Source organism: Atractosteus spatula, chromosome 12 (assembly GCF_055471065.1).
Source record: "Atractosteus spatula isolate fAtrSpa1 chromosome 12, fAtrSpa1.hap1, whole genome shotgun sequence".
NCBI classification, from domain to species: domain Eukaryota; kingdom Metazoa; phylum Chordata; class Actinopteri; order Semionotiformes; family Lepisosteidae; genus Atractosteus; species Atractosteus spatula.
The window spans coordinates 28,232,957-28,377,135 of NC_142717.1; the positions used below are offsets into that span (position 1 = coordinate 28,232,957).

The 144,179-nt window shown below is 38.0% G+C and overlaps 1 protein-coding gene across 3 annotated transcripts; it reads right to left on the bottom strand.

Annotated features, from left to right (window-relative positions):
• Positions 1 to 39,602: 39,602 nt before the first annotated feature.
• On the bottom strand, positions 39,603 to 108,735 carry znf516 (zinc finger protein 516). 3 transcript variants are annotated; one of them, XM_088929110.1, is made up of 6 exons: positions 108,642 to 108,735; positions 63,231 to 65,303; positions 51,126 to 52,580; positions 46,334 to 46,438; positions 45,117 to 45,184; positions 39,603 to 41,490 (listed from the first exon to the last, which is right to left on the bottom strand). In XM_088929110.1, the coding sequence occupies exons 2-6, from the start codon at positions 65,110 to 65,112 to the stop codon at positions 41,431 to 41,433; spliced, it is 3,570 nt and encodes a 1,189-aa protein (XP_088785236.1). In that variant the 5' UTR covers positions 65,113 to 65,303; positions 108,642 to 108,735; the 3' UTR covers positions 39,603 to 41,430. The 3 variants fall into 3 exon arrangements, with proteins under 3 accessions (XP_088785236.1, XP_088785235.1, XP_088785237.1); XM_088929109.1 differs by lacking the exon at positions 108,642 to 108,735 and adding an exon at positions 104,931 to 105,215; XM_088929111.1 differs by lacking the exon at positions 108,642 to 108,735 and adding an exon at positions 95,179 to 95,225.
• Positions 108,736 to 144,179: the final 35,444 nt, after the last annotated feature.

Here is a 144,179-nt window from a genome sequence, read left to right on the forward strand (position 1 = left end):
AGTATTGCTCTGACATGGGAGTAGTTCTGCCAGATTGGTATGAGCTCCAGTATACTGTATAGCACATAGTGTCATAGCAGCAGTGTGAATTCAACATTCAGTTTACACATTCCCTGATTCACATTATGTACTAGATTGCAACCCTACTTGAATATTTTTTATGTCTGCTTATGGTGTATCTGTCAGTTTTTTTCTCAATACCTAGATGCTGAATCCAGAAATCTTTTTGTGCTGGGTGATTTCTCTTGTGTACTAAATTCATCCCAATATACATAAGATAAGGTTTCTAAAATTATGTTTTATTTGCCACACATTCATCTATTTCTGTACTTACAGGCATAAACCTCATCTGAGGAAATGATTTTACCCTAAGGATAAGAATTCTTCATTACATTATCATCAAAATACATTTTAAATGAAACTTTTAAATCTTCACCCGAAAAGCACTAAATAGTCTTCAATAAAAATGTTGTACCTTCTTTCCAAGCTGGCAAATATATACCCATTAATATCATATTCAATAAAAAATAGCAAGTAAAATTAGACCTTCCTCCAAACCAAAGGCTTAAGTACTGTAGGTACCATGTTAATTTTTAAGCGTTACAATATTTTTTAATGCCACATTAATATTTTAACGATCCTGAAGTCCTGATCCTGGAGGTCCAATATTTCTGGAGCTTTTTCAGTTTTCTTTAAAACATCATCACCTGAAGAGCATAAAGAAGTTGGTAAATTGGTCTAATTAAGCCAATAACAAGATGATTTAAGTTGTTAAGAGCCCAGATGGACTGAAAACCTGTAGACACATTGACCTTCCAAGACAAAAACTGAGGAGCTCTGTTTTAAACATTCTCAGCTATCCTCTTTTCTGCCTAAAAGTATCGGGAAAAAAAATCTAAGCCACTGGAAATTCAGTAGTTCTGACACTTTTAATATTTTAATGTCATACTACTATTTATAGTCATTTAACAGATGAGTATATTAGTAGCTAATAACATAGACACTTTAAATGACTATTGAGTTCAAACACTGTAAGTATGCTGGTACAAAGTCTGTGTGGAAGTGCTAAATGTATTTCATGACCATTTCTGCTGTTATCTTATAAATTAGGTGGGTAGCTGCGTCAGCATGCGTAGGCTGCAAAGGAACAAGTAATAAGTTTATTCCATGACACACCTGAAGAAGGCTCCACGGCCGAAACGTTGTGTTTTCTTTCTTCTCTTTTCAGCATGGAATAAACCTATTACTTGTTCCTTTGCATCTTATAAATTATATACCTATGGAAGCTAAAACAAAAAAGAACTTTTCTTTTGACTGTGGCACATTTTCACCAAATATAGTGCTAATTAGAAAAAAAGTAAATACACTAGAACAGGTCCATAAATCAGATTACCAAAACTGATACGCTGCTCATTATAAACTGGAATGCTTCCAAAAACATGCCTCTGTTGGAAAGAAGAGCTGTTGTATAAGTCCTGTGAAGTCAGCACCTGGTCAGCAATCTCTACATAGAAAATGACATGCATTACTTTAGGCTTAGAAAGAAATTGAGATCATTACATCAAATCTCTGAAGATGCTTTGTTATGTTTTAGATTATATAATACTAAGGAAATGCAGTGGGCCGATTTTCCTAATCTAACCAGATTACATACAGTATGAGTCACTACACCAAAAAAATTGGAGGTAAATTTTATCATGATTTGACTCATTTCCTTCAGGTTGAATGATAAGACGGATCTCCATTTATTTATTAAAATTATGGTTCACATCTCATGGATACAGTGTTGTGATAGTGTCAGTAGAGTAAGGAGGCTGCCTGAGCACCAGCAGAGTGCGTGCTGTCTTTCATGCGGTGTGCCGGTGTGTAGTCATCTGCAGAGGTATCGGTTCTCCGGTACAGGAGAGAAATCTCTCTCTAAGCAGAGAAATTAGTTTGTGTCGCCAGTGAGGGGGAACACAATCGTTTCTACCATGGATGCCGTCTGCGGGAGTGTGGGGATCTTAAATCGCAGCGCTGATTAGCGTCCAGTGTGGAAGCTGCAAATTCCCACACGCCGCTGAGTAGGAAGTGCAGTGGGAGGTGTTCCACTGTCACAGTGTGTTTTAAAATGTCTGTCTGCATGAGGCAGAAGGGATCCCTTAGTATGCAAGCATGTCTATATTGTTCAAAAACAAACAAAAAATGTTTGTGGCCTTTCCAACTGATTTACAGCTTCATGCTGTAAAAACAGTCTAAAAAACAAAGGTTTCACCAAGAATAAAACGTTCTCCAGGGGCAGGCAAAGTTAATTTTTTTCTACAGCATTTTCTTTTTATCAGTTTGTTGTAATTTTGGCACCAACATGTTGTCTTAGGACATTTATAAAGGGAGCCTGGGAAAACGTCTTTCTCTATTTCTCCATTTTATTCCAGTTTGAATATGTCACTAAATCTCATTTGCAGAAATTGCAGAAGACATTCTATTATGGTCATAACTACTTCTGTAAGATTCTGGTGCCTCCTGATATTTAACTGCCACTCAACATTTTGCAATTGGTGATTGCTGGTCTATTGGGTTAAATGCTACAACCTTTGCCACAATGCAGGTGATGTGAAATTAACAAGTACATGCCGTACACTTGCCAGGCCGCTGACTATTCTGCACTGTAAGACCACTGCACACACAGGGGAGCTGTGGCATCAGGCTGAGCAATGATGCAGCACTCTCTGATAGCACTGTCAGCACTCAGGCTGCACTGTGTCAGCACCAAGTAGCCCCATCACCCAGTCTCAACCCATTGATCCCTAATAGTGCATTACCAGATGTACTGCTCCTACCAGGATTCAGTTGTGTTTTTCAGTGCCTGGAAAACCTAAATGTCCACTACCTAGTAAAAATATACATAGGCAACTGGGAAAACTAATACAGATTGTAATACCATCCTTCTTCATGTAAGTAGTTTCTTGTAAAACATACACACATTTCCTTAACATGGGAACCAGGGTGTCACTCAGAACAACTTCCCTCCTAATAAAACTCTGTTACAGCTTAGCCCCCCATCGGCAAACTCTACAAGGTATTATGCAAGTGATGTGTGTGTCCTTACACTGACAAAGATCTGTAGTGTACAAAGTCATTCACCGTGTCATTCATTCATTCTAAAGCCCTCATTTTCCAGTCAAGCAGAAATGAATCAGTGAAAACCTGCAATACACTCAAGCAATATTGTATTTTACAAATAGTTTAAATACGCTGTTATGAGTTTTGTAAATACTACTAGAAGTACCCATGCTTACTAGTATTGGCAGCAATGTATAAGTTTATTATTATTGTTATTACATAAAGAATAACACATACCATAGCTGCACTAACAGTGATATCAGAAGAAAGAATCAGTAGCAGAATTTGTAATAGTAGTGAAAACAGTGAAAATTGTAGTATTAGTACTAGTAATAATGATTCTATTGGTTATAGTAGTAGAAATAGTATTATTTCAGGTGGGTAGCTGCGTCAGCATGCATAGGCTGCAAAGGAACAAGTAATAGGTTTATTCCATGCTGAAAAGAGAAGAAAGAAAATACAACATTTCGGCCGTGGAGCCTTGAAATAGTATTATTACCAGCTGGGAAGCAGTTTTGAAAGTTTTGAAAATAGATTTCTGTCTGAAGCGACCTTGTTTCATGTGTTGACAAGAACAGTCCTGCACTCGTCTTGTGAGCTCATGTCTCATAAGCTCCTCTAGTGATCAGCCTTGAATATTTCTCTAGAATTATGGTCGCAATAAATTGTTGAGTCATGCACTCACAAATGTCACTGAGAAGGTTTAAAACCGTTATCCATGCCAATTATATACAAGGGAGGGAGATTTCAGACCATAAATGGAGTCTGGTCAGGCTCCCAAAGGGACTGTGACACATATTCAAAACTCTTTCAGCCCTTCCACCATCTGCTTGCCTTTTAGTGTAGCAGCACCTTTCAGACAAACCCCATCAAAACAACTTGCGCTGTCAGCATTTGAACTGCACATCAAACCCCACAGTCTGTTCACAACTCTTGCCAGGAGTTGGACCAGAACATGGGACCACTGGGCATTATATCTCAAGGAGCTTGTTTTGGGCAAACACCTATAGATAACTAGAGATGGCTGTATGTGGTGCCTTAAACGTCAGCTCAAAATTGTACTGAGAGAGATCTGAACACTTTGAGAAACTGAATTTTGGACCACATTCAGATAAGACCATGAGGATAATAACTACTGTACAGTATATGGTGAGAACTGGGCACTATAGAATGATGAAACATTCACAGAAGATACAGTAAATGAGGGTGGGCCTGTTCATCACTGGGATTGAAGGCCTTCAGGTTGCAGCTGTAATTGGTGTCACACCAGAGGCAAAATTATTATTTACATCTTCCCCTGTATGACAACAGTACACTCTAGAGGGTGCTATATTGACTCAATGTAATGTTCATTTGTGTCCCTAATGGCTCTGACCTCTTTTGGGTGCTGGACATGATGGTGGTGTGAACTGTGATTATTTGTGCATCGGATTCATACATCATACAGGTGTTTAAATACACCTTCCAACCTTATAAGCACTCCATATTAAAATAAAAATAAACAAGGTGAAGCACAGGTACACCAGACAGCAAACTAGTTTACTGTTTGGGCAGAAAGAATTAAGCCAGTCTGGTTCAAGGAGCAAATTGGAATTTTTGCATAGATGTGCAATAGTACCAATGAACAAAGCCAAATGGTTAGAGATCAACATATGAAACGCAAGGGAGTAAATAAACGTGATGGGATTAACGCAGCATTTCAGATTTGTCCAGCACAGAAGAAAAAAATGTTGAAGTTAAATAAATCTAAAAGAAATGACTGGGGGGTTTGGGGGGTTTGCAACCAAGAAATTGTTATTTTCCTCCTTTCTCTTAGAAAAAGGAAAGATGCTAATGACACCTTATATTGAGCAGCGTTGTGAATCTTCCCCCTTTTGTTTATCTGGAGCTTTACAAAGCATCTGCGAGGACAAGGTGTCATGGACAACCCAGGGGGAGAGTTTAGCGTGAAATTAAGCAACAAAAAAAGGGATCTACACCAGTGATTATTACTAAATATAATATGAAATGCCAGAGCGTGGGTGAAAAGTTCCACCCCCCACCTACTTACCCTTTTGAAACATCCATGATGAAAACACATTTAATTCAATGACTATAAAAAGAGAATGAAGTTAATGAACATCTTAATGCTGATCTCACAATAACATCAATTATTGCATTGAGGTGAAATGACCTTATATAGTGTTTGACCATGTGAACAAGAGAGAGAGGAAGGCACCTTTCAAACGTGAGGTCGAAGTGGTGCCTCCATGAAATTCTTCAGCTCTCACAAACGCGCACAGGGATGCACAAAGCAAAGGCTGATTTATGTGCATATTTCCACAGTCCACTTGGAAATTTCTTAAATGCCTTTGCAACGTGCACAGAAAGAGGTGAGGATAATTTGAAGAGATGTCCCTATTCCAGTTTATTGCAAAATTGTAACATGCTACCTGCTCTAATCCCCTGAAAACAAATTAAATCCTCACTAAGTTGACTTCAAATCAATAGTTTCATTTAAGAACAGTGCAACTTAATAAAAATAAAAAACTAACTTATGCAGCCCGGGTAAGAGAGAAATAAATCATCACCCAATGATGAAGGAAGAAAAAAGCCAATCTGACTTGTATATGGACGGAATTATTATCAGGATAGAGAATCTGTTGTCTGAATTAACTCCAGCTTTATTACAAATGCCACTGAAGTACTTTACAAATGTTCACCCCTGCAATGCACTGACATTCTATTGTAAAGGTAGTACCGTAAAGCATTAACTTAGTTGTTTTAAATGCTCATTGAGAGTGGCATCAACATCTTTAAATTTCTGTAACACATTTTTAACACAGGGACAAGTGATACACTTTTAAGAGTGCTCTAGATAATTAGGGACAGGTATATTTTTACAGGTAGGTCTTAGGGAAATAGAAACACAGATACTTCCGTATGGTAAAAACAAAATGTGCCCTTAATTTATAGTGAGAGAAAACAAAGGCATGGTGCAAACAAAACTCTAGCTCTCTCCAAGCTCTAAATAAACCACTAATTACTCCATAAAAAGCTGGGGTGATAAGAATCTTGGCAGAATCAAAACATCCAAAGTATCTCCCAATATCAAAACTCAAAACAAAGTAACAAGATCCCTAGATCAGACAAATGGGAAGCCTCTATCTTCTGGCTTCAGCTGTCAGCCAACCAATTGTCTTTCACCAACTGGTCAAGTGACTGAGGAAGGCAGGTCTTCCTCCACTGCATTCTGGGGAAGGTGGTTCAGATAAGAGTAGCCATCTTCTTCCACCTACAGTACCACCCTCTTACACCTATCCATCAATGGAATTGTTTCTTAATGACGGTGGACTAGAATATAGGCCAGTCAGTTTTTGCCCCTCTTTGGGATAGGGTATAGGCCTGCCACTAAGTTGCCATTAAGATGTATCAGAGCAGAACTGTGCAAATTACTGCTGTGAATAAAATACTCCTTACACATTATGTGGATTAGAGTATGCTAAGGGGAGGAAAATTTTTTTGTTCTGGTTAATGTGAAAAAAAGAAAATCCTTGAGCGATGCATTCTGTTGAAATCTTTCTTTAATGGGATGCACTGTGGGCATTTTTAAAATGTAATTAATCATTAGTGCACAAAGCAGTCTGGAATTACACATAAAAATACACACATAAAAGAAAGGAGACATTGGTATTCAGCACCTCTTCCTTCAACATGCAGGCTGCTTTAACAATCTCATAAAAAAGTTTTTTTTTATCACAAAACTCATGCTTTTAAATGTAAAATTTTAAATCAGGCCTAGCTGAGTAAGATGGGCAATAGTGGGACTCACAGCCTCACTCTGGTGAGGCAGACACTGCTTTGGCCGAAACATAGGAGCATGTTGTCATTACAAAAGCAAGCTGAGCTCTGTAGGAATACAGGAGGGAACAGAGGAATTGATATAGTGTTACAGAAATGAGTTACTTTTCTGCCTCATATGCAGAATCATTTACAGAGATGGGAGGGGGTGGGGTGAACATTAATAAATGCTGTTGAGGCACTGATGGCAGGACCTTGCCATCATCCAAAGGATGTGTAGTAACTTGCATTACAGAAGTATTATCAGGATGGCATAAACTAAGTCAGTGGTACAGCCAGGGCTAGAGTAGTTTAAGTAGGTAGCTGCATCAGCATGCATAGGCTGCAAAGGAACGAGTTAAAGGTTAAAGAAAGGTTAAAGGTTAAAGAAAAGAGAAGAAAAGAAACACAATGTTTCGGCTGTGGAGCCTTCACACACAAAGAAGCATCTCTTCACACCCAAAGAAGCATTTCTCTTTTCAGCATGGAATAAACCTTTACTTGTTCCTTTGCAGCCAGGGCTAGAATTGGGAGCCCTTTGGATAGAAATATACTGTAAGCCATTGAATCTAATTGCAGGAGCCCTCAGTCTATGTGTCCATTACTAAGGGACGTGGGATTATAACACCAAATACATATTTACCACTGGAATCAGATTATACCATGCTGTTTTCACCCAAAAGGAAGATGACAAAATAAGGTTAATTCCCTCAAAGCAGATTTTAAAGCAAAAAAATGAAAGTTTTATGGTTTTTTTTTTCTTTTTCAAATTACTGTCTGATAGTGATAAATTACAGAGTCAAGCAATATTGGAGGTGGGGCATTAAGATATTGTTAAAAACTACTTTAAACATACTGTATGATAAATGTAAATAAGATTGAAGAAAATCTGTTGTACCTCTATGCATCTAATAGCTAAAGCTCAAAAACCAAGAATTGCATGATTTTATCATGGTACTCTGCACACACTACATAGTTCTCTCCATGGGTCATTTGTCTCTCAGTGTCAATCAGATCTCTCATAGAAACATTTTACATTTGAATCAATTGGAAAAAAAACAAAGTCTTTAAATACAAAACATCTGTACTTAAGGGGTGATTTCACTTCAAATTAGGTAGCAGAGACCTGACAGAGTGGCTAGCTGCAATAATGAAAGATGTCAAAGAAATATAAATAAATGCATCTAAGGCAGCACATTCCGGGTTTCCCAGGGGTTTGCAGAGTAGCAGCACATCTGTTATGTGTGCAGATTTAAGCATGGTTTAGATTTCATAACTTTGTGGTTGCTCCAATCAAAAGCATTGAACTCAATTTATTTGTCATGTCCAGGACCTTTATTGATAGTGAGGTAATGAAGGTTTACCCTTTTGAGGAGACTGTCTTAGAAGACAGTTCAGTCTTCCTCCAGCTGGTATCTTGGACAACAAAAAAGCCTTTCATCGGTGTACAGTAATGCTTCTTCTTGATCCTACAAGCAAGATTACAAAAAAACACAATAATTATGAACAAATCTGCTTTTATCCTCTGCAAGGACAATGAAACCTTATCAAAGCCAAATAAAATCAACGACACAGACTTGCTATTTTGCTATTTTCTGCGAGGTACAGTAAGTCCTAAATATTTTTCTTACATTGAATTACTAATTCATAAGCTTCCTCTCCCTTTCCAACAGGAATTTGTGACAGTTTGGAAAGGCAGAGGACTGTGCAAGCTTTCCTCCTAAAGATGTGCTGTAGGAACCATCTGCTTCTTAGTAGCATTATGAGTTGCACAGTGTCCATGGACTGCACCAGCTGGAGAACTACACATTGCCCAATGACAATACTGCATATTGCGGACATCTCTTTTGCACCACAAGCCAAAGATATCTGAACCAACTCAAGTCTTCCAACTTGTGTTTTCTCCAAGTGCCTTTACTACAGAGGACTGGCATCTCATCCAAGGTAGAAAGCTACAACTGGTTGTGGTTTTTTATGGGATTGATGAAGTTCAACCCATTGATGGAGTAGTTTCAGGAAACTGTCGCTGTTGGCTAATGAAACAACCCAGGCTCAAACCGCTGAACTATATGATTCATCTTCAGCTCCATTTGAGCATCCTCAATGGGCGCCTGGGCAAGTGCTACCTTTTACTTAGAACTCTTTTAACATGTCATTTTTTTTTATTATCAGTCAGCACAAACAAACCTAATGTTCATGTTTTTTCTAAGTAATTTTTTATCATGCTGGGATAGTGTTTCTTTTACACTGACAATTCTTAGATGAAGTATTATACATAAAGTCACCCTTACAGGATGATCAGTGTAAACATACAAGTACTCTATAGGTTATTAACCCCCAGAAGGTTGGCTGGATGCCTGAGTTTGTTAATTTATTTGGCAGAAACAGTGTTGAACTACTCAGAGGAGCCTGCTTTATTATTGCTTTCTCAGTAATACTGCAGTGTGTACAATGTAATGGAAAACCAATGATATCAATATAATGTAACTGATAACTGAGCAGGTATCATGCTAATTTCTCCTAGTTACTGCCACCAGCTTCCTGTAGATATTTAAGGCCATGGCTATGTTACAGCTGTAGGTAACTAAAGAGTGTTTCTTAGATTTTATTGGAAGTTTGTGACACTAGCTTCAAAGCAGAGAGGATGTTTGTTGAGATGTGAGGGTCTAGTGATCAGAAACCATCATAAAGTTTATCTTGGTATACCTAGGTAAGTTCCGGGTTAATGATTGTCAATGAGCAGTACAGAAACACACAATATAAGGTCATATTAAGGGACAAGAAGGCAGGAAACAAGAAGAGGGATGAAGAGAGAGACAAGAGAGGAGTGGGAACTTGAAGCTTGCGCCAGGCGAGTGCCCCTATTTCATGATCATCCAAACAAAACCTGACTGGAGCTACGTATTTGAACCTTGTTAGAGTGTGCTATTCTGTGTTTTTAAGGAACTTGAGTTTCCTGGGTAAAAAATACCTCGGTTAGAAAAGTCTTTCCTGCTTAGGGTGTAGTTTTATGAATAGGGATATAGGCTCCCATTTATTTTGTGGCATCCAGGGTGCAGAGAAAGAGATTTAGCTACAGGTTGTATTGCATTCCTTTAGAAAGGCAGCTTATCTCTTATTTGGCCCCCATAAACATCAAGAGTTTCAGAAGTCTAGGGTTTTTTCTGCTCGACCAGAATGTTAGGCCCTTGAAACGCCTTGTCTGTAAAAACTGTACATAGGTTAACTTGTGTGTTGTATGTTTTGCTGTGTGAAGTGTAGTTTGTGTCTTGTCATCATTAATAAACATTTGTTTAACCAAGTGTGTCTGGAGAATTGCTCTTTTCACCAAAGCTGTGCCAGAGAACAAAGAATTAACATGCCTCTAATTATACCAACTGCTCAGGTATATTCTGAAGAAATCACTTACAAGTTGGGGATTATAAATATTTTACTCATTGACTAAACCGCCATGTCAATCTCTGATTTTCATCAGTTTCATAACCCCCCATTTGCAACAGTAATTTATTTTATTTAGCATGGAGGAGAACTGCTAAAGACAAGGGGCTAAGTAAAGGCAAAGGCTATATTTCCTTGTGTGTTGGAACATAGTGCAGGCTGCCCGATTACCTACACTGCAAATTGTGAAGATGCCTTTGCTGCTGTTGAGTGCTTTCACAGCCACTGCTTCTGTCTTATCCAGAACAGAAGTTCTTTCTTGTGTCCGCCCTGTGTTGGCACCTGCAATGCACGGTACAAGTGGTCTGCTAATGACTGAAAAGCTTTTGGATATATTGCGTGGTCTGTCAGACACTTTTTCAGTTGATTTATTCAGGCCACCCACTTGCACACAACAGTAATCTGCATGAGCTACTCTTACCACTCTTTTTCTGCTACCAGAGTTAGACTTACCTGGTTCAAGAGCACGAGCCAACCATCAGTCTATCAGAAATAAAAAGCTGACAGACTAAAATGGTGCAATGAACCCTAAAATGGCTTACTTGTTCTGTCTCCTCCTAGCCTATGGCTTTTCCCTCAGCAACGATACATTTCTCCTCTGCTGGGCCAGATAAAATGGTTTTATGTCCCATTTTGGCAGCCTGCAAATAGGGACACTCCCTCTTTGTGAAGAGAATGGTGTCAGTAAAGAAGGGACTGAAATGTCCTAAAACGGCTTACTTATTCCGTCTCCTCCTAGCCCTTGGCTTTTCCCTCAGCAACGATACATTTCTCCTCTGTTGGGCCAGATAAAATGGTTTTATGTCCCATTTTGGCAGCCTGCAAATAGGGACACTCCCTGTTTGTGAAGAGAATGGTGTCAGTGAAGAAGGGAGGCTCTGGGCCTAACCTTAAGTACATCAAAATATCTGTGTGCACAGCTCATGCCTTGAATCTTTGAATCACACTTACGAGACCAGCTGTCATTTTAAATCTGCTTCCAGTCCATTTCAGCTCTGGCTGAACAAAAATAAAGCCAATGTCTTTCTGTCAGAAAGCAGGAAGTACAACCACTTTGCTATTTGGCAGTTTCTTTGCTCTCCATCCTTGAAGGCACGGTAAACTATACATTCAATGCCAAAGAACAAACACCTCCTCTACACATTATCCATTCTCTCCAGGCCCTGCAGGAATGGACTCAGTTCTCTTGCCTTTGGTACTGGATTTGATCCACATCTTTTAACCAGATTGACACTGTCAGAAAACCTAGCAATCAGGCCACTGCTCTGACATGCAGCGGAAAACCAGATTTGACATGGCAACTGTATCTGCAAATGGCATTTCAGATTGCTCAAAGGGGCTGAAAAAGAAGCAAAAGAGGAGAGGGCTTCTGTACTGATCAGAAAGATAGTAACTCCTAGGGAATTCCCCCACAATGGAAATGACTTTGGCATCTTTTTTAAAGCTAAAACTGCTACACAATGCTGAGTTGTATTTGAGTGGAGCTTGGAATACTAAATCAAATTACTGGTGGGTCTGTCATTCGAAGTACTGTAGAAGCTTGAGTGTGTGGGTGTCTATGTAGTATGCATGTGTGCATTTCGAAGTCCAACTGACCAACAGAATTTCAAGAGAAGTAAATGTCTACATGTTAGTACATTCTTGTTATTTTATTATATAGTTTTGAAAATAGAAGTCCTAGAAGTATGATAAGATTTCTTGGACAGCAGGTGGGCTCACTAGGATGCTGCAGTTTCCCACTGCAAAGCTGAGCCAAAATAGCAACATGGTGGTAAAGATTAATTGCTTCCTGAATTCCATTTACAGCCATATTTGTAATGGAGCAACATGGAGCCTATCCCGGAAGCATAAACATAGAGGTCAAAAGGGACATACAACCTGAGTAGAATTCAGTTAGACAACCTTTATGTTGAGAATGCAGGCCACACACCTTTTGTGCGACTGGCAGAGACCAGTTCTGATTTGACTGACTGATAGACGGTGTGACATTTTCAGACAACTGCACATCTGGCTATACATTCTGTGCTGTTGTTTTCAAATATCCCAAATATCCCTGTACCATGTATGGCCTCTTACTTTAACTTAATTTGTCCCAATACTTATGCTCACCTGAAATGGGGGAAGGAAATGAAAGCGACTATTGACATGGCAAAATATGTATGAAAACTGGCTAAATACTGTATGTATGAAAAATAATATTCAGAAACAAAAGCATTTATATTAATACTTTGATCAGAAATGCAAATTTAATTTTTACACAGCAAAAATGACAAATGTCACTCCACCGTCCCAATACGTAGCTTCTCGTGGTCTTTTTTTGTTCTACACATGGAATTTACAGTGAAACGGGAGGTTGATTGAGGCTGTTTCTGGATAATGAAAAGACCCAAGAACTGTGAGGCACCAGTTCTAGCCACAATAAGACCTTGCCACCCTCTGTGGGGCTTTTGGTTTGATACTACTGCATTTCTCACTAAATCTACTTATACACTAGCCTGTACAGTACAGTTTGTTTATTGGGAAATATTTTTATTACCCAAAAATTTAATTCCCTGCATAGGAATCAAAAACTTTTACATTTAGGATTTCTGATGTACAGGGCAAATCATTTTATCAAAGCTTTATGCTTGTTGTTTTGTTTAAGCTGAATTTGACACCAGTTAATCATGTTCTCAGACCGGCTGGGGATTTTGTGTTCAAGGGGTTTATCCAATTATAGTGATCACTTTTAAGTAATTAGATATTAAAGCCTTACCTTGAAGTACAGCAAAACATTGGGTATGAGAGCTTTTGTTTACAACTAACACACAGTATTTAAAATTAACCTGTTGAGGCTAGAGTTTATATTAACACATCTGTTCTCAATATCTGTTTGGCGGGTAAAAAGGCCGGGAATCTGACATAATTCATTTAGTCATTGTTCTCTGAGCTGTAATGAAAGAATTGACGATTTGGTGCAAAAACCATGAAGCCAGGAAAAACTTTTTCTCTCATGTAAGATGTTTGTTAGTTCTCTGGCAATCCTCTCCTGCCCTATAATCCTATCAGACTGTCGTCTGCCGGCTGCTATCTCCTTTGTCTGTTTTTCTCCAGCATACAGGCTGCCTCAGCGGACCACAACATCTCCCTCATTGTGTTACATTGTGACTTACTGAGTTTGTGTGGGTATTCTTCCAGTTGCACAAATTCTCTCCGGCCTCCCAAAGCTTAGGCTTGATTGGATACTTTAAATAGCCTGCCTGGGATTGATACCTGTGAGGAAGGCTGACGGCCTGGTGATAGTGCCAGTGACGCCTTCTTCCACTTCAACCATTTCCAGTTCTAGCACCACGTAGCCTGAAAAAACCACATCCTTTGTTTTTTTTCTTCGTTTCTCATTCCCTTCTCTGTGTGTTTGATTTGTAAGTGGGTGTTTTCCTTACTCTCATTTTGTTTCCTATTTGGAATATATGTGTGTATATTTGACTTCTGGGTCAACTGAAGTAATGGTTACAGTTACATAATGCACATTGTTGTTCTCCTGTGCTGTGATGACTCAAAACGTATAAATAATGTTTATCAAGAAGCAGCTATTGTACTCACTAATCAGCGCAGAAACCTGAATTACAAAACTAATGTAAAAAAGGAAAACTGTACATACGGACTGTACATACGGACACAATAATTTTCACTTAGCTTTTTTTTTTCAATACAAGTGCAGACATAAAACACAAAGAAGAGGACAGATCTCGCCAGAGGTGTTGAGCTACAGTACGTCTTGTTTATCAACAAAAGGCTGATTACAAGCCTACATACCATCTAAATAGTGGGGAAAAGACAAGAAAACAACACATGGGCCATTGTGGAGACAGAGTTGTAATTGTGACAGTTTTTAATTAACATGTGTCCATACATACTGTTAATCAAAACTAGTGCCCTATCCTTTTTTTGTAAAAGGAGCCTATTGGGGCCAAAATAACCCAATGCATCTGGTATTTTCAAATGCATATTCCAGCACAGTATTGTCAATGACATTATTCATTATTATTAAGAATTCTGTACATCATAGTGAAAAAAAAACTATCAATCAAAATTGCTGTGCTGCCTGAATCATACTCACTTACTCACTTGTAAAAACATCTGGAAAACCTAGAATGCCGTTCTCATTACAACATTTGATCATAACGTCCTCCCCCTCAACTCACCCCCACACACACACCTTGATCTTAATGCTCTCAAAGAGCTCCCTCTGTACTCAGTTTATTCTGATTACAGACAGGATGATCACAATATCTCACTATCATATCATTAAACACACATTTGAGCTTGCTGTAGGTCTTAGAGTGAGCCCATTTCAGGGTTTACTCACTTTAACTCACGTAGAACTGATCCAAAACCAGTTTCATTTGTTCCTGCTTGATCTGGGGGCTAGGAGCTATGATTGAGAGATAGATTACTTGACCCTGTAGTCTGATTTTGCTTGTTTTGAGTGTAAGTTGAATTAAACAACAACAACAACAACAATAATAATTATAATAATATAGCCTTTTTCTGGACACTTGACTCAAACTCAAACTTATGTGGACTCCCCACCACCACCAATGTGTAACACCCACCTGGATAATAATAATAATAATAATAATAATAATAATAATAATAATAGCTTAAACTTATATAGCGCTTTTCTGGACACTCAACTCAAAGCGTAATGGCCAATGGGAAATTCAGCCAGGACGCCGGGGTTACACCTCTACTCTTTTCGAGAAACGCCCAGGGATTTTTAATGACCACAGAGAGTCAGGACCTCAGTTTTATGTATTTTCCGAAGGATGGCGCCTCTTTACAGTACAGTGTCCCCGTCACTATAATGGGGCATTAGGTCCCACACAGACCGCAAGGTGAGCGCCCCCTGCTGGCCCCACTAACACCTCTTCCAGCAGCAACCTTAGTTTTTCCCAGGAGGTCTCTCACCCAGGTACTGACCAGGATCACACCTGCTGAGCTTCACTGGGTTGTCAGTTGTGAGTTGCAGGGTGATCGCTATGATCGTGAAGGTGAAATCCCCTTTATTAATCGAATTTTCAAAAACATTTCAATTTGGTTAGCACATACAGTACAAAACCCAGTTGGTCACTACCCTTTCATCATTTTATTCCTTATACACTCACTGCTTTTGTACAGAGCCAGGCCAGGGATCAAAGAGCTGATGTGATGTCTACACGAGTAACAGGTTGTGACCAAAAGGTGTGTCATGGAGTCCTGCCTTCTGCACAACTCAGACATGCGGTTGAAACTATTTTTGCTGTTTAACTGCTCTAGCCAAATGCCAACTTTTTGCAGAAAGCATGATTTCTCGCCACATGCTTGGGTCACAACAAGCCACTCATACAGAAAGGAGCCATGCTAACAACAGAGAGCAAAGACCTGATTGATGATCTTACGGTTTCTGTGTTTATCATAATAATGATTGTTGTTTTATATTTAAAACATGAATATTATTTATCTTATTAATATTATTTGTTTTTAAACATGATTAATTAATTTTCTTTAAGGAATCATTTATTCATATAGGCATCTTAATTACCAGCAGTTCTCACTTACACACAGACAGATGTGTCTAATCTGGGGAGTCTGTGATGAGTTGAGGAGAGTGTATTTGGAAAAATATGCCTTGATGAAGGACGTTCTATCAGATCCTTCATAAAAATACTTTCAACAAGGTGGAATAAGGGTTATCCTCTCGTTTGTAACCTGTATTATGCCATTATGATGAGCTCTTAGCAGATTCTACACCATTCCATGGATCAGTTACTAAGATCAGGTATGCTGAAATGCTGAAGAATTCTTCTGTTGCAGCGGACCATGCTCAAATTATACAAACTTCAGGAATATTTTGTTTGAATCAATCCACTATGATCACAAATGATAGGGGTAAATGGACTCCAGCAACAGAATTGTGATGTCCCTCAGGATGGGCACTTTTTATGGTTTGGGGTCTCTGTATTTGTTAATAAAAAACAAAATCATAGTTCCCACCTGGCTGGCTTTTCATACTGGACAACTGTCTGCCAGATTAAAGTGAAATAAGACCTGATCGAATCCTTTATTCAGAACAGAAATTAAAAAAAAAAACTACATGTCCAAATACTTGGTATATTGTATAACTAATTTAGCAAGAACACCAACATTTAATGGGGGAGTATTCACCAATATTATAATAAAATGTTAGCTAAATCACTTTCAACAAGACCTACATAATGATGGTGTTTTCTAACGTTGTGTGTGAAGTGCGTGGCTGAGATTATACATAATATTGCAAACTGAAAATTTTTGCATGGTAGCAATTTCCTTGTGAATGGAGATATTTTGCACAGAACAGATGGGAAGGTGCTTAAAGTTCTGCCCATAGCTGTAGCTTCAATTATGTCATTTAAGAAATTTGAAGCCTATGTAAACTGGCTGGAAAAGAGGCAAACATTTCAGAAGTCCCTGATACAGACTACACAATTTCTTCAAGCAGTTTATTCATGCAGAGGAAGATGCAGATTTATAGAAGCAATGTCGGTTTGCAACTTCAAATAAAAGTTACTGTCTTTATTGAAAATCATTTTATATGCCCTTGAGTGAATACATCATTAACTCCAATCAGAAATTTAAAAAATAACTTTTAAAGTGCATAACTGGTGAAGACCTACATTCTGATGACCCCTTTTTCTCTTCTGAAATACAGAGTTGAAAGTCTGAAATTCCTAGGTTATGTTTCATTGTGTTTTCTGAAACATTTGTAAAAATGTGGTAAAAATTAAAATTCTCTAAAGAATGTGACAATAAATCAAATGTGTGAATTTAAAGACAGAGGAAACTTTGCAGCTTAACGATACAAAGAGTGGGATTTCTGGATAGTTTGTTGCTGCTTGTATTCAAATTTATTACAACTGTTCACAGTATTACCAACACTGTATTAGGGTAAAATTGTCTGCAAAGACTTCTGAAAATCTGGTGCAGATATTTCTGTGTAATATATAGTTATATGTATTATTTTTATTTGATATCTATATTTGAATGTACTCTTTTTAATTATTGTTTTGTCTGTGTGTGCGTAATGTCTAACAGTTTGTCAGATCGATAATGTTCAGTATACCTCAAGTAACAGTAAAACTTTTGATTCCAGAGACTAATTTATTCAGATTGTGAATTATTATAATAATTCATTTTCACATTTTGTTGACACATTAAAACACTTAATACTATGCTTTATTAAGCTTAGACTGCAAAGCTATGTATAACTTGTTTTCTTTGGTTCTTGGCACCAAGACATTTACAGTAATCCCCTGAAGAATTCTCTTTGTTATTAATTATTAAAATGAAACATTTTCTTAATTTCTTATTAGAACAAATATTCTAAAAATAGACAGAACCTTCATATGTTAAAATAAGATGGCTATTTGACAATCAGGCTGCTTTTGTTTAAAATATTTTTAATTCAAAATATTTTTTCAATTTAAATGTACCAAGATTTTAAATAATTTTAAATTTTGTATTGTTTCAGAATAATATCAAATTAATATCAAAATCAAATTAATTTTAAGAGCTAATTTTCTAAATGTTTAGAAAATGAAATGTGAAGTTTGATTGGATCCATGGCTACGATCACATAATTAAAAACATTTCAATTATCTAATTTCTACATTTAAAAAAGATATATTTCCCCAGCCTGAAAAAAAGGATAAAAAAGATCCAGAAGAAATCGCGGAAACTGGAAATAAAAATGTGATATAAAAGAAAAATATACTGTATAAATATTAAAATGGTAGACTAATTTTATCAATATCGAGAGAGACCATTGTGTGTCTTTGAAATAACATTTTTAGAAGTTGTTTAGATATTAAGTGCATGTGGTTTCATGACTAACATCCTGGTGCTTCACAATTACCTCCAGTAATTTAGCAGGTAACTTGAAATTATGACCAGATATTCCAGTGAACTGTGAATGCAGTCTCAATGTGGAGAGGTTAAGATTCAGAAGGTGCTGTAGGCAACTCAGTCTTGCTAAAGTCCTGACCATTGGAAAATGGAACAAAAACACAGCAAATATACATTTCACAGAATTCACTCAATACAAATGAAATTACCAATATCACATATTTTCGTGACGGATATTGCACATGAAAATGAAGTAAGATCGTTTTCAACAGCTTATTAACTATTTACAAAACATGTGTAAGAGAGATGGTATCAAGGCTAACGAAACGGTTAACATAATTTAATTGGGTTTACAACCAATTCATTTAAGCTACTTTGCAGAGTACGCACACTTTTTAATTTGCAGATATTATAACACAACAACAGCAATAATAATATAATAATAATAATACATCACCAGTAAGGATAAAAATATTTGTCATGCAGTGAAGAGAAACAGCGTGATTGTAATTCCAAAACTTCTCAAACGCTTTTTTTTCCCAATCTGTTCTTACTGGTTAAGTGGCACTTATTACATGTAAGGTAATCAATCTTTTTTCCAACCTGTTTATACCGATTTTTGACCAAGAAGAAATCTACACGAAATTAATACTTTATAATGATATATCAAGCAAGTACTTGTTAATTTACAAATGTTTATGTATCCGTTTTACGTTTATGTAAAATAAATACTGTATAATCACCCTTTCTTCTGTAATGGTGCATCTTAATATAATTACAGAAAGAAAAATCCTAATCCTAATGCTTTTTAAACCGTTTTCAAACGTAATTTATAAAAGGTTATTTCTGCGGCTTCTTAGAATGCAACTGTTTGAGTGTTAATACAGCATATGTACAGAGTATAAAACAATACTTAAGAGGCTGTAAATTACAGCCCATTAATATATTAAAATGAGGAAAGATCGCATAGGTATTAATGCAATTTTTTGCACTTACTTCAGTGGAACTTTCTCCCTAAATCCTTTAAATGACCAGTACCTCCTACAGTAAGAAAATTCTAGAGGCATTGTTATTTGAAGATGTTAACCATCTGCACAAATTACAATTTTACAAAACGCCGTTCCTACTGCCATTGATCGCCATCTGCTGGAGATCTAGAGAATGACATACACTTTGCATTTTTAAAATCATTTTCATACAGTATCGCAGATGTATTCAATCTGCCTTTTTTTGCTAATCGCGGCAGAAAATCAGTTACCGAAGCCAGAAGACGAGAACAGTGTTGAAAATCTGCAGATATCAAGCCCACCTGGAATAAATATCTTGCACATAAAGCAACACCTTCAAATGTGAAAATCTAAACGTAACGTGAATAGCATTTAATCAGTCTACCCAACATGCCAAAGTAAGTTTTGTTAATTTCAAAAGTAGGTTTATATCACTTAATCTGAATGATTTAAAAAAAAGTTAAAGTAATTAATTTTTATTTACTGTAGATGTATTATAATTAGCAAATAATAAAATGAGGACAACTTGCAGAACTTCTAGTTCATATTTGGCTTCACATTTCCAAAGTCAAGGTAAAATTCTCAAAGTATTTGTCAATAAATGTACAATAACAGCATTATGAATTCATATGTAGTATTGTCTGTCCACCATTTAAACACTCCGACATATCTTGAAAATGGGGACTATGTCTGGGTTTGTAAAGTCTTAGAAAAACAGTACTTGTGGCGCACTTGTGACCTGTACCACGTTCTGTACAGTATACCCTTTCACACAAGAACTCCGGGCACTCACAAATGTGCGAAGGCGAATATTAAAAAAAAAAGTTACGAGGCTAGACAATCGCTTATTTAGGTCTTATAGCTCATTTCTGTGATGTGAGAAAGCAGCAGGATACAGGAAATATAATATTTAAACACAAACTTTTCTTTTCCCGTCAATAATGGGAAATGGAGTTTTAGAAACGCAGATAATTTATGGAAAATCCATTTGCGTGCTTGTGGCCAAACGCACATTTACGCTGTATAATGTAAAGAAAAAAACTAAAATAAAAATATTTAAAAAGCGATTATTCTGCTTTACACTACAGATATGTTCAGTTATATTATTGAAATTAAAATTCACATGAAACACGGCAATTTTCTGACGTTCATATACTTGGTCAATTGTTTCCATTGTGTTGCTCATATATAATTTAAATTATAAGTCATTGCAACACCACTACAGAAGGAGAAAAGCCAAAAATCTTTGATTTTTTTTTCCCGAAAACTGGCATTCTCTTTCACTGATCAAAAAGCTTTGATGCGCTTGTTCGAAAGATATGTTTTGAAAACAAAAAAAAATCTGAATTGTTTTTTCATTAGTGTCCGACCTGCACTGTTTTGCTGTGAACGGTCTGGATGGAACCGCGGATCCAAGGAAATACTGACAAAAGCCAAGAAAGCACACAGGGAAAAGGAAAAGAACGAGGAAAATACACGATCGTGACATTCCAGGTGTGACAGTGTCCAGATGTGCGCTTCAAAGCTAGGGGTTTCACGAGACACTACACGTCTTCCTAAATAGGTTTGGCTTCTTATAGCTGAACGATCATTGAAATACAGTAGAAAAAAAAGTAGTATTTTCAAAGCGTCTTTTGTTCTGTGTGTTACTAAATGAAAAGGTATCAAGGTGGTGGTAGTCCAGAAAATGTTTGTTTTAATTGTTTAATGAAATCTGTTCCGTCACTTAGATCACTTTGACTGGCTTTGCGAGATCATTTTAAATTAAATCTGAAGCAAAGGGCGCTCACCAAGACTTGTCCCATGCACAAGAAATAAACACGAGCAGCGATATGAACCTCCTAATACATTTTCAATGAAGACGTTTTCGTGATATAAATATGTGCACTGCGTGTGTATACTGTATATGTATGTGTTTACAGTATATTCCCTTATTTACCTTTCATGTTAATATTGCAAATAAGCTCCTGTAGTTTGGTAAAATAAACGAATTGTGCATTCTTGAAAGTTTGCTCTCTTTCTGCTGGCCTTAGCTGAAAAGAGGGATGTTATGCTGACAAATAAAAAAGATGCAGTAGCCTAGCTGCTACAGTATTCATAGAAAATTGGGGAAAGTAATTTTATAATGCTAAAGAGGTCTGCAAATTATGGACAGATCATAACAAGAAGCCCTTTATCATGTCTGATACATTCAGTAACTGTCCACAACAATCAAGTGTTTACACATTTCACGTTGCTCTTCTGACTGTTTTAGCCAATGCTTTTCTTTGAGAGTAATAATTTATTACTTACCAGTCCTGTTCGTTTGTCATTTTATAACTCACCTTAAGACCAATTTCAGAAAATGTACAGCCAGCAAAATATCAGCGTATAAGATGAGCCATTAAGCACTTCGATATACAGAGTGACTGAAAATAGGGTCAAGGAAAACCAGTGTCAGTTTTGTATATCGGATTATGTTCCTACAAATGTATCACACTTTCATCCATTTTTAACTCACCTTGTTACAGTCATTTTTGACTGATTAAAACAAACCTCCTACCTCTTGATGAAACATTTCTCTATATGCAATGGAAACCAAAGTCTACAGCATTTTGTTGACTTTACAGCAACAGTCGAATACATTAAGCCATTGTGCCCTTCTCACTAAGTTACACCTGCTGTGCGAAATTACCATTTCTGAGGTGAAGGATCCAAGTGTGATTGCCGAGTGTGATTGTGAAGAGTAACACAAAAGAATGAAAGTACTCGGATTCAGAGTTGAAATGCATTTATGTTGCTACTGACAAACTCTGGTTTGCATACAACTTTGGTCACTGCAGTAAACATTCAATCCATTTTAAGCAAAGTCAGACAGCAAACAGTTTTCTTGCACACAACGTGTGAATCTGACATTGATGCCTGCTGCTCCACAGGATGCTAATCATTAGACATATGCAGCATGTCAATACAAATCCAGATTTGTGACAAATGACAAAGAAGAGTCACATCACTGTGTCATCGTTTGCTGACACAGTGACACCCAGAGACAAGACAGATCCCCAATCAGGGAGAAGGCAGCTCCAACAAAGACAACATTTCCCGCCTTTCAGTAAATGTGTTGCAACATTTGAAAAGAGATTCCTGTTCATAAAGGAAATACTTGGTTAGCTATCCATGCAGACATTAGAAACGCATGTCAAGACTAATTGGCCTGTATGTTGATTACAGAACAAGTGTAAATGGTGTAAATTTCACTTTAAAAAAGTCCAGCAGCACACAAAAGGTTATGGCCCCTTGTAAAGTAAATGCAGTATTGCTGCTTTCATGTTTTTTCAAGTTTAAATGTTTGTGTACTGGCACTGTCGACAATGATAACTAGGTCAATTTAAGACAGTGGATGGAATCACAAGGCTAATAAATGCTTAGAACTAAGGAAATGCTTAGAAACCATAAACTAAAGAGGTCTCCTGGCTGCTCCTTTTTTCTGTCTTTGTGTTGCTGCACAGTGCATGAGGGTAGAGGGATATCCATAGGTTCTGATACTGTGATGCTCTGATATCAGAACTATGCAGAACAGAGGTAATGGCCTCTGACCTAATACATCATATTTTTAATCACCTTTATAAATACCTGATACTTTATGGAGTACAAATAATGCTATGGTGCAAGCATAATTTGCATTGCAATCCACACAGATGGCTAGAAATTATTATGTTCGTAAACAAATAATTCCCATAATAATGATCACTAACAGGAACATTTACATACTTATTTACTAATTTTGTTAGTTTTATGATGTTGGGTATGAAAGTGGGTATTTCACACTTTGTTGGATGTGCTTTAGTTTTTTAAAATGGCTTTCTACCTTTTAGTATCTTCTAGTAATATATCTTCCTTGCTTGATAGCAAACATCTCTGGGTGAGAAGCTAAGCCATGTTGGAACACTGTAGGAGATGCTGTCCTCTGGATTAGATCTAAATTACATTTTGGGCTAGAACAATTTGGCCTCCCAAAGGTCCCCCTTAGTTTAGTATTAGTAGAAGGGTGTCACAACCTATACGTAAAGCACTCTGAGATAACAGGTTCTATGCACAGGCAATTCATAATAATTTTCGCTATTTATTCTCAGACCCAAATTTCTGTGATTCAAATACTTTGTTTCACATGTTGTATTTACTACTGAGAAGCTTGAGAGCAATGATTAGAAAGTCTCCAAGGTGATTTTATATATATATATAGTATATTTAGATATATATTTATGTTTATTTTTATTTTAATGATATATTTTTCATTTAAAAGAAAAGTCACAAATACTAACAGCTATTTAAGGGTTACAAAACTTTAACCCACACAGAGTGAAGAATCTGAAACCAGACTTTACTACCCTTCATGTCCAAATTAGACTTCATGTCAGAATACCGCCATGTGTAACTTGAAGCTGCATCCTGATTGTCTCATTTCTATGTGAAAAGTCCTTGTTTCTGTATTTCCATTGTTGATGAATCAGTCAGTGAAGCTACCTAAATAATTAGGGCAGGGAAGTGATGTGCCTGGACCAAACTGCAATATCCTTCTGCCAACAGCTGAACTCTGAATTGCATTGGACAGATTTCTGCTCTCATATTAATGCACCCAACATTATGCAGACTACTACCAAATGCAGCTGAACGGCCGTCAGATATGTAACAGTTAGAAAAACCCATAGAACATGATGTTTTACCAAGATGACCAAAGAATCCTTTTGCATCACTTCCTCTTTCTCAGACTTCTTTTTCCAATAAAACCACACTGAAGTGTTTAACTTCATTTCTGCTTGGTAATAAGGTTTAAGCAAAAGTGTTACGTGTAGATGAGGCTGAATGGCCTCCTCACATTTATAACACATTGTATATTATTGTAGCTACTGTACATGTCCATGGGATATAAGATGTTCAAATGCTGACAGCTGAAGCTAAATAACCGGTGGTCTCGGAGTTTCTCAGAGAAACAAAGTACAAGGTTACAGTTTGCTTTACAAGATCCACACTCTAATATATGACTGGCTCTAATATCTAACATATCTGTCCCCTTTCAGAGAAAGCCTGACTATCAGTTTATAGTTCACGTTTGCATGTAATATTTCACCCAGTAGATTTTAGGTGTACAGGCAGTTTACACAGTAGGATACTGGCACTTCAAAGGCCTTAGGAAGAAATGTGAGTTATTTGCTCCCACAGCAACCCTATGATCTCATAGTTTCCTCATTATTTTGGAATTGTTTGTGATTTTTTTTTTCATTTTCTGGCCTCCTAATTTGGAATTGCTGCTACAATCCCTTCTTGCTAGCTGTAGGATTCGGGAAGTCCCACTGTCAAGTCAGTCAATCTTTTTATGCACTGTGACCTCACAGGAACCTAGGGATAACTGTGATGCAGCAGGCAGAAGATGTTCTGACTGACCCTAGCCCACCCACTCACAGGAACAGCTGGCAAGTAAGAGAATCCCAGACTAATACAGTTGCACAGCTCAGACTCACAAAAGCAGTCTGTTGAGCTCCTATTGAGCACCTTCAATACACCCCTTAAAGAATATTCATGTACTGTATGTCACAGAATGAGAGATATGTCTCAGGCCAGCAGAAGTCTATATCATTATAAAGAGCTCAAATTGACCCTATTTGGTTTTATGTGCTGTATACTATAAATGTTTTTGAAACAATAAATTACACCTTCTTTAACATCATGTATCATATCTGTTAGAAAAAGAACTTTAATTGCACTGTGTCTTCATATGATTTACTATGAAAGTTGCTATATCAAATAACGGTTATTTTTATAATAGGGTTGGTTTCCCATCATCTGGAGTCACCTGGATGTTTCCAAATATATTAATGCTGAAGCATTTATGAAAAGGATGCATCTTAGTACATCACCTTCATAATTCTCTTGTTTTTTCTATATTTTAATTTATTATTCTGTGTTTTTTCACCCAGGTTCCTCGAAAGCTTGATTAAAATAAGGATGAATCAGAAAAAGCCATTCTCTTTGTTTCTCTAGGTTCACAAGGATATATTATAAAGGAAAACCTGCTACACATGTTTTTTTGGCAATAAACCACAACATCCTTAAAGAGACTTAATCACAATTCAAGCCCTGTTCAGATAAAAATACTTAGCCTACCACATGTGCCAATAAAGAAGCCCCCAAGACAATTAAACAGAAATTTAAGCCTCAGTACTAATAACATTGGCACAGACATATTGCCAATATACATTTAGCACCAAAACGATCCTGCTGGCACCTGGTGGTGGAACAGAATGACACATCCTTCTTTTAGCTGTCTGGCTGAGAGATTGGGCTGTCCATCACCATAGAGCCCTGCCATTCCCCATACAGCCCTCAGGAAGTGTACAATTCCAGCAATTACAAGCAATATTAGGAGATCTAGGGGGTGCTGTTCCAGCTCAGTCCTGCTTTCCAACAATGTAATTTAATAGCACCAGAAATGCAATCCAAGGACAGAATGATTCATTTTCATTCCCAGCGTGCAGGAATTTGCCACATCTCATTATGACTGACTCTACAAATGTTATGTAATCTTACTTACCTCTAGGGCTGTCTTTAATTTCATGGATATGATATAATGTGTATATTTAAGCTTTCTTAGTAAAGGTCCATATCATTGATCAAATCATTTGTTTAACCTAGCTGAAAAGTGTCTTCTTAGGTGTCCCATTTACATGATATTACCCATCCATCCATTTTCTAATTGCTTCATCCAATTCAGGATCACGGGCGAGCCAGAGACTATCTCAGCAAGCAATGGGTACAAGGCAGGGTACATCGTGGACAGGATACCAGTCCAACACAGGTCAAACATACATTCACACCAGAACCAATTTTCCCAGAAGCCAATTAACCTACCAGTATATTTTTTGACTGAGGGAATGAAACCCAAACGCACACAGTGAGAAAGTATAAACTCCATGTAGACTCAGGAATTGAGCCCAGGTGCCCAGCACTGAGAGGCGGCAATGCTAACCACCGTGCCACCGTGGTACCCAACATGCTATTAATTAAAGCTAAATTGAAATCACCTAATTAACCTGTTGAAAATGATGTCAAAATATGGAGAAAGAAGGATCTCAACTGAAAACTTTTGGAATTTTATCCTATGCCTGCAGGACGGACTTTTCCTCATTACGGGGTTGGGGTAGGTGAGGAAGATCTACAGGTTATGTTTCTGTACCAGTAAGATCAACCAACGAAACGAGAGACTGGAGAGCACACAGCAGCGGCAGGCAGGAGGCAGCTCTGCTTCAGAAAAACCGCAGCATGTCGGTGTATCCCATCATGGGCTTTATTTCATCAGCGGTGGCAGAGGTCCAAATTGTGAAGGCTGCTGCTCACTTGGGAAGACGTCAGAGCAGAAAGCAGCCTTCTGTTTGACAAGTTTATTCTCTGCGTGATTTTCTGTACAGAAAAGAATCGGACATCTGAAAACCATTAGACGGCTTTCATTTGAAACAAAAACAAAGAACGAAATCAGGAAATGTACTAGAAATAGCTGACCTCCACTAATCTTCAGCAATGATGCCATCTATTCTGAAGTGTTGCAACCAGTACAACCCATCTCAGTTCAAAGGAACTACTGTGCATGGCTTCCTGTTATTGCTGTGGCAGTGTGTGAGAAAAGACTTTCTGCCAAAGTGTTGCATTAATTTAAGCTGTAAGGATCAGCCATGAGTATTAGCTGTTAAGAATCAGCAAAGGAAAATTAATGTTGAGGGGATATATAAAATATCATCAGTGCTAATTCTAATCACTTTTTGGCTATTAAGCACAAATTAGTGAAGGAGATGTTAAATGTCATTGTCTGTCCTGGGAGTAGTTTTCACTTTCAGAGAGCTGCCTGGTGAATAGGTTCTTATTTGCATACTTTAGTTCCAGCTAATTCTTAAACCGAGTGATACGAGTGCGATACTGTAATTAACCAATGGCAGGAAATATTAAAGCAAAAATGTAGGGCATGTAAAAGATTATTTTCTCTGGATTTCAGGTTCTATTATGAGGATCTGTGCTGCTGCCATTCTAGAATGGAAAGCTAACTAGAGCTACAACACAAAAATTGATATTCACGGCAGAATCAAATTTTAAAAATGCATTAGCTACTAACATGAATTAGCCACTACCTACCCAAAGGGTCGATGGACTGAGTGGCCTCTCGTTTATAACCTTTCTTATGCTCTTATACAAATACTCATAATATGTCATATAGCACTGGTACTAACCATCTTTAGATTTCACTGAAGCTCAGGGCACTGAGCCCAACTTAGGAGACCAGGTAAAGGTTTATTCCATGCTGAAAAGAAAAGAAAAGGGACACAATGTTTCAGTTGTGGAGTCTTCTTCAGGTGTATCACTTTTCTATTCCTTTGCAGACTATGCATGCTGACACAGCTACCTACTTGAGTTTTTAGGAGATCAGTACCTTTTGAAGCATCAGCACACCATTCGTTTTGTCTTTCCAATACAGAAGCTTGTCTTGTCCTAAGGTTTAATTCCATAGTTCCGACATTTCAGGATGCCAAACATGCAGCACTGTATAGACTGTATGGGCCACAATGGGCTTTGCTGATATATTACATCTCCCCTCTGTGCTTGAGGGAGGATCTCCATGATAGACAAGTCACTGTTGATTGACATGCCTTCTGTTATTAATGCTCCCGATGGTCTAATTGCTTTGTCTGTCTACCTAACCAGGTCACTTTGTCGGTTTTGTCGCAGGGTGTGAGAATTTTGAATGGGAGATGATGAAATCATTATTTTGGCAGCTTCGACTAGGTGATAGGTAGCTAGCAACTATAGTGTCTTGTGGGTAATCCCAGGAGTTAAAGTATTAAGCTAGCTCCAAGCATAGATACCAGTATTTTTAAGAAGAGAGTTCTGTTCCATGACTTATGCAAATATATTGTGTGGCTGCAGACTCTGATAACAGTGGAAAAGTGCCGCTCCCTTTAGAATTTTGTAAAAATGCAAAGCCGCTTTCTGTTTGTTCGCAGGACATCACAAATGTGGTTGTTGAGACTTAGTCACTCCTCAGCTAGAAGGGAACATATCACAACAGGGCAGTGATTTGCACTCTGCTGATGTTCTTGGTGTTACACTGATCAGGCTGCCATCATCCTCTGTAGCCCATCCCAGAAATGGGCTCAGTAGCATTAGATTTAAAACCTAATTAGCCTTAGGTTTAGATGGTGAAGTAAAAAGTTATTTATTGATGGAAAGTTTATGCCTTGATTTCCTTTTCATGTAGTTGTCAATATGGAGGGATAAAATTCTTCCATATTTGAAGTCTTGAATTTTTTGGCTCTCATCTGTGGCTTTTTTATGTTCTTAAACCTTCAGCACGTGGTCTGCAGTTCTGGCCTACAGAACCATGTAATCAAGGTAGATCAGGCAGCAGCACAGAGTGGTGGTTTCTGGTCTCCAGACCAGAGGACTATAGGCTGTAATTCCAGATGGGACTACTGCTGTAACCTTGAGTAGCTCCAGCTCACTCCAGTTAATGCCCTGCTGTACAAAAATATACTCTCCAGAATGTCACTGTAAATGAGAATTTGTTCTCTATTAACCTAACTAACTTTAAAAAAATGAAGAATCCTCTAGCTCTCTAATGGTCTGCAATGTTACCATGTTCAAAGTGTAAAATCAGAGCTCATTTTAATATTCTATATAGTAATCGTTTATAACCCCCTATTTAAATATTTTCTTTTTTTTTAATGTAGAAACGTATGAAACTTTTCTTCAGGGATGAGCAGGAGAATGCATCAACTGTATTATCAAGTTAAATACAAGAATCCTATTATAAATAAAAAGGGCTGGTCAATGTCATACCTTGAAAACTACAGGCATTACCTATCTGAGCCAGTGACTGGGATAAACTTGAAGTAAGTTTTGAAAACTACAAAAACTGCCTTTGTACGGCAGTTTTTGTAAAAGATGTACGGCATATTCTGGAGCTAGAGCACTTGTTCAATTAACAAATTACAGCAGCTACCAAGAATGTGAGGAGATAAACTGAACATACAGTAGGACAAACCTCTCTTTCTTTTGTTTTAGCTGTTAAGGTGTAAATAACATTTGATATGCATAAACACCCATATACATTCATTACTGTCAGAGCACTGAAAAGCAGGAGGCAGAGGTCATTTACTAGAGGTCCTTTTCATGCAAAACACCCTGTGGTAGCTGTCACTCGTCCCTGCTTAGAAAACGCCCTCAGTCTTCTATTAGCAAGGCCCTGGGTCATAACCTTTTGTGGCATTTGCAATTCCAGAACCTTTGATTAGTGCAATATTTACATATTCTTCAGTGGAAATGTTCTTATGTAGGAACACTTGAAGTGTTGTAAATTTGTTTGGCCTTTTGCCTGGAACGCAGAGCTTGGAATACTAACAGAGGCCTGGTCGACTGTATTATAGCATCATCTGGTTGTTCAGGCTTTGAAGAGGCTTTCATTGTCAAGATGAAGATGCAAACTTTGCACCAATTAAAACATGTTCATACTAATTCAGTCACTGGGGGCTGTGGCTGGTGTTGTTTAGAATACCAGTATAGAATTTCACAGTTATATAGTTACGGTTTATAATAATTTGTTTGATTTATAAAGCTTTGTCCGCCCTGAAAGATTCCAAAGCTCTACATACTATAATGAGGTGGACCTACATTATCTGCTGCTAAAGAGGTGCATCTACTTAAGCAGCAGATCAGGTAGAGAAAAGAGAATAATTGGTTCACCAGCTGAACTGAGGGGAAACATCTGGGATAAACATCAAGTCATAATGTACAAGCGTACAGTGAAATTTAGTCAGGTTACTTGAGTTAACGTACTGTATTTACCATTACAAACAGTGTCATCTACCAACAATGGACCTTTAACAACAAGTAGCCAGGACTTTGTTTTAACATCTCATCCAAAGAACAGCACTATATACAGCTCAGTGTCCCCAGTCACTCTGTTGGGGTATTTTTTTTTGTATCCTGCCTTGCGCACAAAACTTATCACAATAGGCTCTGGGCCACCTAGAGCCTGAATTGCATAAGTGGTTATTGAAAACAATGTGGTGATGATGATGTAATTCAGAAGACAGAGCTCCACCAACACTGTTGAGATCACAAAATTGATTGTAGGCCCCCCATCCCAATTTTGACCAGGCCCGGTCAAACTGAGCACCTATGACTTGACAAGAGTGGGCTGCAAGATGAAATAGCAGTAGTCAGAAATTGCTGGAATGGTGACATGAATAAGAGGTTGGAATAGATAACTCTAAAAAAAGAAGCATCAGACATGGCTAGGGGTAACTAGACATTTCTGAGTCATATAATATTGGTTATATTTTATTCCATTATTCTTCATCAAGGCTCTACCTGGATAGTTTTTATATTACCATTTGCATTCTAGTATTTTAAAAACAGCAATAAAGAAACACTTGGGAGCCATGGCTCCCTTAAAGCCCTCTTTCAGAGCTTGTCAGTAAGATAAAAAAGCTCAGCACTAAGCCTTATTTTGTGACAACAGGCAACACCCAGGCCCATGTCAGGTGTCACACGGCAAGCAGTACTGTCCACCTTTGCCTTATTCCTCAGAATAGAAAGATATTCCACTCAAGAAATGAGAAAATTTCAGCCCCTTATTAACAAAAGAGGTTTTTAACAAACACCAAAGTCTAAAAGAGCTAGCTAGGTACAGAAAAGCACCAGTACACCACTCAATACTGTATACATAATCAATTCCTCTTTCAAATTGCTACCCTCCTCTCATGATGAACCTACCTGATCCACAGGTGAGGTTTAAGAGTCATTTTTCTTAAAGAGGTTGACAAAGTTGTATATTTTTCTGCTATGTAAATGACAAACTTTCTTTCTTTCAGAAAATGGATCTCCTACATTATCTGAAATCCAGTGTACACAAAAATGAATGACTGCCAAATGAAAATTCATACGCCAATGCAATAGGAAAAGCTCTAGAGAAAGGGCTCCCAGTCTTGCATCTGCTTCACCAGCATCGATTATCGCATTTTAAGATTTAATTGAACCAGTAATTTATTCATTCGGCCCATTTCAATCATGTCCTGCTCCGGAAATGTTGAGCAGTTTCGGTTAGTGGTAAGAGCGAATGATAAATGTGAACTTTCCAAATAGTTTAGGAACCCAGATCTCTGGAAAAGATCTTAATTAAGAGCATTAGTATTTCAACAGAGAGTTCAATGAACTGTGGAATGAACAGCATTTGATAGTGGGATCCGGAGAACGTGGATCAGGAAGCCCTGCCTTTGGCCTTCCCCAGAGCTGGGCAGACTGTGAAGGCGAAGCTGGGGGGTGGAGACACAAAGAAATGACAGCGTGGGGAGGAATAAACAGGGTGACCATCTGGCCTTCTAATCCCCAGGATGCTTTTAATATTGTTCTTAAACTAAAAGAAATTAACATGTCAATTAAGCATCACACCTTTGCTTCACTTACTGTATGTTCCCAGCAACTGTATGTTTCTGTCACCAATCAGACCAAGATATGGAAAACTGTCAATTAGGGAAACACCTCTTCAAATATCCGTAACAAAAGTTAGCCTGCAACTTTCATCATGCAGGAGAATAGCAATAAAGAGACTACTGACTTAATGAGTCTATAACATCTGCAAGGTAGGTTTGTTGTATTTCATACAAAAGACTTTTGTGTTGGCATTGCATGGTACTGTAGGTAATTAAACTACAGAAGTCACATTAGCAAGGGCATGTCACGTCATCCGTACCCGTGGGCTGGAGTTGGAGACGGAAAATACCTTCAGAAACACATCCTCCCTATAGATTGACTAATTGAGTGTCCATGAAGTTTAGTTTTTACTTGCTCCTAAGCTCTGAAGTCCTGTATTCAAGGCTCTTTATGTTCAATCTTGTTGTCTGGAAATACAGTATCTGTCTCAGGTGTTATGTCAAGAAGGAGCCTCCATATCATACTTCACATCTTTGAACTTGTTGTGCCCAGCAACAAAATAGTCTGGTGACTGGATTAGGGATATGTTCAGAAAGTTGTTGGATATAATATATCTAATATAGAACTGGGAAAGATAAGAACAACGGGAAGTTTGTACACTGTGCTCTCTAACAAGCCTTTGTTGTTTGATCAATATTATTACATGGAACTGCTACTTACCTATTGACAGTGACATCTGGCTTCAACCCGCAGGCAAGACTTTGTGAAGAGACCATACCAAAGAGATAATATACTGACAGGCAGTTTCATTTAAATCATGATTTAACAATGGGTGGATTTCATAAACAAAATATAACTAATATCCCACTTGAGACATTAAGAACTTTTCAAAAAGTAACAGTTGTTTAACAGGTTTTCTTGTGCTAAAAGGGAAGTCACAGTTTTCAAGTGCTGAGAAATTGTGTCAGATAATTCTCATTATCCTGCCTGGGGCTTCAAAAGCATTAGTGTCACATGTCATTTGCTTGCAAACCCATTTGACATCAGTCAATTCACACCACTGAACAATGGGAAAGTAGAGTGCTACAGTATATGCAAACCCCAAAATAGCTGCAGTTTACCAACTATTCAATAAGGAGACAAAAGATACAACAACCTTCAAAGAGGGCCTGTATTTTTTGTCAAGGAGTTCTTTAATAAGAGGAAAATGTTTAGCAAATCGCAGAGTGGGAGTTTTATTTTTGTGTGCTGCATATTCCATATTCTCCACTTTTTAAAATAAAAGAGGCCTGCTTTTGTACATAAACTTAATATTGTTATACCACAGCTATTGTAACGCATATGGCCGACATTAGAGGTTGTGCAAGCCGGCTTACCAGCGTGGTAACGTCACCGCCATTTCCTGTGAATAGCAGGGACCGCAGCCGCCGGGCTGATGGGAGATTTCCCTTTGGCTCAACTGGCTGGGTCCCTGTTGAGTGATGCCAGAGGCCTGGGTTCGAATCCCCAGCAGTGGGGGGCCGGGCTGAGGCGGCAGTGGCGAGGGCGCATACCCACGTGAACCTGAGAGCGCTACGCTATTTTATATCTTTATCAGTGCAATTGTGGGGTGTACAGCTGAAAATAAGTTCTTAGGAAATGTAGATTTAAAAACAGATGTTGAGATTTTAACCTTAACAGGCACCTGAGACTCCAAGTTATCTGAAATGTTGACGTGCACATACTACAGATATAATAAATTTGGAATAGTGGCAAATACTGCTTATGGTACTGTATGGATAATGCTAAATGTTAGTATACTGTAGTAAAATAGTTGCACATTCAACTAAGATGGTGCATGTGAATTCTTAGTGGCAAACAGCATTGCAAGTCTTAAAAATATAAAATCTGTTCATGTGTTTTCAACCACAGTAATGAGGTTTATGCAGCTCAAGAATCTGAAAATTTTTAAGACAAGAAAATTTAGACATTGAATATTTTCATGTCTTTCTGTAGACAGGTTTGTTGACCTTTACACTGTACACAGAGTATTCCCAAGCTTACAGGCAAATCAGAGTGAGCAGCCCAATTTACACTGTATGTGTCTTTAACCAGTATGTGCTCCCACTGTTCCCCCAATCACATTCTTAAACAAGGGATGTCCGAATAGTGCATCCTGTTCTGAGTCACACTGGCCATCATGGAGACAACTAGTACCTTAGAGAGTGCATTTGGTGTATTCCTAACAACAGATTTGTCTCAGACTTTATTTGATTATGTAAAAGCCTTTCTCACAAAATCACGTTTCTCAGCATCCTGTCAAATGAAAAGGCACAGACGCCTCTCAATCCGTGAGCCTGGTGACATTATACTGTTCCTCAGGTGACAATGCTCTCTGACAACTTTGCCCAGGCAAAAAATAGTAAGTCAGTACTGTGTCAGCCGTTGTCCATGAAGAATAATTTGCACACATCACAAAAACATGTATGCAGATCAGAGATCCAGGCCTTCGGGTACAAATATGTGCTTTATTTTATTTTTATTTATTTTTAAATCATATGCTTGAGTGACATATGCATTGCCACCATTTACTGCTCTTTTCAAGAAAACAAGGCTTGTAGCGCTAGGGTGCATCAGTCCTCTTGGATAAAGGTCATTCTGTATCCTTTCAAACAGCATCTACAGTAGCTATGTTTTTCATATCATAAGTGAGTCTGACCTAAATGCTACATGATAAAATTAATCACAGTCCCAGATTTGAAACATTGATCAAAGGTAAATTGCATTTTGTTTTAACTGCATGCACATCAAATGTGTCCTTTAAACTATAGATAGGTAGATAATACTTTATTAATCCCGTAGGGAAATTATATAAACTATATACAAACTATATACTATATTGTTTATATAACAATATACAAACTATATATTTGTTTCATATGTTCAAAATGCCCTATTGACTGAGGATTCCCCTTAACCTGTTGTGGAGAATGTAGAATGCATGTTGAATGGAGAGTCTGAACAAACACAGGCTTCCTAAAACATCCTGCTTCACCAGGCCCAAGTGGTTATGAGATCATTATCTTCAATGTAAAAGGACAATGCCCTAGTGTAAACCAGAAGCAGTAGTCACACCAAGATACGGTACATGCCATCCACTGGGGTGTACCATAATTACATGTGCCTGAAAAGACATCATAGTACAACTGTGCAGAAAACTACAGGTTGCTTTTTGCAGTGGTGCTTGCCTGCTAGTGCACAGAAGAGGCATTCCTTCCTTCTCCAGTCATAATGTGTACCAGCAGGGGGGGTGCAAGCACACACAAGTGGAAAAGATCAATGCAATTTAGTGACGCCTCTGTGCAAGCCTGTCACTATTAATCCATCTCAAATGCATGTGACCACTGCAAAATGGCAGGAGGAAAGACATTTTACATGGGAGTGTCAGAAAAGAATGACAAAGTACTGGGCTGGATGGCTTGCTGTCAGTTCGAGTCAAAGTAAAACCATCAGGGAAGTTCCAAAGAATTACTGTACCATTATGGGCTTGACTCTGACAGTGAAAAGTACAGCTTTGTTGAAATACTAAGCATTTATATTTTGCTACATACTGACACAAAAATGTAGAAAGGGGGATTGTAGAAGTGAATGGTGTACAATAAGGAATTCTGAGATTTAAAAATGCAATTCTCTTTTGCAAAACATAAACCATTATGTCAATTATGTTAACTGAAGTTGTGTGTTGCACGCATTAGAATGTTATGGTGGCTTTTTGAAATAGTGATGCCAGTATTGACTTTTTTTATGGCACAGACACACAAGGCGAGAAGTTAAATCCATCACAACGGTCTGGAGAGCAAAGGCCAAGATAACCTATGGATTTATTTCTGGACTTTCTCTGCCCATTAACTGTACCGCAGAGTTGTGCAGAATAAAGTTCAATCAAGATATGCTAAGCACATAACTCACCAAACAAAAGAAAATAAAATGTGCCACTGAGCCCTAAAGTCAGAGAAGAAGAGCACAATGTGAGCTAAAAGTAAAAAAAAAAAAACATCTCTAATCACAAAAAAGGAAGAATCAGACAATAAGTCAAAGTGAAAAATGGACTAGAGGAGATAGTATCACACAAGGGGCAATCAGCCTCCAACTAATGCTCTTCAATCTGGTCCAAAGACAGGGGGAATGCTCACAGCCCAACACACTTATAGGGTGTACTGCCTTTGGTCTTTTTGACTTGTTTGATGTCTTTTTCTACAATATAAATGCTGTCAGCTGCTCAGTCTGCCTGGTCTCCCAGATCTACAGTTGTAGAAAAATGATGTTCCATCGATTGCCTTATCTTCATTTTCCTTTTATCATTTGCTTCTCAGTTTTTTTAAGAATAAATGACCTTTTACCAGATGTAAATCATGGCTGCCCAAAAACAACTCTAAACTAGTCTTTCACAGTTTGTCTGTAGCATCAATTCGCACAGTGTATTTGGCAGCTGGATAACCGCTTTGTCCTTCCCATGAGACAGACTTTTATAAGCAGCGCCGCCGAGCAACCTTCCCATTCATCAATACTTGAATTTATTCTCGCAGTAACACTGTGGCAGCCAGTATAGTTTATGCCTCAGAGGAGCTTCTTCAAGTGTACACAGTCTTCTGGTGTCCAAGTCAGTCCTTAAAGGAAAACAAATATATCAGATTTCTGATTATATTAATGTTTCAAAGGAATTATCTTCATTTTGATGGGCATTTCTCTATCCCACTCAAGTCCTTTAGTTATGACATAATTCACTTTTATTAAAAAATGCAATGGCTCAACTGGTAAAGGATCACACCTGCATGCAGAGCTCTACAATCCTGGGTTTGAGCTTGTGTTGTGTTACTAGCTGACTGTGACTGGATTCCTCAAGCACAGGCTGCCAGCCAATCATGCGCCACGAAGGGGGGGATGGGATTAGTCGGCCAGGGACCTCTCGGTTCTCAGAGACACAACAGCCACCCTGACCTCCCGGGTGTTGGCAGATGTGCGGCAACGCGGGGCGAAGGATGGACACAGGACAGTGCCGTCTATGATGTGTTAGTGGACAAGTGGCACAAAGCGGTCTGAAAAAAACGTCCTTGTTCTCCACTAGATGAGGGCAAAAGCTGTGCGTCGCGATGTGAAAAAATACAACAATTTTACAACTTTCCAATTTTCCAAATCATTTGGTTTCCAACAAAAAATGGTAATTGTCGATTATAAATAACCACAAACATAATTGCTATTTTCCGAGTCCATACCATACCAAAGGAATAAACCGACATTGGCATCATGTTTTCTAAGGTATTTACTGTAACCTGTGCAGATGTTTCTCATGTTTTGTAAAGTATTAATGGTACTTTGTGCAGATGTTTCATATGTTTATGAAGCATTTACTGAAATCTATGCAGATATTTCTCATGTTTTATGAAGTATTAATGGCAATCTGGGCAGATATTTCACATTTTATAAAGCATTTACTGTAATCTGTGCAGATGTTTCCCATGTTTTATGTTTATAGTAAACTGTGCAAATGTTATGTAAAATATGTGAGGTAATCTGTGGAGATACTTCACATTTTATGTTTATAATAATCTGTGCGGATGTTTTATACAGTATTTGTGGTAATCTGTGCAGATGTTTTAATTTACAGCCATCTGTACTTAATTTTTGGATATAAAGGTTAAAACTGTGTCATTTTATTTTCTTTACCTCTAATTAGTGCCTAGTAACTATCACATTCACATCAGCACACATTTTGTCAGTGATCAGTGTATTGGTGTCCAGATTATGTCTGGGCATTTGATGCCTGCAAATGGCCAGGTGGAATCGGTACAGCCAGTCATGAAAGTGACCTTAATTGGGCACTGAGAGTACACAGACTTCACTCAAGGGAGCTGACACCCACTGGTGTTCAAAAAGGGCAGAAGGCCTTCTGACCTAGTGTTGAAGAGATTAATGGGTGCTCCAGCAAGGACTAACTACTAAACCAGGTATTTAATCCCACTGCAAATGTTAAGCAAATCGAATATTTAAACCTTGTCTGGAAAGTAAGACTCTAGGTTAATATATAATCATTTTGCTCCTGTAATTATAATCTGTAAGATTAACACTTAAAATTGAATTTATATATAATAATCAACAGGAACTGATGTAACACAACGCAGGCAGTATCCCACAGGTAGAAACACAGGCACTTACAAATAATTATGGCTTTTCAGTGAAACAAATCATCTGGATTTACACACCATCATAGTACAGCATTTTGTCTATAGCTTTCACATGCTGCAATTAACTCAAAAACCCAAGAAGACAGTGTTGCATGCCCCTGTGATCAGTGTGCCAGCATCCTATACTGTAATTAAGAGGTGGAAGTGTTTTAGAATTAAAGCTATACATGGTGATCAGGTGAACGTGAAGCTGGTGAGCTGTTGGGCAAGAACTGCATATTCACAGCCACTTGGGGTTTTAATACTGAGAGGCAATGGAGACCATTGTGTGGATTCAAAAGACCCGACTTAACAAACAAGAAGGGTCAAAAGGCTTCCTCATACTTATAACCCTTCTTCTGTTCATTAAAGAACTCCTGATTCCATGAGACTGGGGCTCACCTTTGACACATCATCCTGTCCTCTGCATTCTCTGTATTTCCCCTTAATTTACACAATAGAAACAGAATAGAATTCATACAATGTTTCTGCTTTTGATGCTGAAAACCAAACCTCCCTGTTCAAGAGCAGAAATGACTTCCCCTTTTCTGAAAGTTCCACTGCTGAAATCTAGCAAAACTCCGAACAGGTACATTTACAATAAAGACAAATTAGACTTGCAAAAAGATTGGGCAAAAGGGGAAGCAAATTCTGACCTGGAGAAAACACAATTAAAAAGGCACTAATATTAAGGGAGGCTTTAAGAAATCGTAAAATTCTGATTCTTTTACCACCTGAAAATAACTTGCAAGAAATAACATTGTAAATGAACACTCCTGCTCAGTAGATGGGCAGTGGATTACTGTATTCTTTAATGTGGAAATTACAGGACAACTGGAACAATGTACAAAACAACTGTTAAGAAGTGAGAAATGTTTTGTTTGGAGAGGTAGAGAATTTCTCATTGGTAACAAGTCAGTGGATGGTTTCTAAGAATGTTACAGGGTTAACCAAAAATGATTAATAATTGATCAATAATGACTGAAAATAAATACTACAACCCAACAAATGCACATTAAATACTATTATCTATCCAACAAGTAAAATAACAATGAAATCCATACAACACTGCTCACAAAGAAACACACAAAAGTCTAAGAAGAGCCAGTTTCTTTGGGATGGCACCCTTCTGAGCAATCTAAAAACATACTGGAGTGAATCATTCTACTGTATGGTTCCTACTGCTTTGGGATAGTCAAAGCCAGCTAAAGGTCCTTGTTCTGGATAGTACTCATTACATGCGTGAAATTGATCCCTGTGCCAATCAGGGTCTAAGATCAAATAGGCTGGAAATTTCACCAGGTTCTGTTAGAAGTGTGTATATTCAAGCCACACCCTTCCTAAAGAGTCTGTTCTCTCAGCGCCATCCAGTAGGAGAGACATCCCTTGAACAGCAAGCTTCTTGGATCTTGACAGCCATTTTCTCTCAGTGTAACAGCAACTTTCTTTTATTAATTCAACTGGCTCTACCGAAAGACCAAAAATAAACTAATGGAATTACATGTTCAAGTCAAATGCCCATCTCAGAAATGGTATTTGAAGAATGTGGGTAATCAAATAAACCTCCATAGTAGATACAAGTGCAAACAGGAATGTAGTTACATGGCTGCACTGATGTTTCTCTGCAGAACGAGAAGAAAGCAATATGCAATGAAATAAATAACATAGCAAAACCAGATTTCTGAGCCAACGTTTACCAACAATTTCATTTTGGTATCTGATGTTGTAAAGGGTTTGGTTAGATAGAAACTGGAAAAAATATTCTCCAATGTCGTTTCTACTCAGCACATATCAAGTAAATTATAAAGAGCAACCAGTTGAAATTTAAAGCAAGTTACATAAATTGTACAATAATATCAGTAAAACAACATCACGCTACATGTTAAGCAATATAAATCTGTTACACGCCAATTACTATTCTGTATTCCAATATACATATCTATGTATATATACCATTTGATACATACATTTTTAGATCATTATTTCATTATTTTACAATTAAAAACTACTGGTGTTTGAAAATATATATTTATATGTTCACATGCCTGAAATTCCTATTTTTGTTTTACGGTTCTTATAAAATGTTATCAAGTTAAAAAAATCTAGCAATGTTTTTACAAAAATTCGCCAGTACAGTCTCTCTCTTTCCAAGGCAGCAGTAATTTTTTATAATGCAATAACTTAGGGCTGTGTGTGCGAAGGTCCAAACCAGATATTAGTTGTAGACAGCAACAGGTACAGGATCACATTATAAAATAAAATAAAGAAAGCTTTTAGTTGCATTTACCACATGGCTTTTTGTCCTAATGTGCCACAGACTTGCAAGTCAAAATAAAAGCTATTATTGCAATGGAGGTATATGACGTTTCTTGGAAAAGAATCCAGTGGACTCAGAAGGAAAATAAAACATCACTTAGGGCCAGCAGAACTGTGGTCACAAAGCGCACACATGATTTCATTTTGAGAGTGGTCAAAAGACTGCCAAACTAAGCCTTTTTTTCTCATGTATCAAGTACTGTGCTGCTGGAATCTGTTCATTGCACCTTCTGTTACTGCAACACCAATCAGTTCTTACTGTGAACCAAAACTGAGATCAAACTCTCTCACTTCTACATCATGCATTGCAGTAGTACCACCAAGAGTTCTTTGTGAACACAGGCTGTGGAATATATCCCTGTACTGAACAGGACCTGAGGAAAAAAAAACAGAAAAGCCTCGCCTTTTAGTGTTCTACAGACAATCTCAAATGCTTCAAGACTTTGCTTGGATTCTGGACTTCAAACTGCTAGATCTGAAGCAGCTTTCAAGTGTAACCAATTCTCCAGAGCACAGCAAGGTCCTCAAGGAAAAACAATAAGGGCAAACCAACTCAAAGGTAGCATGAAGTACATCCTGCATTTTCAAGTCCAATGGCTTTTAAGATTTGGTTAAATTCAGACAACACGGAGGGTCAGGGCAAAACCTTCACAGCTGTCCCTGCAAACCAAGGCTCTCAGTATATGGTAGCCTTTTATTTTGTATTCATGACATATTCTGAAGTACGCACCGTGTTGATCTGTAAATAAGACAAGATTCGGGAACGCAAGAGCTTTGCAATTAGAAAATCTCAAATATAGTCTAAAATGGCTGAAATCATACAACCAGTGCACTATTTCACAGTGTCATTTTTTCTTGTTTGTCTTTTTTATATACTGTAGATGCACATATATCAAACGGCGCTCACATTCTGAAAAGATATTTCAAGAAATCTTCTATGCTGCAATTCCAAAGATTCTTAAAGTATCCATCTCTAATACAGTTGCTGAAACTCAATGACATGTTGCAGTTCATTTTTTTATTTCTTTTTCAGTCATGAACAGTGGTTTCAGACACTCTGTGTTCCTTAAGCAGTTTCTCCACCTGCTCTCCCAGAGGCTGGCCAAAGTCGACAACGTGCGACTGTCTGCTTCTCGTATCGGGGTACTGCGTATTGTCGAAGGGCACGCGATGCACACACTGCACGTGAGTCTTTAAGTTTCCTTTCTGAGAGGCACTGTACGGACAGTATCTGCACTGGAACGGTCTCTCCCCTGCAGCGAAAAAGACAGACAGAACAGGAGACAGACAGTAAACATTGCGCTTCAGTCACTTTACAAAGCCAGCAGGCAACTACATAAGCTGGATGGAAACTACAGGCGTGACTGATGGGATGGTACTGGGTGCTCCATGGTCTTACCCTGAGGTTAAACTTTTAAATGATGTTTTTGTTGTGCTTCAGTTTTGCCAAAACCCTTTGATCATAACAGAGAAAACCCTCTTTTTAAACCTCACAAACAAATTGTAAACATGTCACTGCCCCCTTATCTACCTCTATATACAGTATATTGTTACAGTATTAGACAAATTGTTCTGAACTGGTCCATCAAAGTAAAGAAAACTTCCAAGCTCCAAAACCTGAAATTCAACATAATTAAAGTTAAAAACAAACAAATGTTAATACAAAACACAACATCATAATATCAGACACAAAAGTCCAGATTCAAGGTTGATTTGTTCATCTTGGAGAAACTGTTATCTTTGACAAAATGTTTTCTAAAATTCACCAGATTTGATTTTAGATTTACCAGTATTCCCCTTTCTTAAGGTGTGGTTGTACAGAAAATGTCAGTACACAAAATATTTCGAATTCAGCTTTTTAAACAATGAACTGCATAAAGCCATATCAGTTTCAAATACCTTTTGGAATAAGCTCTCATTTAAATTTAGCCACCAGGTTTTATGTAAAACATTTCAGATGTAACAGGCATTAGTAGTAGTTGGAGCACATGGTTATTAATTTGGCCTGTATAAATATGAGCCTATCGAGTTTCTCATTTATCAACATTTCTGCTTTATTCCTGCACAAGTTTGAACCTCAAATAAAACGACTCAATTTAGCAACTGCCACAGGAATTAGTGATCATTTACTGTTTAACAAAATATATTTTTTCTAAGTCAAAAAGGAAAACTCCATTTGAGCATTAAGGACTGAAATTGAACTTATTGGGTAAATTCTATTTGCTAACAAGAGGGAACATGTTTAGCATTCCCTATTCTTTCTATTAAGATTAAAAATATGGGACTGCTGCTCAGGGTAGTCTGGGTTCCTAGAGTAAATCAGTTTTTAACACATTTTTATAAAGTTCCGCCATTGCCCAGACACAAATAATGTTGTCCCAGGAGACACGTACTTTTTTAAGCCATCTGTATCAAGTGCAGTGGTTGGCTGAGAGGGGACTCTGCTCCACATAGATATACGCTGATAAATACTGTCCTATTACTTATTCATTTGAACAGCAATATCATAGACACTGCATAATGCTTTTAATTAAAATGATCTACTGTGCTTCACAATCGATCACATAAATAAACCATACAGACCTGAATGAAACAAATGAGTCTGCCATTTAATTGTACCTAATTATTATTTTGAAAAATGAATCTGAAAACAAGAACTTCTCCCCTAAAAACCAAACAAACACATATGAATATATCACATGAAAAAGCAGAAAGCAGACTATAAATCATAGCAATCTGCAACAGACTGTAATGCAGCAGTTTAAATGGTTAATATACACCGAGCACTATAGGACTAATGCTTCATCCTGGGAGTATAGCCAACAGAAAAAAAAGAAAGAAACAGTGTTCTAAATAACACAAAAGCTTATTTTAACTCTAATACATTGTGAACAATAGATTTAATATGGCCCCTGCCAAATACCTAATTATATACTGTACATGTATTTGAGAAGCTTACAGAATGTAAGCACCATTTGATGGCTGTCTGTGAACATGAACTACAATTCATTTAATTCATTTGTTGTTTTGTCTTTGAATAAATTCCACTGCATAAGCAAACTGGGAAAAGGCAACGATATTCTGAGGGCAAATTAATCTTTCCAACAGAGCTGACACAGAACAGTAAGGCAGGGTGAAATTTGGAAAGTACACCACTGCACAGAGCACAGAGAAACCGTGGCAGACAGAGCTGCCTCACAAACAATAAAACACCTTAACAGTAATACTCATCATGAACCAGATTCCTCAACGGTAATGTACCATTTCCTTTTTTCCCTGTTTAATGGATGATACTGCATCATACAGCTGGTGAGATATCTGAAACTGTACTTCAAACAAAATGGGAAAACAAAATTGGGTTAGCACCCACAAACCAAAATTTGAGTGGATCAGTTAAGAAGTATAATTTTCAGTTTCAAATTGTACATTTTTTGTTAATTAAGCATCAGTAAGAAATTGTATATGGTCAAGAGTTCATCACAGGTGATGAGTATAGACATGGGTCCAGCAGAACCAATTCAAACTTGTGCACTGTTCTGTCTTGCCTTTTCTTATTGAGGAAAAATGATCATAGGTATTTGATATTTATCAGATTAATATTAGGAGTCACTGCTACTTCATGGTCACAAACCACAAAATACAAAAAAAATGCACAAAATTTACAACAAAGTAAAAAATAATGATAGTTTTGATCGGTTACATCCACGGTTTTCATTTTGTATATCAAAGGAAACATATTGCCACTTTAGTGCGTATTTGATTTAGGCCTGGGAGAAATCCAAACCAGAAACTACATACTAATCACAAACAGCACATTTCCATGTTTCTCTTGGGTAGAGTCTAGGCTTCCACTGGGTTCCAGGAGAGGCTTCTGGGAAACATAAAACCTGCACTAGGCACGGGATGTCAAAATTGTAATTGATGGTGGGTCAACCCCTTGATTTCATCCTTCTAATTAAATCTCGGTTAAATTAAATTGCCTCTGTATTAAACTCTCTTAATCTTAACCTCTCCAATAAGTCCAAAGGGTTGCTTTCTTCTAGTACATTTTGTTACTTTTTTATTAATCAAATGATGCCTGTTTTGGGAAAGGTTCATGCAAAACTAAATCACTAACTCATTATAATAATCTCATTATTGCTGACATCTGGTTTTACAGAAGATTGTAACAGCATACATACTAATAAGAATTCTCCGATTTGTTTCTGAAACCTGGGAATGTATATTCATGTATATTTTCATTAATAAGCTAATTTAAGGAATTACCTAGAATATACAATTTTAGGTGTTCAGCTGTGAAGTCCTAGACTGCTGATTTGTAATGTTATTTAAAAAGTCACTATAATTATTCACAATTTATGTAGGAAGAAAATGTGCTATTGTCCATATCATTGGTATTGTATTAGAAATCTCTTGAAATTGGAAGAAACCTAATATAAGGACAATTTTTTAATGAATGAGTCCATTATTACATCTGGACAGGTAGGTTGTCCAAACCACAATACTGAAATGATTTTTAAAAACACCCTGGTGGACTGATGACCAGAACAACGAAGAATCAAAAGATCTAGAGACGAATGGCTCTATGCACTGCCACAATAGATCCACCAGTTGTATAAAAGAAAACTTCAGGCGGCCTTAAATCTGGCTGCGAGCTTCTCTCCCAGTCTAAAAAGTAGCTGGACTCGAGGCTCTGTTCACGAAACCCTAAAACACTGCATCTGAGTCACCTTCCCTGTTTCGTGATAACTCTTGACCATTAACATTGAATTCTTATATTTTTTATTCATTTCCCAAGATGAGTATCTCTGTTAGTAGAAAAAAAAGCATTCCCCAACACGCACATGAAACCAAACACCCAATTAATGATAAAACATACTTGTTTTGAGGCGTCTGCAGAGGTGGTGTGAACTTCAGTACCTCGGAGTCCATTAGACTCAAATACCACTGTGGGAACAAGGGGGCTCGTTAAAATCTAAGACTTCAGATAACGAACATTATTTGAAACCATTACAGATTGCCATCACCAGAAATGAAAAAAAGTAGCCTTTGGACTGAAAATACCAATTTAATATGACACTTACAGTTAGAGAGTATGCTAATGGCAGCCTGGGGCCCCTGCCCTTTTTAATTTGGACATTTATGCTGAAGAAAGCAATCACTGACAACATTAATTATAACTCTATGTATAAAGGGGACCCACTTCTTGCATTACTTACCATTTGGCCTCTGTCACTTTGCATCAGGCTGGCTTGTACATGCATCATTCACACTCTCAATAAAGAACTTACTTATCTCTCTGTCTCCTGCGATAAATGCAGGTTCCTTGATGGCAGAATGTTAAGAAGCGGGCAAAGGGCGCAAGTAAGAGGCAACTAATGTGTCTTCAGGGACTGAATCTGCACTTCTTTTGCAAACTCCAGATATCACAGCAATCCTTGCAGATGATGTCACGAGGGCAAGATACATATTTCTAAAAACTGGCTCAAACACAAATACATATGGGCAAATGGTACCATGTTGAAATGGACATTTGATGCTCATAATGCTGGTAGCGATGCATCTCATTAGCATGCACAATTACATCTCCCTTATTGACATCTGATTAATAATGTATACAATTTTCCACAGGTCAGCATCACAAGCAAATCTGATGTGCACTCAAAACCCAGCCCCTGCCGTCCAAGGACAGTGGCTGTGGCTCAGAACATTGACACACACTGACACACACACACACAGAAGACAGACTCACTATAAATGTCTACCTTTACGTGTTCAAGACTAAAAACTGAGTACTGCAACCATATCACTTGGGTTTACTTCATATTAAAAAAAAAGAAAAAGACAACAAATATCCCTTTTGTGATGCAGTGCAGAAAATGTACAATCAAACTGAACCAAAGAACGAAACCAGATTGTTTTAAAGATAATCAACGAAGGAATAACCTTTGTTGATTATGTTAAATTCTATTAAAATCAAGTATACTCTGAAACAAACCAGAGATGTTTTTTTCTTTCCTGTGATTCTTTGAAAGAGACCGGATATTTTGTCTTTGTCTTTTTTTTTTGGTGCCTCCAGAGTTAAAGAAGCTCTACCTGTGTGGGACCTCATGTGTGTCCGGAGGTGGCTGGGCTGGTTGAAGTTTTTTCCACATTCTTTACAGACATAATCTCCTTGTCGGACCGGTGACCTCAGCATCCCTGTGGTTCACAGGGGAAAAAAAAAAAAGAAAAAAGTTAAAGAAGAAAACATTATGCCAGGAAAAAAAAAATATCATTAGTATGTCTAATGTGTCATTATGCGAGGCTACCTTCAGGCCCTGGATGACAACTGTCAGCCTTCATCACGGCAGAAGCTGACAGACCAGACACACACAGGACTGCGAGAATGCATAAATTAGAGCCGATTAAAAGAGTCGCCCCGTGATGTGCCCGCTCCAGGACTGGCATGTCAGGTGTGCGCATTTCAGAGCAGCTGGATACACTTCCCAGCCATCACCCGGCTTTGTCAAGCGGGACATCAGGCAAATCACTGTGACGCCACCGTGGCAGCAGACAAGTCGCACAGATAATGGGAAGTGAGTGGGACCAGAGCTCGCCTGTCCCCCCCAGGGGCCAGGGACAACGCGCAGAGAAATGCAGAGTGAGCGCAGCCATCACGCCCCGATCAAACCTTGAGCCGTCCACCTGCCTGCTGGTGCTGTTTTGACCCGGGCCCTGGAAGGCAGGGACTGCGGACATCTATGAATGAAAGTGTCGCTGCCAGACCGCTCAGGCGCCCTTCCGCTGGCCTTGGTAAACATGTTTTCTGATCCATTAGCATTCATGGAAAACCACCGAAAACATCCTCATTTTCAAAAGGTCACTTTATTGTATCTGACTCAAAGGGCTAAAATGGAATGTGACGATATCTCTCCTGACACACGACAGAGACTTCATCTGTCCACAATGCATGTTTTATTTATTTATTTCAACATTGAGGCTAGCTACGTCAAGTTTTGTACTTGACCTTAGGAAAACGGCTACACCGAATACAGAAAAAAATGTCGGAATAGGGATTTTATAATCACCATTTTTCAAAGCAGCTGTGACTTAATTTAAGTTTTTTTTTCCACCCTTGCTTTGCATATTAATGGCATGAGGCTAAATAAAAGACAACACAAACCCTTCAGTCTGTTCCTGACAAGTCACTCTGAGTATGTAGTTTAGGGCAAAGTACATCAGATGGCATATGATTCTGATTTCCCTTTTACCAGTTCATGGTTTGGAAAAATTCTAATAGTAATTTGTAGTTTTTTTGTAGCACCTTTCATCAAAATGATTGCAAAGTATACTGTAAATAGAGGATATACCAATGCTATCCATTATGGAAACTTTGTTTATGTGTATTTTTAAAAGGCTGTTTTCCACACTGACTGTGCTGCTGTTCGCATTTTTAGTGATTTGCATTTGTGTCATAATCTGTTGTATCAATCCACACTTCATTATCTCGCGGTTTTATCATGCCTGAGGCTCCGCATTATGTATGCGCTTGTAAAATGACACATGGGGTGTCACCATCCCTGCTTTAGAAATTTGGGAATGAAGGCAGTTGTGACGTTTGTTTACATAGCTGCAAATGACTTGAGAAAATACCCCGAGATACAAAAAAATTAACAAATAACATAAGGACTGGAGTGTAATTTTACAATCTGTTAGTGTGTGGACAAAAAAGCTAAAAATCCAAACAGTCCTTCCTCTCCTGATTGTTTTTAATTCCTGATTAGCGTTTTGGAGATTGGATGTGTACCTGCTTCGGCGTCAGTGAAGCCAGTTTTCAATTGAGCCAAAAAACGTAATGGATTTGGGTGACTAATTATAAAACAAGCCTCTAAAAAACTAATATTTCTACAGCTTTTAAGGACAAATGGTTTTAGATTATACATGTACACCTTGAATTTAATTTGGCTGTGAGCTTAAATAAATGTTTTTGCTTATACTTGTGATATGGCTTTGTAACACAGAATTCATGGTTCACAATAGACACAAATGTGAATAAAACCTTCTAGCATTAAGAACTAGGTAGTGCACATCCACATTTCCTTAGTGAAAATAATATCAAGGCGTGCAATTCTGTTATGAAAATAAACTTTTGTTCTTATCTGAATCTCATATTGTTTCTGCTTACTGCTGGTTAAGCTCTCTAGCACTGCTGGGGGCCACTCTAGGGAAGGTACTTCCCAGACAGACGATCAGCAGAAGTGAGGTTTGATGTTTTCAGAGGGTTAGGATGCTTTGTTCTTACTTTTGTCACATTTCATTGGTTGGGGTGACACATTGTGCAGATGTTCATAAAATCTTGTTCATATGAGATGTCACAAAGCCAGCAGAGACGTTATGTTTCTGAAGCTCATGAGCAGAGCCTGTAACGCATTAACACTGTCCTTTAACGGACCTCCTGCAAATCCATTTTCATATGTCACCTTCACCCATTTTGTCATCTTCATCTCATGACAGGTATTTCTTTTCAATCTAAAGGCGTCAGGAAAAAAATAACTGAAGGAGACAAACAAAATGCTCTATGTCAAGTAACCCCCAGTTCGTTAAGTATAGTGAAAACTACTCAAAACTTTCTGAATTTAATTAAGTATTTTGCTCTGAGCAGAATTTCCCTTTTAAACTTCAACGACACTTGACTTCAACCCTTTGTTTCACTACCCTGTTTGACACTTCCTCTCTGAATTTATTATTAGGAACCCTCCTCCCCTCATCAGACACATCACTGGATCTCCAAGAGCTCAAACGGCACATGGCACCTACACCTCACAGTACTCTGAAACAGCTGCAGTCCAGTCCCATCCTATTCCTCTCACAAGATCATTTTCAGTTAAGATGGGAATAAGGGTAGAAGTGTGTAGGACTGAACTTCATGTTTTACAGGCCAGAGAAATTACAGCTCAGGCGTTGTAAGCTGCGGCGATGGGGGTAGCCATGTCTTTTATTGCTTAAAATAAAAAGAAAACTTTCTTCCAACTGTAGCTTTTCTGGACATTTCCTAGTTAACCATAATCTCTTCTTCCTTCGGGCTGGCTCGACTCAGAGGTTCAGTCGTTCCCTCTGTCTCTGTTTCTCTCACGGCCTGGGCTAACCCGCAGTGTGTCTGTCCTTTCGTGTGTGCCTCATATGCCTGCTTGACGTGAACAAACAGGGCTAGTGTGACACAATATGGATGCATTTGTGACCAGAGTTAAAACGCAAAACCTTAATCCATCCAAATTACAAACACAGAAGACCAGAGAAGAATTAACCACTGAAACTAATGAAAGTCATTTTACCAATGAGAGCAAAACAAACACCAAAGGAAACAAGAGGTAAGGAGAGAGTCACTCCATACATACCACATACCCTGTACTTAGCAATTCAGCAGGTGAGACAAAACAGTGTCAAAAAGGGAACAATGCTCCAAACTTTTCTGATTAAGTGGGTACAGAAAATGAATTGTTGTATCTTTCATTATACTGTGCTCCACATTTTGTGACTTCTGAGTTAATACAGCTTTATAAATTAATTACTGAGACAGGAGCAAAATCAGCAGGGTCAGCTCTGACACCTTGGACCTAAAGAAAAATAGAGGCCGAAAGTGGCCTGTCAAACCTACAGCAAGTACTTGACACAGTGCAAAGAGCTCTAATGACCGAAGGTATGAAAGAAAGAGCAGTTTGGTGTATGTCAGTTACTTTGATACAAATGGGCAAACTTCAGTGGTCTAACAGAAAATGCCCAACTCACAGCTGTCAGTTTTGAAAAGCACAATGTGTGAACAAGACCTTGACAGCTTCCTCGACAGTTCATCATCCAGATGGTTTTCACACGGCAGTGGCTTGTTACAAGATTTTAATGGGGTTCTCTCTGGAGTGGCTTTTCCAGTGACTCCCGACTGTGTGGCTCCAGTCAGGGAGCTGACTGTGCCAGTAGAAGCCGGAGCTTGCTGTGTTCTCTGTGTGTCAAGTTCTCGGATCCTCTGCCTACACCTCCTTGCCCACCTGCATTTGTGACATCACAGAGGGGTTACCAACCAGGCTGCACTGACAGAGTCGCAGACCCTTGGTTATACAACTAGCTCACCGCAACTGGGATTCTCCAACCAGAGAAGCGTTAGTGAGTCACTCTTTCAATCAGCAGCACATCTCCTGTCACATGCCCTATCTGCCACCGTTCAAGCCTTAGACAGCTGGCAATTCCACATAACTGGAGATTCCTAATCTATAAAAAGATGCAACTGCATAAATATTATTCTTCATTGTTACATACTGTGAAATTGCACCCTCTTATACATATACACATGAACAACTAGTAAAACTAGCCTATGTATTTCACATTGTCACTTTAATAATAAAGGTGACAATAGAGAAACCTATCTTGCCAATAAGAAGTTCAAATGAGCTGTTCCCCGCTTCATTTCATATCTATGTCCGAATGTATTTAAAATTATAATCGCTTTTCACTACCTGCTGCACTCCCTGACCATATTTGCACCTTGTACTAGAGGAATCAGGATATGTATCAGGATATATATGTTAGCAGACAACAAACTGTTAGCTATTGAAACTACTGCCATGACCCTGACTCCCTCCACCTGTGCTTATTTTGACGGGACACAAGTGTTAAATGGCATTTGGTTAGCCAGCTGTCCAAATAAAAACATTCTGTGTGCAACTGTTCACTGGCTCCAGCTGAATTGGGGTGAAGGTTACAACTCTGTTTTCAGCTCAGGGTTAACACTTCAGGTTACGATTAGTGCCGGCATGGGCACAGAGATTTGTGCACAACCCAGAAGATTCATCCTGTGGTGTTTTTAAGGAGACTTATGGAGGACAAGCAATCAAAGCCGGCTAATATTCCACCTTACCTGTCTGGTCCAGCATGGGATTGTTGGAGCCCCAGCGATGGTAGAGGGTGGCTAGGTCATGAGTGTTGCAGTTCTTCAGGAAACTCAGGATGTCCACAGATGTCTCGGGTCCTTCTGACAGCTGCTCCTGCTTCATCAGGATCTGCAGGGAGGGAGATCCTGGTGCAGCACCACTGTGTGTCTGCGAGCCGCCCAGCATCCGTCCACTCGTACTGTAGCCTTCTATGGCACGGCCATCCCCCCTCTGCTCTCGCTGTGTAGATGTAACTGGGGTGATGTCTTGCCTGTTCTTCTGCTGACCTTTCATAGGGGAGTGATACGACGGGGGCTGTGCAGAGAAGGCTTTGGCCTTCGTGTGCTCAGTCAGGCCATGCTTGCTAGAGAGCATGAAGCCCAGCCCTTCTGGGGGGAGCAGGTATTTCTCCATATGCCTGCCTCCAGACTTCGGGTTCCCCGGAGGCCGCTGAGGCGCCCCGACATTCTTTTCAAAGGCTCCGGCAGGCGCGACTTTGGGATAAATGTCCACCTTGGGCCGGACGTGCCCTGCCTCGCCATGCTTGCTGCAGTTGCCCTGGGGGTTGCCGGGTTTGTGTTTTTTGATATGATGTAGGCCTGAGACGTTGGGGCCTGCTTTATCTGCGGTACAGGAATCTCGGCCTTGGGATGTGCTGGGCTGGCTGGAGCAGGCCCTGTCCTTTGGTGTTTGGGAGCCACCTTGCAGCGGAGGCCGTGTGCGGGTGATTCTGGGACCGGGAAGAGGCTGGCAGTCTTTCCCATCTAAGACTGGAGGAGGCCCCGTGCGTCTCCGCTGGCTCAAGAAAGCTAAACTCTCCTTGGGGCCTTTGAAGCCATTTTTCTGGACCCACTTTGGAGCCATTTCATTGCTGCTAATCTTGTGTGAAATTCTTTGGTGCATCCACAGGACCTCTGGGTAACAGGTAGTGTGAGGACAGTACAAACACTGGTGCCTAACCAAAGCATTCTCCGCAGGTGAGGTAGATAGGTCCTCTGTGTCGCTTTCGCTGCTGCTCCGAGGTCTGGAGCATGTAGAGAGATTTAAAGGGGTGGTGTCATTCTCGTCTTGTAGTCCACTCTCTTTCTCATGCCCTGATGACTTGCCTCCTTCGACAGGTGGCTTCTCTGATGACCTCTGATCAGCACTTCTCCTGAACTCAGCCTGACCTGGCCTGGGATCAGTCACTGCCTCCTGGAGGCATTTGTAGAAGTCCGATGGGTCACAGGGCTGCTGGGCAATCTTGGAACTCGTTTTGGAACACCTTCCATTCTCTCCCTGTTCACGAAGCTTGCTCTGTGGCGAAGAGCCGTGACTGGGTTCCACTTCTGAAACGGCGAGCTCATTCCGGCTGGCCACATGCTGATCTTTCATGTGTGACATAAATAAGGAGGATTCCGTAGTAGTAAAATCACAGTGGCTGCAAGTGTATGGCTTTTCATCTGTAAAAGACACAGAGGCACAAGAATCAACATATTGACCCTGTGTGCATATGTGTATGCATGCATACAGATGAATACAGTTTCACAAAACACACTGAATCGTGATTTCCTTTTTTACCTTCTCAATGACTCTCCAAACATTGTCCATACAAAACTATCCCACTGTTTTGTACTATTTGCTAATATAGCATGATATATAGTAGAATATTATGTATTAAGATCACAGCTTTGGGCCATGTTAATTTCCCTATCTGCCGCTAAAGGAACTGAAACCTGTCCACCTTTCAGAAACCAGCAGAAAAACATTCTCAGACCCAGCAAATTACACACTCACTTGCTGCTATTTAAACCTGATCTAAGAGGAGATTAATAACATGGACAATACATAGACTGGTGAGACAACAAAACATGACATTTCTATTGACAATATTTACCGTATTGTTCAATATTTCCAAGTTAATTTAAAATGTATGTGTCTCAAGTTTTGGCAATTGATTTTGTCTGCTGCAAATTATGTCACCTTTATTCACTCTCTTCATTTCCCATCAATGAATCATGTTATGACAATGTGAGACTTGGAGTTCAGATAAGCATGTTACAGTACATGTGCATCCTATCTTGTTTGGAATACCATGTCTCTGATGTCTAGGTAGGAAAGACTTAGCCTTCCTCTTAAGAAAATGTTAAAACTCTCCTTGTTGGAAGTTTTAGTCACTCTAAACTGCAGTTACACTTCATAACAACTTCAGCAAGGAAAATAATACAAAATAATGATACACGTTCATATGCATTCAATATGAATATGAGGAAATCAGCTTTAATGTACAATAACTCTGCATTGTTTCCTGGACCTAATTTAAAGTACTGTTTAACTGCTATCCCAAGGACTTTAGAGTCAAGCAGAGAGCTCTAAAGTTCTACAATCAAATATTTCAAAATCTGTTGGGCTCAGAGCAATGTTACACAGGAGACTGGCTTAAGGCAAACTACTAGACCTCTGGGTCACACACTTTGCTCCATGCACTCAAAACATGAAGCTATGTGTGTACGGGTATTAATGACGGAACAGGTACAGTACTGACAGTATTGTAACTCCTGAGAAACAGGCTTTGTGAGAGCAGGTGAGGAAATCTTCATAAAGCAACTGTTAACAGCAATTGGAATATCCTTTAGAATTGTCTATTTTCAACTCACAGAGTTTCATTTCAGTGCAGTATGGAACAGTAAATAAAAAGAGAACAATAGAATAAGAGTGAAAATTTCATTACTCTCAAGTACAAACATAAAACAATTGTGTCAGTGTCAGTAGGGAGGGGGAGGCTGGTGTCTGTTTTTGACAGAGCATTGAAGAAGCCAAATATAGCTCCTAAAATTCTCATAATTACTGGGAACACAACAAGGGAATTTATAAATGAACATTTACATTTTCATTTCATTTTGAACATTTCATATCCAAAATACTACAATAGGTTATATGGTGAAACTTCTGAAAGTCATTTCCACTGTGATGATACAAAAGGTTCAGACAAGATGGAAAACCTTGTCTGGACTACATTCCCCAGAAAGCTTCTGGCCTCAGTCACCTGACCAGTTACTGTGAGACAACTGGTCAGGTGATAGTTTAAAAAGAAGGAAGTAAAGGATTTCAAGACTGAGTTTGCTCTGTTGTCAGAGGGACAAAATCGGTCCTCTGTGCACAGCGTCATCATTCGAGAGAGACTGAGAAACTCGAAACAGTTTCAGAGAGAAACTTATTCTTGAAACAATTATGCGAAGAGTTTGTTAGAGACCAAAATCTGAAAATGGTAAACAGTTTAGCTTCCCTTTTTGATAGGGATGTAAAGAAGTTAACTAGCTGCTCAAAATGGAGCTAGGTTTTCATTTTGTGTTCTCTGCACTTTAAATAAACTGCAGTTCTTTACGGTATTACGGCAGCATTTCTGTCTTTTCTTGGACCTGCCTATTTTAAAGATTAGTGTGAACAGTTTAAGGAGTGCACTATAATTCGATTTGGGAAACTTTCCCAAATCTTTTCTTTTTTCGATAGTTTGAAAAGACTAGTTTTAACCGCAGTGTTTTCCGATATGAGTTGGCTACAGAACGGTTTATGAATTCCTCACTAATAAAAATCACAAAATAATTTTGAGGGGTCCTAACAGTTATAGGGGAAATTTGGTAATTAAAAAAGTAACGGTAATCTAATTAACAGAACATTTACAGTGACCACGTGTAGTTTACATCTGATACTGAACCTCAGTTCTAATAACATGTGATACTGAATCATGGCCAGCAGATGGCAGCATCACACCGTATCTCCCTTTTGTTCTTGGAAAGTTGATTAAAATCTTAAGGTACTTAGTATCTTGTTGTTAAACATCTTCGTACAAGAAGAAACATATTTTATTTGTATATATAGTTCTCACTGATAGTGAAGTTTTCTCAGAGATCCAAGTACGTTCCTTTCACACAATGGTTCAGTAATGCATTACTGAAAATGCAATAAAGCATGCATAAAAAATTATTATAGTTGAAACTAATTTTTCAGCTCCAGTAGAAAAAACGATACATTTGATTTTGATTACTCTATTTGATTACTCTATGGATGGTCAGAAATCGCTTTCTATTGTAGAATTAACTCCTTATGATAGTACGTCTGAAAAACTGATAGTCTTAATAGGCGTTTATTTACAATAAATTAACCGACATACATTTTTAGCAGTGAAAACAGATTTAATTTAAACAAACTGAATTAAAGAGCGTGTTTATCGTCTACTTCTGTATTTCAGTACAATACTATTTTAATCCCAATGTCTTCAGTTTTAGCTCTTTCAATGGCAATTTTCCCCTCTATGGACTTCATGGGGAAATGAGGTAATAGTAACATATTCTTAAATATTCTTCTGCGCGCCAGCAGTTTTTCACTGAATGAGACGAAAGAGTCTGGCCGCTGAATTACGGATCAAGACTAAACGGCGCAGTGCCGTTATTTACCACATGACGGCGATCTATATCATTTTGTCTGTGAAAGTGAAGAACAGCTGCTAAAGAGCATCAGAAGAATGCATGACACTCACATTTACTGTAAAACAGGGCCTGGGAACAGGGCTTTCTACACTTACTGAGTCCTTCAGGAATATAGCTATTTAAATACTACAAATCTCTATGCCTTTTTTTTTCTACTGTAACAGATGGGAAACAACTCTGCAGAATTTTTCAGTAACCAAGCAGACTACCATCTGTTTTTAATTTGGGTGCTTTTAGTTAAGCTGTAGCAGCTAATACTGAGACCGAGCTGTGTTTCAAAAGGGCAACAAACAGAGGCTTGCAAGTATCCTAAGCAGACAACTGTCACTTTACCAAGTCCCCTGAAAAGTCAATGGAGAAATAATTTTAGGTTCACAACAGACAAACTGCCGAACAGTGCTGTATCACTACACTTTCCTGGGAATGGTTTCAAACAAGATGAGGCCATTCAGACTATCTAGCTTGTTTGGTAATTGCTAGCTAATTGATCTAAGGATGTCATCCAGTTGTTTCTAGAAAGATGCCAGAGTAAGGATTCAACAACATGACTGGGTAGCTCATTCCAGACTCCCACAACCCATTGGGTAAAGATGTACTGCCTGTTCTCAGCTTCAAATGCACTATTTGTGTTCCACTGTTTGTGTTCTGAAAATGTCTGCTGGGTTGAATGCCTTTGCGGATTTTAATACTTGCATCAGGTCCCCCTCATAGTCTTCTCTTGTTCACGACTAGAAATGTTCAGTTCCTCCAGCCTGTCAGTGTAGGCCACTGCTTTAATCCCTGGAATCTCTCTGGTTGCTCTTCACTGGATCTTTCAGATCAGCAGTGTCTTTTCTATAATGTGGTGACGGAACCTATACATTCTTCAGCATTGCCCCCCTTGGTGATTCAAACATGTACACTGCTGAGAAAAAGGGAGTATATCTTATAGACCCCATGAAAAGTGATAATGATCATTCATTCTCTGAAGTGCATTACAATTAAAAGCAATGGGTTATCCTGTCCAGTCGTCCAATTACACCTACAGTTTGGTTGGTCTGACGCAGTTCGTAGGCTGTTCGAGGTTTGCAATATTGGTGTTTAAGTATTTTCTAATGCAAAGCTGATTGCAAATAAATATCATTATCTTAAAATGTGATTAATTACAATATGCATTTGGAAGATTGACATACACTCTATACAACAGCGCAACAGAAATTATTCCAACTGGCATTGTCTGTGCTCACTAATCTAACACAAGAACGGTACATTTGGATGTTATGAACACAGTTACAGCTCACTCATTCTGCCAAGTCTCAATGTTTAGCAAAGTGAAGCAATATTTTGTGTCCCACTGATAAGGACACCACATGCTATCTAAGGGGTTGTGTTAATTTACGGACACTTACAGTCATATGCTGTACATGATTTTATTCCTAAAATAAAAAACAAATCCTGCATATTCAAATAAGGGGACCTGAAACACCAAGTTCAGGTCCTGCATGGGTACAAAGTCCTGAGACCGCTGCCTACTGTGTATCTGCACTAGCTGTACATCCATGTTTTTGTTGTCAGACTTGCCAAGAAACGGTTTTAGACCTTAGCTGTATGCTTAAGGAGATTATTGGTCCCATCATGACTGAAATGTCGATGAACACCAAAGAAAGAAAATACCCCACAGTAGGAAAGCGACAGAATTTCTCCCTCCCTGTAATTTACTGTCACTTTCACGTTGCTTTGTAAAGCTGGAACAACTTAATCAACAGTCAACAGGCATACTGTAAATGGATTTCTAAATTCATCTTGTGCCCCCGTGATTCAACTGAAAAGCTCAGTATAAATAACACATCCTTTAATATTAAACCTGAGAAGCAGAGCTCTTCAGTATCATCTGCTCTGGATTTAGACACCAGCAGTGGGCTTACTTAATGTGAGTCTTCAGCAGACAGCGATGTGCATATCATTGTTCTTTCAATTGTAAGCACTGTAAATAGGCCCTCTTTAACACTTACAACATACAATTAACTCTCACTGAAAAGCGCAAATGATGGCTTTTGTCTGGGTAAATGCATTTCTTATCTTTTATTAAAACTAAACACGCAAAGACCTCAGCCTGAGGATTTTGATTTGAAAATATTTGACTACAGAAAAACAGCATAAAGCCTTTCATCTGTCTATGCATTAAGACAGTATCTTCTAATTATTCTGTGAAAGACACTGTCAAATAACAGCGACAAATATACATTGTATAATTCTAGAAAAATATGTGCATAATCCAGACATATACATTTTTATTAGTCCCAAAGTGGAAAACAATAAACTGAGGAACACGATCACGTTTGTAGTTTGTTTCATGATGTTTGGGACATCAATCGAATTTTGTCTGATCAACTTTTAAAATTGCACTACAGGACAGAACAGAAATGCTATAACAACCCAACAGATTTGTATAAAATCAGTGGATTATTATTTACTTGGCCTTGTCAGCAAGGTTATTTGTACCAATGGCCTTACTGTAAAGTAAAAAATCCTTATTATCCACCAACATAATGATGTGCAATTTAATATTATGTGAGCATTCTTACTTTGATGTAAGCCAACACAGTTTGTTCAAAACAACTGGTTCAGAATTAATTTACACAATTTGAGCCAGACTAAGGTAATGCAGAACAATATTGTTCATTGCTGTTAGTAACAGATGGTGTGTCGAAGAAATGATTATTATCCTCCACCTTCTGAAAAGACTAAGAATTTCTGAGATTCAGAATTCTCATCCCAAAGGATTCCAAAATACTTCCTCACAGAGGAGGTGGCCCATTTCATCCAGCACTGAAGTGTACCAGCAGCCCCACTCCGACACAGGGAGACCTAAATTAATTGAGGCAGACTGTTCAAGCCTAGAATGGGATTTAGCTCGACACCTGGGTTAACACTCCTAATCCTATGAACAGTGCCATGTGATCACCAAGTAGTCATTTAATATTCACAATATTCAAAATCATAACATTTTCAATATTAACAGCTCATTCAAAGGACAGTGCCTCCTATAATACAGTCTCTCCATTCTGGGGCATTATTTCATGGAAAACAGAAGGAAGAGCACCCCCTACTAGTCCCTGACATTAATAACAGCAGCAACCTGTCCATCCCAGCCTGAATCTAGTAATAAGCATTGCAAGATAAACAATCTATGAAACATTCAGGACCTTACCTCTTATACAGTGGTATAATGCAGAATTACACAGTATTGTTCATCACCTCCGAGTTACTGTAGATGGAGTTATTCAAGTTGTCACTTGCCTTGATTCAGATTTTGAACAGTGCTGGCATGTCAGCACCCACCAGGTTTAAGGACAGGCTGTTCAACACACTACATACCACCAGAACACGGAACACCACAATAACAAGGAAACACTACTCTTTTTTCTTCTCAGTTTTACTCAAGTCACCAGCTCGGAACTCACAAAGTCCTGCAATGTAGTATTTCCTATGCAACATTTGACTGGAAAAAAAAAACAAATATCCAACAGGAAATCTCTGGATCTGAAAATCTCTTTTAATTATTCACTTTTTCATCTAAAATATGTACAAGTTTGTTTGTATGAGACTCTTTAGCAGGATATCTGGTCTGGAGATTGCTTGGTTTAATGGCATGATGATAAAATTTTAAACCTCTCAATCAATAGGCTATTGAAAATACTCTTTATAACGAATGGCACTAGATGATTCAGTATCTATTGCATCTTCCTTCTTTAAAGATCATTTAAGTGACTCCTATTGTAAATGAAACATCCAGGAAAACTTTTTTTTTTATTTTGAAAAATGCAGCGTGCAATTTTCCACTGTGGGCTAACCATGTGAAAACTTCCCCCTCTAATTCATTTTCATTAAAACAGGCATTTTGCCCACAGTAAGAGGAAAAATATATTGGATTTCAAACATCTTTGTCAGCTAAATTATTCTTTGTTTTGCTATCGTTTTTAAAACAATATTTCAATATTATTTTCAGTTGTATTATATTGCCACTGTGTACATTTTATGATAAGGTTTTCATAATATTTTTATATTAACTACCATGCTCACACCACTGTGACCACGGTACAATACAGATTACTACGAATTTATAATTTATCATTTATTTTTCATTGTATAAAATAGCAGTCAGAACACTGCATGTGCCTACAGTATCTGCTATATACATATTTACACCTAGCATAAACCAGAAACACAGTTGTGAGTGAACTGGAACCTGGGGGGCAAATATACTGTGCATGAGGAACATTATATGACAAGCATATCAGAAAAGCCTGTCTTGCACATCAATGATAAGAAATTTAAAAAAATGAACTGAAGAGTTTTTAGAAACGTGATGTGCATAATAACAGAATATCAAGTCTGTGCAAGGACTGGGGTCAGGCCAAGGAAAGTAGAGGTCACAGCATCGGCCTCAGGTCTAGCTGTCCAAGAAGGAGACGAATTCTGCCTGTTTCACAATGTCCATGCCTTAGATTAATGGAATTTTTGTATATGAAGCTTTATCCCTTTAGAGTGGTGGCTCCCTGCGACAAAAAGTGTAGAAATAGGTTTCCAAGTGCACTTGAAGCTCTTTTTCTGCACCAGTTATATTTTGGGGGAATTGCGTCTGTTTCACATTTACTACTGTATATTAGCAACTGCACAGGTGAACAGTGGCTTAGAAACAACTTTCAGAGGGGTACAGGCTCTATTTCTTTTAAATGAACTGCATGAGCCAAACTGTTCCTGTTTAAAAAAGCTGACAATTTGGTGTGCACCAATCCAACTTTTTTTTTGTAGTGCAGAGTACAGTGCTTCAATATATTGGAGCTGAGATTTTGACCTGGCTAGGTGGAAAGTCATCATGAATGAAACACAAAATAAATGTGTCTGCTAGCTCTGCTACAACAGAACAGACATAAACACCACCAATTGATAACAGCCTGAATGGCATGCAGGGCCTGACGCAGACGTGCATACAGAAACCCACTGCTAATACTAAGTGAAACATTGACAACTGGACAATCTCGCAGCTCAGTGGGGAGCTCAGTTTTAATCAAGACTCTGCATCACTTTCCCTTTTTAGTTCCCTCCTGTACATCAAGTGGTGTGAGTGAAAAGTTGTTGTTTTTTTTCCAGAAAGAGATGTTGAACAGTTCTAAAAGCTGACAGCAGAAAGTGTGTTTGGGGGTAGGGTTAGCCGCCAAGGAACCATTTTAAAAAGGGAATTTCAGCACAGTTACAGACAATCAACATATACCATACAACTCATCCATCCATTTTCTAACTGCTTGATCCCGTTCTGGGTCATGGGGGAGCTGGAGCCTATCCCAGCATCTCATCAGGTACAGGGCAGTATACACGGGCCAGTTCTCGAAGAAGCCTGTTAATCTACCAGAATGTTTCAGGACTGTTGGGGGAAACTGGAGCACCTGGAGGAAACCCACGCTTTTACAGGTTGAACATACAAACTCGTTTGTGTTTGAACGCAGGGCCCCAGTGCTGTGAGGCAGAAACATTAACCACTGCACCACTATACCTCCCACATACAGTCTTAGTAAATCCAACAACAGACTCTTTTGCATAGGAATTAGGAAGACCAGCGAGTACCACACAACATGACAGAGATGGAGTGAAATTTATTGAAGAAGTTGACAACAGTAGTTCTCTTTATCTGTCCTTTCATATCCTGGGTCAATTACTTGTCATAATGTTAAAGAAATAATCTTAGATCTATCTTTGACCTGCACACTTAAAAAGAGCGAGAGTGCAAACAACGAACACTGAAATAAAGGAGGTTTTATGAATATCCCAACGTGCAGCTGGCTCTCAGTACATTGTCTATATCTGTTTCATGAACACTGCATCCACAGTCTGCTGTGTCATGTTTCACCACTGGGTGTCTCCTGCTTCCACTGTTCAAAGCATTGCATTCACTTCAGGAGAGAGAACTGACAAAAGGCATTTCACAAGCAACCAGATGCAGATGTAAATCTATCAATTGCACAGAACAAGAACTGGGTATTCAGATGTCATTGAAATAGACATTGTCTTTGATAAACATGTGCCATTAAGCTTAGAGACTTGATTTAAACTCTGAAAATACATTGTGGAATAAAAACAGTAAAAAACCCATGAGGATTAAAAAAGTTACCCAACCACCTTGCCCTTCACGTTGAATGTCAATATTACTGTTTCCTGAAATACATGAATAATACAGTTATTCTTTCTTCTTCTTTCACAAGCTAATGGTACTAATTAGGTTTGTAGAATGTTTTTCATGCATGTCTACATCTTGATATCAAGGGCTACAAATATAATGCAAATTCCAACAATTCAGCTGAGCATAATTGCTAGTATTCATAATTGCTAGTATTACATAAAAGACCCTTGTATTATGTTGCACAGACTTCGTTATAAAAACCATCCACTTCGTATGCTGGCTTTGCAATTCTAATGAATGTCTCAGAAGCTGCTCGATACAGAAGCACTCACATTTAGAGTCCTTCAATTAAGCAAGCCTTACAAGGCTCCATTGCCGAGTGCTAGTATTTTTAGTACAGTGTTTTTCTTGCTATGCATGTGTCACATATTTGGGATTCAGTGTCAATGCTCTGATAACCTGGTACAGACATGTGAATGGAATAAAATAGCCATTTAGCTACAAAGCCATTGGTCACTTGACGCACATGTGATTCTGATACTACCGTTAAACTTTCATATTCTTTTTCTTTGGACTCCCCTGAAAAGATGCATCAACCTTTCTGGGTTACTCAGTTCTTTAATTATACAGTGGTTCAGCTATTTGTTCCCAATTCTGTGAGAATTCCTATCATAAACATTAAATTTAAGGTGTCAGATTACAGAAAAATATAGTTATTGTTACTTTTTAGCACCTATAATAACTCTGGTTGTTTTTAATCCATCTCAGTTCAGGCAAGACGAAACCAAGCTTGTCAGTTATTAATCTTTAATTCACATCGATCAGAATCTTCAAAAACCCGATCCCAGCAACTGAAGGTAAACTACACTTGAGAAGTCGATATGAAGTGTTGTGGTAGCTAATCCATCACATTCACTAATTAAATGTCATTAAATTAAATTGAATTGACTCATTGTCAGGTATAACATCATTTGTTGTTCTCTACGCATCCATAAAGTTAAAAGCCTAGTAGAATATCACAATAAAAACGTTTCTGCAAAATAGTACAGCAATGTACAATATTTAAGATTTCTGCACAGCAGTGTATACAGCATCTGTAACACATACTCTGTGTCAGCAGCTTTTCAGATGCATTAATATTGTGCAAAATTACCAATTCAAAATACTTTATTCATCCCCAGGGGGGCAATTTAAGATCTATAGCTAAAAAATGAATAGCTGTAAAACCTTCATTAACATATTAGTATACATATAATTTTAGCATAAATGAAAAACAATTCATAGCCTTTAACATACATATTTAACACTGTGTGGCAACAGACAACAATATGATTGGAAACTGAATAGTCCAGTACTGAAAAAGGCAGCTTTGTATGCAAGGTGTGTCAATGATTTAAAAAACAAAATAACAAACTAGAAATCTCACACCCTACTCAAAAATGAACAGACTGAGAAACGCATCTGCTGACCTGGAGACAGTGGCTGTGCCCCCTCTTCTGAGGGGTCCTCTGCGCCGTCTTCGCCTGCAACAGACGCTGGTGAGCCCTCGGTGATCGAAGCTGAGCCAGGGGAGCTGGGCCGGCTCACTGAGCCTGACTCCCCATCGCTGGTAGATCCACATCGCTCCCCCCGTGAGGCCCTCCCACTCTCACTGCTGCTCCGGGTCTCCTTGCGGTGAACCCGAGAGTGCAGCACCATCTGGTGGTAGGTGCGGAACACCTTGCCGCACTCGAAACACTCCGTGTTCTTGTTCTGCGAGGACCTTCGGCTCTGGCGGGACGAGGGCCGGTAGTCAGAGTCACTAAGGCTCTCCGGGCTGAGGTCTCCTGGAGAGGCGTAGCTACACTTCTCTCCTCGGTGGTGAGCGTGGCTGCTGCCACTGCTGCTGCTGCAGCTGCTGCTGCTGCTGCTGTGATTGTTGGTGCTGCATCGTCTTTTCCCGCTTCCTGAGCTGTGGGAGTCCGGCTCCCTCTTCCTTTTCTCCCGCCCCACAAGAATGTACTCTCCCTTCTCCCGGTCGTACGCCACATCTGCATCAGCCAGCACTTCATCCCATCCAAAGTACTTGCCATTCTCCGAGACTTCAGCCACTTTGCCCTTGGTGGCCAGCTGCCAAGCTTGGTAGCTACACACTGGATCGAGCTCCGGAATCCTTTTGCCAGATTTCCTGTCTGAGCTTTCTTCCATCACTCCAGAAGGTTGGAGATTCAGGCACTCCATGAAAAAACATTTTTGTGTGGCAGATTCTGATTCACTACTGGGTTTTTTCTTACCCGGCTGGATGGTCTCACTGTTGTGGCTGTGGACCTTTTCATGCTTTCTCAGGCTCTCCCGGTCATGAAATATGTTTCCACACTTCGGGCACAGCTCGTAGAGAAACAGCCCACTCACCATTGCCATCTCATCTTGAACTACATCATTAATGGTAGTAACAGGCTCCAGGTCGCTTTTCAGTTTGCTTTTGCTGCTCGTCTTTGGGCCGTGGGACTTCATGTGGTTCTTGAGGAACCAGGACTCCTTGAACCGGCGGCCGCAGATGTGGCAACCGTGATCAAAGGTGCCGACGTGCTTCTTCATGTGGGCTTTCAGAAACCATGCCTGGCTGAAGACCTGGCTGCACACCTCACAGGGGAAGTCCCCTTCACCGGCACCTTGCTCCCCTTTCACGGCTTCGCTCTCGACGGCCTCCCTGACAGGTGCCTCCACGGTGATGTGGACCTTCTCAATGTGGCTCAGAAGCTGGTCCTCCCTCAGAGCCTTGAAGCTGCACAGTCGGCACCGATAGGGCTTGTGAAAGATCTGGACGTGCTGCTCCAGCTCTTCCTTGTTGCTGAGCCTCCTCTTGCAGAAGGAGCACTGGAAGGAGGAGCCCTTTCCCCCTTCGCCGGCGCTGCCCGCCAGCTTCTCCTTCTTCACGCTCCTCAGCAGGATCTTGCCATCCTCATCCTTGGCAGCGCCGTTCACGATGCGGTTGCAGGCCGAGGTGCTCTTGGTGGGACTCGTGCAGCCGTCCAGGCCTTCAGAGACGCCGGCCTCCGCCAGCTGACCCTCTCCAACCTCCTCCTCATCGTGGCCGTGACTCAGGGTGCCCATTTTGTGCGTGCGGATGTGGATTTTGAGGTTTCCTTTCTGCGATGCCCTGTGGTCGCAGTAAGGGCACTTGTAAGGCTTGTCGCCTGTGTGCTTCCTCATATGCTGCGACAGCGAGCTCTGGAAAGGGAAACTCTTGCCACAGATGTTGCAGGCATAGTACAGAGACTTGTCTTCTTCAGCATCATTCCTGCTCATCTTGTTTCCTTCTGTGGAGGCCTCCTGGTACTCCATCATCTCAGTGTTTTCACTGGGATCCATGGCGACTGCGCTGCTGGCTTTCTGCAATGATATATGTAGCCCCACGGAAGGCAACGGACGTTTTTTTTTTCTTTTTCAGTCATACATTTTTTAAAGACAGTTTCTTCGGAAATGTCATTATCAATCTTCTTTTTTTTCCCTGTGCAAGTCAGGATGAATCACCGACAGGCACACATCCTCAACGCTCAGACCTGTAAAAAAACAAGAGAAAGAAAAATATCATAACAATACTTCCAGAAACCACAGCGAAGATTGAAATCCATGTCTTCTCAGGATTGCTGACTACTTATTATTTCCAAAAAAAAAAAGAAGTACAGTGTTTCCTTTCTTGGGCTGTCCTGTAGTTTTTTTTTACATTTGTGTGCATGGAAAGGAAGTGAACATATTTAGCACATCATCCTCATTTATAAAAAGGCAGCACGAACAAAATAAAAATCCCAAAGAGAAGGTTAAATCTCACCATTTAATAGAGTTTTGATTGTGCTGAGGAGCACACGTTAAAAGATTTATCTGCCTCAGAGAAAAGCGCAGCATGGGTTGGTCTAAGGCTCTAAACAGAAACAAACGACTGCAAACACTTAGCCCTCTGCCAGGGGCCAGAATCATCCTGAATATGCCATCACAGTGACTGCAAAAATAATTCTGCATACCAGGCCTCAAACTGCCCTTTAGAATCTCAATGTACCCCTCAGAATTTCCAATACCCACTACAAACACTGACCGCCTCACTGCTGAGCTGGATAAGTAGATACGTGCACTATTATTCTGATTTACAAATTCGGGTGAATCAATACACTTGTCCATTATGTACAGTCACAAAGGAATGCAATCAACATACAGTACCTCTGCGACTCCACAGAATTCTGGGATATAAAATTCTAAATACAATGGTTTTCCCTGCTAAAATGTGTTGTTTAACCCAGAGACATTGCAACATTTCTTTTAAATGAATCTGTGTCCATATACTGTACTGTAAAAATAGATCAGTTAAATAGAGGTAGTTTAATAATTAATTAGTAGTGAACAATATCGTTTCAAGTGATATGTCTGTGACCACACAGTATACAGAATTAACTGTTCATTAAAAGAACCTTGTGCTTAGAAATAAAAATATTTTTAAAAAGGAGCAGTGTGTACTATGCTACAATTTACAAAAAAGGATAATATTCTCCAAGAATTTAAGGGCTTATTATTTCTCTTGGGAGTTTACGAGTCTCAGGTAAGTGAGTTATATGAACTGTAAATCAAAGTGCCTCAGATGCAACTCGCTGAATCAACACATTCACCAATCAGTGTAGGAAACAAAATTAATGTCAGCATGAATGCCTGCTGCAATGAAACACAAAGCTGAGATTCTAAGCACTTTCTTAACGTATTGTTCTCTCAGCTTAGGAGAGAAACTGTCAGACACATTGTCCCCATTTGCAAACTACGTTGTAGCTGCATATCTAATTCTAACAGAATGTGCATTTCACAAATCTCAACTAGTTCTTTAGGTTGATGGCAACACTGAAAAACAGGACAGCACATAACGTACAAATTCTAAACTAATATTGTGCTTATGTAATGATGATATTTCATGTGGTATACGTTGTTTTTGCTTGACATGAATAACATAAGAAAACTGGTCACTGACGCTTCTCACTCAGCAGAATGGTATCAGACCATTTCAGTGATTAACCTAACTTTATTACATGAGTGATATAAAACATCACTCATTTGTATTATCATGAACAGTATGAGACAACACTTGTATAGGTCACTGGAATAGATAGTCTATCACTTGCATTCTGAAACCCTGCTATGAGATCAGATATCCAGTGTAAACTCTGGATTGAATGTGATTGTAAAACCCTAATTTAAACTCAACTAAAAAGAGACCTAGAACCATGTTTAAAAAAGTGCTTCTCAAGTATGTACAGTATGTGTATACAGCACATATACACCATGTTTAGGAGCCTCCTTCTCAGATTCTGCTTATGAATTATTTAATTATGTGATAAAATATATTTAAGATCACAATTTAAAAAACAAAACATGCTATTACAGTATCAGTATGTTTTTGCTGACCTTTACAGCAATTGTGAACATTGGAATTTCTGTTATGAACTGCTTTGTATAATCAACAGAGGATAATTCTATTTATTTTCTTCTGTTAGCTATTACCTTTAGTTCACTGTACTGAGTGTTCATTTAATCCAAAAGTAAAAACATTTATTCACCTGAAAACAATGTCAGAGACCCCAGTACATACTGTACAACATCCCAAATAAAGACCCGATAATCTAGTCATTACTATAAATCAGTACTTTGCCTTACATGAAGGAAAATTCTAAGGAAAAAAACTGCAAATTTCTATATACAGTGCAGCCATTTCTTTCTCTGTTTATGAGCACGGTAAAATGGATTTAAATCAATACACAGTGTAATACAGCATTGCTAAAAAAATGCATCACTTATCTAGATTATAATTACAGCAGATTCTGTGTGTATATTGTGGACTGCAGAATTATCATAAATTAGACAGTAATGATATAATGCAAATCTTACAGTGTTTTTAATGGTGGGAGATAATGTTTAAAATTAAACATTTACAATGTTGTTAAAATTCCAGCTTCCGTTATTTTCTGGACTAATTTCATGTCCTGACAAATCTTCTTTTTAGCACAAGGCATTAAAAACACAAAACATGACATTAGCTCCAAAACCAATTTGTATTTTTAATGTTTCTCAATACAGTGTACAAACTTAAACTCACCACCTACATCATAGGGTTCCCCATCATCTACAGAAAAAAACGATTCTTAAAACCAGACAGCCACAAATTCCTTTCATTAAATTTGCATGCATAAGCCACTTCACTAAAACTGGTTACAGTTTAAACAGAGGCAGAAGTGAAACATAGTTCTGCCTTTTGTAATATCGGGGGAAAAACTAATTTGGGTGATACTGCACCAGATCTTGTACCAGATTTCAGTTAGATCTCAGCGACAGCTGTCTTACAGCCTATCAGATCAGCAAACCCAGAAATTTCGACTCCTACTCATATTTACAGTCTTAGCAGAACTATTTTAGAAGAAAAATGGCAGCAGAAGTCAATTTTTTTTGTAAATGAATCCTGCCACAATGCTGCCATTTGTAACAACTGGGTACAACCGCTACAACTAAAATTAGGTCCATAAAAATGTGTGTCTTGTGAAACAATTAAATGTCTGAGTCTGTCTTTATACTAAGAATAGATTAAACCCCCCCAAAAATAACAATTTATTTCATTTTCAATTATTAATTGCAACACAGAATCCACAACTGATATTGTACTATTAATGCTGCTGCATAAATTGTTTGGATGAGTACCAGCTCAAAGACACCACTGAGTCCCTGTCACTGTTTCCACACTGCAGATCATAATGCATTTCACTGTGTCACTGCCGTGGCAGAAGAGGAGGCTTTTATAAATCCTGCATCACAACAAATGATCTGGCATGAGGCATTATTCAAAATAGATCAGTTACGGATCTGGAAAGGGAGTGCGACATTTCTCTTGCTTGCTTTTCTGGAGCTCTGACTACATCTTACCACAGGCCAGCCTTCAAATGATTTCCAACTTCTTCTTTTCAGCAGAGAAAATCAGACCTAGCTGAGGGAGCACTGGGACTGCACTAGCTTGCACTGTCCCAGTTCCTCAATATTTCTCTCCTGAGCTCCTGCTTGTTCAGTGCCTTGCCCAGTTCAGGGGTTTGACTCCTACCTCTGGTCTTTCTGAGAGTCCTAAGGAAGCAAGTGTTAGTCCTCCTACTCATGGCTAGACATTGGCCTCTCAGACTTTAGTTCAGTATTGAGTCTGCTCCTGGCTCCTGGCTATCCTTCCATAGCAGGTTGCTCTGAGTGGATCTACTGCTGTAGGCTTGGGCACATTTTGGGTCCCCAATACTATAGTGTGCAGTCTAATATCTTTACTGAGGTTAGCTGTGCTAATTCATACACCTTTCAAGGCTCTACTGCCTAAGTGTAGCTCATTCCTCAAGTCATTCTGCTGACAGTCTTAGAGGCAGCATGTCCTTTTGAACCTGATGCTTAGGCATTAGGTCTTGGGCACACTTAACACCAACATATCTTGCTATGAAACTGGTACACCCTCATCTCTGTTGGTAGCTCCTCTTCAAAATGAAGCATAGCCACCTAGCTCCTGGTGTTGAATGGTAGCCCCTACACAGGCGTACAGTATGTCAAAGAAAGAGCGAGGAAGTGTGCCAGCTCTGTATCACTTCAGGAAAGGTTGCAGAGTTAGGGCATCGTGCTCTTTCTGGTCTGTTGGTGGCAATGTTCAGTCCTCTACCCTGGGCATGGCAATATTTGACGTTCTTGCCTGTCATGGAACCAGGGTGATAGGAGTAACCTAGCATTTAGATCTATAGAGGAGCTGCAAGTAAATCACATACATGTCCACCATGAAACTCCCCATTCATCTTGATACATTTTGCACAGTAGAGACTGATCTTTCTTTCCTCTACTCGCTCTACTGTGGGGGAAAGGAGTGGTCATTATACAGTACCATGGAAAACTGCCCAAAAAGCATAACAAGGATCCCCAAGAGACAGTATTATAAGCTGCCTGTGTTTTAAACCATTGTAACAATGTCAGAATAGATCATGCTTCTTTTAAATCCTAAACTGCTGTATTAAATCTAAATCTAATGAAATACTACTGCTGGTGTCCCATTATTTATTTAATCATAAACTTCCCTTCTGAAAAGTAATGAAATACATTTTTAAGCATGTTTCCCAAATCTAGGTTTTCCATAATATGAAGAATTTCAAAGATCTCCATAATAGTTAGAAACTGTTGTTGGTATCCGTCTCATTTATAACCAAAAAATTACCAATGAAACATAATCAGTACACATAGTGCTATTCAAACCTATCTGAATTAATAATGGGAGCCCTGCTAACTGTGTCCTGAATTGCTCTCAGGTCCCCTTTTTGATTGTTAAGCATTATTGAATGCTTTTGGCACTAAATGTGTAGTCTCTTTACAAAATGAAGGCGATTTTTGTTTGTTTTTCTGCACTTGAAAAAAGTTCAAGTTAATAAACTGTTCAGTTACTCAATAGATCAGAATGCAGAGTTAAGCTCATCATCTACTAGGTAGTCACATGTTGTACAAATTAATGTGTAATAAGATTAACGTTGGTTTTAAGCAAAACAAGAGTTTCTATGTCCGCAGTGATCCACCTTCATCAGTTTTAAAAACGCAATATTTTTATATTATGACAACACTGCCCGTAAATATATGAATAAAACAAAATGTTTAATACTAATTGTGGGATAATATGCTGTTTTGCTATTATTACAGAGATCTTCAGCCCAACACATAGAAAAGGAAAAAGTTTTCTTGAAAATAGCGATCACACCCTTTGAATCAGGATATCCTGACATTATCTGTTAGTGTACAAATCAAAAGCTGCTGAAACTCCTAAACGTGTTTTGGAAAAAGAGATCTCTCTACACCTCTCTTTTCACAGTCATCAGGCAAACAAGACTGTGTATTTACTAGCCTTTTAAGATAAAGTCTTATAGTAAGTTACTATCCACCATCCTAATGTGATCAGCTTTCGAAGAAGAAAGTACTACATTCAACAAAAAAGGGGGGAAAAAACAAATGAAACCAAACAAATTCCTTAAATTTATATGAACGCATGGGCACTGTTTTATGCAACTCTCCTAAACGGAATTAACAATTAGAGGCTTATATTCTATAGACTGAGCCCTGAATTGACTGTGTGAAGCCAGGCATTCTGCTTTGGGAGAGAGTAAGTACCACTGATGACAGGGCCTCGGGGGCTGCCTATTCTGAGACCAATCAATAATCCATTATGAACAAACTCCATTTCCACTCTCGCATCAAGACGAAAGACAAAGAGACCCACTGTGTTCGCTACCAGAGAAAAAGAAAGAAAAATAATACCAAAAAATGTTAAAAGAACCAAACATGGGTCAATGCATTCAGGAAAACATAAATCATGCTCTTCTTATTCAGTCTAATAAGGTCTTTCACCTCTTTTGTATCCTACATGAGCAAATTACACATCTAAAAATGTCTATATTTCAGTTCTCTGCTGGCAGTGAAGATAAACTGTACTTGTGTATTTTTTCTTTACAGATTAGCCTTAACAATTAAGACAGCATTACTTTACAGATGCTGTCATCCTGCTTTGAAAATTTCACTAGACATCATTAAAACTATTAATACATCATTAAAACTCATGCCCGAAGTGTTTCCTCTTTTCAGCATGGAATAAACCTTTACTTGTTCCTTTGCGTCATTAAAAATAATTACATAATAATAGGTTTATATTTAATAATAATAATAAAAAATGAAGCATATTAACAATACTGCACAGAAAATAAGAATATGTTTAATTGTTTGCTAATTTAACATTTAAAATATGCAAAAATGAACAAATTAGTAGCTGTTACCATAAACTGCAATTTATTGATGTGCTAATTATTATGTATTATTATTATTATTATTATTATTATTATTATTATTATAGGTTTATCAAAAACATCCTTATGAATTGGATGTATTGGAGAAGGTATACAGCAGTTTCTAAGCAAGTGAAACACCACTGTAAAGGCCTACCTTAGTGCTGACCTATATACCCCCTGCTATTTCTTCTCTAGGCTCCATCAAGCAAGACCACAGAATTTTTCAAATTGAGCTGTGCTGACTGTTGTAATGCTAAGTGTATTGGGCTTCAATTTAAATACCAAACAAGAGCATTATTCTAAGGCTGTCCAATTCCAAACCACAGAAACCAAAAAAAGAGTTTTATTTCTCTATTTAAATATTAAAGGATCTAGTGTTATTGCACTATGATTGTCTGACTGTTTCTTTTAATCCTACTGTATTGCTTTAATTAATCTTAATTATTTTAGATGCAAGGATATAAGATGAATATCATTTACTTAATCACTCATTTCTTAAATTAAGTTCATTTCTTATTATATATATAATATAATATTTATTTTAACCTAAACCAGTTAAAATATATTATATATATTTTAACTGGTTTAGGTTGCAACCCAAAAGTTTGGATTAAATCAGAACTGCTCTACAGCAGCTTTCCAAGGTACAAGCGTTAAATTACTACCACTGCCGATACCTCAGGTAGCTCATCTGTGTGAAGATTAAAGAACATTCCCATCAACCATGATAAAACTGGTGTTTATTAGCACAGAGAAAAAAAACTGTGTACTCCTGTCTCTTCACATTACTAATCACTGGACCAGTCAATACACTTTAACATTTACACGGCTTTGACAAAAATTCTTCTACATTTTTTGAATGGTCAAGTTTAAAGAAATGTTATCCTGTATGTACACATTTTAATACATGACAGGAACTTGTCTGATTCTGTTATTTTTAAGTTTATCTGCTGTCTGCTTTTCCTAAGATGCTTAATTGCATTTAGGATCATCAATTAATTAAATGTCCAAATTTGGACCTGATTGTTTTGTGTGCCTTCCGTATTTACAGCGTTTTAAGTAGGACTGGCATCCACAAGATCCACGTTCATGGTATTTTAAACAAACTGATCCATTATATCATCCTTCCTCTGTCTTACATAATCATACAATCATGGTTCTTACACAATGAGATATTATTTGGTGAACATTTTTAATTTTGTTTATTTAATTTTCTAGAACATAAATCAAAGGCAGCATTTCCCCCACCCAACACACACACACACACATCTCCACAATCACTAGTTCCCTCCTGCTTAGTCTCCTGCCAAAGAACTCCAGATGTGAAATCATATAGAAGCAATAAAGGCCTGACCCTGTGCCTCCACCATCCCCCTGGCATGATGAATCCGAGCAGTAGAAAGCTGCCCCATGTCAATAATATCTAGAAAGGCCAGGATCCAGTGATGACAGGGAAGGGAAGGCTCCCAGCAAAACACCAACAACATCTTTTTAGGCCCGATGAGATAAGCCAAACAGCACCACCTTACTGCTGCTGTAAAAGGCCAAGACTGAAATTTCAGAGGAGCACCAGGTGCGAGCAAGGAATATTCTTGTGTGAAACAATTGAATGTAGACAACATGTAAAAGGGCGACTAAAGCCATCCATGGACAAGACACACAATAAGAGATTGGGGACAAGTTTTACATTATAATATCTTTGAGGGGCCCTGCGCACTGTTGAAAAATCAATGATTGGGACATTTGAAAGCCAAATTTATATTCACCCATTGTTTTCTCAGGAAATTTCTTCCTCAATACTATTTAAATCCAATTAAACAGTAACAAAGGCTAAAGGCTGTCGGAAGGCCCTAATAGAAGATTAGATTTGTCACCTTAGCTGTTTAAATTATGGCTTTTATTCACCAGCATTACTTAAAAAACGATTACAAAAAATGTCGGTGCTCCAAATTTTTTAGTGTTCTCTTCTGTGCTTTTAAGAAATTTACTGAGTTTGAACTTGCATGCTACAATATAATAGTAAACCACAGTCTTTCCATACTGTGTTTAAAAAGAGCAGAAGGCATACTAAAAGACATTTATGAATAACTGACTGTGTATCTAAAATCCAAAATGAAAAACAAAATATGCAGATTTCTTCCTAGAAAAAAAAGGAGCTAAATCTGTTTCTTGTGCTAAGCTCCATAAATCTGTCTTTTTATCCTATAAACACAAAGATTCCAGTGTGCTGTGTATGCTTCCCAGTCCTGGATAAGATGAAGCAGTTCAAAGACTGTGAAAAGTGAAAGTAAAGCATGTTTTGGCCTGTCAGAGAGGTGTAATTTTTAACATATCACTTTCATTTTTATATCCATGAAATAACAAATCTAACCACAAGCTTACTGAACAAATATTTTTTTTTTGCAATTCATTACTTGAGTGTGTAGCTGCAGCATCTGTGAAAAACAAATCTTCATACTGTAGTAAATGTGTCCACTTTTGGTAAAAACAGTGAAAAAGATTCCTGACCAAAAGTATCATGGCAGAACATTAAGGTTAAGGATGTACATACATAAAAACAGTTTGGTAGTTAGCAGGTATCAGCTTCAACTACATGGCTGGGCAGAGGGTCCCACACCTCTATAGCCCTTTGTGTAAAGACGAAAAAATCATATTCATGTGGACTGCAAAGAAAATCCATTTGGTACTAAACAAAGCATACAAATTGCTCTGGAAGATAATCTTTATACACATTCTGAATAACTCAGCCATCTAGTCATGAGAGACATAAAGGCATCTCAGCTCTTTATTAACCACAATTATATACTGTATATTTCCAGCTCAGGTAAATGGAAGCCAAGTTTTTTTTTTTTAATTCTGTTACCAGTGCCAAACAGTGTATTCTCTAATCATATTTGTTTTTCAGAGAATCATAGTAAACATGTCATTAACTAGCAATATAAGTAAAATGTTTTCAAACAGACCTATACATGATAACCCTGCTGTATCACCTATTTTATGGTTAAAATGTAAAAGCCCAGGAAGTTATGTTATATGGTGCCTTGACTCATTAAAGTACATCGTTTAATGTCAGTACCTCTGTCTTTCTTTAATAAATGAAAAGGATAACTGTATAAGGGCACAGTAACTGATCTAGCTAATGAAATCCAATATTTTGGGGGGAAGTTAACTAGAAGATTTAACTTTCACATATTCTTGTAAGAAGCAATAAATAACTTAACACATCAAAGTTTAAAGTTGTAAAATTATAAGCACCATTAATTATCAAACTAGTAAGCTCTTGCCCAATCCTCCCTGGTTTGGACACAAGAGTGGAAACTGGAAATTCGAAACCTGGAACTGTATTCTTCCAAAACCCACTGTGACTCCTGGGAAAACGAGCCTACTGTATGCAGAGCTGCTGAGAATAAGAGTTTGTCAGATCCATTAACTGTCAGGGAATTGTGTTCTGGGTCCAAAGCAAGCATGAGCCTCAGAAGAAGAGTCAGTTAACTGTGACTGTGACATGTCTTCTCCCACTCTGCCAGGATGGGAGACCAGCCTACCTCGTTGCTGGACTGGAACTCTATTGTGTTGATCACACGGGCTGTCAGAACACGTCATGTCCAGGGAGTAAGATAACAGCAGGGGTCTCAAACAGCTTATTGTGGACGAAGGGGTTTGGCCAAGGGAGGATTTGCACCACAAATATATTTGGGTGTGAACAAAGGGAACAACATGCCAAAGAGTCAAAGCCATGCTGCCAAAAATGCGAAATTGTGCAATTATTGCAAATAAAAGGCTATTTTTTGGTTCTACAGCAGCAAAGGACAGAGACTCCAGGTGGTATGGTTGACTGTCACATTAGATTTTGTTATGAAAAGCACTGTGCTCTACTTATTAAACTGTTGAATTCCAATAATAATAACTAGTATGTTACAGAATAGTGAGACTTTAACCCCTGACTCCTGGTTTATGTGTTCTTTAATCAACTTAATCAAATTCAGAATATATGACAAAGTTAGTATGTGTAGCAAAGTTTCAGTATGCAACATACCTTAAAACACTAATTAAAAGATCAAATTGTGTATATTTGCAAAGCCTGGGAATTCTAGTAACTACCACATACATTTTTTTTTTTACTTTAAAATTTGATCAGCTTTTTCAAACTCCAGAATTCCCAAATCTATGACTATATGAAACACCTTGCTTTCAGAGAATGGAACAGTCAATTTAAAACTGGTGGAAGAACTGTGTGATTGAGCACAGTAGCATTAACTGTGGTACAGAATGTGTCGCAAGCATTACAAAGAGACAACGGTCTCCACGCCAAAAGCCGAGGCATTCATTCTCTGTGGAAACAGCCTCTCCAGACCCCACAATCCTACTCCACACAGCCAATTAAAATGGGACTTGAAAAGCAACCAGGAACTTTGACTGTGGAATGCAGCAGTTTACCCCGAGGCTAACAGACATGTCCAGAGTCTCACACATCGACAGCCTGAAGCGCTGTGTTCTTCTGATAGACTTTTCCTTTTACAGTTGACCGTAAGTATGGTTGTTTAGCTTATTGCAACCTGCACAATCTACTTGTCACAAGGGAAACAGAACCGCAACCCAGGACTATCAAAAACCTTTGTGATCCCAAGTCCAGTACTTTTTCAAGTTAGGGCCCAACACTGCCTTGTACCAGCTCCTGCCATGTCGAAGTTCACTTTACATTACTACCAGCAACCCTACTTTTAGATGTTGCCTCCCTTTTTTTCTTTTTCTTTATTTCCCTCTTTTGTACACAGTCATGTCTAACCCAAAGTGGAAGTTGCTGTTTATTGATTTGATAATAAGGGCTGCGGTGGCTTGAAAAGTACCAACTTTGGCAGCAGTTACACAATCGCTAACACAACAGTTGTGGGAGGGGGAGGTTCATCAGGCAGAAGGACATCAAAGAACTCAAAGCTTCCCTGGTTACCTAGAGTCTGTTTGCACTCACTTATCTAGTGGTATAGATGCAAACAGCTTCACTTATAGTAATAGGAAACTTGTGACCGATAATGTTTCCTTTCCAGTTTCTCTTTTTTATTTCTCACACAACGCAGTAACCTCTGGCTGCTCCTCAGCTTGCTTGTTTGTGTAGATTGGTGTGACCTTTTTAGAACTAGAATTCCATTTGGTTAGGGAGCGTATCCCGGGCAGGACAAGAAATCAAAAAAGAACCACGTTTTGTCTCTCAGCATTGAAACTGCATGTTTAAGAATCTTAGCCGCCAAACTTTTGCTGTTTGTTCCACCACCTGACATTCCAAGGTGCTGCATTTTTCATTCGAGAAAGCCGGGTGTGTTTTTTTCTCCTCTTCTTGGTTTTGCCACAGGAACTGTTTTTTTGAGAAAACAAAACGTTGCTGCTTTTGCAGTTATCAAAGTTAAAGCCACGCCAGAGGCTGCAGCAAGGGCTGATGTTCACAAGGATATTCACTCCCCAGAACCAGGAAAGCAACTGTGTTTGTTTGCTCATTTCTGAAAGGCTAGTCAAGGGTATACACATGCAAAAAAAACATCTTCAATGCCCAGGAAAAAAATAATTTGATAATGTCTGTTCAAGTCTTTTGTTTTGTTTTACTTTGAAAGGCATTTGGCAGTGAAAGCTTTTGAGTATTGTTCCCTGAGGAAACTAAGCCTCGAAACAAATGTCTCCATATTTAATCACTCCTGATGAAGTCACGTTTACTGTTAGGAATTTTTGTGCTTAATGGAGTTGGGTTTAGTGCAACCCAGGGGACTATCGCGGGATGTTCTGCAGAAGAGCTGCTGCCGATACAACCACAGGATAATAGGATCTGTGGAAGCAGCGGTGAGAATTCACCTCTTTCAATAGCAAGTTAATAACAAAAGCAGCTACTGCCAGTGACTTTGTAAAGGCACAACACAGGGCTGAGTTCCAGTGTTTACTAGTGCTATTAAAAGGCTGCTCCCTACAGCACTGATTTCTCCATACTTCCACAGGCTTTTATTAATATGCTGTCCAGCCAATACAGTGCGCAGTCTAGATGCAGGTACAAAACACCCAACAGCCCAAATTTCAGAGCACACAATCCTGCTGCAGGTCCAAAACAACACACAGACCTGTGGCAGGTCCGAAACAACGGGCAATCCACCTGTAGGTCTGAAACAAAGGATAAACAACAATACAAAATAGCGTACAGCCTTACTGGGGGTTCGGTACAGATGGCAGTGTGAGATGTGCAAACTCCATGCCTCCATCCACCGACCAAGAGTACGGGAATATTAAAGGCCTAAACAAGTGCCTATTGTTATAGGTCTCATTTAGGCAGCAGGAAATTTAAGGAAATAAATGATGTACATTGCTGATTAATTCAGAAATGAATAAACCTTTCAGGTTTGTTTCTTAAATGTCTCCAGTACCATTCTGCCACTGCTGTAACACTCAGGGTGTGTCTGAGAGCACCACCCCTACATATGGAGGCCTGGTTTGCTATCCTAAAGAGAAGTACTTTAAAGCAATATTCTTCACAGCCTGGCTCTGCCCATCACATATAAATCTCAAAATTACTTATGCACATTTATGATAGCTGACTAAAGGATGGCTATGTATTAATTTTTCTCACAAGCGTGTACAGCAAACAAGAGTTCTGCAACAGTAAATAATATAAGGACAATAAATATAGTAACTAACTACAAAAACTAGTGAGACAAGCTGGCCATCCATATAAAATGCTGTATGAAAAACACACAACCACATGCATGCACACGCAAAATCTGCTATCCTGCTCTTAGCAATTTTTTTTGTGCATTTGTTGCAGAAGAACAGCGTCCAATCAGCTGTCAGAACATTTATTTTACTTGACGTTATAACCAGCTCAGCACAAACACAGAAAAGGGGGCTTGGGCATTCACCACAGATTGGGATTTCAACGGTGCTGTGATCTTTTATCTTTTACTCCTGAACCTTGGGAACAAAAGGCAAACAACCTACTTACTTCACGTAGCTGCCAGGCAAACAAAAAACACCAGAACAAAAACACACTCCTAAGATTCCCCCGAGCGGTCTCCAAGGTGTGTGAGAAGAAGAGAGGGGGAGGTTGGGAACATAATTCAGCCTCTTCCACTTCAAATCACCCACAATAACAAGGCAACATCAACACACTACAGCTTCAGCCATGCATTGTAAGCCCTGCAGGATTCATGAGTCCCACAAATCGCCTTTCTTTACCTACAGAAAGCGAAGCTGCTATCGTAAACATTATATCTTGTCATATAACCTCTAAGGGTCCCAGTCTCCATGATGCAGAGAAAGTCAAGGTCTACAAAATAGATACGTTTTGCAAATCACATGCAATTCTGCTTTATAGCTATTTGTAATTTAAAATGCAAACACACAGTTCATTACTTTACAATTTTGAGCAGTGAAAAGCAAGAGGACCCTAAGCAAGACACACAACCAAAGGGTGAAGTCATCGTGACCAAGAATATTTTAAATAATGCTTTGGGTGCTGACCGCCTGCCCAGCCTGGGGTTCACAGGGAATGGGAAAAAGCCTTTCAGTCATCAACTGTTACTCCTAATTTAAAGAACTAATTTCATTTTGCAAATGGTGGGGAATATACTGTACATAGGTATATTTAAGATTAATCACATTATCAAGTGACCAGCTGAAAAACAAAATTAAAAAGATTATATAGAGAACAGTAGAATAACTGAAAACAGGTTGAAGAACAAACAATGTATAGGGTAATTATACTAACTATTCAAGAAACCTCAGAATGTAAATCAGAGAGAAAGCTTGATATGCGAATATGAATACTAATATGCGAGAAAAACAAAAAAACACCACCCTGTTAAACTTTACCCTAAAAACTATTCTCAAAAACAAAACTATATATTGCAAAACAACTTTGCAATGTCAAATAGACAGTGCTTTAACTATCTGACGCAACTTAGCTGCATCGAAGCAAAGCAATTCCTATCCCAAAGGTGCTAAGGAGCCACTTCCAATAGCAGTCCCCTCCTGAGTGACACACAATAGCCATTCTGCACCATCAGCCCCACTACACAGAATATCAGATGGAAGAATGACAAAATCCTTCACCAAGTCACACAAGGGAGAACTTTTGAATAGCCAGATTGTCCAAAGCCAGAGTGAAATTTAACCAGGAGCCCTGGGGTTAACACCCTTATTCTTTCAAATAGAGCCTTGAGATCTTTAATAACCAAGCACTCGGGATTTGGGTTTGACACCTTATCTGAAGAAAGGCACCTTCTAAAGCACAGTGTTTCCAGTCCACAGGAAAATTCCAGTCCACAGGAAATTCAGACATCTGCTGGTCCACTAACACTATTTACAGCTGTATGGTGCATTAAAGTACCAGAAAAAGCAAATCTAATGGAAAAGAAAGTGTATTTCAACATCTGTGGCAAGCAGAATAGTAACTCGTACCTGAAAATTAGATTTTATTTTAGTTTACAAAGTCTTTTTTACCGTCTGAACATATTTCTTACACATTTGTTAGTCCATGCTCACACACTGTAGAAACATACATTAATCATTCTAGTGTCTGCATTTTAGTAGAGAACAGGATAAGGAAGAAGGAAAGAAGAAAAGGCAGCAATAAACAAAAACCTTAGAAAGTATCTTAAACCTTTTATCGGTCTCTCTCTTTGTAACGAACAGTTCTTTCCGGACCCTATGCGGACGACACAGTCCGACGGAGTGGGGGGAACACTAGGGAAACGTCATGCAGGAATACGGGGCTGAAGACAGGGGGGCGTGTCCAAGGTGCGCTGGTGCACGAGGGAGGTGTGGCCGAGGCGAACAATCCGAGAGAGAAGTCCTTAGGGATAATCCAAAACGCAAGGGTAAGTCCAAAACCAGGAGATCCATCAGAACAAGTTAAAAACCACGAAGGCCGGGTCGGAACCGGCGGACGGGGAACAGGAACGGGAACAGAGGTTAAAACCTTAACGGGACCAGGCGCTTCCAGGTCCCGGACTCGCACGATATGGAAATCAGATGCAGAGCCCGGATGAGCGTCAGCGCCTGGCTTTTAAGGTGGGCTGGGAATAGGGAACAGGTGCAGAGAATAAAGTCTTAGTGAAAGGGCTGGAGCACCCTTAAGGAGGGGGGACTATAGTCGTGACACTCTTACTCACTGAGTCCAAACCACTTAAGAACAAATGTTCCTCTGCATATTGAACAACACTTCATTTCTTTAAGCATCACCCAACATTCAGAACACAGGGGATTTCCTTATATCTAATGAGGTCTCTATTTTAATCCTTAGGAACTAACAATACTTATAACTCTGTATAGTCTTCCTTATTATTCAGTTTAGTGAATTCTGGTACCAAAAATGACTGTCGAGTCACTGATATCGCTAGAATCTCTAGATGGAGCACATGATAGGTCAGTAACTGTGTCATGGCTTGAAAAAGAATTGCTTTTTCCTCTTTAACCACTGGAGCATCTATCCTTCATATCTTCATCACCAATCAATTAAGGGAAATTTTCAGCTCACACAAACTAGTTTGTTTTTACTATATATGCTGTATAACAATATTTATGTCACGATGGTGAAAACGGAGTTGGGGCGCATGATAGATAAAATCAGCTTTCTTTAGGACTCTAATCCATCATTTACAATTCTCTGTATATGAGAGGACATTCTCAGACAAAGTAGCAGCATATAGCCAAAAATCACATATTCATAATTGCCTAAGGATGCAAATTTATTGAAGCCATTCATGCATATTGCATATTACAAAATGAAGAAATATCTCGAACATACTCAAAAGGAACAAGCTCAAAAGGATCAATGCAATCATCTCTTCTTCAGACACCTGTTTTTGCAATTATATATCAGCTGTGAAAACACTTTACTGACTAAATCTAAACAGTGCAAAGCGCAATCAAGTACTTAGCTTAGCCTTTAATAGCGCATTAAAGATCTTTTGTTAATACACATCAAATATGGCCCAAGAGGGGTTTCAGATTTAATACAGCAACACAATCCAGCAATCAAATCTCTATTTCATACTCTTGTTTTTCAATAAATCAGAATTTTCAGGAAGATATATATGAACAGATTTATATCTAGGAATATTCTCACTGTAATTGCTTAACTTAACAACCACTAGCTAGAATGAATGCATGTTCAATAAACTTAAAATTGATTGCTTACATTGTACAGTGTTTTTTTTTCCCAGTGGACAAAATGGTGCTGTGCATATAGGAGGGGACCCACTTCACCTGCAACAGAATTACAGCCCCCCCACTGCACAGCTGTTCAGATAGAGAAAGCAGAATTTAATTAATCAATTCAATTAAAGGGGAACTTTAGAGAGGTCACATTACACAAGGCCAGAGTGAAACCAGCCAGGACATTAACATCTTTACTGCTACAAACATTGTCAAGTGATTAGTAACAACTCTAAATCTATTTTTTTTTAAGGGCAGGTTTTTTTTGCCATAACACCAGTATATTTTAAGACACAACATTTGATATACATTAGACTTTAGTGAATAACATTGTTGGAGATATTGGGCATGAATTCTTATATCAGCAATTGCAGATAAGCAAGCATGGCAGTTCATGTTTTGTCTTTCAGTTCAACAGCAAGCTAATACTAAGCAAACATTTAGGCTTATTGCTGGGATACTAACAAGTGATTTGTTAATGGAATATGTGTCGCAGGTACTTTGATCAGCTATGGTAGATAGGTTTTTAAATTTCAAAGACTTGCTACACAGCACCAATACTACTCAAAAGGAAAAAAAAACAAAAAGCAGGGCCACTTAAGAAAAAAGGACAGATCTGTCATTTGCATTACACAATCAACTGAACTACAGTAAACACTCCACCCTAATCAAGGCACAGCAGTTTTGAGTTCAGTTTTGAGTTTGCTAATCTGCAACTGAGATTTATTGTATATGAGATAACAGTAGCTAGTTTTGGTTTTCTTTTTACACAAAACAGGGAAAATAGAAGATCAAGAGATGAACATACTAATATTATACTTTCTGAAAACACATATTGTTAAAGGCACATTTAACAGGGTCTGCTGTCACTTCCTGTTACTAAAAAATCACAAAGAACCCTGCCTGGCCCCAGACACAGCAGAACTGCCCTATTTTCACACTGCATTGCATGTACTCTGTGTCACACAGTACACATCACCATTCTATGAGCATCTGTGTAAGGCCACGCACAATGAAAAGTTCAAGCTTCCACTGATTTGCTTGTTCAGTAGTGTTATGTTCTCTACAACATTTCATATTAACATTTAATGTTCTGAGAGAGTTCACACCAATTCTGTACTTGTGATTGCATTTTTAAAAATCATTTGAAGAAAGTCACTGTAACAAATCTGATAAGATACTAAAGTGGAGGTGTCAATGTAGTAGCTATTTTTCTTCCCCAAATTTAAACCCAGAGATGCTTTTTCCACAGATGTTTTTTTTTTTCTCCCGGAATAGGTAAATCTGCATGAAATACAATCTAAAACAAAAAGGGCAGGTTCTCTGGAAACCTTAAACAAAAGACTAGATGAGATTATTAGAGCATTAAACTACAGTAATATCAACCAAGTGAGCAAAACAGACTGAACAGCCTCCCTCATTCATACGTTTTTCTTGTGGTCTTGTGGTCTTCGAAGAAACACCATTTTCAACACTTCAGAGCAAATTAGTTCATTATGTGAAACAGGCCATTTAATAAAGACAATTCAAACAGACTGAAAATAATTATTTTTCATGTTTAGTACACTAAATATTTGAGTAAATATTGAGTAAAATGAGTAAATATTTTAAGTTACTGGGAAAACATGTGATAGCATGAAATGCAGTAATAGCTGGGTTGTCAGAAAGAATACATTTTAGTCACATTTAATCACAGGTTTCGTTGTCACAGATAATTTTGATCCTGACTCTAATTTACTGTGGTTGCTCAGAATGAACCTGGTACTTTATTTCTGGTGTGATCAGTAAAAAGGCAACTGTGTTTCTCACTGACAGCAAGATTCCCTAAAATTGGCTTTTGCATAGCAAGTCGGGGCAGCCTGGTTGACTGTGCCTTCTCAGTCCTAGTGGTGCACAGCAGGCTGGAAGACATCTAGTCAGAGTCAGGCTCAAACCCTTGACATCTGGACAACAGGGGTTAAGTCAGCACTAGTAGAGACAGTCGAGTGCCATCTGCCTGCTGCTCTTGGGAGTGAAGTTCATTTCCTTAACAAAGAGAAAGGGGGTGGATCAAGCAAATAAACCCAACTAACGAAGTGGAATTCCAGAAGACATCATGAACTCTTTGAAACTGAAGCAAACAGGTGGCAAGAGGATGATATTTTTGGTGTGCTTAACCAGAATGAACCTCTCGGCTCTAGGAGCGGCCCACCTTAGACAGCGGACAAAAGTACTCTGCTCTGGGAAGGCTATGAAAGGAAACCCCTTCACCACAAAAAGTGACCTCTCCCAGTGATTAAAAAGAATTGCATCACTCCGTCTCTTAAGACACCCACAAGGCCTTAGCTAATACAGGTACCGGGGTTATGGGGGAGGAGAATAATTAAAATGAATGTAATTCTCCTCTTTCCACTGAACAATGGCTTTTGTCTTCAGGAAAAAAAGGCTGTCCTGGTCCCACTGCACTTCAGCAGAAGGGTCGCACGTACACACACAGAAAACATATTTTCAAATTCACACACAAAACAAGCTCCTCTGGCCATGCTTTGCCAAAACATTACTCCCTACATTGCCTGTGCCTTCCTGAACTCCCTCATGACAATTAAAAAAAGAGTTCTACATGCATTCTTCTATATGAATATTCATCTCAAGGCTTCATTTATAACAGTTCACTTCATGCTTCCAATCATTAACAAAAACCTTAAAAAATTAACAAGCTTTTTGCTACGAGAGATTACTAAATGGGTACGGAAATATACTTCGTAATAACACAAAGTAAACAATTTATACAAAGTCACTGCCCTATTGCTATTGGTATATTTTAACACCACTTGTTTGTATATATCAGAAATATAAATGTATATATCAGTCTTGGGGTGGCCTTGACAAAGGGTACTCTTCATTTTATACTTCTATCTGCCTACACTATCAGTATGTGTTTATATACCACGACCACTTACACCCTTCCCAGAGCACTGATGTGATAGTGTGTGGCAGTGAGACTGAGCTCCTGCCTGATATTAAAAGCCAAGACGGATTAAAGTTACTTACACTCAAGGTGAAACTGTGAGCACATGGCCCAGCCATGTGTACATATTCCAGATATTTTTGTGCAGAAAACCTTCTCCAGTACTGGTGCAAAAATGACCACTGTTGCTAATATTAAGGCTGCAAAAGATGTATAACAATGTTTCAAGGGTGATACAAAATGGTGAAAAGAAATAGTTGTATCCCAAAGGTGCAGCCTTCAGATTAGTTGTTCAGTGTAGGGAGTCATTTGGTGCTGCCTGTGTCATTCTGACGTGGGGCTCTGTTACTATGCCTGAGCACTAAATCCTTAACCCTGTTACACAACAAATAAGCAAGGATTATTGTTGTGAGCTTTTGATCAAGCACTGAATAGATTATTATTATTTTGCCTTTGCACAACACGTGACAGAAACACAGAGCAAGTCCTCTGCATCAATTATCAGCAAATTCTGTTAAAAAACATGACATGTGACAGTAAAAGTGCAAGGTTTCACTGTTTTTTCTTTGTTATTTATGTTGACATGTCAAATTATTTTAAATTTATTTTAAAGCACTTTAAACACAAATTTGCTGATGGAAGATCATATGCCAAATGCAGATGCTATTATATAACAGCTGACCTATGAGGAAAGAGTTCCCACTAAAGGTAGTGTCAATGCCTTTTAACCCCCAGAAACTGCTCCTCCTGCGGCACATTAATGCGCTCCACAAGGTGTTTTAAATAAGGAGTTGGATAAAGCCTTACTTTTTACAAAGGCTTTTTTGAATTCTTAACAGCACACAGACACTGAGTTACCCTAAAGAAAAAAAATAGAATTGGCCCAAGACAGACCACCAAACATGCTCTACATGTATCTGAATGGGAAGTACTTTCTTCAGAAAAACTAGGCACATAGGATTGAGGAAGACTAAAAGCATTCAGAATTATCAGATTTTTTAAAAGTACTTAAGAGTACTTTCAGGTCTGACACTAAACAAGCCTCATGCTGGCAGCTCATTACCAGTGTGTTATTTATTTTGTATGGTAGTTAATGATTGAGATTAAGAGTATGAAAAGTGTAATCTGGTATGCCATTGGTTCAGTCTCTAAATAAAGCATTGTGAACAAGGATTATTAAATGCTTCCAGACAGCTCAACTCAGATCATCTCCTCTGTTGGCAGCAATACAGCCTTGAGATATATCATCACAGCCAAATTCCAAATTATGGAAAAATGTACTCACTACAGTATATCTTTTTTTGTTACAAAGACAATAATTCCTCTCATCGTATTCATAGAAAAACAAAAATAAACAGATCTACAAGATACTGTGTAATATGCAGTGCATACAATTTCTTTACATACAAAATCATCTCCAGAATTCTGCAATACAATATATATTGCCAGAATACTGGTAATGGACAGTATTGAACATGATTATGGAAACTAGGAGAAAACTAAACTGGGTATATAATTCAAAGAACATAATACAAATGAACAAAATTAACATTTAAAATGAATGTTTAAACAGAACAAGTTACCTAAGACAGTATTAAGTTCACATGTTACAATGTCATTGGTTGCCAGGCAACCCAGTAGAAAGTGCCACACCGCCTCGGGGCCTACATAAGTATAGGCACTCATACCACTGTAGAGTTTTCAATATCTAGTGGCTCTTGGGAAGGAAATCTCACATGACATGAGCACATAAAAGTTTTAGCTAATGAAAGTGACTCCTATCAACAGATTGCAGCCCAACTTTATATTTTCACACTGTGCTGAATGTCAGACACTGAGGGGGAATTGTGAAACTGGCACTACTGACAACCAAAGAGATCCATATTTACAGATAGTTCTTCTTCAGCTGACTCTTTAAGTAAATTCCTCAGGAAGGAGGACTGTAGAGGAGTGGGAGCAATTCTGCTTTGCTTGACAGTGAGATCCAGTCACACTATCCCAGCCACCATAACAAATCTTTTTCTTCCAGTGCCATTAAATTCAAATTAACTTCAGCTCCCTGCTAGGCTCAGCATTATGTCAAAGGACTTAATATGATGGTTATGAGCTTATTCTGCAAATTAGACACAAGAAGCAAAACGACTACTACCAATATGTTTCAAAGCACAGTGAACCACTTGTAAAGCAAAATATTTTATTCTTCTAATAACTGAGTAATTTCTGACATGTTGGGACATTTTGCTCAAATACAAGATAATTTTTTAGAGTACATTTCCATTTTTACTTTTGCCCTTATTGAAAGTGTTGCATTTAGTATGTAGCAATTACACATCTGAAATAGGATGTAGTAAGAAATAACGTCCTACTTCCACCTACATATAGCTTTCCACTTGAGAGATATGAAGGAAACACATTGTCTCCCACAAAAGGTTTGGGACTTTCTCTGGCATTAAATCACCAAGCCCAACATTGTTTTCTTTCAGTTTGTCATCAAACTGCAAACACTCCTCCACTGCCTTTTGCAATTAGGTTTTGGCAGTGTTTGTAAGAAACACAGTGAGTTCCGAAAGTTAAGAAATAAAACCCTGTTTCAGCACTACAAAAACACATTAATCTATCCTCTACAGTTTATGGGTAGAGATAAACTGTAATATTTTTACATCACAAAAAAAAAGTGTAACATGAGTCTCTTATTTTACTGAATATATCTAAATATATCTCTTGTGTTCTTTTAAAATCATTTTCCCTGGCCGAAGTGAGCAAGTCAAAAACTGCTATTGTTCTAAAGAGTCAAAGAGACAGGATACAGCACCTTTTTTACAGGGAGGTGTCCAAAAGAGGTCAACAACCTGCAATTGATTAATCAGTAACCCGTACCCAAATAGAAAATATGGGAACTTAAAATGTGATCAACCTTCTCTCACCATGGCCTGTCTCCTACTAGTTCAAACAATTATTACCCCCTGTGGAAACACAGCAAAACGCTACAGTATTTTGTGCAGTGTAAAGCAAACACTAGTAAAACATGCCTACAGAATTGTAAGTCCAAATCTTAAATCCCTCTTAACTGTCACGAGCTACTTTAGAAACAGTTAAGGTCAACCAATAAATGTGTGCATTTGTCTAAAAATCCCCAGTCTGGGCCATGTCAACAGCCAGCTGCAAACAGGGCTCCTTCTAAACAGAGTAGTGCAATAAAGTTGGGTACCCCAAATCCAAAAAGCTTCTTCGCTTGTAGCTTGAAGTGTGTCCTGTGGAGGTCCTCATTGCCTACTGTGCAGTACAGAGGCTCTAGCAAGGCAATGCTGCTTAACCACAGGCTATTCACGGCTTGGAGTGAAAATAAAAGAATGTTCTTTGTTTTAAAAAAATACATTTTTGTGTTACCCAGAAAAATAATCAATAAGACGCACACAGTAATACAATATTTATGATATGGAAGTTATTTTAGGGGGAGCACATCTGCCATGTGACACAGATAGCCACCCCACTCCTGAAAGCTCACTGTGTCTCGAGTGAAGTTTTAAAGTCTGGAGCAGAAGGGAGTGTGGGTTTGCACCCTCCTGCAAAGCATTCTTCCTTATTACAGTGTAATGCCAGATGCAATATAAAAGCAAAATACAGTGAAGTAAAGCAATTACAATGTAATGTCAGATGCAATAGTAAAAGCAAAATACTGTGAAGTAAAGCACTTTGAAATCACTGTAAATATGTGGTAAATTATAAAGGCCTACAGTGAACCACAGGAAACTACAATTACAAGAGCAGAAACCATTGTAGAACTTCACACATACTGTGCAGAGATAGCATGGTAAACGTTCATTAATACAGCCATTTCTGCTTCAGTCATAAAAAGTTTCTTTCAGTGCTAAAATTCGGATGCTGACCAAATGCATCTGAACACATACTCTAAAACCTGCAATGTTATTTTGTATGTTTTAAGCCTATGCCAATGCCTGGTTACTCTTCTTTTTACATTTTGCAATCTGTCCAAGCTAGCTTAGACCTTTATGCAGACCACAAACGAATAATGAATTATGGTCCGTTATCTTTGTTACACAGTTCTGTGTCCTGACATTTACAGTCCAGAAACCCACCCATCCCCATGTACTGTTTTAACCAAGAAATTCCATCCTGGGAGCCATCATCCTACAAAAATCCATGCACTGCCCACAATTAAGTGAGCACTCCATAGCAGACCTGCCTTGAGGACAACGTGTCTCCCATTACTCTATGATCTGTGCTTCTCTGTCAGCTGATGACACAATCAGGTGTGCTGCACACAATCTGGGAAAGATTAATGACATTGTGTTGTGCTTGAGAAGGACAGACTACAGCGTGTCCTTAAAATCAATAATATTCATCTGACTATAGGCTACAAAGTCAGAATGTTTATTAGATTTCCCTCAACAGATCAGTTTATTAGCACAACATAAATTTGAGTTAGAAATGAAATAATATTCATATTTCCTCCCCTGAGTTTCTTTCTCTTTTATCTTCATTGCTTTACAACAAACTGCTGAGAAAGATCTAGAAGGCAAGGCTGGTCTAATGCCTGAATGCACTAATGCCAAAAACTCTACAAAAAAATAACTGCATATTAGATTTTATATGATACATAATAATAGCTTCTCTTTAATATGAGTTTTTTATATGATTTGTTAAAAAAGTCAAATGTTTGAAGCCTGTTTTTCTGCAGGAAGTTGGTCAAATGAAAGTATGATAATACCACATCAACCTCAGAGAAACAGTTAAAGCCTCATCTGTTTCAGGTAATCCTACACCCCAACATATACAGCATCTCCTTTTTCTTCCATTGCTTAGGTAGAGCAAATAGAAACGAGAGAACAGAAACCAGAGTAGCGTTCTGTCCTCCTCCTCTTGAGCTCTTGACCAGAGGAAGTGGAGGGAAAGAGGAGGTGACAGCAAGGGTCTTCAGCCAGGACCTGGAAAAGCAAGCTTACTCTGCACTGGCTGATTAATCGTCTTCTTCATTTATTTTATCAAAAGTAACTTAAATTTCTACAGCCGCATTATAGTTGCTATAAACTGAAGCACTTTAAGCAAAGGGTACACAGGCCGGGCCTACCCCTTGAGAATTGACAACCTTCCAAGTACCAGGTGAAGACCCCTAACCACTGATCCATACTGATCCATACTGCTGCCTCTCCCAAATTTATGTATCATAACACAGTTTTGAAATGACAGCATTCTGAACAGACAGAAAGGAGCGCAGTGTCAATCTTCATATCCTCTGAAGAATTCTTTACAGGTGGCTGTTAACTGACACAGAACCTCCAGCAACTCCATGACAGACAAAACGGCTGCACATAACATCATTAGGACATGTGGCATACAGGACAGGCTTCAGAGATAGCATCTAAATGTTTAGGAAGAAAGTTTACCATACTAAGTGTGTAAGGTGTTTTCAGTCAGTCTACCATACCTACAGTACTGCTTCCATTGACTTTGCATCATCAATTACTATACCTACCTCTCTAGGTGTCACCAAGTGCATCCCGCATGTATCACTCTGTTTTCTCACTTTGTAATCTTGTTCTACCACTGCAAAGTTGTATTTTTGGCCGGGATGTTCATCGGTCTCACAAAATTGCTGCTCAGCTACCATAGTTTTAAGAAAAAAATCATTGCTGCAAGCATTGGACACCATGAATAGCAACTGTTTTCAGAATACGATTGTCCGCTGTTGAAATCTCCCGGCCTTAAAACCCACAAAAGAAATCAAACAGATGGTTGTGGAACTTACTGTCGGAACTGTTAATCCAAATCCACCATAAATGTCGTAATCTAAAATGGCCTCTTTCTTCAGAACTGTCAAAATCTGCTTTATTTTTGGTTCCTGTGAGGATGAGACGTTACTAATTTGAACATCTGCTTCCTCTTTGGCCACTTTTGTCCGTTCAGATCAACAGCAGAGCAATCTACTCCCTTCGTCAGGACACCAGTTACGCTGCAGGTATCGGTAGTGACAGCTGTACAGCACCCATTTGTCTTGGTTATCAAATGAATTAGTGACAGTCTTCTGTAGACTCAATCTTTTCATTCAGAAAAGGAATGAAGGAACAGTGTTCCTGAAATAAGAGACAATTTCAGAGAATGAATAATATACAGTGATTCTGAGAGACACTCTCAAAACAAGACAGAACAAACTACTGTTCAGAAAACTGTTTTCATTTTCACTTCTTAAAGTGGACGTTATGCATTAGAGTAAGTAAGGAAGATAAGTGGAAGAATATGTGCTGATTGGGTTTGACATGAGAAAACATAGATTGGTTTTAACACTTGAGTTGGTAATGCACTGAAAGCAAAGTCTTTTCAAACTGGGAATCAATTATATTAGATTTTTTAATCGAGGGCATGTGTTGTACAGTTTCCTCTGTGTCCTGACTCAGCTACGCTAAAAATGTTCATCCGTGGACCAAATTAGAATTGCTATTAAAAAATCAATTTGCTAAGAAAGCTCAGAAGCTCAACTGACTTTGTCACTCCTTATGTTAATAAAATTAGGTAAATTATGTTATCTCTGGGGATACAGTAGAGCAGGGATTAACACTGCTACCTTTCAGCATTGGGGGTCCTCGATTCAACTCTGAACCTGCGTTGCTGTCTGTGTGGAGTCTGCATGTTCTCCTGGCGTTAGTGTGGGTTTTCGCCAGTTCCTTCTGTTTCCTCCAATAATGGCAAGACCTGCTGGTAGGTTAATTAACTTCAAGGAAAAATGGCCCTGGTGTGAGTACATGCATTTGTGTCTGTGTGCGCCTTGCAACGGACTAGTGCCCCATCCAGGGACATGTCTTGTTCCTGTTGCGTGTCAGGAAAGGCTCCAGTTCCCCCACATCCCTGAACTGGAAGCCAATAGAAAATGGATGGATGATGTAATTTCATGCGTATGAAAGGTTTATGCAGAGAAAACACAATTGGATGCAACAAATGTACCACTTTAAGTGCAAAGTTGAAGTATATATATATAGGAAAGTTTTCACGAATTCTTTAAGAACTTGACACTTCTCAGATGCATCAGGATGCTTAAGAGCAGCTGCAGAACTGGTGGAATAATTGAGTAAAAGATCACAGAAATATATTAGTGATCCTGAGTCACATTTCTCTCTGGACTATTTGAATCTTTAGCAGCGTCTTGTTGTCCTATCCTCTGCTGCTTTCTACTTGAATATGCGGCATCAATGAAAAGAGGGGGCAGATTAATGACACAGGGCTCAGACAAAAACTCTATGGGAGTAATGTAAAAAAAAAAGCACACTTCATAAAAAATCATACTAAAGAACACATCACTTAACCTGCATTTTCCTTGTTGATCACCTGGTGCAGCCTTTGGCAGTGTGCAGTGCAGCAGCAGTGTACTTCATCTGCAAAATCCCGCATCCCCCCTGTGTACTAAGGCAAGGTTAGGGTGACATCCACTGTTAATGAACACATCTAATGCATTACATTATTAGTTATTGCCTGGAGACTTTTCCAGTTTGTTTCCCTAAATTATTCAGACAGTGCCATCAGTGGGCTTGACAAAGATCATAACCAAATCAAGTCAGCATTTTTTCTGATGCTAAGTAACAAATTTAAGGAGTGTAAATATTGGCTGTCAAGGGACCTGTGAGGGAATTTCCTCATTACCTCCCTCTGGCGACAGGGTGAGGGCGTTTTTAAACAGAGGATTAGCAATGGAAGAAAGCTGCATCTCCCTATGTTGGCTGGCACCCCTGGGTATAAGGCAATAGATATCTAATGTAGCCTGCAGCCAAATGATTTTAAGAAAATATATAAATAAGAACAAGTGCTTGGATCCCAATCTGACCTGCAGATCTCAGCTCCAATTTTGAATGACTATTAAGTGAGAGATATTGCCTTAAACACTGACCACATGAGGCAGCTTGGAATAGCTGATGTTTCCAATGGACAGGTGGATAAATGATCAATAAAAAGGCATAACAATATGAAACATGTTAATGTCTTAAAAAAGAGATTTCCAGTGTCATTGAAAGAGTTTAAATCCATGTAGTGATCACCTACAGGAACAGTAGTTACTGGCCACCCTTTCAGTCTTTTTTTTTAATTATAATAGGTCATTGAGAGCGTCATCAAGCAATTCATTATTAAAAAGAAGGGAAGTCTTAAGATACAGTAGGGAAAATAAAACTACTGTATAAAAACAGCCCCAACTTTATTCACAGAAGGAAGGGAGCTCCATGGCAACAAACGCTATGTGACCACGCTGTGATAAAAGTAGGATAAGGTCATAAACTTTTAAAATGATGGGGATAGAGTAACAGAATACACAGCAAATAAAAGGACACTTCATGCTCAAGTGTCAATATCTTCATGTACTTTAGCAGTGGTTCTCTAGTGGAAAACGGAAAACCAGTTTGCTCTCTGTTGTACCTAATGCCACTTCATCAAACAAACTAATTCCTCCATGGAAACAGTAATTACACATATGGTGTTGTTTTAATCAATGCACAGGGGCAACATGAAAACCAAAATGATTTGGAATTCCACCTCATGAATCTTATTTGAAAATGCATGATGTCCAGTGACTCCTAAAGTACTAATTTAATTATGTTAAGCACCCACCACAGAGCAGCACAACACTGAGAGAACATTTAATTACTATACTATGTGCTGTTAGTGGCTTGACATCAGTGAAAAAAAAATGTGCTGTGCCAACAAAAGCTCAGTCTCCTCAAGGTCACCGAGAAACAGCAGAGTTTTGCTTTATCGAAATTCCAGCCTCTTGTAATTCAGCTGCTAAACTCTGCTTTATAAACAGGAAGCCCATTTGAGTGCTTAACTAAACTTTTCAGAAATAACAAGACCAACAGAGACATCAAGCATGGCTGAGTTAAACCTCAGCTGGCAACCCTAGGAGAAGGCCTGTCTGCACTCCACACCAAGCACACACCCGGATTAGGCTTCTTTCACAGACCTACCTTGCAATGTGAGTTTAACTGCCATGGTATGGTACTTAATCTCAGGCACAGAAGCCATCAAAAATGCATGAGGAGCCTGGGGAGCAGGCAGCCAAATGACACACAGCCTCTGGGACAGGAGTGCAGAGAGCCTGATGTGCTTTACAGCAGTAAGAAGCTGACAAAAAAAATCACAACCTGGGTTCCTCCTAAGCACATCCTTGAATCAGAGTGAAGGAAACTCTGTTTCGATTCCTCCAGCAGTGTCTCAGTTACATGAAGCATCTACGCCATATCTGAGAAAAAGGGACATCGCCTGTGGATTTTAGGGATGTGCAAACTGATGCACACACCAAAAAGAGGGGTTCCTGCCCAAGTTCTGGGGAACACCATGACATCAGACAAGCGAAGAGAAACAGAGCAGAGTTCTAGCCCTAATAGCTGCTAGCAGGGGTCTCCAGTCCTGCCCCTGCAGGCTCTCCAGGTTTCCATTTCACCTTAATAACCTAAATCAGCTTGTTACCGGTGACAACCGTTCTGAAACAATAACAAACCCGCAGACACAACAAATATCCAGGACCATCAAACACTTAACATGGTTTCTGCCATTTATGTTTGGAGACCGTCAAAATACAGCTGGGAAATGCCTCAGTTTCAAAGACAGGTGTTCACCAGTGCAATACTTTCCATGAAATAATCCCCAAATGCTGTGTACTTCTTACAGATTCAACCATTCCCATCTCTTCATGCAGGCTAACTTTTTTCTTCTGCTGAAAAGTTTGTAGTCGAGGTGATGTCTCCTAGCAATGGCCTTCTCTTTTTTTTTTTATTCATTTCTAAGACCAAAACAGAATCTAAGCACAAACAAAAAGGAAAAAAAGGATGACTGAATAATTGACACCTGATGATGACAATCATCTGTCACACGTGTCATATTAGAAAATGTGATCTAGCAAAATATCTCTCCATACGAACAACCACATGGTATTTTAGTCTCTTCCCAACTTCCTAAAATATTTTTTGGCTGTATTTAGTGCCCCGAACAAAAGATGATGTGCTGTGCCTGAGGATTGATAGTAACTTGAGAAACGTTACTGAGAAGGTACAGAAACCCAAAAGTGTTTTATTACATAATACTCCTAAAACACAACAAGGTAGGCACAAATTGAACTCTGGCTGTTTCTTTGACAGAGAGGGTCAGGAATAATCTTCATCTAGAATAACAAGTATGATGTGAAATACATTTAACAAGTTTAGGTGTCAAAGAAAATACTGGCCCAATCTGACTCTAAAACTGAACTACTACCCAGTTCATCTTCTTCTCTACCCAAAGTAAAAGTACATATTTTACACAAAAAAGAAAGCAAAGAAAGTAAGGCTTTCAAGTACATTATACACACTTGTTTAAAATCGTCCACAAAAATCTACCTCCTTCTCAGAAATCACAATCACTGAAGTACTATTTGAAAGAATAAAACATGTACTTTGAAAGTAGCGTTACCTTACTATCTCACAAAAGCAGATTTTCTAGCCTTGAATTTCCCAAAAGTGAACAGGACATAAATGAATTCTGCTCACACAAAGACCACCCTATCATAAACGAGTTTCTGCAGTACATCTGTAAAAAAAGGAGAACCTTGTGTTCCTATTTTTAAACATCCTGCCAAGACACTGTTTTCATTTAACACTGCATACTGTTGCTTTCACATACACACAGTTGAGCTGGAATAAAAAAAATGCTTCCTTTTTCTAGTAAAATTACAATGTTGCAAATTTAACAAAGAAACAGTCCCCTAGGCTCAGTAAAAATGAACTGATAGAAGGATTATGCAGAACAGGAAAAAGAGAATGAAACTTATCCAGGACATTGCGGGTCAAAGTCAGTCTGACTGTGTGAGACTGGCAAGCTCCGCCCTTGGCTATCTAGCATGTACTGTACATCTCAAGCTCCTGACACATTTTGCACACTGGACTTCCCTCAACTGGATTGTAAGGAGACAACTTAAAGATAACGGCACAAAACAAGCAAACTGTCTCATGATTTCACTGCACATTGAAAAAGTGTCTCTGCAGAGCTATGCACATTAGTGAACATGCAGTGTACTACAGATCAAAAACAGCTCAATCAAAATGACTTTGCAGTTACATGGTGTATCTCTCCAAACAATGGTTAGGTAAAGAGAGGATTAACCATGACATTTACTAATTGTGCAGATAACGTTTCATAGTGATACACTACTACACTATTACAGTGACACTTACTAGCACTGCTAGTATGTGTCACTGTAAGGATATCACACAATTCCAAAGTCAGGTTATAAAGTTACACAAAGAATGCCAAAGTTATACATAGGTGGCAGGTGCACAGGCTGTTCTTGGAAGTACAGCAGGATGAATAATTTAGAAGTACTTTAGAAGTCAGGAGGAAACAACAAGGACTCAACTCATATCTGAAGGACTTAGTATACTGTGTCTATAACATCAGGAGGCATGAAGCCCATATAAATCCTAAACCAACAGGTAAGCAACTATATGTTGCTGTGGCAAAATATGTAAGTTAACCTGAGAATTATCCATCAATAGCTAAACAAGCAGAACATTCATATAAAGGTCAAGGAGCTAGCCTCTTCATAGAAAAGTATCTTACGAAAAGAAGAAAGCACAAGCTGTGTACAAGTCTAATGCATTGTGTAGTCAGATGTCCCAAACACACTGATTTGTTTCTTAGAGAAATAAGAAGAAATGTCTAAATGAAAAGTTCATGCTAAGCTCTAGCAAACACAATTGAAGATCCATCATGGTTTTCTTTAGGTCTTTAGGGAATGCAACCTTTTGTGTGACTGTAGGGAAACAAAGCACAGGGAGGAAGGATTGTAGCTCTGGACAGGCCTTTACAATCCCCCAGCCTGCTTCCAAATGAAACATTCAATGCAGATCTGACGGAAGCCAAAATACATGCTTCCAGGAAACTATCTGAATACACTCAAACCTGCTTCAGGAAATGAGGGAAACAACAACATACTGACTGATGAATATGTTTGTCCACGTGTAAAAGAGATTTCTGACATTAAGTGTACTTAAAACTTTAAAAAGGAACATTACATTGCTTTCTTTGTGGGAGTAAATACTTAGTCTTTCACAGCCAACGCAAAGAAGCTGAGGCCCTTTAGTCATATTTTTTTTCAATAAAAGGGTTATCGTTGTATCTTTTTTAAAACTTCAAATAACACATATCTTAAGATCTGGTTTTGCTACCTTTAAAAAATATGGTGATAAAATATTGGGATTTTTTAATTGTACAATACAATCCAATTCTAAATCATTTTCTAAATCAATATCCACTGTGAAAAATACACATTTTAGCATAAAACATGATACAGGCTACAAGCATTAGTTTTTCTTTACTTGGGAGGGTTTTTCAATGTTGCGAATGGGCACTGGAATTATTTTTCTGATAAAAATTTAATGTTGATATCGTTAATATGAATATTGTTAACAGGAAATATTTTTATTAGTCTAGTTCACTTAATCTGAAACACTGTAATGTACATTGTAGTTGTATTGTGTAACTGTAGTTGCTCACAGGCTCATTACAAAAGCACATCCACAGATTTGGTATCAACCGCGTTTTTTATGGCAGTACTCCTGTAGGTAGCTCTCAGGATGTCTGTGTGAACTCGAGAGGAAGGCTCAAGATGGCACCAGGCTGAGACAAAAAGCACAGTTTAAGAATAGAAGGGGAAAGCTGGATTTGACAGTCTCATTGGCTTTCCACATGTCTGCTGACACGTGGATAGGGTCTAACACAACTGGTCATGCTCTTTTCCTACCGATCTGTACAAAGTACTGGATGTCCTGCACAGTGTCACCACAGTACTCCTGTTTAAAGCCCGTGCCTAGACACATAAAGCATGAGGATTCTGTGTCTGTAACCGCAGATGCATCACAGTCCGAGGACAACACCGTCAGCACATTGAATCATATATAATCCTCAGTCATCCTCTCCTCTCAAGTCATCACAAAAGTCAAGTGGTTTACATACTGTAGATCCACAGTAGAAAATATGCTTTCTCTGTTTGTTAAATGTAACCATACTGCAACTGTAATTTTTTAGTCACATCTTTAAATGAGAAAACTAGCATTAGACACCCCAGTCTATACCATGTTACCATAAGGCTTATATTTTTACAGTGGTGCTATTTGGTCATCTCTATGTAGAAGAAAGCAGATATAAAAGATGCTGATCATTAGGGTAGCTTGAACGGTGTGTCTACTGCACAATATTGTTATAAGGTAAAGACAAAAATGGCACTCTAACTACAAAATGGGCTGACACGACATTTTAGCAGAACCTTACAAAACTGAAATTTTAATATAGTCCCACCACATAGCATGACTCACTCAGAAAGTGCAAGTTACTTACTACGAAAAACAAAAGTTTAAGTTCAAATGAGTCGCTAAAAAATAAAAGAGTCATAATTTCAGTGCATTCAGAATTGACGATAATGCAAAATTTAGGGGATGTTACTGTGCTGCAGTTTTGACTTTTTTTAGCACATACGCTTTGCTAAAAGGATTGGAGGGGGGAAATTAGTCTTACATTAGACCTAAACTTAAATCCTACCAAATTGGGACAATATAGCCCATAATCCCTAATCAACCTAGAAAACGCTGGCTAACCAATCTCCTTTTAAGGCAACTGCATCTCCATAAATGTGGCAATTTGAACACACCGTGGCAAATCCCAGGCAGAATCCACTAATCCCAGTGATTACCAAATTAGTTTTCTTTTTCTAATTTTGCCAGATAGACCGCTTGATAGCCACCGAGCATGCTTTGTATCGATCCCAACAAAGAGATGACCTTAATAACAGGATTAAGCAGCCACATGTTAACCCTGCACGTAATTTCAAAGCAGTCAGAGACTGTTTGTCTGAGGAGCACACAAAGGGAAGGTAGAAGGCAAACACATCACATTCCAAAAACACAGTCATCTCTCATGAGCTCCCCATGTGGTGCTACTCATTTATAATTTAAGTGAAGAAAATAAGGCCGTTCTCAGCACATAAAAAACTTTCATTTTCATCAAGAAAACATACTGTTATTCAAATTAATGTAATATGTAAATTGAAAGCTCTGTTTCCAGGAGTGTCTGTCTTCTGGTTGTGTGCCTTACAAAAGAGTCAACCCTATTTTACATTTACAGAACCTGCAGAGTTCTTCCATGGTTTTGCATACAGAAGCTACACACAGCTGTTTTGTCAACTTAATGGTGACCCAATATTAGGAAATGTTCAAGCTCTCACACAAATAGCATAAAGAAAACATTACAGATCTTCAAGTAACTGAAAAGTGCTGAAAGGTGGAATTTTATTAAACTTTGTGAGTGACTCCTAGCTTTCTTTCTATATTTAACACTGCCTAATTGTTTTTAAAAAAGCAGGATGTTTATTTAAAGCTCTGACGAAAACATCTATTACAAACTAAGTCTTTCCAGAAAATAAAACAAGGACTTGTTCTCTAGGTCCCAGGCTGTAGATTCAGTACATGCTACATACTGTGTTTTTGCCAAAAAAGACAAGACATTTGAGGGAGTTAAAGGAACATACTTACAGTAAATTGCAAATAACGGTGATGTTTTTTCTGTTAACAGATGAGGGAACTGAAAGTCTATTCAGCTACAATGTGAGATTTGACACTCCTACACTGATACCCTGTCACAATAGCAGCCTTGTCTCTTTTGTTTTGAATGCTCCAAATGCATACATCCAACTATCCTTGTAAAAAAGTATGTCAAATTTGAATGAAAGGAAAATCACCTTTGAAAAACAAACTCCTGCAATTAAGTTCTATCGGGTGAGAAGGAGATGGGGAGGGAGTATTTGGGTTATTAAGGAAGAAAAGGTCACTCAACAGGTCTGGAACCCACAATACACCATTTACATTTCCAAATCAGAAAGGAAAAAATGTACAAAAAGCAGTAATCAAGTCAGTTCTTCAACTCCATCCTGTTTGTGCTGACACAGTTTACTAATATGGACTCTTGATGTCATTTTAACTGAAGGCAAACAGCTTTACTCTATTGGAGACCTCAAATACAAAAATGCTGGCTTATGTTTAATACAATATTAAGCATTTCTGTATTTATTTAAGCTTTAGCAGTGCCTGTTGAATTTGTGAAGCAGTGGGTTACATTTTCTCAAACATATTCTTTAAGTTGTTGCTGTAGAGTACTTCTTCCTCTTTTTGTTTTGTTAGAACCTAGTGTTTGTCCTGTTTTATAAATAAATCCATTTACATTGCTGGCTATTTTTTAACCTGATTGAGAGAAGTCATCCCACGTTCTCCAAAATATAAGAACTGCTAAATACCACTAAAAACAGGGATTGTCGGGCGTCCTTTTTCTTTGTAGCTCCCAGTGCGTCCTCTAACACTCCACCCTGTTGTAAAGAAGGCCACTTCTGTGAGCTTTCCACACCCAACTGCTGAATTATTTAAACCCTGGGTAAAGCTGATTTAATGTTATTGCCTTGCTTCGACTAGCAATTGCGCTCCTTTGCCAGCATCATATTATTTTTGTAAACTCGTAAACAACCCAGTCATTTGTAAATCCATTTAATTTTTCCAAGTTATCTATTCAGAACACACAAAACCCAAATTCTCCTTGACTCAAAATAGCTCCCACACACGGATTCCGATTAAAATCCTTGATCTTGGAGGACAGCAAGAGTGAGAAAATTTATGCGTAGAACTCATCCTGGTGGACAACAGCTCAGTTTGTCATCTGATTTTCCAAAACACTGCAAAAGACATCCTGTGAGATTCTATGTCTTGGTAGCATAAACATGAAGATTTTTCTCATTTACAAGACCTTCACCCTGTGAATACTACACAGCCAGGTGAAGAGAATCCTGATGTTTACTCTGTAAGATCTAACAGCATTTGACTTGGGAAAAAAAGCACTTCTTTAACTTTCTTACTCAGGTGTTGTTATGAACAAAAGGTTTCCTTTTCAATTAAACTGAGGACACACGCAAAAAAAACATTCAGGCAACTATAAAAAAGGAATCTGGCATTCCTGGATGAATGTTTGTTCTATCTTTGCAGGTAATAGAAAGAGAAATGTAAATGTGATTCAGACAAGGTATTCATGAAGAGGAAACAGTTGACGTGTACTGCAGTCAAAGTCACATTACACAAAGATACGTGTATGAGTAACACAGACCTTGCTCTGCATTTTCACACTGATTTTTGCGGCTGGGTTTATTACAAATTAAGATACAAAGGAAGCCCATAACAACAGCATGTCTAGTAAATACAGCATACTGTACTTAACAAAACTGAACTAATACAGCTACTCCTAATGCACAAATACTTCTTTAGCTGTAGTATCTGACTCATTAGTAGTTGCAGGTAGTGTACAGGAAGTGGTATCAGGTTGTATTTATTGTCTACTTACTTAAAATCATTCCACTGCTATCAATGCAGAATTACTCCTACATGTCAAAATACTTTTACCCATCATCTGTTACTTCCTTATTTTAATGCCCTCTGTTTCTCAACACAATGCCACTATGCGTTCTGGAACTAACTGACAGTGAAACATTAAAATCAGTCAAGTGAGATATCACCTGGGGAGGACTGGGGGATCTGAACTGATGTTGTTCTTGTGGATTTAATCATTTAGCTGCTGCAGTTATTTTCAGGTCTATGCTGGATAAATTAGACTGCTGCCAACTTTTGGGAAACCATGTTTGTTTGTTGTTTGTTTTTTTTCTTTCTAAGCTGCTGTTTTAATTTGGCTGTGAGTTGGAAATATAAGAAACTACAAAAATCCTGATATAACTTGGATACAGTCCATAAAAGACGTGTAAATTCAGTACCTACTGTATTGTTTGGATGAAGAGTTCCAAATATATTAAGCTATCATTTAATGTAACCTCACTGCAACTACATGACTGATTTGAAACTAAACCGTAATATTTCACATAATCTGAGATGATATATACCTTGTCATTTTTACTGCATTTATTACTGCTTTATTCTTTATTCTTTATTATTGCTTTAATACCACGTCACACTGAGCACCATTTAAGACATACAGCTCTAATTCATATCACTTAATATGGGGATTTATCATTCCATGTGCGACATTACATTGTCTAGAGTTCTTTTTTTGCCCATTTTGCTTCAAAATATTGCTTTTGTATTTTCGATATGCATAGAAATGTATGCAAAGCAAAGTCTTTCCTGCAGGCAGTGTAAGACCTGTTACATGTGAAGTCTGACATTTGGACTGAAGTCCTTGTTTTTAAAGAGGGTCTGTAAAGGCAGTGCTATCACAGTTTTCCAACTCACAAATTTAAGAGACTCATTTGTCTCTCAGGCCCCCTCCCAGTTCCTTCCTCAAAAATACTCAAGGAAAGAGTTCACTGGGAATTCAGTCTTCTGTCATGCCTTGTTGTCCATTCATAATATTATCCTGAGAAAGTCTACCAGATTTTAAGCAAGCATGAAGTAATATCCCAAGAGAAAACATGATGTAATATCAGGATGGCCTTAATAGTGCAGTCCCTGACACACAGGGAAAAAATAGAACCCCACTTCAGCTAACTAAGCCTAGTTAAACACTGGTTTCAAAATCATCTATTTTTTCCAAGTATAGAAGTTAATTTCATACTTCTAGTTTCTGAGTTATTTTTACTAATGCAGAGACTGTGATGCCTAATACTTTACTGCCCAACATCAGAGAGTTTCTACAAATGTTAAATGGCTTGTTGCACCTCCTCACAGTAAGGCTTTAAGAACTTGGTTAAAACACCAAAGCCACTTAGCATTTGATTAAAAAAAATATTTGTTCTACTCTGACTGTTTTAATCACGTATCCATGTAGTTCTAGAGTATATTTTAGTCACCAACTGCTTTTTTTATTTAAGAGATAATAATGTTTGTTGCAGCTAGTTTTGTCTTTATCAGACACTTGGTTACATATTCGACAGTGGAACTGTATAGTATCCAACTTGCATGTAAGGTATAAAGCAAAAAGATCTGAACATGCTACTATTTAAAACTCAAAAACAACTTCATGCCCATCATTAAGCATTACAACCCAGGCAGAACATTCAAAATCGAAATCCCTTAGTTCATGCTTATACCGTGATTTTTATAACACTTATACCTTGATAGCTGGTCAACGATTTCAAGATTGGTTTTCATTATGGGTCAGTCAGACTTGTAGTTAGTGTTAAATGTTAGGTCCCGCCCTTTTTAGATTTTAAATTTTAAGATGAAATTTTAAAAATAATGCTTGGAAGATGCAAAAATCAATACTCTAGAAGCCTAGAAAGGTTAAAAAACAGGCAAATATTGAATTTGCAATTCAAATATTGTCTCTTTAAAAAATGCCAATAACTGAATGCACAGCAGAGAGTATTGTGCAAAGTTGGTTGCAGAGGCGGTTCAATTTTTTTTTATCACAAATGAATACCGTCTCTGCAATGAGAACTGAAAATGAAAATAAAGTCGCATTCGGATATGATAAAATCTCTCTGAAAACTTGCTCAAAGTGAAGATCTCTAAACAAAATCCCAATTTCTTCACAAGAACCCAAAACAAAAGAAGAGAACACTTGTGGAGTTATTATTTTACAACGTCTGCCAGCACGTTTTGCGAAAAATTGTTGTAACTACATGTAGAGCACCTACTCCTTATACTTTAACAATAGTGAAAGGAGTAATTAAAAATTCGACGGAACCAGCGGTTTAATTCTGCATATTTAAGATGTCTGTTTATACTTTAACAGCTCAGGGCGCATTGTGCATTAACATTCTTCAGGGTTCATCTGGACAGCTTCCAAAGCGAATGATTAAACGTCACAAGCATTTTACCGATGCAGCCTAGCTGCGTTGTGAGAAGAGGGGGCCTGAGTTCTTCCAACGCAAAGACAATGAATCAATTTCCTGACGTCTCTCCAGGAGCCTCCTGAGTCCAAAACAATAACTTTTGACAATATACATATTAACCCCATTGTTTTACTGATACTCTTAATTTGACATCGCTTAAAACATGACTTAACCTAAATTACACCTCATTGCATTTAAAATTGTAATTTCTATAACAGTATATTTCTCCGAAAAAAAAACATTATTTATTCGAGATTTAGAATATGACCCCTCATATTCGGGGAGATCTTCCCCTTGAAAATCTTCCCCCTTCAAAAACAGTATATTAAGACATCTGTGAAAAATAAATGAAAAATCAGTGTACCCTTTTCACCAGAGAAATCTGTTATCCTAATGCTGCTCGCCTAAGCCTACGGTGGTATAATGGGTTTTCAGTCTGGTACAGTTTACTTTTCGTCGTTTTAGAATAGTGTAAAGTCATAAATTGATGTTGTGATACGCTAATTTTTGCGCTTGCTTACGGTTACACGCAGCTAAATAGCTGCTCACCAGTCTCCAGCTGTGTGGAAATAACCGGATTGAGCTCTCACCTGTTCACTTACGTCCGCACTCGTTAGTTCTGTATCTATTCCTGCCTTATCAGATTTTGCACCTGGTCAACATCATAGTGTAAAATATGTAGCGAATGGTTCTATGTTTAGTATAAGGTAGCAAGATGCCAGGAAGGGGACCAAGTACCCCAAAGTGCCAATTACGGAACGAAACTGCACGTTTTTAAACTAGCACGGTGAAGACATCTGATTATAGCCTACGTATTTTTTTAACTCGCGAAAACAAAGATCGACGTAGTTTAAAAAGTGCTGCAACTACAGTGACAACAGCCAAAAACAACAAAACAGTTTAGCAACAGTTTTTTTTCACTTCTGGGCACACTTTTGCATAACTGCTACAAGCACCATATTCCAGGAATAATATTACGTTATCGATACTGTTCCTCTTGTTGTTGTTATTATTAAACTGTGCGAATACATACAATACTATGTTTTTGTATATTATTAAAAGCTGTGAAGGCCCACACTTTAATTAATATTAATGAACCTTTGATATACTCAAATTAAGTTATTTACACAAGACATTCGAAAAGTCGATCACCTAATTTCATATGCATTTTCAGTATTTAAATACACACCCTTCATCCTCATCAAACGTAATCTCAGCACATCTGCAGGCACACATGAAACGAACAACAAAAAAGCCATAATTTTACTCAGATAATAACGTCACAGTGGCACTGCCACTCTTACATTCAAAATTATAAGTTAAAAATCTTAGAAATAACTCTCTTACCAACCTACGCCGAGTAACAAAGGGATCTGTACTTGCAGTATCCATGCAGCAGCTGAATCCAAAAAATTGAACATGAAATAAAAAAAACAACTCGAGCAATTTTTTTTAGATATTGGAGAGTCTTCAGCACTTCCTGAATACCCAAATCCTAAAACATTTTACGGTACTGTTTTCTGTATCCACTGGACGCTGAATTCCTGTGTTGTTTTTTTCTATCGGTACACCAAGGGTTAGAAGTTAGGTCGCTGTTGCCTGTTCACCCCCGCTGTTGCGCTACTTGTATTAACAGTAGGCTTCAGGGTGGCTGTGTGACGTCTCCTCAACAGGGAGACGAGGACAAGTCACTCGAAAAAAAAAAAGTTGCACAGTCCCAAGCCCCGCCTTTGATACCCGGGGACCGCAAACATTGAGCAGCCGTTGCCAGGTAAACGCTTGAGCAAGCCCTGCTACCAGCAAATCCGAAAACGAACCGAGAAAGGCCAGTGAGGTCTGGTTAGGACAGGGATATATTCATTTTAGTTTACATAAGGGCTTGAAACATTAAATAAAAACCGGATTGCATCACCTCCCCCTCCAACACCAAACGCACAACAACACGCATTTAGGAAATGTACATTCGAAGGAAAATGCCCAAATCATTTTTGTTGTCCAAACACTGATCTTGAGTTAAAGCCAACAAACTAAATGCTTACTAATAAGTTTGTTCCCTTATCACAAAGATGTTAATAAACTGTTCAGTACAAGTGACGGTTGGAATACAAAGTGAGATGTAAATAATTCAATGTAAATAATAACAATAACGTAATAAACTACACACAAAGCTGTGCTGCTTATTTCGACATACTGCAGTTTGTAAACATGTGTGTGTGTTTGGGGGGCACGCTACTGTTTTGTATCGATATCAACAACTGCTAAGAGTTAGGATTTAGTAAACACCGCACAATTAAATTTGGAAAACATCACAATACCGGTTTCGTTTTTACATCAACACCACAAGTGTGAGCTTTGTTAACAACGGCCAGTCTTTTGACAACAATGTTACAGAAAACATCTTTGATTTTGATAGACGAATAAGGTGTGTTCCTTCTGGAAACAAAAGCGTTACTTTATTTCTTTGAAGTGTTACGTGTGGCCACAAAGCAATTTTCCATAATTGTGTAGCTAACTTGAAGTCTCCTAGCCTTTTTTTTATAGGTGGCACTACTATGTGCAAAAACTGTTGAGCTTCACAGGCCCTGCGCTGTAAGAGGGTGATGTGAGAACAGTGCAGTGAGTAGCTGCCTTCCCTCACTGAATATGTCTATTGTATGAATGCAGATATGGCCTTTACAATTCACCGTTCTTTCCCTCGGCGGCAGTATTATTACAACAGCAAATGGAGCTCTGGAGAGAACAGCTCGCGTTTTGTCAAAGAAAATACAGTTTATAGGGTCAGACATGACCAGTTAGCTTTAACGTTTCACTTTTCATCTCTGTTTTTCCTCCAAGTCGTAAACAATTTCCGCCTTCCTCTAGAATGAACATGGATGGGGATTAATTGATTGCTTAAACGGATCTTAGTACAGAAATGTTTGTAGTGGCTGCTAACCCCCGTATTTCTTCAAAATACAATTCGTGATAAAGTAAGCAGTAAAAATTCAGTAGAAAAAAAGAGTAGCGAAAAGGACTTTCGACCATGTGTCCAACGAACAAATTAACTGTAAACTGTAACCCTCGCCTTGGCGTACCCCAATCGACAGGAGCCGTGAACATTAATTTTTCCTTAGTTTGTTGTCGTGAAAGGTATGAATAATCAATATGCTAACCGCCCTTCAGTGTAATGTGTTGTTTTAACTACGTACAATCTTTCATAACTACATTGATTTGCTGATGTACTATAAACAGTTGGAGTGTCATGCAGCATACAGGCACCACAGTGAAATAGCCGGCCCCGGATTGGTGGAAACATCTGTCACTCATTTCCCTGAGCTGTGTGTACTGTATTAGAGTGTCTTTACATTACACTTCATTCTCTCGTTGCTGTCGCGCACATCAATCACCAACTGAACAGACACACGTAGTGAATAAAAAATAATAAAGAGAGGTGATTACCGCACCATGCTTCGTTCCACCTCTAAATAACCTTTTTAACACCTAACGAAAATGAAAATCCTTTCCATTAATTACACTTGTGTTCCAAGCGAGTCCGATAATAAAAATGGCTATTTGACCTCCTTGACCTTTATTTGATCCTGTAGCTCTTTGAATTAAAAACATCTGAAGATGCGATATATCACTGCGGGCTTCTAAGTGTTACAGCAAGCTGCAATGTTATGTTTCGAAATGTATCTCGTTCGGCAGCTTGAAGAAAGCAGCGACCTATTTTTGTCTACCGAAAAACTGCCATGCAAACAGATGTTTATCTTGTAGTCTTCACTTGTCTCGTTCTTGCACTTGGGAAACCCCGAACTTTCAATAAATGTTAATGCTATTAATCCTGTATGCACTGGCAGGCTAAATCCACATTCTTCAACAAAAAGTTAGTCTGTAACACTATGCTAATATGCTTCAACTCCCACTGGCGTTTATTTGCATTACAAATTCCACAGGTTATAACAGTCCTTTCATTTCTCCTTCTATGAGAAAATACAATTAAGCGGACAATGAGCTATGTATAATAAAACCATCTGCACATATAAAGAACGACATTAAACTGTTCGTAAAAAAATACAGGAGGCAGTCAACAGCCTTCTCGGCATAGAGCCAGTGTTTCTTAAATATATTATTACGTCACTCAAGCAAATAATAGTAACAACATTCTCCGCCAGAAATTTATTTGCGGTTACACCTCATGAGCTTAAGCTCTTTTATCAAGAAACTGTCCTCACCCAGGGCACGGATCTTCCTTTCCCTCCCTAACGAACTTATCCAAAGACACATCATGCCTATCAACTATAGTGAGTCTTCACTTCACTATCGACCCCCCTTGCCGCCCCGCACCCTCCTCCATCCTCAGCACAATCACCGAGTCATTATCATTTTCTCAAACTCCGCTCACAATTATAGTTTTACAATGGAGAGCGCTTCCCGAGCCTTCAAACTCTTTCCCTCGTTTTACACGAGATTTCTGAAGCCCAGCGCTGACCTGGATATGATTTTAGACAATTGTAATTAAGACATACCCTTTGCTCCGACAGTCTTTGCCTCTGCCGTCAACATTTAAAACGATTCAAAGCCCGCAACTTCCTTAAAACGAGAAAGACTCACTGTCCGCTTCGTTTGATTCTATAGTTTTGCGCATAGAAGCATCAAGTAAGGTAACGCAATTAAAAATGTAACATCCAGCATTATATACACAACCTGAATCAATTACATTTGGACATCCTTAATAATTTAGAAAGGTGTCGTAGCCTTGATGCTTTATATTGTATCTTCCACAACAGTCAAACCATATATAAATGTTTACATATAATTTTTACTTTAAAGTGCTGCAAGCCCCTTCACTTCAGAATGGAAGGATACTGTCGCTACGCGAACTACAAAGCTTTGAAAAGGATTACTGCTAATGTATCCGGCACCGCAATATTAAAACGATCTATTCCTCCTAAAAGCAAAGTTTAATATTTTTTGTTGTACAGCTCCAAGTGGCACGAAATTACAGTAATATACCTGAGCAAACCATCTTGATGAAGCACGTTGCACATGAGCCCACGGGAGGAAGAGTTATCAGACCTACCTTTGTATATATTCAATATTTCAGAAAGGACAGACCGATAAAGAAAAAAAGCTGAAGGTGAAACCATGCGCTGTATGTAGAACTGCACATGATTGACTGAGCCGGCTCCATTATTCCAAAGGGGATTACTGTGAATCGGACGTAAATTTCCTGGCCGAAAAAAATGCAAGCTGCTCCTTTTCTAGCTGTAAACCTAGGCGACAAGAACAACCTCCTTAAACGTCGAATTGTAAGATGCGCGTCACAGGCTGATTTTGAGAGAAAGCCAACATTTATAAAGCATTGGTCTTGGTCGTGGTACACCTGAGTCAGTAATGGTTTCTCCCGTATTAAATGCATACACTATCTACTATTGTCTCATCAGCACAAAGTTCTTGCGATGCGGGGAAAGTCTGAACGTGTTAAGTGACAAAGAAGCGCAATTTATTACCTCATTTATTGAACACATTCGTTCTGATATCCCTGATTTTAGATATCCTTAGAAAGACTTGTGCTGCTTCAACATATTGTTTTACTTTGGTCTTTCTAAAGCACACAGGTTAATTTGGCTGATCTCTGCATCGTACGCATAACGTAATCGGTAGAGACACGAAACTGCAAGCAGATTAGGTCGAATATATAACAAGCTGGATCCCTATAAATTCATAGCTGAAGAGCGTCTGCACTCTACACAGACATCATGCCTAAATTGTTTACACAAAGTATTTATCGACACGCCAATCATTTGTCTCGGTCCAAAAATGCAGTGAAAAGCGATGTTCAAATTAAGAAAGTGAAAGATGCGCAGCCTATGGAAAACACAAAGGACGCTTTGAAAAAAAAAAACTTTTCCCCAAAGAGATAAGGACTGAGCCCAAAGACCGATAACATACATTAAAGGTGTGAGTCATGTTTTTTTTTCTGTATCATAATTAGTACAGGAATCTGGTCTTAACATTAATGCAAGCTGTAGACAGATCATAATATCATTTTTATTTCATTCTGTTTTCTAAGACACTCGAATAAATGTATTGAGCATCGGTACCTTTTAGAAGTTTGGATTCATATTGAGCTATTTTCTCCTGGGCAGAGCGATTAGTCATATTTAAAACGAATCCCGAGGCCGAAAGTTTTCATTTATTTTGGTTATTTTTTTTAATACAGCGACCGATTCTTCTTCTGTTGATGTCGAATACAGGCTATATTCAGATAGCGTGAAGGATGTATTTAGTTTTCGTTCAGTTTAGTTTCATACGCACCATTTGAAGGCACGGGTCTGATAATAAGAAAAAGGAGAGCCTGGGAACATTCAGATTCCAAGGCGATCAGCAGAACCCGTATATCTGAATGGTATCCATACTAAAGGTCGCGGGAGGTCTCCGCCTGCATGTGAGTGGGAATGGAATTCGAAGCAGATTTTCATTTTCCCGGTAAACACTGCGAGAGTCATTCATTGTAAATATCACCCGTCCAGTCCCGACTGCACATTTGCAACAATTGAGAATTATGCACTGTGTAATATGTATTTGAGATCAGTTTTTTTTTCTTTCAGCTATCTCTCTTCTAGGTCATGTTGTAGAAGTTCACCAGTATGCCGTTGTGAAGGATTCGGGCTAAGTGTGTTAGTCGTTAGAACATTTAAAGTTCGTAATGGCCAGCCGACCGTTTCATTCAGAGAAATCTCTCGCGATTCAATATCCCAGTCATTCCTAAGGAAAAAAAAACAGAATTGTGCTGATGGGAACTGGGGCTTCGGTGACACCTTTATTATTGGTGCAAAGTAAAATCTTTCAGAACAAACAAAATAAGACTGGGAACAAATACAATAATATAGCCAGATCACACAACAGATGACTGCATTAACAAATAGATCATTCATATTTTTGTCGAAGCCAGGCCTGAAGCACTAATATAAAGTATGTTGGATATTGTTATTGCTAAGTAAATGCCTTCAGGATATGATAATTCTTGGCTCAAACTATTTGGTAGTTTTTCTAACACTGAATTATTAATTTTATTATTAAATTCCCATTTTGTGATTGAATGGAAGATTAACAGTAACATTATATTCTTTCATTTTAATATAGGCTTTTGAATAATACATTGTCTTTACTGAAATCCCTTCTGAACAAAATCTTTTTTAACCATAGATCCATCCGTGGTCAATTATTTACCAATGACTAGAAAATGGAGTTTGCATTATTATTTTATGTATTTATTTGTCCAAGACCTTAAACACTTGCACTTCAGTGATTTGAGGCTACATTATGTTCGCATTCTGTCACCTTTGGTGATAAAAAAGGCACCTATTTAATATCTTACAGTCAATGAAAATAAATGTATAAAATCTTTCAGAGTGGATTTTAACAATACATGTTGTCCCTTTAACAAATGTATGCCCTGGTTCCCTTTTAAATCCCAATAAAGAGCTGTTGAAAGGTCTGGTTATTTGTTTCAGATAAGGACTTTTTCACTTACCATATCACTTAAGTTGAATTGTGGCATTGTAAGCAATTTTAGTGAAAAATAAACTGTAAAAAAACATAGGTAGAGTGAAAAGTCATTACATTAATTCTTCAACCTACTGTGTCGTCTGAGAAAAGACTTTGATTACGTAGGAAAAAGGTGACTCATTGTGTTGCACAATAATTTATCTTAACAAGCTATTACTCGCCTACTTCTCCAATCAATATGTGAGATACAAAATTAAATACACACATTTATGGCAAACAATATTCACACCCTCTGTAAAATACATACAGTAGCAATTGAATGAAACTTAATAAAATAATGATTTAATTAATGAGTGATTTGCAAACAGAGTTTGACCATAACTGATGCAATTTTCTATTTAAAAAATTGCAATGTTCCTGTGGATACAAAATATGCATTGTGAAACATCTAATTTATTAAGTAGATTTCACAACATTTTCTGCAACATGAATTGTACTGTCTTTAAAAAGTAAATTCTTCCACTGGGTTAATTAGCTTTTGGGAAAACTGGCCCTGTTGTGAGTGTGAGGAAGTGTGTGTCTGTGTGTGCCCTGTGATGGACTGGTGTCCTGTCCAGGGCGTATCTCGACTCACACCCATTGCTTGCCAGAATAGGCTCTGGCTCCCCTATGACCCTGTACTGGACAAAGTGGTCAGAAAATGGATGGATTAATTTTATCTAATTTTAATTTTATTAATCTGCCTGTAGACCAATGAATTCGAATTTCAGAATCTCATAAATCAACAGCTCACAATATAAACAACATGACTCTTGACTACCCTTTTTAATTGCAGGGCTACAACGGGATTGAAATATTCTGGACAGAGTTAAAGAGAACAGTAACTGTTTGCAGGAGCTGGAGGAAGTTGGCAAAAAACAAAATGGGCAGAAAGTTCACATATACAGTAATATGCCAAAATGTGATTAAAGACTTCCATCATTGGTAAACAGCAATGGGTTTTTAAAGGGGTAAAGACATTTTTTTTAAAGAAAATGGTGTAATACATTTACTTTATGTAACCATACTGTACTTTTGTCAGAGGCTGATATATCCGTTTTTCCAGATTCAGGATAGATATGACCTTCCCTGGACACACCTCAAAGGCATCAGTTTAATTTTTTTAAATTAATTTTGTGCAAGATTTGTTCCCAAAAATAATTTCTGTGGATTTTTGTTGTCTGCATCTTTTTTAAATCAAATGTCAGTTAATGACCATTTGTTTGAATAAATTTGCACACTGTCAGAAAAGGCTGTTTTCATCTTCAGTGATGTTTTAGTGCAATTTTTAGTGCAGCGTCACACAGTGTGATATGGCTTCCTTTCAGTCTTCAGCTGGGCACTGGGAATAATTATGTGTTGCTTGAACATGCTTCCTGAAAATGCTTCCTGAATAGTTCTGAAGAAAAATATTTCTGGAAGCAAATATTCCTGCTGTGTGCCAGGCTTTACTGTATGCAAGATACTTTCACATAATTTTTACAGATCAAGGACTTTAATTGTACAAATAAGATTTTTGAGCATTTATGCTGTGATATGGTTGTTCCTGCTGTACATACAACTTCTAAATTTCACACAACATAAAGTTTATCTGAGTATTGGTTTAAACAATAAATAGGTTTCTCCAGATTAGAAATATGATTATCTCCAGTCATAGGCTTGTATTAAGTCACAGCTAAAAGAACATTTTTAGGCTCAAACAGAGACTTCAGGGGTACTCAATTCAAAATCCTCAGAGACATTGACAATGTCATTCCAGTAGACTTCTTCAGCATAAACAGTGAAACACAAACCTGGGGACAAAAGTAGAAACTATGTGTAAGTGGATTTAAAACCAAGAACAGGATATAATTCCTTACCCAAAGGAGTGTGGGGGTGTGGGAGTATGGAACAAGTTATCTTGCCATTTTTTTGAAGGTGATAACCTGACTTATTTCAAAAACGATCTTGATGAGATCTTAGGATGAATTCCTTGGATGAGGTTGTCAAAGTAATGTAGTGCAAGTTAACAGACACAAGCAGTCAGTATCATCTGATTTCATTTTTATTAATCAAATATATCTCATCTTCTATAAGATCTTTGATTAAATGCTCTTCCAAACCAAGTTAGCTCATCTCACTCTCTTGTGGGTGCTGAGATTCTCTGTCATGTCTTTTTTATAACCTGGTGAATAACTGCAATGCCTTGATCAATGACTCCTATCATGCTCCTTCACGTCGAATACAACAGGCAGAATTCTAACTGGCTCTAACACTGACTCTGATGCTTAGGAGTACATCCTTCCACTATTGGTTTTTGAATGACACCTCAGATTCTTCCCTTGCCTTTCAAAAGCCTCCACAGCAGGAGCCCTTATTGGCATTACATCCAGCTGAACACGTCTTATTCCTTTGAAGTAGCAAGAACCACTGAATTGTGGCCTCTGGCAGAGGGAGTTACTTACATGGGGCAACACTTCTTCATTGGTATTGCCTGTTATTATATAAATTGAACCTTCTCTCTTACTTCCTCTTTCCTGTCACTTTGATTGCTTCCACTGTGACTCTGATCTCTGTTTGCCTTTGACCAGTATGGCTTTCATTCTTATGAGTCATCTCGAGTTCTTAAAAGAAACAGAAATGTCATTTCTTCCACATTGACCATCTGGAATCAGGCAATGACCATCAGCATTCATAATTCATTCAAAACTGAGCTTGAGATTACCAAAACCACATACCGACGCATAATATTTTCAACTGTACTGGGTAGTGGGCATATTAGTGAAGACGGGTCCGCCATTTCTTTGGAGAAGTTGACTTAAGCCCTTTAACTTCATTGTACTGCTGGAAGTTTTACTTCAATGAGTATTTGAGAAACTGCAGGCTGGTCCTTTCAATTTTAAAATTCACAATACTTTCAATCACAACAACCATAACAATAGTTCATTCTTTTTAACTATTGTTTTTATCTGAAATACAATTAATAGCTTTTAGTCATTTTACTTTTTCTTAAAAACATGATTATTTTTGGCACTTTGCTCGTGTTGTAGACTCATACTGATATTGATAGCTCTTATTAAATTGTAGATGCATCTGCCAATGCAAACAATTCATATCTAAATCAAAGACACATCTGGTCTCCCTGTGGTTTTCCCATATCCTTTCATGTCACACTTGTGATGTTTGTTCTCACATAACTGCTTCTCCTCTTTACCAGTGATTTCTCTGCTTAACCATCTTCTTTTCTATGAGTTCATAACTGGGTCTTCTACAGGATTGTTAAGCTTCTGGTAAATAAGCTTCCTGTAAGTGCTTTGAAATGCATGGCTCATGAACATCAGGTTTATCTCTCCACTTAGTCTACAAGTGCTTTGTAACATGCTATTCTACTAGTGTAGGTTGACAAGCTCCTAGACTAATGCCACTAGCTCTCTGTAATGGGCTTTGAAACGGTGGATGCAGTGCACTCTGCAAAATAAAAAAAAACTAGCAATTGCAAACTCACAGCTTCCAATTTTGAAAGACAAATTCCACCCCTTGTCTTGTTTGAAGCAGTATTTGGCACAGCAACAGCAGGGTTTGTGAATTTCAAACGTTGGAGTGCAAATAACAGTACAGTGTGAAGATCTCGACAAAGCAGATTCTTTCTGGCCTGTTTGTGTTTGCCACACTTCCTTGCTACCCCTTCAGTGATACTGCTGTACAGAACTCTGTAACACAACATAAGAGCTATAAAGAGTTATTGGGTGGGTCAGATCAATTTAACACCATGCTTCTCCATGTGTAGTTACAAGTCGTTAAATAAGTTAATTGTAATCTCTCTGAACTCCACTGATATTTTGTATTGCCCATAGCTGCATTTTAAGACCATTTTTCAAGATGTCTTCCTTTGTGCACAGTATTTTCACTACTAGGGGTGTGGTGTATCCCTCTGGGGTGCAGAAATGAGACTTAAAATATATATATAAATCTTTGATGCATTATTACAGTCTACATCCCTACACAGCGTTCAAGGTCCAAGAAAGATAAAAATATACTTCAGTCATGTACTGTAATAAAAATAAATGACAAACTCAGGATATTAACCATGGAAAGAAACACAACAGGAATATAATCTTCAAAGGAACAAGTAATATGAAAGAAAACACAACGTTTCAGCTGTGGAGCCTTCTTTGGGTGTGAGGAATATTATCCTATATTTTTCATATAGTATAGCAGCTACTTTCTTAGTTGGGATGGGACACTTATCATAATGCCTTCATGGAAAAGGAGCATAAACAATTATTTTGAGAGTTAGGAAAAGTAGGAAAATGAAATATCTGTTAAAGCTCTTCATACATGTGCAAACTATTACAGTATGGTTTACAATTGTGGCAATAATATTATCTCTCTGCATATCTCTGTATGCTAAAAACGTTTATATTTAAGTGACAATACACTGTACCTTCCCCTTTACCGGGCTTTGTGCCTAGTTAAGCAAAATGGGATGCTGGAGTTTTGAGGCTAATGCATTAATGAAATACTGTGACCCTGGGCAAATTCAGACCATGGACTGAATTTAGAAATGAAAAATTGCTTAAAAATTGTAGAGGGCTTTAGATTGATTTGCTTGCACAGATCAGCTCTTCCTTCACTTTGTCTTACAAGATGTGAAACACTGAACTTAAAAATTGTAGAGGGTTTTAGATTGATTTGCTCGCACTGATCAGCTCTTCCTTCACCTTGTCTTACTTTGTTACACCTACACCAAAGTAACACCTTATTACATTGAAAGTAACCAGCATAAATCTCATATTATTAGAGATTATCTAAGCAAATAAGTAATATTCATCATTGCCATCATCATACACCCACTGGTGACCTTGTTTTATTTTTCAATTACTGTACATCACTGAGCCCTAATTGATCTATTAATAGGATGAATTTGAACTCTTTAAGTGTTTTGAATTGTTTTAATTGTTCTAATCGTCCCGAAATGTTTTAACTTCTATGTTTCAAAAGGTAAGATCTTCAGCTTTTGAGTAGGAAATATTTTACTGAAAGGTTCCAACTGAGCATCTAATCCATCCAGTTTTCAATTAAGGAAAGAGCAGGGCAGGAATGAAGGTCAGCATGTGTGAGGACCCCCCCCCCCCCCCAGAACCAGGTTTACAACATGTGAACGTGTCATGTACAGCTTTTGTTTTATGTGAGAAAAAGCATACAGCCACGCTCTTACCTGTAGCCTAACTGCTGTGCTTCTGTAATGCCTGTACCACACAGAGTCTCCAAAATAGGCTGCACATATCATAGAGCAATTAAGAAATTAATTCTTGGGCAGCATATATCAGGGGAAATCTATATACGAGTTCTCTTTATGATTGGCATATAATGTATTCATTCTACTTCAGTTTTAATTCACTATGAACCATTTAAAGTGTGTCACTGCTTTCACATTACAAACTGGAATGCAGACAAAAGCAGAAAAATGCACGCAGTCATTCTATACCTTTTGGCTTTTTCAAAACAAATATCCTGTTTTTAAGCACCGATGCAGGAAGTGAGCATTGAGAACCCTGTAATGTCAGGTTTATTTTATCAGTGCATGGCTTTGGTTTACCTAGTTAATAACGGTTTACCATTCTATGTGAGGAGATGTTTTTCACCACTTGTTTGGTTACCATTATAAGTCCATGGTTTTTTTTTCACAACAACCCAGATAGTTCTTTCTGCTACAGTAAATGATGATAATGTGATAGGAGGCAGAGCTCCAACCAGCAAAAATACACAGCAAAGCCTTTTCAAGTGCCCTGTTCTTTTTTTGGAAAATATGTATAGTTTATCCTTATTACAGCACTTTTGTGCAGCATCTTCCAGTTGACTTACAAAAAGGGGAAAAAAAAGTCAAACATTTCAGTAGGAGGATATAATTGTGTTAGATTCCAAAGGATTCCCATTTCTGGTCCTCAGGGTCTGTGGTGCAGTAGGTTTTCTAGGTCCTTTTAAGCTGGGAGAAATAAATCAGTCCAAATAAGGTTTAATTGAATCAATTTAATCCTTCTCTGCAGGTTTTAAACTATTTATGACCAAAAAGACCAATAACACTGCTGAACACTGCAAAAGACCTGCTGAACACTGAACTTAAGCTGTACCCTTGGAATATACAGTATGCAAAATTTTTACAGGCAAATCAGGTCATTCACTCTGATATCATTATCATACCAAAATTATTTTTATCACTTGATCCTTTATGTTTCAGCTGAAAAAGGACTTACTATCTTCCTCCTCTTATGATCGTCCTTTATCCATTCCCAATTAAGCCACTTTGACACTGTAGTGGTAACATTAATTGATTGAATTTTTGATTTTTGCCATTTATTGATATTCTCCTATTGCATTATTGCATTTGATTTGTATTTCGATTTGTAATGTTAAATAATTGCCCTTATTGTAATTTAATTTTACAAGCCTCATACATCTCCCTGGATTAAGGATTCTGCTAATCAAATAAATAATTATAATATTAGTGTTGAGTGAAGGAAGTGAGATTAATCTTAAAAAAACATTTGAATCCAATGTCTGATTATGAAGTAACATAGAAAACATATTATTACAAGAAACAGGGTAAATAAACTCCTTAATTTATGGTCTTATTATATTTTTCATAAAGTGTCTTGCCATTTCTGCTTACTGAAACAAATATATAAACAAATGTAAGCCCCTATACAGAATATTTTGTTTTTTAATGTTTTCCAAATATTGTTTTTAGTCTACTTCATAATTAAAAATGTATAATTTCACATAATGGTTTTAATGTATCTGGAAATTGAAGGTGTTGAGATGTACTGTATACTGTACATAATCTATCATTTCTACAGTTAGATAATCTGTTGCACTTAAAGTATATTGATACATGTGGGTATGCTTTAGCCCAAAGCTCTATGCTTTTTTCCACTCTAAATAGTAAAATCCAATTTTAAAATAGGTCAGATTCTAGAGCCACAAATACAACATTAAAACATTTGTCATCAGTTGAGATATTTCTTGGCCCTCTCATCTGTAAATTTTCTTTAATGCTCTGAATTTCGGTGCACCTTGTACACAAATCCTTTTCTGTCTGTATTTTCTGAGTCAAAATCATAAGCAAGGTAACTATTTAATAATGAAATCCTATTAAGGCTTGGAAATCAAAATCCATCAATCACACATTCCTGACTCAAAAGCAGAAGTCACTGCCTTTCTGTTTTTAGTTCTATTTCTACCTTAGTAAATTAAGCAAGTTTGCAGATGATACCAAGCTGGGAGCAAAGATTGTAGAAGCTGCAAATGAAATTCAAAAATATTTAAACAAAATTCAAGATTGGACAAATACCTGGCAGGTGACATTTACTTTTGGCAAGTGCATACAGGTAGCAGAAACATAAACAAAAGTATAAATAAAAGATGTGAAACACTGAACTTGAAGAAACTTGACAATGAAAAAGACTGAGGTGTCATTTTTGTCTTCTAGACAATGTGTGGAAGCAATGAAAAATGCAAACAGGGAGGTAGGATGTATAGTTAAAATTGTAGAAATTAAATTAAGGGAAGTTCTATTAAAATTGGACAATGCACTAATAAGGCCTCGATTAGAATATTGTGTACACTTTTTACTGCATTGCTGCTCTGGAATCAGCCCAGACTGGACTGAACATAAAAGAGTTAATAAACAAGGGGGTGCTAGTATTCAGAATCCTTTTGAATAATTGGAACAAATAATGCTTTTGCAAAGTCAATCCAGTTAATTTCTTCAGAATCATGATTGAAACATGAACCAAAGCATACAAATGGAAACTGGGCAGGACCGGACTTAAAACTACAGTACAGGAGGCACTTCCTCGTACAAAAGGTTGGGAAAGTTTGTGACAAGATACCTAATCATCATGTTCTTAAAACACATCCAATGGCTAACTTCAGAAAAAGGAGGGATGATATCTTGACATCCTAGAAGATCCTGTAATTAGCCAGCTGATAGCAACTAACAAGCTAGCCTTTTCTCACCTGTTTCCTTCAAGGATAAATATAAAAAGCAGATATATTTTTGGGGGCCATTACTGAGGTTCTACCAGAAAACCATCACATGCCATGCTACAGATGAATATTTTCACCTCAGTCAGAGACTGAAGACAGCTTTTGGAGGTTTATGTAAAATAGCAAGAGAAGGAAAAAAAAAAGTTGTTGCATTATTTACAGTATCTATAAATATAAAAAGCACAGATATATCCGCAGCTTTGAAGAGAGAAAATAGACTGTTTTCTGACCAATTATTTTCACCAGTCTAGGCAAATTTACATCAAAGTAAATCATGCTGAACAGAGCACATTAGACAGGAACAGAAATTTAAACAACTCATATAGTAACTGATATAATAACAACATGACTGACAAAATGAACCATACTAAGAAATAACAATAATTGACATCACATAGAAAAAAGACAAAAACAATTTTAAAATTATTATTACAATTGTATTGACAATTCAATTAATAAAGTAAACAAATTCATTCAAATTCAAACAAATCTCTTCATTAATGACTAGAACACTAAGAATATTTTGTTAAGTAAATGAATAAATGAATGATGAAATGATCATTATAATTTGCCATTTGACAGCTTTAAAAGGTATTGAGAGACATTTTTTCAAATACAGAAAACAGGGTCAAACAATATTAAAGATTACTTTTGTAAGTTTAGAATTACACAATTTGCCCCCAGATAAATGAAAGGAAGATTATTATTTTTTTCAGTGAGCCGTACAGCAAGAAGGCAATAAAGATTGCGTCTTACAGTGGTGGGGTTTCAGAACTAATTTAAGAACATGATTGCCTATTCTCAATGGAGGTTTCATTTAACCAAGCCAATTTTCTTATTCATTTGACTCATATCCTGAGCAATATATTATGATATACATAGACATCATATGCTGTATGTCAAAGCATAAGGCCAAGCAACAGATTTGCAATAAATTACTTAATTTCATAATAACAATACTTTATCTCATTAATATGCCATTGAACAATATGCAGATTAAAACGGTTGCAGACCAGCGTTATGCTTTGTCAGGTTTATTTTTAGTATTTGTTTTTCAAAATTCTCATATTTTTTCTCCCTTTGTGTTGAATTTGTCTTTTTTTACATTCCTGTTTTTAAAATATACTTGGGTTTAAGTAGAATCCTTAACAAACACACATCCCGTGAAATGATCTGCTGTTAAACCTCAGAGAATTATAGGGATTAGAATGGATGTATTTGCAATAGGACTGCCAGCAAATGCATTGAGGACAAAACTTGTTAGAAGACTTCGGAACTGGTCGGAACTCTGCAGCTCGAAGCAGGCTTTATTAACAGACTCTGGTGCCTCCTTTGTTGTTTTTTTTCTGCCAATGAATGGGTTTTCCTTCAGGGCTTAATAACATTTATGATGTACTTACAGCTCAGCATAACATTTAAGGGCTAAATCCAATATACGTAACAGTAAAGCAACCCTTTACAATATGATAATTTTTGGAAAACTGCAGAACGCTGTCCAAGCCACAGATTTTACTGCCAACGTGTGACACTGTACATGTGGAAAAGCAAAAGCTTTTGAGACGTTTGTGTTGCCGGTTTTGTCGTCATTTAAATTAATAGGCATGTAAAGATAGCTGCTATGGCTCTGTCTGTACATCCAGCTATGTTTGAAAGTTTACAAAAACAAAGTAAAAAGTATTCAAAAAGGAAACTTAAATTATCTTGGATATAATTAATTTCTTAAACTAAAGCACAGTGTATTATTAGAATTTCAGGTTTGGAACGACTAGGTAGCATGGCAATAACTCATATCAGGAGGCCTAAAAAGGGCTCTTTGTCAGCCAGAGATACTGTTTTTAGGCTGCTAAACTCCTGGGTTGTTCTTGTATTCGTGCACAGCATTAGAGAAACAGCATCATTGTGCAAATCCCTCTCCTCTGTGCCTTTCAGAATAAAGTATCTGTGTGTGCTTGAAATAAAGCTTCAGAGGTGAGTAAAGAAGTTAAATTAAGGCACCGAAATTAAAGATCAACTGGAACGTTTAGGCAGAAAAAAGGGACCAATGTTCATGCACAGCTACAAAATAGCAAAGTTTACTTATTTAGCGTGTGAGTGGTGTGCTCTGAGTGGTTTATAGACAGTGTGAACTGTATATAAATACTGTGTACATATATCCACTCAAGTATTTCAGCAATGAGTTGTAAGAGTGGTGACATAAATTCTAACAATAAATACCAAGATTGGTGTTCATAGTAGAGGTACTATAATTACTACTTAACAGCTGCTACTTCTAATGTTAATAATAATTAGAAATGTAAATGTTTATTTTTTACAATATTATTACTGGAAATTTGAACTTTATATATTATTACATTACCAGAATTAATACATATATATACAGTTTATCACTCCTTAGTGACTTTATATTATTTAGCATAATGTGTTATTTGTATAATTGCTCTGTCAATAATACATTATTTGAATAGTTCTATTTTCTTGCAGTGCCATTTATTTTAGTGCTGAAACTAAAATATTGTTTGTCTTAAACTACAATACTTCTTTGTCGTACAAAGAGGAGAGGAGCATTGCAAAAATCATATATCAGAAACCTTTTGTAACTTTCAGTACCTTTAATCCATTTCTATGTGAGATGTAAACTGGTTGATAATCGCCTATATACTGAATACGATTAAATATTTATTTTCTACCCATCTGATATCCAGACTCCTGCTTACATCTACAGCAGATGAAGGCAGAGAAAGAGCTTGATTTGGAATTTGTTAATGATTTGAAACTTGAACATCTTTATAATCTACACCAGTCGAACGTCTGTCTTGTTTTAAAACGAAACTGAAATTTACCTACATCGTGACAAAGTACAACATACACAACTTGTCTGGACATAACACAACTGGAGTCATTGATTATCAATTTTTAAAGATTTTCATAATCCCCTCCTGACTCCTGACAGGATTAATCAGTAATATTGTCCACCCACTCACCCCCCTATCAAGTTACATAAAAAAATTATTTAAAAAAACATCTACTGTAGGTCTAGGATCCCTGAGGAACCCTGCTTTTTATTCTACATCATTTTAGGAATGCCCGACTTACACCTGGGAAAATGAAAAAGAAACAAGTGAGAAAATAGAAATAGGAACTGTATGTAGCAACACTTCAACATCACACCATGTCATCGGCGGCTTTATTTGGCTTTTCACTAGCCTTTGCTATCTGTCCCCATGGTGAGTCCCTCCTCATCAGTTAGACTGCTGTCCAAACCCACAGCCAGGGCCACTGTGCCTCTGTGCCTTTGCCTAACCCTGCTCCATGTGTGTCACAAGCACATGCTGCTCTCTCGTTTCCTTGGAATAACGGAACTGCTAACTATTTGCTCTTGAGTTCCCAAAGAAAAGAAAGGAAAGCTAGGGAACTAGAAGACTGTGGCTTTGCACAATTAGACATTTCTTGCTAAAGAAACAAGTACTGTAATAGGTTTATTCCATGCTGAAAAGAGAAGCTTTCTCCTCTTTTCAGCATGGAATAAACCTATTACTTGTTCCTTTGCAGCCTACGCATGCTGACGCAGCTACCCACCTGAATTAATTCTTGTTAAATTCGATTTGCTAAATTGTATTTTCCCATTGAAACATAAAAAATATTAAGCTAATATAAAATTAATTAAAAAAACATACTTCTATTATTTTTTTTACAAAAATCCCAGTCACAACCCTCATGGTTTTCTGTGTGTGCCTTTTACCCCTTAATACAGAGACTCTGTTGCAGGTGACACGCACAGCTCTATGTACTGTATGTAAACCCAAGCACAGTGCTTTCATGGACTGACTTAATGTTTGAAACTTACAACAGCTGTTGAGCCAGGGTTTATCTGAGTTCCACGTCTGGTTATTAAACAAATGGTCCAGTCTGCAAATGTGACTGAAAGATCTGCAGCTCCATTCCCTAATCTCCAGTCCCTCCCTAGAAACATAATCCCCCCAATTACTGGAAGACTAAAAGCATTGTTTGCTATGTGCTTGCTTACACAACAAAAGCATAAGCTCAATCTTTATCTGATAGATTCTCAAATAAGGACAGAAAAGAAAACATTCAGGTGATATAGCAGATGCCAAACCACAAATATGATCAATAAAATCATCCTATACCATGGTTAGTCCAAACATAACAGTAATTATATTTTGGTGTAACTGAGAATCAACAGAAAATGAAACATATACTGTATATAAAGATGTTGCTTTGTGGGGGTGGGGAACTTGGCTCTCTACCTCCCAAACATTGTGAACTGCACACCAGTGTCATCACTGAAAGATTTTAAATATGCAGTGAAGCTGGAGTTTTTCACTTGAAAAAATCATTTTATTTCTGTATAGGTTCCCTCTGTCACTTTCTAATCACATAAATTAACATTTAACTAAAGCTCAGGTGTGCAGACAAATTGTGTTTTGCTTTGCGTTTGTTATACACTAGTTGTATAAATATATACATCATTATTTGTAAACACTTCAAATATGCTCTAATTTGGAATTGATGATAATGTTCTTAGGGCAAAATGCCCTATATCATATAACATATTACAAAGGCATGTGCATTATAATAGTAAATATATGCAGAAGAACAAGAAATGGTTTGTTCTTCTGTATGTGTCATTTCAGCTATATTTTTTGTTAAATGGGAGAAAACATTTTTTTCTTAACAGCTATTTTTAAACCTTATTCTTTTGGGATATATTAATTAAACCAGATATGTTATTGTTCTTTTTATAGCTTGACTTTAAGCAACATTAATCATTTCGAACAGCCACGCTCGAAGAAGAAGAAGAAGAAGAGGTACTGGAACAAAACCTGTGGTAATCCACATATTAAACCAGCTCCACGTGATTGACAGGGGTTTCCTTAGAGAAACACTCAGCCTGCTGCCATCTGGTTTGTCCCTTGGTTTGTCGCTGCTGAAGCAGCGAAGCAAGCCTAGAAGGATTTGAGTGTTCAAATCTAATATGAAAGAAAGTACTTGTTAAGTCAAAACAAAAATAATATCTGTGAGTAATTGACTTGCATGGCAGACAAAGTTCAAAGACCATTTTCCACTTCTAAACTCTTTTCCTGACAGTGTCTCTGAACTCTCTGTTGTACGTACACCTGTTTTTGAAGCTGTGCTTGCACAAGGCGATTGGTTCAGGGAACTGCAATTAGAGCTCTCCTGTTTGAAAAGACTGGGGGGAGGGAGATACAATGACCTAGCCATTATAATAATGAGTTTAAGAAGGGCAACATTTTAAAAGTCTAATAAGTAAAAAGTTGGATTCCCATGGCCATTTTTTGAAGCTGTTTATTTGAAAGCATATTACAATGAAACAAATAGTTCATGATTATATAAAGAGCTGCTAATTTAAAATATTTAAAACTGCACTTTGCACTTTTCCCCTTCACTGGTTGTGATGATTTTATAGAAATAATTATGTGTTTTTATTTCACAGAATACTATTACATACATAGTATTACATTACAACGGGATCCCCTTGGAGTGTTGTGCTGTTTCTGTTTTTCATCTTCAAAGCTGGTGAGGTGAGAGCTGTCTTCTAGGGTACTGAGTTCTGTGACCCCAGCCCATCTTCAACTTCATAACCACGCTTCTGAGGACCAAGTACAAGTTAACTTCATGTTGAACAGTAAGACGAAGAAACACAAAATTTCAGCTATCGAGTCTTCTTCAGGTGTCACTGTTTCTCTGTCATAATTTACAAATGACATTTTTATATGCATATCCAATTAGGGACATAAAGACAATAAAGTATTATAGACAATACTGCCTTTAGAGTTCCATCTGTGTGACATAGAGAGCAATCAAGCAGCTGTTGAGTGAAGACACATACAATATGTAATGGTAACCAAGAAATGCATGCATGACACCAAGTTAAGAAAATTGAAACTGCAATGTTTTTTTTCTCATTGATTCTCTATAATTCTTAATGCTTTGAAAAGGCTTGGCTTCTTTCAAAAGGAATTAGCATGTCCCAGCTTCTAAACCCCTTAATAAAGAGGGATAAAGCTCAGCAGGGAGTCCTGTTGTAAACTACAGTCCTACAGTCCTAGGCTGGTGCTTGGCTTTATTTATTAAATCTGGAGTTGTGGCCACACAGATATTCCACCATGACTGGAGTTGGGCTATCAAAAGCAGTGAAGAAAACTAACACTGAGAATTGAGCATTTTTTTGGTGGTTGATTTTTATAGCAATATTTCCCCCAGCTTTGTTTAAATAGTCACTCTTACATTATTAAAAGTAAATGAAATGATTTTTTACGAGCCACGCATAATGAGGAATGCTGTCACAAAAGGTGTGCATTGCATGATGGGTAGATTTCCCTACTCTTACTTCTTAACCTTTTACATTCTCTATCTCACTCAGAAATTTGTAAGATGGTTTCTTACTGCCCGATATTATTAGGAGTGAAGCAAATTGCCCAGCCGCTTAAATCTATACAGTTACTAAATACTTGTCTCTACTGTAAATTCCTGCTGGTTTAAAATGAGTACTTAAGACCTGTTACAAACATAAGAATTCAGCCCGTATAACTTATTTGGTTGTTAGTAGCTAATAAGTCAAAGGATCTAAAGCCCCATTTTTCTTAAAAGAAGCCTGCTTTAACGATGTGGCCGGGCAGTTTTTTCTCGACTCCCACAGCCCTTTGTGTAAAAATGTGTCCCCTGTTCTTGGTTTTAACTGCACAATCAGTTAGACTCCACAAATATTTTCAGATCTTCAGATGGGTTAAACTGACTGCCTATAAAGAATTACTTTTGACTCAGCGTATTTGATCTTTTCACAGCAACAGCAATTGCTGAGACTGTATCCTCAAATAGTTTTAAACTGTGGTTTCATGTATAATATCATGATTAAAAATACAGATACAAAGCACAGTCCAGTCACAAAATCAAATATAACACAATCACCTTTGAAATGCTCAATCTAACAGTTTCTTTTTATTTATTACCACATTGCATCTGTGGAAAATTACATTGCATGGTTACTGGTTTACTCTCACAAACTGAATACATGTCAGGACCTGGAGAACAGCATATTGTTGTACTGAGGCATTCTGTAACTTGTTTCAGACAGTTTTTGCTTTTCTTTGTCTACCTTTCTTCAAACCCGGCTTCCTAAATAACTCATATGTCCATTCTAGGGCTGAAACTGCTGCTGTTGCTGCAGCTGCTGCTGCTTAGAAGAAAACAAGAGAATTTGCTTTTGTTTTAAACAATGCCATTTTTAAACAAAATGTTCCATGCTCTATATAAACAATGGCCTATATTTGTCTATTGCATTTATCTTAGCCTTGGAAGGAAGTTTTGCTACTGTTGAGTCAGTCTGTCTGAACTGTTAAGGTTGAGTGGATTAAATAGTTCCCTGTTGTTTGAATAATGCTTTTTTGTGCTCAGCTGTATTCCATTTCAAAAACGTCTGCAGCAGCAAAATAAAAAATGAATTCCTTTACTTCATCTTTCAACTGTTGCTAATAGCTTAATCACAGGATTGTAAAGTCTGTATTTGTGTAAAAAATGGGCTTGGGATGAGCATAAATGAAGCAAATATATGGGTTAATGGCACATACCTTAGCTGTGTGGCAAAATGAATTTGTTTCCAGTAGGCTGGATTGACATTAGCTCACCAAACAAAGATAAGCGAGGCGATGTGGTGTATGAGGAGAGAACTTCCTTATAGGGGAAATAGAAGAAGCAATCTAAGAAAAAAAATATCGCCATTCCAGTTATCATAATTTGGGCAGCATAGTGGTACGCATTGCTGCTTTACAGTGCTGGGGGCCTGTGTTAGAGTTTGTGTGTTCTCCCTGTGTTTGTGTGCGTTTCTTCACACAGTCCAAAAGCATACTGGTAGTTAACTGGATTCTGGGAAAACTGACCCTGGTGTGAGTGTGCGCGTGTTCGTGTCTGTGTGTGTCCTGCGATGGACAGGATCCGACTCCCCCGTGACCCTGTATTTAATAAAGCAGTTAGAAGATGGATAGATGGATACCAATTTTTGGAATAAATCTTCTAGTGAATTCCTGAAGAGGTCTAATGAGCTGTTCATCACACATTCATTTAATAGTAATAATCCATTGAATTTCGATAGTGATTTTCGTCTCAAAAGATCCCAACCCATTGCACATCCTTCGTGACATCCTTTTTACTCTTTGCTACATTCTTTGATTACTTTTTACTCTGGCGTAGAGAAGACGAAGAGGGAACTTGATACAAGTATTCAAAATCCTCAAGGGTGCTGACAAAATCAACCCAGAGGAATTCCTCACAATGAACAGTGAAACATGAACCAGAGGGCACAAGTGGAAACTATGTGGAAGTGCATTTAAAACTGAGAACAGCCGGCGCTGCTTTACACAAAGGGTTTTAGAGGTATGCAGCAAACTACTGAGCCTTGTCGTTGAAGCAGACCCCTTGGTTTCTTTGAAGAAACGGCTGGATGAGATCCTTGGATCAATTATCTAGGATCTACAGTTATCTACTATTAAAAGGGGTAGATGGGTTGAAGGACCTCCTCTCATTTGTAACTTCTCTTATGTTCCTCTGTTCTCAATAGTGCTGTGCATGCTGCCTTTTGGGTACTGACGTTTAATTGTCTTAGTTTCCTGATATTCCAGCATGCTCTTCCTTTTTGCTGGCGCAAGATTAGAACTGGCTATACCAGTGGTGAATGTGGTATCTAATAGCATTGCACTGATAAAAACCGTGGGCAATCTTTTATTTATCTATCTTTTTTCTCCTTTTAGTTGTATAATCAGTTAGAGAGCTGTCTAGGCAATTCTCTCTTAGCCCTCTATTTTAGTACTCTCAGTTTGCTTTTTGTTATGTCGATAGTGTGTATGCTCAATAGGGAATATCTGTTACGATCCAGAGACCCCCTTGAGGATCCATTGTGCAGATTTTATCAAAGAAATTGTAGCCATAAACAACATATTGAGCTTTCACTATATATATACACATACAAATATACAAATATATATGAATATTTTACATTAAAAGCCAAGTGTTTACTACTCTTACTGAGATGATTTTATGAGTTTATGTTTGTAACCCCACTGAGTTGAGATCCAAATCCCTCTGTGCATTTATACAGTACCTTAGCACACACAACCAAACCCAGCCTTTCTGGTCTCTACGGTTTAGAAGTGTAAATTATTAGAAGTTCATATGAACGTCAAGCTGATGTTTTGTAAATTTAGCCTATTTATTACATACCTGAGTATTTTTAGACCAAAAAATGAAAAATGCTGTGGTTTATTTCTCCTACTTCTGACAACAAAACCTAAAAAGAACATAGTTTCTCATGCTTCTATAGCACGTGTTCAAAAGAAATAAAGACCCTGCTGCGCACTGTGAAATGATTTAATGCTTCTTAGATCTGTAAACACTATACAGTATGTGGCTCAGATGGATGATGTCTGAAGTGATGGTGTGGTTTACAGCAGTGCTTGTGACAATTGTCTTTTATGTGGTGTTCCCAAGTACTTGAACACTAATTACTAAAAACAAAACAAGCTCTGAGTGATTTAATATATATGACCCTGGTTTGGGCCAGTATGAAGACAAGTAAAATTATTTTGTCAAATAATGCAATTTCAAATTGCTGTAGGTTCTCACAGCTACTCTCCAAGATGAATTAACTGGATTATGATAAAGCTTATAGGATGCAGTATACCAACGTATGGGTTACCAAATATTTTGTTTGAAAAAAAATAAGTATGAAATTAGTTTTTACATATTCTCACTATCTGTAGAACCCACTTTGAGTTTTGTAGTTTTTGTAGTCTCTCAGTGTTTTTGAAGTATTCAAATACTTTGTTTCTGAAATATCCTACTGTACATATGCTGTATATTTGCTTTCCTAAGGAAAGAATCACTGATAAATCTGATAAATACAGAGGCACTGTAAAAAACTGGAAATTGTAGGTAAACGCCACATGTGTAAAATGCAAAAGAGTGTCACAACTACCCATGATGCACAGTTACAAATTTAACCACTATGATGCAATTCAGCTGAAGCACAGGCAATTAGTGCTCTCTAGGGTGGCTCTGTGATCTTGCATCTCATGATAAATCTGATCCACAGTGAGGTCGGCAGCCATCAGTGCCACCAGCATCATGTAACCGGCGGAGTCAGTCTTGAGCTCCTCCTGGTTTTCAGTCCAATGCCCCTTGAGACATTATCAATGCACTTGTGTGACAGAAAAAGCACAAACAAAATAGCGCACGGACCACCCAGTGAAGCAGAAAGCACATTTGAAAGCAGAATGATAGTACAATTGCATCACTTTAAGTAACCAGCCTTCCCCTTTGCTATTAAAGAGAGGAGCAACAGCTCTAAGTGGCCGAGGGATCAAGTCAAGGTTCCTTGGCTAATTTGTAAACCCTCCAATGGGAATAGTCACTGTTTCCTGTACATGCACATGCACACATTAAACCAATGATTGTGCTTGCTTTTCAACTTTAAGGCTTTCTACCAGAATATGTGTTTGAAAGACTGAGACACACCTACACTTGGATGCTGTTGATCTAGTTCACGGAGAGAAGGTGGGAGTAAGATCTTTAGGCTCATCAACACAGGGTTGAAGGTTCAAAACTCCCTTGATGACATTACTTTTGTGCTCCTTAATTAGGTGCTTTTCCCTGATGGGTTTATTCAGCCCAGCTGTGTAACCAGGCACCAGCACCCTTGGGAGTTTAACATGCTATGGTCTAGAACCCACACAGTGACTGTGTTGTACTGTGTTCAGTTAACTGAAATCTGTATAAAGCAGGATAAACTCTAGTCTTCCTACCTACTGAGGTTTGCAAAGAGATTTACCCAAACATTTCTTAACATCACTGCGGGGAAACGTCTTACAGATATAAGTCTGGTTGCCATTTATAGTGCAGTGATTTAGACTTTTATTTGATCATTTTCAAAGCAATTAGCTGACTATTTAGTTTATCATCAAAGCAGTCCAGGGACATGAGTGTGTTTTGTATGAGTGGATTGAAATCAAAGCTAGTCAGGTTTCTGCTGTGGTGATGTCTAAAAACAGCCTGGTGACACAATTATATCAGGGGAAAGAATGTGCTTTTATGATATGGGAAACGTGAACACAGCCATCCAGCCAAATTAGTGAATATACTTAGATTTTTCTCATTTCTAATTTTCTTTTTTACTTTGGGCAAAATCTCAAGACGAGTCAATTAGAAATGCTATTAGTAACAATATTATTCAGTGAAGATTAAAATGGACTGAAGCAAAAATATGGACAGTATCTAAACAGTGTTATAGATGTTTATGAACATATTCAACAGATTTACAGAATTAGTAGATGTAAACTCTTAACTCTCATGCTTCAGACTTATATTTAAATTATTGTGATTTATTTGTTTGGTGCATGCCTTTATCCATGTTACAAACTTACCATGTTGACTTACCATGTTACAAACGTTTACTTTTAAATTATTAATTTAAGTTTGAAAGAAGAAACCTGACTAGTTTAATTTAAGTGCAGGCAGATTCCTCTGCCTTCCCCACCTGCAGATCTATTTTTAATGTTTATCATAATTGATGTTACAGTAGAACTATTTGTTACAATTACACACATCCATTCAGTTGTATTTAAAATGGGAGGTCCTTATACTATAATATACTTTTATACTATATTGTAGAAAGAATACACCTTCTTGGTAGGTTTGTGTATTACTGAATACAACTACTTTTGCTGTTAATATAAGCAAGCATATTGTTGATACTCATTTCTAAAGATGGAGTAAACTAAGTAACACAGAGAAATAAGACAAAAAAGTTTCAAAAGGAACTCACAAAAAATGACATACTGTAGACATAATTGTTGATACGATTCTGTTTCTGAAGCAACTCAGGGAATCAGAAATCATGGAAACACACAGTAACACGGTAGACTTCAAACACCCAGATTTTTATAAGAAAAAATAATTGATTAATTGATTTGCTTTATAGAAATTATTCATTCCTTTAAATTACGTTAGGCCTCATCATCCCTCAGCGTGTTTGTATTGAATATTTTTAATTGGAACAAAAAATTCATTGATGAAGCCTTCCATTACATGGGGATGAAATGACAAAAAGGGTTACCACAGTGTGCTGAAGTTTAAGTGCCTCGTGTTTTCAATTTAATCCACATCACATGAAAGCCTAAAAACACGCATGTTCACAAGGGATGCATTACAATAGTTATAGGCTATCCTCTTTCTCCTTTTCTGACACAAAAATAAATTCTGCCACCCCCACAGGAAAGCAGGTCACAGGGGTTTTAGTGATTTACTCCTCAATGTCTCTTTTCATGCATATGAAGAGCAGGATTTGAAATAAAGAAGACAAAGTACAGTTACTTCTCTGTTCTTTGGACAGCCAAAATGAAGATAACAGCACTGTGTGTTGGGTTAACTCGCCTTGTTTGAGGTTTAAATTCACCTCGAAGAGGTTTGGCTTCTTTCCTTTACGTTTTTTTTTATTAAATAAAAGAAAAGACACATTTCCCATCTCTCTATCAGTTCTTCATTATCATGCAAATTAGATGTTTGTTTTGTACCACATCATCTATCAAAGGGTATCTGCTTTCATTTGTGTACCTGTAATCAGATTGGAAACAGGAAAAAGCTTTCATCAAGAAACCACAGGACAAGAAAAGCCATAATTCTTCATTTTGGTTGTTGAGGAAAAGCCTGCATTAGTGTGTAATTGATACAACTTGTCAGTTGTAACAGATTCACCCTGCTGAATGATATTAGCTGCTTTGTACTGTTAAAATAAACACAGAAGGCCTACTTCTGCATAATTTCTCTCCTTAAACACAACAGTCATTTTATCATTGTTAAGGGATCTTGTTCCCTTCCAGATGTGCAGAGGAAGATTTAAAGAATTATATTTTGCCTTCGCAAACTCATGTAAAGCAGAGTCATTAGTCTAGACTACCCGGCTTTTCAAAAGCTTTGGTACATTATCTGTGATATCTATTTGAGGAATCAAGATTTCACAGTTATTTTACATGGTTCTCTTATTGGACAAGTGATCTATCTAGCTTCTACAGAAAGCTTTTCTCTACATGATAAGACCCCCCAAAACATCCCAGAACAGAAACTGACAAGAAGTGTAACATTTCATTTACTGTACTTAATACATGTAGCCAACTATAAATGACTCACAGTCTAAAAGGATTTCTGATAATAACTGATTAAAAAAAGTACCTTGACTTTTCTCTTTGACATGATGACCTGTTTCTGACTTTCAAACAATGATGTATAACAGAAACAATGCTTTGTTGTACTGCCTTTGAAAATTCTTTTCCAGGAAAAAGGGAAGTCAAAGATTGTTTTCTTCAAATGGCGGATCAAAAGATACATGCAAAATACAAAGAATAATACTCCTGACATAGAACAGATTGAGAATTTCAGATGTCAGTGCTATTTGAATGTTTAGTAATGCATGATAAACTTCATATGGTTAAGTCTAATTCAGACAGTATACTATATGCAAATTACTTTGAATGTACAGCTGTATCTTTTAGGCCAATCCAGAACAGGCATGGTTTAATTAATTTCAACAAATTGTTAAGCAAGGTAGCAGTGCAGAGCAATGGCTGGGGCACAGATACTAAGTGGGGGCACCACTCACAGGACTTCACTCAGATTGCATAATTCCCAGCTCTATAAATGGGCACAAATGTACATTGCTTTGGATAAAAGAGCAAAATAAATAAATGATTAAAACATAACACTTTGAAGCTATTTGTTTTCCAATACAGCATTTTCAGAAAAAGAACTTGCTCCTTCTAAAGTTTGTTTTAAATAAGTATGTGATTTTTGTTGGAATGACCGAGGCGGGTCACAGCTGTCCTGTCTCCAATGTGGGCTTTTCCCTGCTGGATGAAAGACTGGATCAGATCATCAGAGCTCTGGGACTACAGAATTTGCTTGTTCAGCACCATCATGAGACGAGTTCATACTCCACACTAGTGCTGGTATTTGTGTGACCACTGTTGATGTGTGTGGAAACTGATGAAAACTGAAGGAGTCATATTTATAAAAGCAGAAATTCACCAGCTACTGCAAATGAGCTCTTTAGGATGCTTTTCAAGGCCACTCTTAAGTGGGTAATATAATATAATATTGTAACGCAACCGGGGGCTCAGGCGGGCGCCCTTGCCGCATCTGGTCGGCCCCATCCCGACTGAGGCTCGAACCCGGGACTTCCGCGTCTCTCTGCAGCGACCCAACCCCGTGAGCTAAAGAGAGATCTCTCTCCAGCCCAGTAGCTGTAGTCCTGCTATCATAGGGAAGGGCGGTGACGTCACCTGCTCTGGTACGCCGGCTCTTACACAGTACCTGACGGCCGTAAGCGTTACACTCTCCCCCGCTTAAATCGCCGTCCCCGGCGAAGGGCTATCCCACCCCGCTTCTGACACCAATGTAACGCAACGGGGGCTCCGGCGGGCGCCCTTGCCGCATCAGGTCGGCCCCACACCGTCCGGGGCTCGAACCCGGGACTTCCGCGTCTCTCTGCAGCGACCCAGCCCCGTGAGCTAAAGAGAGATCTCTCTTCCAGCCCAGTAGCTGTAGTCCTGCTATCATAGGGAAGGGCGGTGACGTCACCTGCTCTGGTACGCCGGCTCTTACACAGTACCTGACGGCCGTAAGCGTTACAATATAATGTAATATAATATAATATAATATAATATAATATAGGTGGTGCAGTGGTTAGCATTTCTGTTTCGCATTGTTGGGTTCAATTCCAGACCTGGGGTGAATGGAGTTTGTATGTCTTTCCTGTGTTTGGAAGGATTTCCTCCTAGAACTCTAGTTCTCTCCAACAATTCAAAGACATATTTATATGTTAATTGGCAGAAGGAGATAGTTGAAAAGACTACTGTAGCTTCTTGCAAATCATCTCATCCTATCATGCGCTAAATATCAAAGTGTAGAGTGCTTCAAGAGTCAAAGAACAGAAAACAGTCTATCATGTGTCCTTGTAGCAATTCATTCGACTCCTCCCTCCTCCAACATGGCTAAAAGTTCCCCAGCCCCTGCTGATAACATGGACCCACATCCATGAGACCTGAGACAATGCAGTGGGGAATTAAATGCATAATCAACTCCCCCTTTACAACTGCAGGCTTCAATACCCATAAAAAACCCACAACACTTGAATAAAGAATTTGGTTGGGATAGAGTTCTAAAAGACTTATATGATGACTATACCATTATTCCTCATTTGCTGCCTGAATGTAATGTCTTTATAATTGTCTTAGTCTGAGCAATACAACCATATCCAGTACTCCCATTGTGGGTCTTTTTTCTCACTTATAACTTCTATTTTATTGATGTACAAACCCCCAAGATAATTACTTGATTTATGGCCTTAAAAGAGACATTTTCTGGTCTCTGAAAAAAAGTATAGCATTATACTTTCCCATAAGTTGCTACTGCTGTTTAAGCAACAAACCTGTATTTTTTCCACCAAAGCAAACTTCTTAAAATGATCTATGCAGTAAAATGTTTAGATCAGTTATGTGTTCTCAGAAAAAGAGGGCATTGCACATCCTTTTGGTGTAATATAAATATTACAGACAATATTAAATATAAGAGACAGCATAGTGTGGTTCTTCTGCTCCCTCTATTAACAAGGATCAGTAAAGAAAATCTCTTTAACTCATCTTTTATTGTTCTATTAACTGTATCTATTATTCTTTATTGTAGAAGACAATATTCTTTATTTTAGAAGACGTGTTTCAACTTTATTGTAGAAACTTAAATAGAATTTAAGTTTTGAAAATGATTTCTGTAAATTGTATCCCCCCACACCTCAGTGACAATTCATATCAAACTGTTCTTAATATGTTAATATGAGGGGAAACACTATTACACTTTGTGAATATTTTCATGGTCAACAGTGACAAAAAGAAGAGGTGAAAGTCAAGAGCTGATAAATTTGTGGAAATCAGGGATAGGATGCTGTGACTTCCACAGTGAGGATCCAGGAATGGTCAGGCAATAGCTCTGACCCTGCAGAGAGTTTGCGTCCGTCACCTCATGCTGAAGAACCCCTGTGTTTGTCCCAGACACAAAGATAGCGGTGGCTCAGGATTGTATTGTTCTTAAATCTGTTATTGTGCTCCAGCTATTGGAAAGAGAGCTGAATTGTTTTCCCCTGATAGTGTTGTTCATTATGTAAAATGACTCAGCAGTTAATCAAATTCGTCATAACCTGCCTCTTCTTTGCAAATGCCATTTTAAATCCCACTGTACATATATTGATAGTGTCATAGATGGAACAGGAAAAACCAGCAGATGTGTAGCCAATCCTCCCTTTGTAAGCTTCCATAAAATGCTGATGTTCTTGCGGGCTCTGAAAAAAAATATTTCTATGAAGAAAGAAATCCTCAAAGGGATAAAAAATGCTTTTGCAAAGAGTTTGCTGAAAATCTACCATCGTGCACCTCACTTAGTATTGCCTTATTTCCACATATATTTAGCAAAAATCATCTAACTAAAGTCACATTGATTTGCTCTAAAACCACTCACAACAGAGATACTTTAAAAGCTACTATAAATGTATACTTTCATAATTGTAGTGATGACACAAAATTCACTTTTTCAAAGTTAGCAACATTTTACCCCAGTTTCTCTCAGTACAAACGAGAAGATGATGTTGAAGAAACTGTCATTACACTGTCCTTATTAAAAACGACTGTTTTCAAATAAGCTTGCTCATAAACAGCCAAACAAATAGATCAAATATCTATATAAATACCAGCACACCTCTTTGGAATCAACACTGACACATGAAAACACATGTGATAACTATGGGGAAGCATTTAAAATGAGAAAAGAAGGCAATCGTTTACAGCAAGGAGTGTAGGAGTGTGGAACAGTCTAGTCAGCCATATTGTTAAATATGATACACAGGCTTGATTAAAAAAAATGGCTGGATAAAATATTCTGATCAATTAACTACTAGCTTTAAAATTAAATTAGATTGGCTTCCTTTTGTTTGTAACCTTCCCTTTTTCTTAAATACATATGGAAACTGATGGATAGGCAGATGAACATTCGTTCTTGAACATATTTACTGTACAATCCTGCATACCTGAAGGAATTCAAACTACCAAGAAGATCCAAATTACTATTCTGCACGATAATGAAAGAAAAGAGCATAATATATTTAACGTTTTACTTAAAATAATATTTTAAATTACAGTAAAAGGTTTTTAAGCTACACATGCACATTATAAGCACTATGAGTTATACACACTAAATAGAGTTCTAGGAAGCTCTTGAAAAAAATATCTTTAAAATAAGTATCCAACTTTTAACAAAGTGTTTTTCTGAAATGGCAAATTACTGGAAACACCCACAGGACTGATATGAATCAACATAAAAACCAATTCCTCTGCGATATCAAAGGCCTTGCTGATTTTTTACTTTCACAAGACTCTGTTGTACTGTGCAGTTGCAGGCAAGACCAAAGATTTTAGAGACACCAATTTTAAACCACTATATTTGGTAAGGAAAGAGTGCGACCTTTTTGCTAAAACTGCAATACAAAAGACAGAGCTGTTCACATTGTTTTTAATTTTATTGTGATTAAGGCAGTGTGTCAGCGACAAAAAATAAATCCCATTGGTCTTCACAATAGCAAGTAAAAAAGCACTTATGCAAAGCATAAAATTAAGGAGAAAAAATAATTAATTCATAAATTTCCTTTCATTATTAAGAATCTGCAAGACAAAAAAGCTCCTCACTCCTCAAGTTCTTTAGTTGTAAATTTACAGTAAAGTACATTTGCTTGAAAGGTATTGGAGATTAAAAAAACAAGTGCTATTTAAAACATCCACTGGACCTTTTGCGTCTTAAGACAATTAATTATACCATGACAATTTACAGAAAAAAACAAACAAAATTTTAGACTCATATGTATTCCATTAAAGTTAAAGTCATCACATGTGAACTTACTGTTTTTTATTACTTCATCTTTAATGGAATGCTGGTACCCATCTACTGCATTTATCTTAGTGAACCTGATAATTCCAAATAAATCTATAAAATAATGATAAAGGTTCAGGTGGGTAGCTGCGTCAGCATGTGTAGGCTGCAAAGGAACAATTAATAGATTTATTCCATGCTGAAAAGAGAAGAAAGGAAACACAACGTTTCGGCACACTAAGAAGGGTCCACAGCCAAAACATTGTGTTTCTTCTCTTTTCAGCGTGGAATAAACCTATTACTTGTTCCAATGATAAAAGTTGTTTGTTAATATGTACCTAGTAAATTACCTTACGTGTTAATACGTCTATCTGCAATACTATAGGTTGTGCAAACAAGAGACAACTGACAATACATACAGTATATAATTAGTTGCAAATTACTTATGAAACTGAAACTAATATAGTTTTCATCACACTTCAGTTGTCTAATAATCTTTAAAGATCCAAAGATCTGCTGGCTGGACTAATGGCTACATGAATGTATAGCACCCTGAGGAATAGTCCTGCTATGTGGCCTGTGCGTCTGGAATAGGCTTAGTTGCTCCCATCTTGGCTCAAACTTGGGCCTAGGTGTGGTCTTGAGCCAAGATGGCTGATGAGTATTTGGAAACAGGAGACACTAGAGACACTAGGGCTAAATGATGGTTGGCCAATCACTGTGAGTAAAATTCCATGTGAGGGGAAAGAAGGTTCCTGTTGAATTAATCATGCCTCTGATGACTATCGGCAGGAGTGTAAGAGAGCAGCCTAAGGACTCAAGTGCAGCAGGAAGAATAAGCTGGCTGGCAGTTATGTCACTGGTGGAAAATTTAACATGGAGAAATGGGGAGAAAGAACTAAGGCTCCGTAGATAGGAGTGACTGTGGACCCAATGAAATGTGTGGAAGATGCAGTGAAAGAACTGTTTGTTGTACCTGTTTGTTAGGCTCAATGCTAGAGCAAGCACTTGGTGGAGTGTGGCACTGCCTGGAGGTGTAGTGTCGTACCTGTTCATACTTATAAAAGAGCTAGAATTCAAGCATCGAGGAAGAGAAACCCTGTGCCATAACAAATACAATAATACAATCTGGTCTTGGAAAAATAGCTGGGCTCTACAGAACAAGGATTATGTACCATTTTTTAATGTACTGCCTACATTGAGTGGTGTTGTGTGTCGTATTGTATCATCTGTTGTACTGTGTTTGTCCTGAGAGATCAGCGCAAAAATGAATTCCAGTGTACATGTACATATGGCAATGAACTTCTCTACTCTACGCTACAGTACCTTTCCCTAATTCCAAAGGTAGTCCTGAACTGTAAAAGATCAAGAGAGTGTAATGAGCTAAGAGAGTAGAAGGTCCAGTTGGCCAGGGAGAGAATGCCCTGAGGAAAAAGGGCTGGGAGAGAGAAGTAATAAAGGAAGATCAAGATCAAGAGACCGATCTCCTCTTCTTTCCTGGAAAGGGACTAACGTGATCAGTAGGGAATGAGAGAATCTGAGTGGAAATAGTAGTAGCATCAGTCTAGTATCAGGCTGCTAAAAAGTCATGTGACTTGGTTAACATGAGTCATGTAATGTCATAATAGGCTGAGGGGTAGTGTTGTTAAATGCCAGGAACCATTTTTAATAAACACAATCTGTGTTTTCATAGATGGCACTGTATCATCAGGTTTGATACACTGTTATGTTATGTACCTGTGTATACTATGTTATGTTATGTTGAGACACTATTATGTACCTTGTAACGTTAAGCAAATTTTCCTTTCATACTGCATTTGTATGTACGCACATTTTGTGTCATGTATATAAAAATGCGTGGCCTTAGGGATTTAATAACACAGTATTTACTTTGGCTCTTCCTTGTATCCGTGTGTCTTTTGATCACTACAAACTAGTGCCTACATACAGTATCTGAAGTCACCTTCTGGGAACCGCAAAGGTGTTGCCCGTGGCAACTCACCCTGTCAGATGATATTTCTCCAGCTTGTAAGGATAATTCAGTCAGCAGGCACGGTGAGCAGAAATGACAGTGGGGCAATAGATTTATCATGCTAGAGAAAGCAGGACATAGCTGAATAGGAATATTTGGAGGAGTAAGTCACAGAGAAGGCTAAGTCACCAGTTAAGGACCTTCTCCCCTCCACAGCAACTTCTGAAACCAGAACATTAGACAATATGAAACATACTGAAAATGTAGACCAGAGTTTGGAAAAGGTTTTTTTTCTAGTCTTACTATTAATTATGACTGCTTTAAGCATTGACAGCGCTCATGTTAAATCAATCTTCCAAAAGCAGGACTCATTAAATCCAATGTTTCAAGGCTGCAACAATAACAGGTCTGTGTTCCTCAGTTCCCTAACAGGGAAACATTAGACATTTGTTTTCAGGTGTAAAAGATATGCTGGTAGGTTAATTGGCTTCTGGAAAAATTGGCCCTGGTGTGAATGTGTGCATGTTTGTGTATGTGTGTGTCCTGTGATGGAAGAATAACCAATAACAAAACATTAAACACTTGATTCCATGCCCTTTATTGCATTGGGAAACTTTTGCTATCCTGGAACAAAATGGTAAATGATTTCCACATGTGCAAAAGGTGTCTGACACAAGAACCATATCAATGGGCAGCAGCCAGTTTTCAGACATCAGTCTCATCCCATGATCATCATTTCTGAAAAACGATGCCTGCTGGAAGACTGGGGCCTTTCAGGACCAACGCTGCTGAAAATGTGGCTCTCAAGACAGATGTATTTGCATATTTATAAATCATTCAAACAGGGATGCAAAATTATGCAAATGTGACAAAAGGATTAAGGTAAAAAGCAGACTCAAGGGTCAATCAAAGTTTACAATATCTAGAGATGATTTCCAATCCTTAACCCAGTGGTATTCTTTTTTATCACCACAATAAAACAAATCATTTCAGTGAGAATGTATATTAGTCTTCAAGCACAACTGCAATTGTTTTCAACTTATTTCAACTACAGTTGTCATGATGTGTGCAATGGGTTCCTCTAGTGTAAAGTCTTCCATAAACTACTGTTCTTGCCTAAAAATTATTTTGTAAAGAACAAAGATTTACATTAATTAACATCTAATGAAGGAGCTTTTCTCCACTATTTTGTTTTTAATTATTTCAAACTAAGCAGTAATTAGAGTCCCCTAAGTGCAAGGAAAACAAACATTAATAGGTATGAAAATACCATGCATCAGAAACAATAATGTTTAATTAGAATGTATGTAATATTAGAGCATTGATTTAATTTCTTAATTTATACTTTGTTCCTTATTTATCTTTAATCAGGCATAATTCCTTTGAACCCCAAACCTCTATTGCTAAGATACCTATGGAAGTGAAAAGATATTTTCCAGTCTTCCCTAAAGTCATTTGATGCATAAGCAACCTCCTACCTACAATGAGAAGCTTTTTGAATTTCTGTGTGTTCAATAATCATTGAAATAATATCAGTGATAAAGAACAGCTAAATACAAAAACTATTAAGCTACTGTAAATAAAGTGATGAACAGAAGAAGGGTGCCGATGCCATTGTTGGCAAAAGTATCTGTTTGTGATCGCATCCACAAATGCAGTTACATAATACACAAACATTTAGTTACAAATAAAATAAATAAACATATTATTTACAATTATACGACTGCTGACAATCAGATAGCAAGAAATACACAGCACACAAACCTGTCCCCTTTTTAAAAATTGCAGTTTGTTGAAATGACCTCAAATTGGGCTGCACAGTTCTCAAAAGGTGTAAAAGTCTTCCAACAGGACCTCTTCAATTGTCTTTACCCTTTCTGACAAATGGCAAACCCATCTTTTCACAGCCTTCAACAAGATTTCTACTAATTCTCATCTCCGCAGTTGCTTCCTGAGTTTCTCGCTAGCGAAAAATGCACCACGTCAACTTCTACTCCAAACTCGTTTTTGTCTGCTGATGCCACTGCCACAATAAGGTCATTTTCAGGATGTGTGCTTGCAGGACATAAAGGGAAAGCCTCATTTTCAGCTCATATGGGGCTTGCTTGTATAGGATTTCCTGCTGCCTTTAGGGCTGGTGGCAGAAGAATAGCCTTTTGTAGGCTTTTTAAAATATATCGTCTGGCCAGTTCTGTTTTTGTTTTCTTTAAAAAAAGGCAGAGAAGATATTATATAGGATTTCCTTTTGCCCTTTTGGATTCGTAAATGGGGGAGCTGCCTCTTCATTTCCTGTATTAGTTTCTGTGTTAACCCTGTGTTAACTTATTTTCATCTAATATGCAATTCCATTTCTGTATGCTGCCTTTTTTATGTTTATACATACTGTGTTTATACTGTTTATACTTGTATACTTCTAGAAATGAATAGGCACTTCAATAAAGATGATTTATGTGTCACCCTCCTAAATGACAAAATCTGTCATTTTAAAGAAAGCTAGTGCTTGATCTCATCAGATTTCAGAAGCTTAACAAGGCAGGGCCTAGTCAGTATTGTGAGGGGAGACCTCTTAGGAATACCAGGCTGTTGCTGCTAATGTGAGTGTTACTGGTGGACCAGTAACTGGTGCTCTTCCCTCAGGGTTGGAATATACTTGGACTGTTTCTCAGCATAGTGAACAGGCACACTGTGCTGACCTGCAGGTGAGATGTTAAGCTGAGGTTCTGACTAACTGGCCTTTAAAGACACTTTTCAAAAGTGTTGGTGTATTAACCTCTTTGTAATTCCTCACTCGGCTTGCACAGTTTTACTCCCCTTTCTAAAGATTCTCCTAAATTCACTTTGTAAAGTCATTTCTCACATCTCCACCTGACCTGATGTGTAGTCTTCTGATGATCTCCACCTTACAAAATTGTAGGTGTAAGAATGAGGTATTCTACAGGGTATTGGGGAACAATAATGTATAAAACTCAGAATTAAGTACTCTGGAGAATAAATGCATAATAACATACACCAACCAGTTTCTAATGCAACAGTTTAAGCAAATGTATAGTTCATACTTGAAAGTTATTCTAGTTCACAAACTTTCAAGGCTGACAGCTTGCATGTATGCTGCAGGACAGGGTGCTGTCTGATGTCACTTGCAGTTTTTTGCTAGCAGCTGCCTGAGATGTTAGACCAACAGTGACCTCAAGGGCACAAAACCTACTGCACTGAAGAGAGGTCGATAATCCAAAAGTGACAAGACGTGTCATCACTCCAAAGTGTGAAAAAAAAACTCAGTATTGTATGAAGCTATAGGTTTAGAAGTAATGCATCACACTTTTGAAAGTTTTACACCAGACATACAGTTTACAAAATGATGGAAAGGAATATTAGTACGAAGACAATACTGCTCAGATAGCCACACTTATGAGAACAGAATACCATAATGTTAATTGTAAAATATTAGAAATAACTGAAGTTCCTGACTATAATAGTACCTTTTTTTAGTTACATACTTCAATAGTGTAATACTTCTCATGATATTACAGAAGATACTTCAAATAATTCGTAATAATACTAAGGTAACAAATAAGACCATTTGTAAGGGAATTATAAAAACTTCCTGCAGGATCTCGGTACGAGGGGGTTACTCCTACAAATATCCTACAAGAGTGTTTCAGAAATCCCACAAATAAGGTCCTTCAGGATTCCATTCACAGGATGAAAAAAAGGATTGCTGAAGCATACTGGCAGGATTGTTTTCAGGGCTAATGTGGGAATTCTTTGAAGAAGGAGGCACATGTGGAATGAACAGTATTTTATAAGAACCCAAGAGACAGGAGGCAAACTGTTACCCACCCACAGAAACGACAAGGACCAATCCCTCCGTCTCTCACCATTGTTTCAATAGCTGCCAAATTGTATGGGTTTTTTTTTGTATGTGCACTGCAGTGGGAACCAAATTAGTCAGCTACTAATTATCCCTTTCCATGACCTAGACTCCAGCGTACACTCTCTCTGCACGCCGTTGCAAATTTCTGACATTCTTTACTTTTTAAAGAACAATACTGATATTCTTATCTACTACTCAGCTTTTGCTAAGGCAGACTCTTTCAGGTTGTGCTAATGCCAGAAGAGCTTCAGTCAAGGTCTCTGCTTGTGGCTGTTAATGACACTCAGCTGTACTTGTCACTTGTCAGGCTAGTTTTCTAGGATGCTGTGGGTATGAGGGTTTACACAGTCAAGCCTCGCGTTTTGATAAAGCTTTAAACATTTGATTGAATCTGAACACATGGGAAGTACAAGAAGCAGTTCCCATCCTTGAAATTTCACAGAATTGCAGAGGGTGTGGCACTTAGTCTCGTTGCCAGCATCTTAACCGTGTGCTGCTTTTTGTTGAGCAGGACTATCCCCCCATGTGCAATCATACTTTAACTCCATTCAATAAACACAGACTCCTCTTTTCTTGAAAACATAGATCTCTGCCAATGACGGAGGTGGATTTTTCACTCAGAAATATGTACAAGAAAGCAACTAGTCTTATTTTTCAAGCTGTCAAATAGAATCCAGGGCTCTTCTGCAGAGGAAGTTTGAAGACCACTCCCTGCTCACTGTCACAGGCATCAGGAAGTGAGCAGTGCCAGTGAGCAGGCTGAACTGTCCTTTATTTGACGGTTGAGACGGTGTTGATCTTATCTGTGGAAGGCTGTTGACAGAACCCCGCTCCAGTTCTCACTTCCTCACAAATCTTTCCACGGCTTGTTCGACTTAGCAGTGACCTCTGCTGGAGGGTCTCCATCTTTTCTCGGTCTTCTGAGGGGAAGAGAATTACAGTTTGAATACCGCTTAGAGATGCAAATGCAGACTTCTGTAAAATCAGCAACAGCAATAAAGCAAATGTGCTTTACAGAAAACCTCTGCCTACAAAACTGAAAGTCTTCTTCTGCTAACAGTACTTGAAATGTTTCATAAGCAGTGAAGCTAATGATCTCCAAGTAAAAAGGAAATTGGGCAGGGCCAAGTAACCTACTTTTTTGCTGATACAGAAGAAGGAATCAGTATATAAATATGCATTATATATAAATAAGAAACATAAAG

What these genes read in the sequence shown, in the direction of transcription:
- znf516 (XM_088929110.1), bottom strand. Translation starts at nt 65,112, where the DNA reads ATGGATCCCAGTGAAAACACTGAGATGATGGAGTACCAGGAGGCCTCC. An exon ending in ACACATGAGGTCCCACACAG is followed by an intron (nt 45,185 to 46,333) that starts GTAGAGCTTCTT and finishes TTGTTCCCACAG; the next exon opens with TGGTATTTGAGTCTAATGGA. An exon ending in CTGCAGACGCCTCAAAACAA is followed by an intron (nt 41,491 to 45,116) that starts GTATGTTTTATC and finishes TTTTCGCTGCAG; the next exon opens with GGGAGAGACCGTTCCAGTGC.